Consider the following 144,179-nt stretch of genomic DNA (forward strand, 5'->3'; position numbering starts at 1 on the left):
AGCGTGTCCAAGCCGCGTCCATCCAATAGTTGCCAAGACATTCACTCAAAACCACAAATGTCAACCATGTAATTAAGCCATGAAATAAACCATGTAAAATGTTAGCAAACTAAAATAATGTTAAATGTATTTTGATCCAATAGCCAGTAGCCTGATTATGCATTTTTGTAATGCAAATGGTGGTTTGATCACATATTCTGAGCCTAATGGCAACCACAGTGGATTTCTCTATGAAACAGAAACAGTTTTAGCCAATGGTTTTAATCTTCAGGCTTATAACAATGAAACATGAGCACCTGCAGCTATAAATTTGCAAAAATAACCTTCGATAAGCTTCCTTTGTTTGTCTTAATTTAAATACTGTGTGATAATACTGACATCCTTAACATGGCTCCAATAGCTCCTCAGTAGGTGGCCTTCCTAGCAACTAATCTAACTTTAACATATAACTGTGGTGTTGTGATCACAGGAATTGCAGGAGACCATGTCAAGTTTACACAGATGGACACAAATTACGCAAAACTGTTATAGTGGCGCAACATTAGTTTTATAGAGCATATTATGCGTATGATGTACATTGAGTACAGCCCTCAATATGCAACAATTAAAACTGATGACTTAATTTAGGGAGTCATCCAGCAGTTTATACTAATGCAATGTAGGCACACTACTGTCCTGGCCACTTCCCCACAAACATAACTTTCATTTTCCCACACACGTAGTGAAACACACAAACACACAGTGTCGTGTAGCTTGGTGGGCGCAGGTGCTCCTTGTTGTCCTGATGAACCACTCCTGTCTCTCTCCGCCTCTCAGCCACTACATTCACATCCTGTGTGCTGGTAAATAACAGCATTCAGCCATTTTTAGTCAGCAGGTGGCTAGTTGTTGGGGAGGTTGTGTTCTACGTCCAAACAAACTGTTGAAACAATCTTCCATCTTCACTTTGTGAGAGTGGGAGTCCAGTCGGTGGTGGTGTGAAGAACAGTATTGTGGGTAAATGTCACAGAGAGCCTTCTGTTCCATATCTGACTAAGTGAACAAAAAAAAAAATCCTAGAGCACATCCACCACTTTGTCTGCTCTAACAACAGACAGAAAGAACAAGAATCAAGAACAGTAGAGGGTTTCTGCAGAGTAATGACTGAGGTCTGTCAATGAATCTTTCTAGCACTGAGACAGACACATGCAACTTCTGTGCAACTATTAAAATCTTTTTCTAAGTGTTTTATGAACCAAACACAACCACATTTTTCAGAAGAATGACTTTGGCTCTTTGCCCAAAGTTCAGGTTATTGTACACTGTACAGTATCATTCTCTATTTTGTTGGAACATAGGCACATTGAGGATTTGTTTAACCACACTGACTTGCAGAAATATGGCTCAGTTCCTGTTTCGGTCACATGGGATGGATGTTAGAGATGGGAAAGATTCCCATGTTTATGACTTGCAAGTTTTCACGTCACTGGATAGCTCAGTATTTTAACCATTGAATTGACAATATGTCACTATATTAATTAAATTCAGGTTTAATCATCTTGAAATACAGACTTTGGCTGATGTAAGGTGTCCATTCTTTGGTTATTATTTAGCGTCATCGACTATATTGGAGCTTTCAGAAAAAGCAGAGTTCCCCTTATGACTTGGACGTTGACATGAGCATCATTTACAAGTTGGACTGTATAGATTTAGCTGAATAACAAGTAACAATGTGTTTTTGTGGTTGATTTGTTAACATTAACCAGCATTTTAAGGAGACTTGTCCATATCTAAGAAACTCAAGGAAAGAGTCTGCAGCCATGCTAGCTGCTCTGTGAGGCTGTACTAAGAGCTTTGAGGTAAATGCTAATGTCAGCATGCTAACATGCTGATGTTTAGCGGGTGTAATTGTTCACCATCTTAGTTTATCATGTTAGCATGCTAACGTTTGCTAATTAGCACTAAACACAAAGTACAGCTGAGGCTGATGGGAATGCCAGTAGTTTATGACCAAATACCTGCAAAACTAAAGTACTGGACAAATAAAAATTTTGACCCGATGATGGCGCTAGATGAAAAGTCAGCAGGTCACCAAAGATATTACAATTCATCCTGAGGGGAACATGAAAGTCTGTACAAAATTGCATGGCAATCTATTCAATAGTTTCTGAGACATTTCACTAAAATAAAAAAAATTCTACCTGATGGTGGTTTTAGAGAAAAGGTCAGGGGATCACCAAAGTCATTGGGATTTAGCCTCTCGGGACCATGAATGCCTGTGCAAAATTCCATGGCAAATCATCCAATAGTTGTTGAGATATTTCAATCAAAGTGGTGGGCCAACTGACTGATTGGCTGACATTGCCATCCACAGAACCACACCACTAACATGGCTAAAAAGTTTGACAGGTGAAATAGTTCAAAAGGTCAAAAATAGACCTCAGCTATGCAGCATAAAAATTCTGTTTAATATCTGTTGTGTCAGGCTGTTCTCCTGGAGGTCAGTGGTTAGCCGCAGAACAGCACCCTCATGTGTGGAAGATGTCATCGTCTTGCTCAAAGACACTCCAGCAGGGCGGATGCTTGATATCATGAAAGCTTAAACACAGCTCCTCTTTAGGATGCTCTCTGGATTGCTTCAAGTGTGACATGTTAACAGTTTTTCTCTTTGGAATTCAAAGGGGGGGGGCTTTTTAATTTTCTCATCACACGCAATCTCCACCTCTCAATTATTATCCACTGAACTCACTAAATTATGTGCATGTTCTTTCCTGCCAACCATGATTAATGTAGCTGAAGGGTATTTAAATTCTCTTACATGTTGTATGTCTTTGCTATCTTTGCTGCTTCACCCGTTCACCAGCAGTGTCTCCCCCAGGCATTTGATTCTGTGATAGTTGGGTATGATGGAGATTTAAAAACAAAACAGGAGAAATGTGACTGGGAGATCTTATTTTTGTGAATGTATCGACATATTTGGTTAGCATGCTTTAAGGTGTTTTTTCACTGGTCAGTCAAAAAGTGTATAAGCAAATTTTATATCATCTTGTAATAGACGGTGAAAAAACATTTACGTGAACCCCCCCATATAGTGTATATATATATATATATATATATATAAGGATTATTTATGACCTTAATGCAGCAGTTGGGATACATCTGTGACCAGTCAGACTATGTGGTTGAAACCAACCCGTTGCATTAAATACAGTGAATCATGCACATTTTTGACCTCACTGGATGCTAGAATCATCAAAACATGCTCCAGCTTGGCAAGTGAGTGAGGAGCGCTGATCCCCGCCAGCTCTCCCAGTCTGTCTCGCTGGCTGCAGGCCCAGAGGGCAGGGCGCAGGGATGGATGGTGCCTGTCGCTGGCTCTCTGCTGCCCAGATGGCTCGCTCTATCAACGGGCTCACCACCGAGAGGGGTGGCACCCTGACGTCAGGCCACGATTGGATACGCCAACTTTCATTTGCCTCCCCCCAACACCTGTGGACTGCGTGGAGAAATTAAGGGGTGGTGATACTGGAGCCAGGCCGAGAGTGTGTGCATGTTCTTGGCTATCCTTTCAAGAGCCAATTTAAGTTGAACACTTGCAGCGTGAGGATATTCATTGGATGTTGATAGTCATTTTGGCTGATTTTAACCTCTTTAAGGTGATAGAATACGATTAGGACTTCTTTGAGATTGAAAGTTAATTTTTGACCTTGCAAGCAGAAGTTGACAAAATCTCACTACAAGGTCCATTTAGTAGCTATTCTGGAGCTTTTGATCGGATGGAGTTTGCCCACTTTAAAGCTGCTATAATTTACATTTTTATATCAACAATGGATCAAATTAAAAATGTGTAATGTGAAAGGGGCAGCTTGTAGTGACACCCACAGAGAATAATCTAATAAAAATAATAACCTCAGCTCTACAGAGCGTTTTAGTGTCTTTCAGCTCAGTGTTTTATTTTGACACCCACAACTTTACTGTTTTGGTTCACTCTCACTGACCAGTCGCATCAGGCAGCAGCTTAAGTGAAAAATCTCTAAAAACTGATTATAACCTACCTGCCCAGCACCAAATGGCAGACAGACAAAATTAGCGACTAGATGGTAAACATAGTGGAGCATTTAGCAGCTAGCAGATTGGAGGCCAAGAAAGAGCTAAAAGGAGAGTGACAATTGGACTTGGACGACTCCACATGAATGCTAATGTTGCTCTGTTTCTGCTGGGTGTGTAAACAAGCAAGTGTTTGCTAACATGTTCACCATATCATCTTTATGGTGATTATATGTTGTGTTTACATCTTGTCTCTGCTGCCTAAAAAAAAATCAATTAATGCAGGTTTATGTTATATGATCAAAAGCTCCAGAACAGCTACTAAATGGACCTTGTCATGACATTGTTCTGTTAATTACTGTTTCCAAGGTCAAGAATGACTAATTTCAACTCAAAGCAAAAATGGACAAGAAGTCCCTACATTTCTGCATGACAACAGGGCAAACTTCAACAACTCAGCAAAATCATGTGATACGATCAAAAGCTCCAGAACAGCTAATAAATGGACCTTGTGTTAAAATGATCTTTTCAACTAGGATGTTTTTGTTTTCCATTAAGATTAAATGTAGAATTTATTTTAGGCTATCTCAAGGGTTTAATTTACAGCAGTTTAGAATCAGAACTTAAGTATGTTTGTAGTTTTAATATGATGACCCTTTGTCTTCAATAATGTAAGTTCAGCCAATATTTCTCTTTACTTCTTTTTCAACTTTTTAAAGATGGGTAGCCCACAAACTTAAAATCATAGTTTGACAAACTGATGATTGCAACTTCTTTTTGTGAGTGTGTGTATTCATGCGCGTGTGTGTCCACCTGCATTAATTAAATCCTGTCATAGTTTAACAACTAAACATGAACATGATGTGATGCTGTGCTGACTGCTGAATTAATTGGTTGAATTCAGAATTATTGCTTGATACAGCAGCTCTTTCCCTGTTTGTGACAAGAAGTCACTTCCTGGTAGCAGAGCAGCCGTGACGGGACATTCAATTCAAGTAAACCCTTCTAATAATCATGTCACAGAATTATCAGGAATTAGTTGAAAGCAATTCTCAGTTTGGGTATAATTTTGATAAAGCTCTCAGTGGTGGTGTTGTTTACAATGCAAATCTTCCATTTACTGTAAGTCCTTCGACATGTCAGGTCTTTGGCAAGCAAAACCATTTTTAATTAATAATTTAATTATTAAGCATTTTATATTCTTAACTGAAACTTGGTTAGACCAAGATAACTTATTGTGTGCATAAGAAAGGAGGTGGAGTTGCCATTCAGTTCAAAGTCTTTCCAATGCAAGTAGATGTCTTATGGAAATTTAGCTTCTTTTGAATATGTTAGTCTTCAGTTGAATTCCTCTTGTTGAACTGTATTTTTAAACATCTATAGGCCGCCTAAATACAGTGCAAATGACTTTGCTGAACTGCTGTCTGTCATCTGCATTGACTTTTCTTTGAGATGACTGTCTCAGTGCACACAAATGTTCAATTAGAGTTAATCACAAAACGGACTATCACTGAAAACACCAGTGAATTATTCATTCAGGTTTTCTCTTCCCCACCTGCCCTCTCTTAGGTCAATGATCTTAGATCATTTCAGTTCTAAAATTACAAATGTTATTTGTGCCATTGCCCCCACTAAGGTAAAGGTAGAAAGGGCACTATGGAGAAATGCCACGCTGGTAAAAAATAATAAAAGAGAGTGTCAAAAAGCTGAACTGGTGGAGAAAAACAAATCTCCAGGTTCATTATGACATCTCTAAAGAGAGACTTTGCATTTTTAATTTAGAATATTGAAATGCAAGGTAGTCCTTCTTCTCTGACATTATTGCCAAAAATAGTAATAATGCACGTGCCTTATTTGTTCCTGTGTCAGTAGCCCCTGAACTTTTATCCACTTAGTCATGCAGTGAATTTGCCTCTTTCTTTACTGACAAAATTGAGAAAATTAGACAAGCTGTCAATTCCTCCATGTCAGATATAGGGTCTGTGTTGCCCTTGCATCCACTTAAAACCAATTCAATTAGCATGACACAATTTGATCCTATCAACTACTATTAAAAAAGAATAATCTACACAACTCGCTAATGAACAATTATAGACCCATATCAAACCTGAACAACTGAACACCTTCCTGATGTTTTCCAGTCAGGATTTCGACCACACAACAGCATCGAGAGTGCTCTTGTTAAGGTCTTGAATGACATCCACTTGAACACACGAAACACAGAGAAGCAGCCCTCTGTTTTTGTGCACCACATGCCTGGAACAAACTCTCAGAAAACTGCAGGTCTGCTCCAACTCTCAGTTCTTTTTATTCAGGACTTTTCTGTTTGCCTCTGCATTTTACTAAATCAAATTTGAGACCACTCATTCATTTCTCGCACTGCACTGTAATTTTTATTCTCCTGTTTATCATTTATTCTATTTAAGCTTATTTTTATCTTCTATTTTATTTTACTCATTTAAAACCTATTTAAATGTGTCTTGTCTTTTTATATTGCCTTGTGTTTCTTTTCTTAATGCCTTGTTATTGAAAGGTGCTTTACAAATAAACTTGCCTTGCCAAGACTCCAGCATGAAGTAATTTGACTCAACCAAACAAACGTGGATTCAAGTCCTGGGGCATTATAATGCAGAAGATTTGTGTTGTGAAATTACTTTTTCTATTCCAGCAATAGGAATGGGAGTCCTAACTCGTGGAGCATGTAATTTAACTGCCTCAGCTGTCATTACTTTGAGTTTGAAAACTTTGATGAACCTTGGATGAATAGTGGAGTACTTCATAGCGGTCTTTGCTTTTTAAACTGGTTGCTTGCCCTACAGTATGTCTTGTAGGTTTCCTCAGATACCCGCTCACACGGCTAACAACATGGAGCCAAAAATATCTGACGGCCAAATCGATCTTGCCACCGTGTAATGACCATTAGGAACCAAAACACACAGGCAAACATAAAATCAGCTCTTTTTTTGTGTCTCTGGTGATTTACCGAGCTCACTTCTGAAATGTTTACATCCCCCTCATGCTATTAGGCTGCACATAGTCCTCTCATGTACCTTCAAAAGCAGGTGACCTATGACCCAAGTCCCCCACATGTACTTGAAGTGTGCACTTGTGTGATAAAAACAGTGAGGAAACACATCAGTATTGTGGATTTTACACCCTGGTAGCTGATGAAAGTGTTGCAGAGAGATTCATGTGTCTTTTATGTGTGTAGTGTGTTTCCGCTTCTGTACGTGTGTCTGTGTGTGTGTCTGCATTTTTACGTGTGCGAGCACTGGGGGGACACTGTGACAGCGCTTTGGATCAATAAACAGGAACAAGCTTTCATCTGTCACAGTAGAATAAATCTCCTACATGAACAGAGTAGAGAGCAAAGGCCAGATCGCTGACCTTAAGTCTGTCCAGAAAGCTACCATCTTGCTAGGACATTTATATTTTTTTGCAGTATCAACCATTTGCCCACAATTCCTAAACTGAGCCTTCATGTTCTTTCAAAGAAATGACAGGCATGGTGATTTTTACAAATCATCACAATTTTGCAGCAGTTAAAGGACTAAACCTCAATTTCAGAGAAGGAAAGCTCTAAATGTATATGGGCCCTGGCGTGTGTGGGTTTGTGAATGAATTACTGTCCTGTAAGCAGTCGGTCCCACACTCAATCTCTGCTGTTGTGTCCAATAACAGCCATTTGTTTGAATGCAGAGTCCTCAAGCAAGCAGTCCCCACCTGCTCACTCCCCTCCGGCTGCGCTGGAGTCAGCTAATCTCTAATTTAACACAGAGAGTGTGGACAAATAGTAATGCAATATGTGGCGCGCGAGTGGGATTTAGTTGAAGATGAGCGTGTTGATATTTTTGTGTTAAAATGCCACATCTTATCAGCAGCCTCAGTGGTTCGGTGTATTTCGCATCGTCTGTTCTTGCTGTTTGTTCGGCAAAGCTGATGATACATCTCCAGATATGTGTCTGTATTGACGGGCAAAAGTTTAGAGAGACTAAACTTGAAAGGATGGATACATGTCAGAATCATCAGCTTCCATTTAGCAAACAGAATCGAGGAGGCGTTTTTTGGAGCCAGACATGTTTCTGCTTTCTGAAGAGGCTACACACAAACTGTGTCACATGAATAATAAAACAAACTGAGACAGAAAGGAAACAGAAAGCCACAAATTAGAATTTGATCAGTGTACATCCCAAAAACATGGATTGATTGCAATTCATCCTGGTGGATGTTTCATAAAGGTGGCTTTTGTGGTGGCCACAAGACCTCCTCTCCGCCATGGAAACCTGGAAGAGGACAGACAACACAGACACACAAGAGGCAAAACTCAAGCTCAGAGAGAGAGAGAGAGAGGTTGAATCTCCTGGAGGACAAAGATCCAGATCCAGAGAAAATGGGTGTAGGGTGGGGGAAAGGATGTGGGGTAAGTTTGGTCCCAGCAGTGACCAGCTCTTTCAGCTGGTCGGTGAACTCCAGGAGGGGAGAGAAAGGGGAGAGGGCGACTGGAGGGGGTAGTTGGCATGTGGGGTGGAGAGACTCTCTTTTGTCATGTCAGAGACCATATCCTTAAGCAAAGCAGTATATTTTGGTCTTCTTAATGCTCATGTAGTTCAGAATTACTCCGTCCTTACCCTGCTGTGTGCGGATGAGAGGTTATCGTGGTCATCTGACAGAGATCCAGGGTCAAATCTGTGTTCGAATTATACACTTGGTTGTTGGGGAGGTTTGTTGCTAGTTCTCCCCCTTTCGCAGCTGTCTGCTGGCTGGCTGGCTGTGTCCGACTAAGCACAGAGGTTGATGAGACGCTCTGCCTGGATGGTAGTACAGGCCAGCCAGTAGCCTCGCAAATCTCAGGTAGCTGGGCTCCGGCTATCACTTGGCCTCACAGTTCCCAGCGAAATTATTTATTCTTAGGCTTTGTGGAAGTTGTCCGGTAGGAACTCTGGAGAGAAACACTGTATTTCAGTCTGGCAGATTGATTGTAACACTGGTTAAGCCCGAAGTGAAGCGCCTGATAACTAGCCTGACCTGGACAAGGTGAGTCTAGGGGAATAAGTTTCCATGGTAACTTAGGTCAGACTTATTTAAACCTCTTTTATGAAACAGAACTTCCTGAAAATAAGCCTGATATACTGAAGTAAGCCTAGCTTAACTGTCAATCTTGCTTTATGAAACACCCATCTGTTATCCTTAAGTATAAAGCATAACAGAGCAACAGGTTGATAAATATAAGCACTTTAAGTGCAGTTAATGTAGCTTTCTGGGTGCTGATATCTGAGTGGTAAAGTTCAAAACTTTTCCAGACAATATGAGTTGTGCCACTACTGTTTAGAAACACCTGCATGAAAAGTTGTTTGTGCAAGTACTAAGAATGGCTAACACAATATAATAAACACAATAACACCCTGCAATCATTAGATAAAATCAAAATTTATTATAAAAATACAACCAATCATGTCACAGTCACGGTGTTCAGTATGGTCATTCATTAGAATTCAACACAGGAACAAGTCAAAGCATGTGATGTTCCCCAATTCATAGAGCAAATGTGCTCTAAAACAAATTCACATTCATACACACAAAAAAGATAAAGAACAATGTGATTGAGCTCGGCTACCATGAGGATATAAAAATAGATAAGGACATAAGGTTCCTTCTCAAACAGGAAATGAAGGAGATGGACTGAGTCGTCTTTCACACATCACACTCATTATCCATTCCTCTCAGACACCCCCTCCTCCCTTCATCACATGCTGACTTTTTGGAAAAGAGACAGAACCCGTCAGTGTGAAATGAGGTCAGCGATCGCATCGCTGATGGAAAATCACCTACAGTACCCACCAGACCACGGACGGACACACACACGCAGACATACACACACACAGACATGGGGAGTACGTACACTTTCTCTGCAACACTCGCAGTCTCTCTCCAAGACACACAGATGTGTTGCTAAAGGGTTGCCATGACAACTCTCTTAAATTCCCAGTCGGTCAGGGCGAGTGTGAGAGTCTGTGTGTGTGGAAAGTGTAATCGAGTAGAGTCATTTAGGGCTCACAGAGAAAGTCATTTTGTTGCAGTAATGTCCATTTTAAAGACAATTTCAGGACTGTGAGCTTCCAAATAAGCCTGCAGCTAGTAGGCTGTAACACTGTGAGGTTGTTTCAGCTATGACTAAACAGTGAGGAAATACTGTGCTCCTCCCACCATTAATCACCAACAGATCACATCACTTTTAACCGCCTAACACCAGTCCTTTATAGTTTATCATTTAACAATGCAACCACACTTTATTCATTTTATGCACCGAGCACTTCTGTATGTGCAGAGTTCACAGCAAGGATCTCAGGCAGATTAAACCAATTAGGTGTGATTTAAATGTTGCATCTTACATTTTGATTTAAACTCTGATCCAATGATGAAATATTTTCATCACAAAAACATCACATTGAGGAGAAAACAAGTTTGATCTACCCTTTCATAAACAAGTAACTAGAAGAAACCAAATGGATATTGCAAAATGCAGGAGAAATGTATTAGGGCACAAATAAGCTCTGCTATATTGCCCAACAAAGAAAAAAGAAATTAAGTTAAGTTAGTATCCTTGAGATTTTCATGAAAAGCAAACCCCATTTTTGTTATTATTTATGGTCCCATGTTTTCTGAAATAGCCATTTAATGTGTTTCTTTAATTACTTCTTTATATAATAGTTTTCCTGTTAGTAGCGGGGTCCGCCATTCCCGCGCTGGCTTAAATTCCCTTCACACAAACAGGGGATTCACATGAAATCATGTATGTTATCCAGCGTTACTGCTTGTAACTTTATCTTACTGATAGCTGTATTAAGTTACTGTTAGTGCAAACCAACCATTTCCTACTGCTGCTGCTTCATGTTAAAATTGAAGAAAACTAGCTTTTATTGGGAAGCAGTCACAGGAAAGGCTGTGTATTTGTCATGGAGGTTAGTGTTGACAGTGATTTTTCATCAAAATGCATCTACAAAACAAGACGATTTTTTTGCAGTGGATCGGTCAATCATAAAATATTGCCACAGGCGACACCTGTGGCAAAATTATCAACCAGGGCTGAATTCTTAAGGATTATAACTTTCAAATCAGTTTTAGTCAGAAACAAGATTGTCATTTCTGTTATAATTAATATGGATTAAGAATAATCTCTCAAATCAACATATATTCAAAGACTATGTAAAACAGTAGACTGTCTGGACAGTAAAAAAAAGCTTCTCAGTTACTCTGAACAGTCATCTTCAGCCTGTATGGGCAGTGGAAGTGACAATCAACTGTCACAGTCTGATCAGAGGTCAGCAGTTAACTCCACTTCTTCCAGGTCATTCAAACAACGTACCACGATAAACATTGAACAAAAAACACAAACAATATGGTGATGTGAATAGCTTGCATAGGATAGCCAACAAGGCATTAAACTGCAGCAACAGCAAACATAGTAGAAATAGCTACGACAGCTGGATATTTTAGGATCATTAAAGGAAAATTCCACCCTTTAATACGCTCACACTGTTAGATAGTCATTTTGGGATGAGGAGCTGAAATGTATCTTTGAAATGTAACTTTGGGATTTCCTACATCTCCCATGATGCTTTTCAACAGCCTTCAAAGAACATTCCTAAATTCTTTTATGATAAATTTATCTTTGCACTGTTACCACGGTAATCTGCAGAAACAGGAAGAAAACTGCACCACCAAACAACAAAATGCACCCTGATATACAGGCAACATGTCCAGTGGTTGTTTTGACTAACGCTTCAATGTTTTAAGGTGGAATCCTTCTTTAACAATGAAAAAGTTTGGATATATTTAAAGTTACACTGACAACATCTGACTTTACCATAGCGTATTGTCTGGAACTTTTAACATTTACACTGCACAGGCAGAGTGGCTGTCAGTCTCCTTCTCATACAGGAGGACTGTGCGTAAGGTTGTGCTTCTCCACCAAAGAACCACTAGTTTTAGAACACATTCAATGATCTTTGTGTGCCTCTTTTAGGGCAGCGGGGGCAGAGAAAATAACATCTGGCAAGAGGTGCACCTAGGAAAACATTCAGTGGAGAGAGAACATAAACTCAATTTAATTTTATCATAAGATTCTGGACACTTTATAATGTGTAGTTGGCATGTAGTTGCATCTTTTATGGTTTAAATTCACTGCTTTCCTCTTATTTCTGGCCAAACATGCCTCAATATAAATCTTTAAAATTATTTATTTTATTATTTTAATTAATATACAGAATTTTTGGAGATTGGGCCATTGGTCAACTTCAACATTATTGATGAGACTGTCACTGGTAGATCATAAGCCTAAGTTTTAGCTTCTCATATTGGAGAAAATGATCTACTAGGAACGGTATAAATGATTTTAATATCTCACATTCTTAGCTGCTGACACATGAGTTGACCAACGTGCCAGTCTCCAGAAACCCCTTGTTGTGTGCCTGGAAGAGCACTAAACAATTCACGCGCAAAAAAAAAAAAACAACAACAAAAAAAAAACACAACTGAGTTTGTTGTTGTTGACAAGCCAAGTTTTTCCTGATTTTCCCTCCTTTGGCCCTCAGGCCTGCAGGAGCTTCCTGAGGTCCTCGTCCATTCCTCGCACCCTCAGCTGCTCCAGGCTGTGGTAGCGATGGATGACACCGTCGGCAGTCACCACCACCACCCTGATGCCGTGGGTGTCCTCGCCGAGCTGGCAGCCGATGGCCGAGCTCACAACCATGTCCAGGCCGTCGTGGCAACCGCCGGCGTTTCGGTGATAATGGCCGGAGAAGACCGCTTTCACCCCTGTGGCGATGAGAGAGGTGTAAAAGGGCTGAATTTGGTGAATCAATGAAGAAACTACACATATCCAAGTATTAAATTGTGGAACACAAAAGCTTAAATACATTTTTTGGGTGGCCTGATTTAGTTTGTCTCTGCTTACGTCACTGATCTAAACTGTTATATTACTATGAATAGATACTCTTGGCGTGTAATTCACACCACTTCTGACCCCTCTGTCCCTCATGTATCCCAAATAAAAGCTACAGTATGTACAATTATTAATACCTCATAGCACAATCTGACCAAAATATGTCTACAAGGACTTGACAGGGTTAGTGATCAACACCTGTGACTCAATGTTTGCTCCACCTGGAGATATCTGGCTTTAAATAACTCACTTTACAGCCCCTAGTGTGAACCTGCTGCTCAATTTCTTGGTTTCTGATTAATGTATATTTAGGTATACAGTAGCTCACTTAGCATACCATCATTATTAGTTGCATCTGTTCAGCATATACGTACAGCAACAGCAGTGCACTGTTATGGTGAACAAAATGTTTTATGGGTAGAAAAGGGAAAAAGAAAAGAACAGATAATATAGAAAGGAGAGAGATGAATAGAGGAAGGAAGGAAGGAAGAAAGACAGAGAGAAAGAGAAATATATAAAGGTAGGAGGCAAAAGAGAAGAACAGAGAACTAGCAGGGGGGAGATGAAGAAAGAAAGACAGAAAGGGTTAAAGGAGAAGAACAGAGAAATTAGGAAGAACAGAAATTGAGAGGATGGAAGAAAGAAAAAAATGAAATGGGAGAGATAAAAAGGAAGGACGGAAGGTAGGGACGAAAGAAGGTAGAAAAAGAAAGAAAGAAAGTGAGAAAGAAAGAGAAGAACACACTCGTGAGCCTTCTACTTGTAGCATATTTTGTAAACCTGGGGAACTTTCATTAGGGGAGCCACGATTTTCAATTTATTTTCAATTACAGACGACATCATTAATAGAATGGTGAGGGCATGGCTCGGCCCTGCGGCGGTGATGCCGTGTCACTACAGTTGAAATAACTGCACACTTAAAATGGCACGCCAAACAAGCCTCACTTTGAAAGAGGGGTGCAAAATGAGTTGTTTTGCTGTGTGAAGGTAGTATTTGTCTGTGTGAATTTGTTTCTTTAGTTTTGGGAGAACCAATTTGACTTTCTGGCAAGCGGGTGTCATTTCGGACACAACATAAGGTAAGGATTTGGATTAAAGAAAAAGATTTGAATTATGGTTGTGTTAAGGTTACGGTTATAACATTATTTGTGAACTTTCCTCATAGGTATATTAATTCTAATGTCTACCCCTGTGTGTGCTTGCATGTTCAAATGTGCATGCATGTGTAGTTGAGGAAATGAGTTTACTGCAGGATTTTGGCAGAGAAAATGAGCTGCTCTATTTTCTAACAGAAAGTGTTTCCATGGAGGGAAGTCTAGCTGCTCGCTGCCTCGTCTCCAGAGAGACCCAGCTCGAAAAAAAGAAAACTGGCAACAAAAGAGGATAAATTGCAGTCTGAGCATGAGAAAGACATCGGTCGGTCCCAGAAATCTGCACAACAAAGACAAGGAAGATCCCCCAAAAAACTCTTATGTATCCATTGTTGATACTACCTCGATGTCAGCACCGTGAAATTGCCCTGAATCATCAAGTCCGCCACTCTACATAATCAAACAGCACCAGAATACAAATGTGACCTAAATTTATATTAATATTCGAAGCTATGTGAGGACAGCGGTTTCACATGCTGGACCATTAAATAATTAATCCGCTATAGATGGAAATTGATGATTTGGGCCTGTATGTGTGTAAGCCTGGGCTAAATTCATTTACAATCAAAACCTGGGGCAGCACTGTGTGAAGCCCACGCTCCTGTGACTTGTGGTTGGGCCTGCAGCTATATCATTATGGACCACACATCTCATGTATTGTGTATGTGTGTCTGTGGCCAGAAATAATAAGCCTTTCATATAACCTTGCCACTGTTCTAGATGACTGAATAACCAGCTAGGCTCAACACTGCCTGGTACATGTGTGTTTGTGTACATGTGCGTCCTTGATGCTGTTTCTAGATGAGGGCCGAAAGGCCACAGATGCCCTCTCCGCCTCTAGGCCAAAGCATGTACTCACTATTCTGTATGACTGTGTGTGTATAGGCATGTGTGTGTGTTCTGTGGTGTATTCCCTCTATGCTGACAGACACCTAAGTGTTTTTATCTGTCCTACGAGGAATTACACAGCTCATCTACAATTATTCAGACCCTGCGAATCAAAACAAAGCGAAGCAGCAACAGAAGTGTGAACCTGGGAAAATGTTTGATGGGATCACCTGATGACTCACTTAGTGACACTGATTGTGGAAATGTTGGATTTGTTACAGTATCCTCATGAGGGCTGCGACTTCTACGTCACCTCAGAGAGATGAGGTGGTGGGAGGAAGACTCTAACACAGCAATAGTAAAGAAGTGACAGACAGGAATTAATCCTGTAATAATAACGATGAATAAACCAGCGGGAAATTTTTTTTGAAGCTGATATAGTTTTTATGAACCTCCTCTAAAACTCCCAAAGATGCCATGATTAATCATGCCGCCAAATAAAGTGTGTGGGAGTGTGTAAGTGTGCATATGTATATATGTGTCAGTGCGTCAGTGTTCTGTCGCCACGTCTCTGACGATCCACATCCCACACACGCACACCACATGACACCACCACGCAGCAGCAGTGAGCTTCCCCCATATTTATGACATATTTGTGATCCATCCATGTAGCGGAGTTGTGCTGTATGTTTGTTGGTCATCGCTTTAAAAATTAAAGAAATATGTCACACAAGGCCCCGCTGTGCAGTCATTTTAGAACAGCTACAGCAGGAGGCACTGTTAAACACAGTCGTAAAGGAATAGTTCAACATTTTGGGAAATACACTTTCACTTTCTTGCTGAGAGTTAGATGAGAAGATTGATATCACTCTCATGTCTGTACGCTAAATACAAAGCTACAGCCAGCAGCTGGTTGGCTTAGCTTAGCATGCGAGAGTAAAAACGACAAGATACATTGTGTTAATTAGTGAGCTTTAGAGGAGCTGTTAAGCCGATTTTGTTACCTTTGGACAAAGCCAGGTTAGCTGTTTACCCCTTCTTCCAGTCTTTATGCTAAGCTATGCTAAGCTAGCTTAGAGACATGACAGCGGTATCAATCTTCTCATCTAACGCTCAACAAAAAGGTGAATAAGAGCATTTCCCAAAGTGTGGAACTATTCCGTTGATAAAACAGCTGCAAAAAGTTAATAAATCATACCTTTACACAATATAAATGAATCGTAGTCATCTGGACACTGTTTTCAGAATCAAGATGCTTTGGCTCCCATCCGGAAGTCATTCTCAAGTGTGAAAATGGTCTGAGAACTCAGAAATTTAAGCTACTCTGTGTTGCTTAAACCCTGCCCTCAGGAAGACTCCTTCCTGAGTGTCTGCTGTTGACACACACAGCAGACAAGACACACTACAGGTTTCCTTTCAAGGTCTTAAGTATAGCTGAGAATTAAAGTGGACTGAACCAATGGACAATTTGTGTGTTGCGGAAATGAATCGGCTCGCTCTGCTGGCTTCTCGCACTGGCTTCTTATAGAGCAAAACCGATTTGATAGAAATGATTTAGCAAAAGCCCAGAGATAACACCCTGACCTGAATTCATTTGAGCACGTCCCTTTTAGAGCGGCGACATTACGCAGACTTCAGAAGTCAAACCACTCCACCTGGGCCCTTGTGTACTAAAAACACTCTCTGAGAGAAAAGTTGGCCTGTCTGAGAAAGAAAAGCATTTCCAATCTCTAAAAGATTGTCTATATGTATAAAGATAAACAATTGGAGAAAAAAAAGAAAAATAGAATAAAGAAGAATAAAGAAAGCTGTCCCCTCTGCAATGCAGTCAGAAGATGAAACTGACCTCTGAAATTGTCTGCCAGAAAATGAATGCGGGAAATGCACAAGAGGCTGAGATTGCCTGCATGGAACTGAAAAATACACAGAATAAAAAGAAAAACAAAACAGGCGGGGTGTGTGTGTGACACGCATATGTAACAGCAGCAGAAACACGACTAAGAGTCTACAGCCATGCTAGCAGCTCTGTGAGGCTGTGAGCGGAGGCTAACTCACAATGACAATATTAACATGCTTATGTTTAGCAAGCACAATGCTCATAATTTTAGTTCTGCAGATATTTGGTCATAAACCAAAGTATTCGACAAATGAAAATTTTGGCCTGATTATGGCGCTAGATGAAAAGTCAGAGGATCACCAAAGTCATTCATCCTCTGGGATTCATGAATACCTGTACCAAATTTCATGGCAATTCATCCAATAGTTATTTAGATATTTAAGTCTGGACCAAAGTGGTGGACCAACTGGCCGACCGACACTGGCATCCCTAGAGCCATGCTGCTAGTGTGGCAAGCGTAAAAAAAAAAAAGCATAGAGATTGAAACTTTTTGAAATGTTTGAAACCTACTTCATGCTGGCAAAACGGAGGATTCCATCACGTTGTCTGTATGACGTAGCTTGGAAACTTTGCTTCATTTAGACTTGGTAGCTGTTGTCTGCCGGCAAATAGTTCCACTAAAGACAGTGAGATTTTAAATGCTCTGAACCTTCACTCTGCAGGTGCTCTCTCTCATGAAACACCACAGCAGCTGATTTCACAATGTTGATCTCTGCTGGAATGAAAACTTGAGAGCTTGTGGACTTGGACGCGCTGCTGTGGGCTACCACTGGCTCCAAGATAATGATAGCTGGCACCCTTCTGGGAAATAGGCCTCGATTTGACAATGACAAAATACGATATACAACTCATTTCACTTCACTTCGCTCCAATCAAAGTAACACACCTCACTTTCTGTACGTTGTTATCCAAAGAACCTCACAGTACAATCAGCATGGGTGGCCTGGTGGGACTTAACCCTTAACTGTGGTAATGTTAGTGCCATGGCTCTAGCCATTGAGCTACATGAAGAATAAAACCCTTCTCCTTCCACTGACAAAACCATACTAAACCCATTCAGCCACATAGAGAATGGACCATATAATTGTGCTAAGTGTATGTGTCTTGCTTTATCCACTGTACTATATGCAGATGGGAGGCACAGTACGTGTTCAGAGAGTGTTAAATAGCAGTATCGCATACAGTAGAGGATTGTTAAGTCCAATTTCAAGGCATTTTTGTCTCTTCACCATGCTTTGCTGCATTCTTCCTTTTCCCTTTTCTTGCTGAGTGGGTGCCCTCGCGAAAACATGCACTCTCTGTGCTGATAATTCCACGCCTTGTCTCTGTCTCTGCGGAAATCCCATTTGCCTGTCAGCCTTGAAACAGTGCTGGTTCTTTTGTGCTTTTCTTTGTGATAAAGACTCCCATCTGGGGACTGGCCTTTGCTTTGACAGACAGAGATGGGGAGGGTGAGGGGGGGGGGGGGGTTGAGCGCTCAGAAAATACCTAGAGTAAGCAGTTAGAGTGATGAAAACATATTGAATGCTAACAGAGGAAAATTACCCAGAGTCAAATTGAATTCTGGTCAGGGTTGCAGAAAAACGGAACAGAACGGAGAGGACAGTCCCCTCCAATACGTGACTGTATTTTGTTTATATTACGATTTTGATATGCTGCTGTCATTTGAGCCATGTTCGCCTTAATTAGTGGATGTGTTTGAATATTATGAAACACCTTTGCTATTTAAATGTGTAGCTAATAGCGGTCGCTGATGTAGGCCGCAAAATAAAGGAATAAAGGAAGTAAAGAAACGTCTGTCCACATCTAATCATGTTTGATGTTTGTGATCCTTCCTTCAAGCCGCCCTCCCCTTCTTTCCCTTACCACTCTCCATCATCTCCCTTTCATCTCTTGGTCACTGATTGGATTTGCTAATTGCGAGCTAAGTTCCTATCTTGCCACGAAAGCTCCCCCCTATCAGTGATTACCTCCAGGAGAAGCCTTTTTACTCCACACCTTTCCTCCTTTTCATCCATCTCCTCTCTTTGACACTCGGAACGTAGTTCTGAACAAAGCTGTCATCTGCACATCTGTGAGAACGGGCTGCGTAGGAGTGAACATGCAATGTGTGCGCTTGTATTGTAGGGCGGTTGTCATTAAAGTGCAGGTCTGAGAAATAATTCATCATAAAATGGTTGCTGTTGATAATTTGCATGACAGAGGGATACAAAATGATGTAGCATGGTGAGGCATCTTGCAGCCCCGGCTCCCCATAAATCACTCTCAGCCATCAGTCACCACGCAGCTTCCCCTTCCTGTGTCCTCCAGTTACGCGCACACACACACACACACACACACACACACACACACACACACACACACACACACACACACACACTCACACATATGTACACTATCACAAAGGGAGCTGGGAAATGAAAGTAGTCAGCATGTCATCTATCCCTCAGACAGCATGCATGCCTTTTGGCCATTTGGTACCCAACATGGTACCTAATCATCCTGAATTCACCAAGCTATGATCCTTATGTTTCTCCAAGTACGACAGGCCTTGAAACTGTTACAGAGATACAGGGGCGTAGTAGTGTGGGGAATAGTGGAGCCCAGGGCCCCAACCTGGGGAGGACCCTCAAAATACTTTTCATTATTATATGTTCATGTCCCTTTATAATGACAGTATTATAGACACTTTATTCCACAGAGTCTACACAGGAGGTTGAACTCTGCTGTCAAAATGTAATGCTGAATGTAATCAAAGCTGCAATAATCAATATTTTTGTATTAACAATAAAAAAAGAAATCACTTTGTGTGATGTGAAAGGGGTCACTCATAGTGACAAACCCACAGAGAATTATTACCTGACTGCAGTTCCACTCAGCTCTTTGAAATGTTTTTTAAATCATTGTTTTATTGCCCACACTGTTCGCTCTTACCACTCTCATAAGCCTCGTTTCCAGATGCAGCAGGTAGCTGTTTTTAGAGAAAAAGCTCTGATGAACCTAGTGTACCGTACATGCAAGGGCAAACAGACACATTTAACAACTTGCTGGTGAACATAGTGGAGCATTTAGCAGCTAAAGAGCCAGATATTTCACTCAGTAGTTGGTGGAGACCAAAAACAAAGCTAAAAGGAGAGCGAATATTGGACTTGTTGGGTAGACAGAAACAAAAAAAATGCTAATGTTGCTCTGTGTCTGATGGATGTGTAAATAGACAACTGTTTGCTAACATATTAACTCTATAAAAGGGGATAATATGTCAGTGTTGTGTTTACAGCTTTTTGCGCTGCCCCCATGTGGCCAAAAACATAAGTAAACAAGAGCAATGAAGTCATATGCATCTGTGGTGGTTACCCATTAAGTCTAAATGACTTTCAACTTGCTGCGGAAGGGAAAGTCGGAATCAAGCAGAAACCTTCATCAACAGATCAATCAATAAAACATGGATATCGTTAGGGATGGGAGGATGTACAATATTATTGTGGATAGGGATAAAAAACACTCAAGATAAGTTGATCGTGGTGAATTTCCATTATCGGGACAATCATGAATATCCTCACATCTTTTATTTTTTTTACTAAAACAGGTCCAAAGTAGTACAGTTTGATTCTATGCCACAATGCTAGTTGGACTTGCAGGGGGGACCTTATGATTTATGATCACTTTATTTAAGAGTGTTTGTTTTTCACTAAAAAGATGTGTCCTATCTGTGATGCAATAAAAATATTTGTTTCTTAACAAAACAGTATGTTCTCATTCATTTCAATGAGGCCGCTGCGTTGACGCAACTGGGGTGCCAACACACCTGATAACCTTCTAGAGTTGTAAAATCCATAGTATTATAAACCGCCATTAAAACAATGGGGTTAAAGGCTTAACCCTGGCCTCTCATCAAATCCCCAGTGGGTGATAAATGTGTCTTCGCTTTTGAAGAGAGTAGGAGCCTTGCTGATAAAGACAACCAGCGGCAAGAGAGAGAGAAAGAATGAGAGACAGAGAAGGAAAGACAGAGAGACTATGCAGAGCAGCACACGGCTTATCTTCGCCTCTAATTAGCTACTGTATGTACAACTCTACAGCCACTAGCCATGTTGGGAATTCCAATGAATTTCTCATCTGCACTCTTTTGTTTTTTTCTACACATAAACAGGGTTTGAAGGCAGCATGGAAGTGTGTATCTGCATGTATACCTGTGCGTGCGTTCATTCGTCCTATGTATGTGTGCTGAAGGTATCCTGAATGTAGGATATAAACCTTGGATGAGGAGGAGGAAGAGGAGGGGGCAAAGAAATCTAATTACAGTACTACCATCTATGAGGAGAAAAGAGGCTGAGAGCACTGCTGGGACTCTGCTACTCCACTCGCCTCTCGGAAAGGAGACACCAGTTCCCAGCACTGGGAATTTAATCTTCTCTGAAGAGATTCTGGATGTGTGTAAAACCTGTTCTCTCTAAATTCAACATCCTCAACAAGCAAGCAACCTACAATTTTTGCATGTCTTTCTTCCTCTGCTTGAAGCAACTGAATGCTGGCTGAGTTGCATTCATGCACTGGAAATGGGTATGACAGTGACAATGCAGCACATAAGTACCCAGTAAAGAACTTCCTCCAGAAGATATTAAACACAGAGAGCAAGTGCACAATTAAAGGCAAGATTTAATATCAACCAAATCACTGTCATATCAGAAACCATAGTAATTGCTTGTGCAATTAAAAAAGGGATTGCACGATACTTTACTTGCCCGAGAGGGGGTCATCACACACAGACAGTATATCATTAATATGAGTTGGAATGCAGTCAACAGTTCCCGGAGTGGAACAACTCGCTCTGATGAGCCACAGGAAGACTAATTGGTGTCGCACCTTTCCCATGTGCAGCTGTGGGGCTGAGATAACATATAGATACTTACTGTAGAATATATCATGCATAGAAAAATTAGCCACTGCATAGCGATTTATATGCAAAACACATACACACACACACAAAAACACGTACAAAATATGTGCAAATGTGTGCACAATTACTCAGACACCTCCAGACACACCTATCCTATGAGAAGAAGAAGTAGGGAGAGAAATGAAAAATACCTCCATGAGGAAAAATCAATTAAATGTATTTCTTTGTCTGCAGGGGACTATATTCTCTATTTCCATCATATGTCCCTGGAGTGGTGGGGGGCTGCAGAAGCCTAGCAGCAGCAATAACAACCTCACAAATGCTGAGCCAAATCCCCAGCTGCTGTAAGTCAACTGACACCACAAAAAGACACCTTTGGAGTGGTCGGAAAACTCAGTTACACATAACAGTGAGGACTTGCTTATGAGGATCGATTTGATGCCAAAGACACATTTGTGTAACATCCAGCATTTCCATTTCAAATCCGCTTTCTGTAGAATTAGAATTACTAGACAAAGAATGAGGAAAGCCATTCAATTTTACCTCGTTGTTCTTGCCAGACTGCTGTTTCATTTTGTTAAAATAAGAACCACTAAGAACTTTGATGCAGCCAACTAAGAAGAATATCTTTGACGAGTTTCAATGTATTATTGGTACAAAAAACTCTTAGAGTATCATAAAGAGCTTTGCAGTGTTCCATTAAAAGATCTTGAAGCTAAATTCTTTTTACATTATAAAACATGTAATCCTTCAACTGTTGGTATAGCTAAATTTGTCTTCCAGGCAAAATTATATGAGAGCTGGGTGCACAAACATAGAGACTTATCTTTATCAACTGCTTACTTTAATTCAAATCTCAGTAGAAAAATGACATTAATGCTTCATCTGTGCCAATGCTTAACTGTTCCTTCGTGTTTTTGAGAACGAGAATGAAAACAGAAGAGTGTGTTTGTGTCTGCGTGAGGTTAATGATGCTGCCCTTTACTGTAATGACAGTAATGATCACCAGAGTACAAAAGCACATCTGGAGGCTTCGGATCACAGGGTGCAGTGGTGAGGACAGAGCAACATGGGAGGGAGATGATGCGTGAATAACGCAATGCAAAGAGGGGGAAAAAATGACCATAGCCAATCTAGCCAATGTCCAGAAGAGACATAATTTACCACGGATGAGAGGAAACACAGTCCCTCACCACACAGACAGGAAAACAAATAACACATTTTCCCTGCCGCTCTTTGTCTTTAATATGCAGTTAATAACATATCCTAGTTTTCTGCAATTCATCGCTCGTTTCTATTGTTTTCTCCTGTAAAAAGCCTGCAGTCTCTTCATTGGGATATTTTTACCAGGCGCTAGCTTGCCCTGCAGGAAACTCCTACTGCATGCAAGTTCCTACTGTTCCTTCATTTTGCAGCTAACATATAAAAAACAAGTAAATCTGTGTTTCCTGAAATGTAGTTTTATGCGAAATATAAATGATTTTTACATTTTACATATTAAAATTCCCAAATAATTAATAAGCTCATCTCTCAAATGCTTAAAACCCACAAATATAAAAATGAGAAAAAGAATCTGCAGCCATGCTAGCAGCTCTGTGAGGCTGTACTACTTACTACAATGTTCACCATCTTAGTTTAGTATGTTAGCATGCTAATATTTGCTAATTAACACTAAACACAAAGTACAGCTCAGGATAATGGGAATGTCCTTAGTTTTGCAGGTATTTTATAAACTAAAAAAATTAAACTAAAGTACAAATCAAAACTTTGATCTGATGATGGCGCAGACAAAAAGTTAAGAGATCACCAAAGTTATGGAATGTCAGTACAAAATTTCACGGCAATTCGTCAGGGCATCACCAAAGTTATTAGGATACATCCATGTCTGTACCAAATTTTGTGCCAATCCATTTAGTAGATGTTGAGATATTTCACTAGATAAGTAAAAACTCTGACCCGATGGTGGCGCTAGATGAAAAGTCAGAAGATCACAAAAGTCATTAGGATTCATCCTCTGGGGGCCGAGAATGTCTGCACCAAATGACATGGCAATCCATTCAATAGCTGCCATGACACACATTTCACTAAAAATCTAAAATTTCTTCCTTGTGGTGCACTAGAGTCTGGAGCAAAGCGGCCACTGACCAGCTGACCAATCAACCGACATTTCCCTCCATAGAGCCACGCCGCTAGCATGGCTAAAATTGTTTTAGAGCACAGTGATGATCACAGTCAGTCTCTTTTACAATCATGCCTCAAGGACATACTCCAGTAGATTCAGAGTACAGACGTTACAGCATCAGTCACCAAGACATTCCTAGTAGGAGATGAAGGAGAGAACAGGACGAGCATGAAAGAGAAACAGGGGGACCAGAGGAGAGACAATGGCTGTATTATTCAAAAATAACTGGTTTGATTCCTTTTATGAGCATGTTTTTGTCTTCAAGTCATCGGATTGTAGTTTTAGATTTTGTACCTTTAGCTGACTTATCAAGAGCTACTAATAATGACAAAGCTGCGCTGCATTTCATAGCTTTTCTGTAATTTTCATATGAAACTTTAGGCTTTTCCTCACTACTTATAGACTTCCTATGGTCTGAATGGCTACGAATCTTTATACGCCAAAATGAAGCATAACTAACTCATAACAGTAACATTGAAATTGAGCAACATCTGAGCAGTAGAAAGACAGAAATTTCCAGATAAATTCAAGAGACGGAGCTTGACATTTTGCCCAAACCCATCGTTATGTATGGGAAAGGACTGGACAGAGAGGGTACATGAATGTGATGAGTAAAATATGACTTGTAGATAAATCACAGACCGCCAAAAATCACATCCCTTCTCTTGCAGTAATTCGAAAATACCATATGTTGTACATACACACATAAACCTAAATGTATGTACCAACATGAAAAAGTCATGTAGAGTATGCAGCTTTACAGCGAGCAGCAGCATGTCTGTCATCAATTATTAATAACCATGTACAGTAAATGTATGTATATAGTTCACACAGTACATGTCCTGTATGCCATCTAAATTTATAACTGACAGCAGGACATGTGTGAACAAGAGTGTAGATGAGAAAGGACACTTGTGCATAGCATGTTCTGCACCTACAGTAAAACCCCCTGTTCCTCTGTTGAGCCTGTATGGATTGCCCTTTAAATCTTTAACCAGTGTTCCCTTAGAAGTGCAATCAATTATGAGATCTAAGGGTCATCAGACCAAAACGGGCCAACATGGTTAAATACATGCTGGAATAATGAAATTAATACCATTCCCCGCCAGTCACCTTGATGCATGATTGAGAAGCATGGCACGAGCGGTCCTGTCAATCAGTTGTGCAGAATTGGCCGGATACTGTGATGTGTACGTGTGTGTGTGCGTGTTGAATCATTGCTTTCTTAAAGACTTTTTATCCTTGTGAGAGTTTCCCTGCCTGATACCCTTGTATCAATCACTTATAAGCCGACAACAATGGATTTTGATCATGGAATTATTCTTCTTATAGGGAGTGAATGCATTAATTAATTCAATTAGGCCTGTGTTGTGTGTGTGCCAGTTGCTCCTCCTGTGGTTCTGGCTAATGGCATACTAATCCCCTGGGCTGGGGTCTTAACTGTGCTTCAGTTAGATATGCGGGAAATGAACAGGTTTAGCAGGAATATCAGCTAAGACGTATTAAGACAAGAAATCTAAGAGCACTTCACAGTGGTCTAAATCCATCATTATAGAATACTGTTGATATGTTAAGGTTTTGGAGGAGGCAGTTGCTTGACTTTTAAAACATTAAAACTTTGTGTGCCTCCCTGCTGTCCTACCTGCTTTCTTGAACCTTTCCAGCAGGTTTTGTCTGACTACCCTCTGCAGGTTGAAGTAGTCGTCCTCCTCATCAGGGCTCTTTAAGTACAGAGGAATGTGCTGGAACACCAGGATGTGTTTGGGTTTGGATTCCTGAACAGAGACAGATGTGAGGGATGGGTATATTTTCAATCTCCAAAGACGAAATTCAATTGTTGTGTCAAATGTCTGAAGACGACAGCAATTGTCCAAATGTCCAGACACAGCAAAGGAAGACATTATGTAGCCGAACGTCTTCATAAATCAGACAAGAATAGAATCATGTCACTGATGCCATACTACCGTTGAGGAGGAGGCTCGGCTCAGCTGCTCCTCCAGCCACGTCTCCTGGGCGTCCTTCAGCTGAGGGCAGGCCGAGGCGTCATAGAACAACTGGGAGTTCAGAACTAGGCAGAGGACTCCACCCACCTGAGACAAGAGGAGAAAGAAGAGACAGAGAGATGATGTAGGTGTAGGTTTTTTTCCAGTAGTAATTCCTATAATTTTTACTGCTGCAAAAACCTTCCACACAGAAGATCAAAATCATCTTATTTTAAAAATACCACTACTACTGCGTATACACAGATTATCCCATGGGCAACATGAGCATATGAGCAGGCCCTGGACTTAAGGGGGGATCGTGGCCTTCAAGATTTGTTCAAGTGGGTAGAAATATGTAAAATGACTCTGTATACATGTAAGTAGGCCTACATGTAAATTCTGAGTGGAAATTAAGTCATGTCAAGTGTCAACCATGAAGGTCAGAAGAAGCCTGTGGTCTAGGTAGAAGACTTTTTAGTTTATCATTGCTATTTTGTGCTATGTTTTGCTGTGTGGTCGTAGCTGTGGCTCTGCACTACATTTAATTCTCATTTATGACTTCTTTCATGGTTTGCAGGGTGATGTTTTATTAAGGCATCGTTATTGATGTATGGTTTTGTTTTGACCCTCAAAGGGGTGCTCCACTGATTTTACAAATGACAATCAATTAACTGGTCATGATTAGTCCTTCTCAGCCTGTAAAACTATTTTATAATGTTCTGTGGCTCTGGAGGAAGCTTTATAAAGTCTGAAAAAATAACCCTGATGATGTCACATTGATGTTATCTGGGTGGGTATTTACCAGGCGAGGAGGATCTAATGAAAGATGCTATTGCGTTTGCATTATGGGAAATGTAGGATCCAGTGTTTTTGAAGCTTGACTCATACTAGAGACTACAATCTCCGGCTCTCTTGCTTTGATTGTGATCATTCTTTTCTTAATCTGTCTCTTGTGAGTCCCCCAACTTTATGGAAGTACAATACTAAATAGCGGGACTACCCCTTTAACGACAAATCACGTATACTGTATATGGTATGCACAGAGGCAGCACCAAAATGTGGTTAATGTCACATACTAATATAATCAACACAACTGCAACATCATACATGGTGTGTCGGTTCCTGTGCTTTTGTGCACCCAAGACCTGTGAGCACAGAGAGGGTATGTGCAAGGCATGCATGTATGTATGAACATCTAGGTTAGAGCCTTTGGCATATTTGGTCCCATGGTCATGATAAGCTGTCCAGCCACTACTACTGGCTGTGCTACTAGTACTACTAAATGTCTTAGGTGTCTGCTCACCCAGAAGCTGAAATAGTCGTTCCCCCAAGCACTGCAGTACTGCTCCACTGTCCTAGGGGTGGGGGTGTTGCCCAGGTCATGGTTCCCACTCACAAATACCAGCGGGATGGAGGGATCTGTCCCCTTCAAGGCCGCCTTCAGATCTCGCTCCTGACCTTCTCTGAATGGGGTGTCTGAGGGGAAAAGGGGAACTCATTGTCATAATGTGAAAGATGGCGCGATGTCGTCATGACAAATTAGACATCCACATAGAAAAACAAAACAATATTGACTTGGATCAGAAAAATCGATTCTTAATTATTAATATTGATAATAAGATTTTACTTGGACTAGATAAAATGAGTCGGAGTGAGAAATTTATATGAATGTTGATGAAAACTGTCAGATTGAGAGTGTGAAGGGTCCTACAGATGAGAGTCGCCTAGGGGAAGGGGGAGTATTTGGATGATAACGATGACAGCTCAGAGAATGATCAATGCTCTGTTCAGCTTGACTTTATATCACCATGGTTACTGACATGATGAGTAGTGTTCTGGTGGAAGCCTCCCCAGTCCACAAGGCAAACCCAATCTTTCTGCTAAGCTGAGCACTAGCCACATCTTGTCATTGGTCCAAGATATTTATTGGTTTTACAAGACCTTTACAATGTGTTTATTTGTTTGTTGTGTTAAAATTAGGAGTACTAAGCCTGGAGTTCACAAAAAGGAGATGCGTGCAAAAGGGAGGGAAATGTTTTGAGCTAAATTAATTCAGTCCCAGCGTAGGTAAAGGGCAGAGAATTGATGAGACTCAAATCTATTTATAATTCACAATGTATATCAAACAAAGCTATCAGCCCCTGCTCGTAACTTATTCCTTCCTCTCTCTCTTCTCCTCTCTTATTTCTTTTCCTCTTTATTCATCTGAGCAATTATTTTACTGGCCTACTTTTGGAGCAAACGTTTCCTTGGATGTTTGGATAGGACTCATTACATAAGAGCATTTTTTCCGGCAGAACATCTTGTGCATGAAAGAGTGAGAGAATGTAAAGTTTAAAACACATCCGGATAAAAGGTAAAACATCGTTTTCACCTGTCTCTCTTCTATAATTAAGCTAGCCTGTCAGATGTCAAATTGTCAATAAATCACACAAACATGCACTCAAATACAAAGAGAGACACAAAGGCCCTTTTTGTTATGTAAAACTGAGTTTGTGTGACACTTTTATTACTGCATTCATATTCAGGTTTGGAGAGTAACTGCTTCTGTATAATTACATACAGTGTATTAATTTCCTCATGTATACCAGATAGTACTTGAAGAAGAAAAACAAGACTAGTGCTATAAAATGGTCATAGATCATCACTAGTAATGACTATTTTGTAAAGTTTTGCACCTGATTGGCTAGCCTAACCTGGGCTGATGACACCTGAGAGTACATTTTGTTAAATCTCTTGTTCAACATCTACTACTGGGGCATGAAATATGTAAGCGGTAACTTACAACGTGTCTCAATAAAAAACATATCTGGACACTTATATGTTTGGAGTGTGTTATTACATTTCTGCTGCCTAGCGTTTTGTGCACAAACTGATTACCAAGCAATACAAAATTCATACACAAAATGCACTTCTTTTTTTCTTTTTTTTAACAGAATGCTGGCAAAGTCACAAAATCACTAAAATGCATTTTGAGCATGCTGTTGGAATGTCATAAAGGGGCATTTGGATCCAAGTTTTATAACAATAGTAATGATATTGTAATTGTGTAATTTTTTTTTACAATTTATTTCCTTCATTTCATTCTAGGAAACAACTTCTGTGCCATGAAAAGTAAAACTGAAACTGTTTTACCTTACTTAGTAAATTACCTTACTTATCAATTCACAGTGTTTGATTATCAATAGATAAGTGGTCTGAGCAATGGTTTCCAGCAGGTGATGTGTAGTGCAGTTTGAAAAACAAAAACAAACATCTAATTTGGTCTCTGGGGAGCTGACAGTTTGAAGCAGTCTTGATGAAAATGATGACAGCTGAGGCCACAATAATGTGGACTCGTTATTCCACAATCACAATATATACAGTGCATCCGGAAAGTATTCACAGTGCTTCACTTTTTCCACATTTTGTTATGTTACAGCCTTATTCTAAAATGGATTAAATTCATTATTTTCCTCAAAATTCTACAAACAATACCCCATAATGACAACGTGAAAGAAGTTTGTTTGAAATCTTTTTTATTAAAAATAAAAAATGAAAAAAATCACATGTACATAAGTATTCACAGCCTTTGCTCAATATTTTGTTGAAGCACCTTTGGCACCAATTACAGCCTCAAGGTATGAAGTATGATGCTACAAGCTTGGCACACCTATTTTTGGACAGTTTCTCCCATTCTTCTTTGTAGGACCTCTCAAGCTCCATCAGGTTGGATGGGGGAGCGTCGGTGCACAGCCATTTTCAGATCTCTCCAGAGATGTTCAATCAGGTTCAAGTCTGGGCTCTAGCTGGGCCACTCAAGGACATTCACAGAGTTGTCCCGTAGCCACTCCTTTGTTATCTTGGCTGTGTGCTTAGGGTCGTTGTCCTGTTGGAAGATGAACCTTCGCCCCAGTCTGAGGTACAGAGCACTCCAGAGCAGGTTTTCATCAAGGATGTCTCTGTACATTGCTGCATTCATCTTTCCCTCGATCCTGACTAGTCTCCCAGTTCCTGCCGCTGAAAAACATCCCCACAGCATGATTCTACCACCATGATTCTACCTGGTATTGGCCAGGTGATGAGTGGTGTCTGGTTTCCTCCAGACATGACGCTTGCCATTCAGGCCAAAGAGTTCAATCTTTGTTTCATCAGACCAGAGAATTTTGTTTCTCATGGTCTGAGAGTCCTTCGGGTGTCTTTTGGCAAACTCCAGGTGGGCTGTCATGTGCCTTTTACTGAGGAGTGGCTTCCATCTAGCCACTCTACCATACAGGCCTGACTGGTGCAGTGCTGCAGAGATGGTTGTTCTTCTGGAAGGTTCTCCTCTCTCCACAGAGAAACACTGGAGCTCTGTCAGAGTGACCATCGGGTTCTTGGTCACCTACCTGACTAAGGCCCTGCTCCCCCCGATCGCTCATTTTGGCCGGGCAGCCAGCTCTAGGAAGAGTCCTGGTGGTTCCAAACTTCTTCCATTTCCAGATGATGGAGGCCACTGTGCTCATTGGGACCTTCAATGCTGCAGAAATTTTGCTGTACCCTTCCCCAGATCTCTGCCTCGAAACAATCCTGTCTCGGAGGTCTACAGACAATTCCTTGGACTTCATGGCTTGGTTTGTGCTCTGACATGCACTGTTAAGTGTGGGACCTTGTATAAACAGGAGTGTGCCTTTCCAAATCATGTCCAATCAACTGAATTTACCACAGGTCTAATCCAATAAAGTTGTAGAAACATCTCAAGTATGATCAGTGGAAACAGGATGCACCTGAGCTCAATTTTGAGTGTCATAGCAAAGGCTGTGAATACTTATGCAGATGTGATTTTTTAAATTTTTTATTTTTAATAAATTTGCAAAGATTTCAAACAAACTTCTTTCACGTTGTCATTATGGGGTATTGTTTGTAGAATTTTGAGGAAAATAATAGATTTAATCAATTTTGGAATAAGGCTGTAAAATGTGGAAAAAGTGAAGCGCTGTGAATACTTTCATACTTTCCGGATATATATATATATATATATATATATATATATATATATTTACACATTGCCACAATGATATACAAACAAAGGCAGCCACATTAATGAAGCTAGAGTGGAGAGTAGGGGGCACAAAGGTTGTCATCTGAAATGCTGAGGCAATTGTTGCAGCCGCTAGCTCACAACCAACCCTGCTGTTACAGACAGATGGATTTTAATAGATTTTAACAATTTATTCACAAGTGGAGAATATCTCTTGTTTTTATTTCTATAAAAGGTCAGTTTCTCCAAATATTCAACAGAAAATCTAGAGAGGGAAGTGAATGAGAAGCACTCTTCCCTCTCTTAAACACCATCAATGTGCCCTTTAGCAAGGCACCTGACCTTGTCAGCTGCTCCAGTGGGGCTGTTCGGTAGCTAAAAACAGGAAAAAAATGTTTTATGCTTGACACCACCCGAGTGTGAATGTGTGTAATCGAGCGAGTGCGAAGCAGGGTGGGGCTCAACAAGAGTATGTAGCCACACTTTACTTTCCTTGGATAAATAAATGTGAAAAAATAGCACTGGTAGGCAAATACAGTAGCAGGGATGCTGCGCTGCCTTCTGCTTCCTCACACCTCCAGCTGCTTGCCCTCAACTACAGCCATCCGCTAACATGGCAATACCCATGAATCATCATCTCTCAGTGCTACACAGCACAAACCAATCCTCAACCACACAGTACCCCATTAATCTGCATTTGAGACACCTTGCTTTAGATGAATGAGGAGTGGTTATGGGCATGACACCATTAAGGCACCAGGCAGTTTAACATTTGTAGGTTGTTTAGAAACATATGTCCTTCTTCACTATAAAACTGGATTCATACTTATCTGGTTACATTTGTCAGTTAACATGCCTTCCTTCACTTCCCCTTAACCACTGGTAATAGTGCCATACAACATTATGCAAATGGGTAGAACGGGAACGGAACTAGAATAGAATAATATAATATTTGTGATGAGAATTTCCATTAACTATGCCTGATATTAAAAAATGCCAAAGAACATACAGAAAAGAGTAATAAAATGCTGCAGTGAAGTTAATTTCATAAATAAGTGCTCGAGCAATGGAAATTATGAAGGCTCGTGAAACATTTTTGGAGGAATGAATTTTTATGCATACATTTGCTCACCCTGGTTTCCTCTTTTGGACTAAGCAAAATATGTACAAAGTAGGGTATATGGAAATAAAAACACAATGCTCCTCTCCACGCTATCTGGAGCTCTGACTAAAAGGCCTTGTTCAAAGACTTAATGAGATTGCAACACTATGATTCTCAAACCTTGACAGGAGACTTTGGCAGGTTCTCGTTGAGCCTGTCCAACACTGTAAGCACTTCTCTCAGTTTCATATAAATTCTGGCTGTCTGACTGCACATAGGCAAGTGCGTGGGGTCTTGCTGTCGCATACATTTTCTGCACTCAAACAACTGTATTTTCAATGTGTGGGGACCTCTAAATTTGTGACTAAGTCGAGCATGTACTGGCACTGATGGGTTGTGTTGATGTGGCAGTGGCCTACAGTTTATGACGAGATAGTAACTAGGATGAAGCCATATTAAATGTATCCTACAACCTTTCACACAACCTAGTTTCATTACAGTATGCTGGATCAATCCTGTGAGCAATGAAATTCACCACAAATACTGTAAACTGTAATGTCCTGTGAGATGTCACCATTAAACTAGAGATGTCCTGAGCTGATCCTAAGGATCGGTACCAGGGCGATCAGAGGATATTTTAAAGGATCGTATCGGCTGATTCAAATCCAATCCTTTCTTTATTGTACTCTACTGTGTTTTTCCCACCTCAGCCTGCTAGGTTTGCAGCACTGCTCTTCTTCACTACAGTGCAGCATTTTGTTGCATATGTGAGTGTGCGAATGTGAATGTATTTGTGCGTATCAGTGCTGGTGAGTTCTGATACCTGTATTGGCAAAATAACGCTACACAGTAGGCGACAGAAGGCAAGTGACACATTTTTAATTTGGTAAAATGTTCTAATTATTGAAGAAACTGTTTTGTTTATGTTACAATAAGTATTTAGTTTTCACACTAAAGTGTTGGTTAATGTCTGTGCTGTCACTTTAAGAGATCGCATATTTTTGGATTATTATCAATTGGATTATTATTGTCAACGAACAGGACTTGCTAGTTGGGGGTAGTTGGGGTACACGCACTGTGTATACCTTGGGTGGAAGAGGATGATTTTCTTGCAACGGCAGCCAGAGTTTGCGGTGTTCCGACTCGAAGACAGTCGAAGGTACTGCATTTTGGCTTTAACTGATGCGCAACGTTGAGGTGCTTTAGCATTGACGTTGTGTTTACCCCCTTACAAGGAATTAACTTAGAACATAAACAGCATTTTGCTTCCTCCTTATCTTTGGCTTTACTGAAATGTAGCCAAGCCTTTGACTGCTTTCCACGTTCTGCCATCCTAGCAAGCAACCATATGACCAAATGAGAAATGAGGCAATTCAATTCTTCTTAATTTAGTTTAATGGTGGATGGCAGACAATTCAATTGAATTCAAAAACTTTATTAGACAATCAATGTATGTTTGTGCACCAGTGACTTGATTTAAATGACATGACTCTCCTCTTTCCAGACATAACGTTCCGTTATAGGACCCACTAGTCTCGATAGCAGTATCGATAAACTCGGACCTTATTGATTTTTGAATTTTGAAAAATTTGGAACCAGATCCTTATAGAACCGGGTCTCGATCCCCATCCCTACCTATTACTGCCCACAAGCCACTGGACAATCCCATTAGATAAACACAAACAGAACCTCCCAGCTCGCCACCCCCCTCCAAAAAAAAATCCCAAATGCTTCCACATGTCCCAAAAATAAATTCTTCCTGGGCAGTCTCTCCTTCATATTCTCCTCTGCTTCAGAATCCCACAGAGAGCCCCATTTTTATCTGCCTTCAACAGTAATTAAACAGGTTTCCACAGTTACAGAGAGGGGACAGGGAAGTCCCAAGGTAACCTCTACTTCACCTTTGTGAGCTTTACACACATGCATGCACACACGCAGATGCTCACACATATTTGAACACTTCTCCCTGCTGTATCATGCGTAACATCCCTCACGAACCCTCAGAGACACAGTTTGAAGCCTTTGTAGTGCTCATTAGAAGAGTGTTAAGTCCAGCATGTTTCTCTAATCTAATCAGCTCTGTACCCCCCCCCCATCCTCTTCATTTGTCAGCTTTGAAAATAAGTGAGAGAAAGACAGAAGAGGGAAATGAATGAGGGAGAGGCAGAGAAAGAGAGGCAAGATTGAAGGAAGTCCTTGAGATGAGAAAGCGTCTCTTGAGGGTTAGCTTAGATTGGAGAGGAGACAGGGAATTGGGATCAAGGAACATTCCATCAGTAAAGGTCTGGATGACACAATGATATGGGAGCAAATGCTGGCCAGCATTTCTTTATGAAGCATGACCTCAGATTGTTTAGTTTTGTAGAATGGGATTGTACCTCGTGGACCACTGTGATGGGATGCAAACAAAGCCTTTGAGTTCATCAGGGTCCCTCTCCATCTTCTGAGAATAAGCGCTTCTAATCGCCACTTCTCCAATTAGTCTTTGATAAGGAAGGAAATGTATTAAATGGAGACATCACTTGTTAGCCTTCAGTTTTCCTGCCTTCTTGTCAAGGTCTAAAGCGCAAACGTAATATTGACACACACAATGACCCTATTGTTTTTTTTATTGTTTGTTCCAGAACAATTACAAGAACAAAGTGAACTTTTGATTCATCCACAGAAGTTTTAATTTACATGGATGCTTCAGATAGATTCATCAGAGGCAAGAATAAATGAGTGTGTTTGTGTATGGTGTCAGACTTGCAAATGAAGGTTGTCAAAATAAGGTATGAGGCATGAGACTGCAGCTGTTTACTAAAGAGAACAGACAGATGAGAGAGAAAGACAGAGAGGAAAGAGCCAGAAAGGAAAACAGAATGAGATAGAGAGTGAAATCCGTGGGAACAGAAATACAGTTGCCAATTTCCTGTCGCCGACAGGCAGCAGTGTTGACAATGCCGGTTGACAGCCAGCTTCCTCTGGCCGCCACCCATTCATTCTGTATTGTAAATAAACAGTTTAAGGGGAAATGTCAGCCGAGAGACGGAAGGAGCAGCTCTGACTATAATATCTCTTCCCTCCTCTCTACCGGTGCAGCAGCCCAGTTACCAGGCAAGTGACGGACGTGGCGAGTAATGAGGATGGCACACACAACCTGCTCTGTTGGGGCTGACAGTAACGAGGGCTGACGCCACGGCGTTTAAAGGTCCCCAAGGCCTTGCGGTTTAAACCCCATGCTTACACTATCCACTGTCCCACTGTGCTTCTGAAATAGGTCTCGCTGTGACCTATAAATGAGACTGATCAGAGGGAGACGCGGGGAGATGTGGTAAATGGATGGCGGCTATGTTTTGGTCTAAATGGTGCAGTCATGGAGATGATAAGGATACTTGGACACCTACAGAAAGACTCTTAGATGATAGGGGGAGACAGCTCCAGGAGTGTTCATGACTGTCCCTGTGCAGCAAAAATTGGTGGTCATTATGACCCAAAAAAGAGAAGAGGAAGGCAAGAGTTACTCTGTGACTAAGCCAAGCCAAATCTTTGTTGCATATGAATAGTTTGCCTTGAGTCAAATTTTAGAAACAGGGTCCAAGGACATTTTACAGATGACACACTGCACCACATATAACCAAATATTCTACTTCTGCTCAATAACTTACATAATCACCAAATCAGGTTCAAGGCCAGAGATTCTTTCACCACGAGCCAATCGAACATGTTAACAGACGTACTGAGAGACAGGACATGCAGAGATGGAGAGAAAGACAGGTTGACCTGCAGACTTCTTTTCTCGTGCCCATTCCTTGAGGCCAGGCAGCCAGCTCATGCTACTCCCTAATTGGCATGCAAAGGTAGTTTGCATTGGTTTAGCGGCTTGTGGCTCTTTTTTGCTGAACATTAACTCTGCAGTGGGTCCTGCCAGCCAGTTCCTCTTAGCCTGTTATCAAATCAGGCAGCTGGACACCGAGAAACATGCACACCACGCCGTAGTCACTCATTTCATTACAATTACTTCAATAAATCCACCAATTCCTGCCTGAGTATTGTCTACAGCTTTAAAAGGTATTTTACTTTATAAGTGGAATTAGTTGGTTTATGTTTAAAGGCTGGAATTAATCATCACATCTCTGTCACTACCGAAACACAGACACAGACAGACAAAAGGGAGCACAATTTAACACAGCATGATTCAAACACGGTGTGTCAGTTCCAAACAAGATGGGAAATGAGCAGTAAAATTATTATTTTGTTTACTCAACCAGCCATTTCTGGAGGTAACCAACTTTTTTCAAACTCAGTTCTATTCTGAAAATCTATTTGTCTGGCTAGACAGTGAAAGCATCTGGTGAATTGGTGAAACCAGCTGCCACTGTGGCAAAACAAGTCAGCTTGCTTTCCTGGTTCTCCCAGCATAAGATTGATGGAGAGAAACTAATGTACACTATTATTAGAAATTATTGACAAACTAAATAATTGAATAAAAACGCCACATATTCTCCATCTGCAACCAGTATTCAACTGAACCATTTGAACAAAGTAAAATCTTGCCTTCATACAAACAGCTTGAAGGCAACCAGGTGCTTTTTATAGATAAATATTGCATGCTGTCAGTGGGGGTTTGATGTTTACAAACTAGACTTTACGAACAGGGCAGAAAACAAACTTTTTTTGCCTCCCAGCTGCAGCGGCTGTAGCACCCAAAAACACACTGGCAGCTATCTTATATAGATTTTTTGAATCGGACAGGAATTTAAAGTGTGGCTGGTCTAATCAATAGCCAAAATCTTCATCAGCACAGAAACTAAACTTGCCTGAGAACAGCCAGAAGGCCTGTGCTATTTCATAGATAAATATCAGCTGCTGTCATAGGGGAGTACGTTGTTTACAGACTCTGGCTGGGAAACAGAGAAGGCTAATGTTCAAACCTTCCTCAATGAGGAATATTCTGTAGCTGAACCATCCCAAAGCTGATGTTCTTCACAGAGTGCATTAATAACATTAGGACTATCTTGGTGGGCAGCTGAGAATGAATATATATATATATATATATATATATATCAGACATATTCCATTCTCTTTAAAGACTGATAAATGTCAGAAGGCTCGCTCGGCTTCTGCTAACAACATATCTGAGAATCTGTAGCAATGGCCTAATACACGAGGCGCAGAATAAAGAAGGTTTGAAAATTCAAGACTTGCTACATTCTTTTTATTCACTAACTTCTGACAGCTATATCTGTAAATGGCACATTTACATAAACACCATGTCTGTTAAATGCGTCCTTTATGGTTATATTACAGATTTTGGTCAAATGCCATTCACTATTGCCAGAGATGCGTACATGCATTGATTTTGCAGGTCATCACAAACCTCTCCTGCCTGCAGCACAGGGGTCACCAATAAACAATTCTGCCTGAGGCTCAAAAATGACAGCCGCATCTGACAATGAGACTCAGATTACACGGCATGCCTATTTGGAATCTTATATGACAGGAAAAGCATGACATTTTAATGGTTTCAGTCAGAAACATTCTTGTCACATTTTACTATTATGACAAATATATTTGACATTGGCATAATAGCTCCTTTCAGAGCAGCTTTCCTGCCTAATCAGAAAGTCATCTCATGCTGGGCAGGTGAAAAAGTAAACCCCACAGTGGAAATAGAGTGAGCAGAGGCAGGTTTAACACTGCTTATCAGTCTGACCTCTACACATCACCAAATAATACAAGGTTGAAATATCAGTACAAATGCCAGATGTGTCACAGATATGTGGTAAGTTTAAGTAATAATCTATTAATCAGCTTAAACTCAATAACACTTCAGCTTGCAAAGGCATAGATGGCCACTCGCAAGTGAAAAGCACTCAGTAGCGGCAATAATTTACACCAAATATGCTGCAGGTAAAGGCTGGGGTGGTCACTGTGAGTATCTGTTATTATGCTGGATTTATAGTTTTGTGTTATGGTTTAGCTACGTAGCTAATACACATAGCCGATGAACTGTGATTGGTCAGCTTGTGTTTTTTTCCAACAAGTTTACGATGCCCGGGGAGATTGTTAATAAAGACATTAGACAACGTTTAGCAAGTTGAAGAAATTGTCTCTAATCCGTTGCTTTTTAATAACACACATCTAGTAAAGCCATCTCCACTGCAACCCTTCTGCTTGCTGCCATCGCTGCTCTGTAAGAACGTAAAAACGGCAGTAGTCTCCTAGTCAGTAATGAGACAAAGGAAAAGAGAAGTTACCTGGATGTAACTCCAGTTCTATAGATCCATGCATAGCCTGATGTTGCTCTATATTGTAAAGTAAATAAAAAATGTGAACTGTTACTGTGACGAATATATCATGGCCTGATTACATACGACACATCAGTCTAGTGTTATGGTGGTGCTATTATTAAGTGAAATGTGCGCTGAACTATAAATCAAACTGACCCACTGCGTCAAGTATAAACCCAGTTTAAGCATCAGCAATAGCATTTAGATTTAAATAGATCATTTTACAGATCAATAGATTAATACTGTAGATCAGCTGATCTGGGTGGCAGAGATGACTTAATGTTCTTGCCTGGATCTATACTGTAAGTTCAATTTCTCCAGGTGCAAACTGCTATATGCATAACGGAACTACTGATGAAAATCAATAAGATGTCAGTCATATTAAAAAGCTGTATTGTGTGCATGAAAGCAGGAAGCAGGCTCATGAGCTGACTAGGAAAACTTTTATGTTCACTGGCCACAAATCCCAAAGGTCAGCTGGTGTTTTTTTATTTTACCAAAGAATAAGATATATATGACTTGGTTTGCCTGATAAATGATGTACTATGCGATCGGGTTAACAGTGTTTGGGTGGTGGTTGCAAATTTCTAACTTTGCTCATAATCTTCCTTTGATCTCTCTGATGAAAAACGAGATATCGGCTTTGGCCGCAAACTCTCTGTCAATGTGCAGTTTTGGAGCACAGACTACAAATGAGGCATAAAACAATTTGATTGGTGAAACGTTGTATAGTGCGTGAAATCACAGCTTGTGTTTCTAAATAATTTGCTGTTATCCGTAATTGGGGAGAGCCAGTTCAAACACTTTGAAATAAGTGCAGCATTTGCATGAGCCTGCGTGATGTACCAGATGCCATGAGATAACGCTCATGGGACCACTGCTGTGTCATTTGGTCTGACTAAAAGAGGCTGAGCAGAGTTAAAGCTCACGCGACTGGCATCTGTGAGTTCACATTATGTCCTCCAACATTAGGCGGATAATTGGCTGCTACCCTGGTTGATGCCAATATCTTGTTTTTACTGTCCATAAGGCTGTGTGTCCGCTGGGAACCTCTCTTCACTGCTGTGGCTTGTTTTCAGCAGTAAGCATGTGCTGTTGTAGTTTCTTCACAGCCCTCAGAACTCAGTGTGTATTTATCACTCAGAGACGTTAAAAGTTTTTAATGTTTGGCAAAAAAAAGCAATGTACTTCAGAGAGCATTTCATCACAACAGCAGGACCCACACTTGGTGCTTTCCCTAAACACCTGTTGAGAGCTACTAGCTAAAAATATGTCTTGAAAAACTGAAATGACATCATTTCATTTTACGAGAGTTGGCAGCAGTAATACTCTCCAGTAGTTCTTGAAACCTACAGTTTTCTATCCCTACCTGGCATGGCGTGGACTAGGTCGCCACACAGCACCATGAACCTTGGCCTGGGTCTGAGCTGGTTTACGGCCTCCACAGCCTGCTTGGTGAGCTCAACCTCCTCGGCCCATTCGTCCCCTCCACCATCGCAGTCGCCCTCCCTCCAGGCCTTCATCAGCCCAAGCTGGGGGTCTGCGGCCTGGATGAAGCAAAATGGTCCCATCCACTCACGTTCTGCATCTGGAGCAAGAAGATACAAGAATGGACTTAGCAGTTGTGTGGACAGAGACGGACACTGGTTATTACCAAGACCATGATGCAATAAAAAGTGCATCAGGCAACTTTACATGCTGTTAGGCCAACGGAAGCAAGAAAGAAAGAAATGTAAAAAATGGTGACTTCAATTAATCAAAGCTGCACTAATCAATATTTGTGTATAAATAATAGATCAAATTACTATGTGTAATAAAGAAAGGTGTTGCTCATAGTTCTCCTCAGCTCTACAGACCATTTTAGTGTCTTTCAGCTTATTGTTTTGGTTTTATGGCCCTCTATTTTGCAATCTCATCAACCTCAATTCCAGCAGCGGCAGGCAGCTGTTTTCAGCAAAAAATCTCTGATAAACCCACAGTATACTTCTTGTCCAGCACCAAACTGCAAGACAAACAAAATGATTGACTATCTGGTAAACATAGTGGAGCATCTAGCAGCTAGAGAGCCAGAGCAGGAAAGATGCTGCTGCTAAAGATTATAACAGAGCTAAAAGGAGAGTGAATATTAGACTTAGATTCATCAGGTGGCAAGAAACACGACTCTAAATCATAGACTGTATATACAGATGGACAGCGCGTCTCCACTTCCTCCCCATAAACTGTAATGAAGCCAAAATATCCCAGATACAGGAGCAGCCATCTTGCGCGTTTAACGTCATTTGGAGCCAGAGTCTGCGCAGTAGTGATCGGAGTTGGAGGAGCACATACACCCGTCCGACTCAATCGCAAGCAGAATCTTTGCATGACAAATATACAGAGAAATGGCAATAATACTGATGTGAACATATGTAAACGCTTAAATATATGGTTTTTCAAAAAAATGTGTCACTTTACCTATTAAGGGAATATGCATATAATCAGGTACTTTCCCTCACATTTAAACTTGTTCACACACTCATTTAATGGACACAGCTTTCATTAGCAGCTGACCTTTTGATTTATCTGCCGGGTACTAACATTACATTCTGGCAGCACCTGAACATTTTCATTTCAATGTGTTTAGGCCACAGGGTGCTTGCACAGAACACTGCACATAGTAGTATGCAAAAACATAAAAGCTTTAGGGATTAGGTGTCATCACAGCATTAGTGATTTTAAGGCCTGCTGTGAGAGCTTCATGTAGAAGCCTTCCATTCATTCTTGGAATCAACACAACACTTGATTAGCGGAATGTATTGTGATCAGAATTTAGGACTGGGAAATGAAGATCCGGGGGAAATGTAATGTACAGCCTTTTGTTAAAGCTGTACATGCTCACTCTAAATAATTAACAGCTACATGTTGGAGCATGAATGGCAAAGAACAAGTGTTTTACATAATCCGGATATTATGTAACTGAAGGGCCCTACAATCTAATCACTCTCCAATATTCATTAACAATGCAAACCATGTAAAGAACAGAAGCAGACACTCAACACGGCTTGGCTGATGGCAATGACAAGGTTTGACATGAAGGACACAGGAGAAAGCCTGGCAAAGTGATATGGAGTCCCCTTGTTGCCTGCAAATGGACAGATGCTAAGAGCAGGTCTAAACAACAGCTTTCTGCTCCACTCATTTAGTTTCCGGAGGATGTGGAAGCAGTACTGTAGTTATGCACTGCTGTCACTGTGGAGAGTCTGCATCTGCATTCTGCACAAATCCCCTCACTCACACTCAGCAGGGGGATACTAGCTGTTCATTATCCTCTGTGTTTAACATGCTCTCTGTCTATCTCTCTCCCAAATGAGTTTATGATAATTCTGTCCTCCAGTGAAACTTGAGCAAAGATAGGAAAAAGAAAAAGCATCTTGCTCCTGGGGACCAGACAAGTAAAAGCTTAACAATGATCCCCTTGTTGTAATTGACATTTATGAAACCATGAGGGGAAACGCATTCTACTTTTATGTTTATCATCATGATCTCTCTAAATTACTTTAGAATGCCTTCAGTCCAAACTAGCATGGCCTTGATCTTAACTAATGACTACACAGTGGAGACTTCTGATAAATTTATCATTTAAACAGCTGCCATGACCACTGTAGTATAAAGTTAAGGTTCCTACTGTGGCGTAGGCCTGGTTTAATTTCAGAAGTCTATGTCAGTCCATCAGGATTTACTTCTTGAGAGAATGCAGACTAGTCTTTTAAACAGATCAAAAACTTTCATGAGCACATCTTGAACTCTTGCAGCTCAGCAGAATAGTCTCTAAACTCGGTTTAGGCTTACCAGCGTTTGCGTATGGAAATCATTACCTAACAATACACACCTCTCAGTAAGCACGTAAGACCTGCTCTCTTTGCAAAAGAATGCTTGCAAATCACACGGGTACGCAAGTGTGCATATACATACACATACAACATGGAACTCTGCATGTACACCTCCCATGCATGTTGGTCTTACTCCTGAGTTATTAGCCATCTTCTTTGTGAGTGCCCCTAACAACAGACACAATCTGTGAAGATTTAATGAAGCTACAAGGCGCACTCACACAAATCCTGCATGCTTTTTGTTACACTGAGCATACTTTATAGCATAATGTCTCTCTCTGGAGTCACATCTGTGAACTATTTCACAGACAAATTAAAAAGAAATTAAAAAAAAAAAAACACAAATGGGCTTGCAGGAGCCAAAGCTCCCATGACATGACAGGAGATAAGAGGCAGCAGCCTTGCGTGTGGCTGCGCTGGTCGAGATTTCTCAGGTGGCAGATGGCGAGCTTTAAACAAAATTAATCATCATTTGAGATGAAAGCACAAGGGGGCTTGCTTTCAAATTCTGCCCTTGAATTCCCTTAAACTAGCTGCTTTCCTACTGGTGCTAAAGAACTAAACAGACATAAAAGGTAGAAATCGATAGTATGAATCCTTGAATATCTTGACCACAGAGCTGAACCACACACTTTAGTAAGTAATGAAACGTTTTACACTAATTTAATCTACTTAAATAAGGTCTGCAACAGTGATAATACTTCTCAAAACATGCAGAAATGTGGCTATAAAATAAAAATAAAATTAGAGAACCTGAGGATTCAAAGTAACGTTAGTGGACCAAACAAGAAGCAACTATTACCTATGATCTCTAACAGCAGGCTGCAGCACTTCTAAACAACAACAAACCCGGAGTATTGTTTTTGTTGCACTAATTTGATTCATTAACGCTGCTGAAACAGAGCACAGCACTACTCATACGCTTTATTTTGTAAACACACAAAGATAACAAGCTAGCCATCTATTGTTAGCCTTGCTATGGTTGACAACGGCGACCCGGTAATTAAAACAAAGATACACAAAAGCTGTCAAGTGACTGCGTTTGCTCTGTCAGGCCATTAATCTGCAGCTAACGACAACAATTTGTGTAACAGCCAAGTTAGAGAGCGCGTTAGCTGATGGATTAGCATGTAAGTTGGCTAACCGGCGGGGCTAAAGAAGCTAACGACAGTCGGCTACCTTCAATCAGTCCGCTGAATGTCCGATGTTTAGCCCTGAGAAAGATATCCTCACTCTCAGCCATAAGATCCAATGGTTAAAGAGTTGTCCGAGCAAACTAATGTGTGACTTGTGAGCCTGTCAGTGTGTAGCTGTTGGGTCACCTCAGCTGTCTTTGCGACTCGCTGACGCTATCGGTGGTCGACTACACTGCCTGTTTGTGACTGTGTGACTTTCGCTGCAGCGGCACCCAGTGTGGCTGCGACATGCAGGCTGTCCTAACATTATCAGGCAAAATTTACCCTCGCAATACCAAACCAGCTAACGTACAGCCTTTAACCCTTACTGTTTTAATTAAGTAACGTTAGATATAGCCTACAACATATTTTGAAAATAGGCCTATGTACAGGCTACTGAATTCCCAAAACTACACCTCAGGGTGGTCACTGAAGGTGCTGTAGGAAATCTGAAAATGAGTAAACAACCGAGTTATGCTATCATTGTATCCACATACTTTACCACAATTGAATGGATGTGCTGTAAAAATGACCGTTGACCAAAACCGTTGTAAACTAAACTAACTAAATCATTTTGCATTTCGTGTAAAAACACCTACCGTGGCCCTCAAAATGCATGTGTTGTCAAGTTGTTTTCTTAAGATTTTTAAATTTGCTTGTGTTTTTGCTATTTACGTGTGTTTTCTTAAGTTGCAGGGCGTTGAGCTCTCAGGGCCACCGTACGGCTGGAGTCTTTCAGCACCATGGACAGGTCGTTCAGCATCATCCATCCATCCTCTTTTAACCTTAATGGAGAAACTGTTTACCTGGTTGCTTTAATATTTTTCATTCGCCTATTTGAATGAGTGGTAATCTTTTCACTGCATCCAGACAGTTCAAATAACCTCGGAGGTCCATTAGAGGTATGTTTTTAACCACATAATTAATCAATATAGACCACTTGTGTTACAGGTTTATATAAGTGTATTTTGCAGGTGGAAAATTATCTTATATTTTTATGCTTTTCAGCTCAGTTCAGCTCAACTCAGGCAGTTAATTAATTTTCTCACAGCACCTGTTTGGCAAAAGACAACTGCACTTTAAGAATTTGAGATATCCACTAAATAAAAACTTAGTCTTATACAAAGTGCTTTGCTTACACCATAGGCCTGCTATTCCCTGTTTTAGAAAGAAAAACTATTAATTTAAAGGATAAGACGTTTTCCAATTGGATAGTATGTGGGGATGCGGCTCGTCACTTTTCCATCTGTGATTATAAAACCATATTACTCATCATATTATTTGGTTGTGTCGTTAGGAAACATTTGAAGAAATGATTGAGCATTACTAGTTAAGAACCCTTAAGGGGATCCAGTGGGCATTACGTCCCGGGGCCACATCTTTGGTGAAGGGTTTTCAAAATGTATGCCAAGCTCTGCCAGCCACTGCCTATTGGAGCACATTAAGCCAAAATTTCAGGATTTCTAAAATAATGGCAACCTACGACTGGAAATGTATAAAGTGGAAAAAAGGGGGAGAAGGCTACTACGCCTTTCCTCGACGGCAAAACAGAACAGTGATGTGCGTATTCCGGGACTTCTACTATTCTACTATCATAATATTTCACAATATAGGCTCTCTCTCTCTCTCTCTCTCTCTCTCTCTCTCTCGCGCTGTCCTCAGCCCTCGCAGTCGCACTCCCTCCCCATGTTTTCCTCCTCCTCTCCTTGTGCGCACCAGGCTCTCCCACCCTCGGCTCTTCTATTCGCTCACTGCGCTCTCATCCTCGGTGCGGCTTGTGTCTCTGCCTACTCCTGTGTGTAAGAGCGCACCGATGGATATGTAAAGTGATGCACTCCTGAAAAACGCGAAATCTGAGCCTGCAAATGCCTTTCTGAAAAACGTATAGATGCGCAGCAGAGAGCGCGCGTTGGAGAGCAGTTCGTTAGATTAAGTCAAGTTCATTCCACAAAGATTGCTTTTATTCTGCGCGTTTTTTTTTTTGTTTGGATGATGATATGTTAATGAAGATGTTCATCAGCGCGGATGACGGTGCGTTGCTATTTGGATGTATGTTTCTGGACTTTTCAGCATATCATGACCGTGCGCCTTTTTTCCTCTCTCCAAGTCTTTTCGTTTCTGCGTGAAGTTGAACGGAGGAGAAAGCACGATGAGAGGGAAATACTTTCTCCTCGGCTTCTTGTTGCTCAAACTTATGGCTCTTGTGTGCAAGGCTGACGGGGAGCCAGGACTGCTCGGAGGATTCGTAATGATCGCCACCTCCAACGGCTCCAGGGAGGAGGAGAGCGTGTCCGAGGAGACCCCGCACACGGAGGACAAATGTCGAGGTTACTACGACGTGATGGGCCAGTGGGACCCGCCGTTCATCTGCAAAACGGGCAATTATCTGTACTGCTGCGGCACCTGTGGCTTCCGCTTCTGCTGCTCCTACAAGCACTCGCGGCTGGACCAGAGCACCTGTAAAAATTATGACACTCCGGTGTGGATGAAGACCGGACAGACTCCCTACAAAAAAATTAACAAGATGCACGACAGCACCAAAGACAAGACGAACTTAATTGTTTACATCATATGTGGAGTAGTGGCCATTATGGCTCTTGTGGGGATTTTCACTAAATTGGGGCTGGAAAAGGCGCACCGGCCTCAGAGAGAGAACATGTCCAGGTAAGTCTCCCTCTTTCTCTCACCCTCGCCCTCTCTGCCTGCCTGCTTCTCTCAGTGCGCTTGTTTACAAAGAGACTTGCAGTAGTAGCCTACGCACGCAGTGATCTGGAGCGCGCAACGTGTCGTTCTTTTCTTCATCTGCCTCTGTGCATATCCGAAGTATATAATGGGAATACATTGAAGCAACATAACATTAAACAATAACTCGTTTAAATGCTTTAGGCTTATTATATTCCACACACAGGCTGTGGTTTCTGGGCAAGCAGAGAAACTTATGTTTCATCTTCTGTATTGAGACTATGATACTGCATGCTCTCTCCACTCCAGTCTATCCATCCATTGTGGTATAGCATAACATTATGTGAGCTACTCTTCTCTCATTAGGCGGGGGGTGGCTTCTTTCACTAGAGTAAGGCGGCATTGTGTATCTGTCTGTGTGGAGCTCAGTGAAAATGTTTTTATACAGCTTCCTAGTGTAATCTAATAGGCAAGAGTGTATGTGCAATGATTGCAGCAAAAACAGGACACATGAAACCAAATCTTTTCCATTCATCAGGGAATCCCATTGTCTTCCAGTCAGCTGCACCTCACAGTTTCATGAAAAGATGCTGTACAGCAGTGCAGCCCAACTGAATAATTCAATTAACCATGTTATGCACAGTTGCTCATGTCTGCACCCCTCATTCATCACCGCCTCTCTGTTTCTCTCCTCTCCTCTCCTCTCTCTGTCTGTCTGTCTGACAGGGCCGTCGCCAGTGTGCTGCAGGGCGGGTGTCCAGGTGAGCAGTATCGGGAGGAGGAGGCCCTAGGGATGCATTCACAGCACTATGTTTCCAGGGCCACAAACCTCCGTGAGTTGTTTTTTTTTTATGTTCTGGGAGTTTTGAACAGCTCATTGCTGGCTGCTGTGAACTGTCTGTATAACTTAGAGCAGTATACGGAGGTGTGGGTGGGGCGTGTCAGCAAAAAAAAGCTGCTTACTTAAAGCCTTGAGCATGTCCGGGCTGGTGTCAGTGGCACTTATGAAGTCATCTGGAGTGATGTAAGAGTGTGAGAGTTTGGGATCAAGTCACTCATCTCAGCTGGACTCAGCTGTTTTAAACCAAACTCATGTCTGGTTGACAGTGCGCAGTCAGAAAACCCTCAAAGATACAGTGTAAGCACGGGGAGAATACACACACATCCCTGCAGGCTTGTTCCTATTTTGTTTCAAATGGCAGCATTGGGTTTTGTTTTATCTTGCACCGGCCAGATATCCATCCATTTCATAACACGCTAGAAAGAGAATATCTGCCTGCCTTTTCTGCAGCTTTTCAAATCCAACCGTTATTCACTGTTTTATTTTGGTTCATGCCCACATGATATAATGAGAGAGAAAAAGGGAAGTGGGAGCGTGTGTGTGAGTTGGTGAGGAAGTGGTGGTGGTGGTAGTGTGTTTGTGTGTGTGTAGGGGGATTGGGGGGGCTGGGAGTTTGAAGGGTAGTGGTGGTGGTGGTAGAATACAGAGCGTATGAATGCCATCTATTTCTGTTGCGTCCCGTGGGCTGCTACAGTACCGAGCTTCTTTGTGTTTTAACACCGAAGATCAAACAGATGAATGCACACGCACACACACACACACGCACACGCACACACACACACACACAGTACACAGCATTCAGATTCCCTCAAAGTTGCATCACTAATCCTTATTTCTTGTGCCAAAGCAAAAAGCAGATCTAAGAGCAGATCCTCATAAACGATGTGTTTGAGACACATAGTGACTGTACTCACCCTCGTCTTGTTAGAGGACTGTTTTTCCCTTGTTTTACTATCAAGCCATACATGAATAAAATAAATCCATTTCACCAAGTTATTTAATCTGGTGCTGAGTTTTAAAGTCCTAATTTTAGGAAAAGTGAAAAGATTTGCCAGTTGGATGCGATTATTTTGCAATTTTCCAATGCAAATAAAGTGGCATCAAGGCTTTCGTTCATATTGGCGGCTTTCTTTCACTTTGGTTGAAAAAATAATGGGTTTTTTTGCTCATAAACACGAGATTAAAAAGTTCTTTCTTTCAATGCCAATCTTGCCTCTCACATGTAAACTTCCCCAGTTTTTTTCCTTGCAGGTTACAGTTTATGTTTGTAAACTCACAGTTGAACCATCAACAGTGGGGATTTTGTGGGCTCTGTTGAGTGCTATAACAGACAGGAAGACAGGAAGTGTACAATTGGTGGTGGTGGGGGGGGGTTGCAAGACTGAGATAAATATGTAATCCTACAACAGCTCCCCCGGCTAACGACAAGGTGACATAACCCTACTCAGCATGAAGCGCTACGCCCACAGACACCATCAACATCATGATGAGTGCACATTTCATGGAAAGGGGGAAAGAAAGGTTGCATTCATTAAAAAGGTTTGGTTTCAGAGGTGGTGCCTCACAAAGGTGCTGCCATGAAAAGAGATTAATAACCTTTTCAGTAGGGTTTGGGGTCCACTCAAGTCTTTTTTCTTTCCTCACTGTGGGAGAGATGAGATAGTGGGGGTCACCTTAGTGGCCAGTGCTGTGAAATGGTGTTTATCATTTGCAGTGTGGAACCTGCTCCCCTGAACTCTCTAATCCTCGAGCTTGCGGGTGATCATGTGGAATGTTATTAACCTCTGTGATCTGGTGGGATCCTCCCGACAGCCACCTGATTGGTTCACGGGTCCCTCCGGCGGCGAGGGAGACGATTCATCGCGGGGCACGGGGAGGGGGGTGATTGGAGAGGAGAGGAATTAGATATGGATTTGCTGGATATGGACATGTTATTCTTGTTGTGATTAGTGGAAGATAAATAGACTTAAAAAGATGATTTTTCATTAAGAGCTGAGCCGCTGTGAATGCAAAGCACGGACGAGGAAGGGAGAGAGTAAGAGAGAGGCAATTGCTCGGGTTAAAAGGGCCACTGTACATGTGCACAAGCTGGAGTTTGTTCAGATGTAGTGCAGGTTTGTGCTGGAAAATCAAATTTTAGTGCAAACCACATATTGATTATAGCTTATGGCCAGATTGCCCTATTGCTGGCATCAAGGAATCTGGTCTGGCAGGTCTCGGCTGATTACATAGGGGGAGAAAATTCCTTTGGGCCTTGTGTCACAGAATGGTATTTGTCTGTAAAGGAGTCACTGATGACCACCGCTGCTTTATCATTTATATGGTTCCCCTGCAAGCACTTGAATGCATTTGTCAAGAGAGGTATAGAAAAGCATATTCCCAATACGTGCTTTGCTGTGTCTTGATCATTCGTAATTATCATCGCATGTACCACACAAGTGAGAAACGCACAGCATCAATTAGTAATACAAAAGTCGGAGGTTTGTGTTTGTTATGTTGTGGGCCCCTGTGCATATCCAGCAGGGGCCCCCGTAACCAGCTGCATATTAAAAATGGACACTTTGGTTGCTTTGTGAACCAGAACCAGCCCACCAATCCCCAGGTGGACCCAGCTGGCAGACTTTCATGTCATCTCAACACCCAGAGACTTTGTCTGAATCCCTAAAAGGCTAGAAATCCCTTGTCTCTTCACTTTCAGCGACAAAGAACGGAGGAATGGAGAAAGAGGGGAAAGTGAGAAAAGGTGGAAGGAGAGGGAACAGTACAATGTGAGGAGTCAAATGGCCGTTGTGGCAACACCCAGACCGATGGCAGCAACCATTTTTGAAGCTCTGAAGGACGGGCTTTGTATTTGTCGCTCTGTATTAAAGCAGAACTAAAGCTATACGCACTTGTTTGGATTGTCATGAAAAAGTCTGAAAACATCTCGAGCCACTTAATTCAGGGTGACTTTCATCACAGAGTTTAGCACTAGAAACTAGAAGTGTTGAGAGTTTCTTAAGTGTAACTGACAGGCAGCAGTAGCTAATCTCATTGTTACTACACTTACTGTATAATCTAATGAAGAAAATAGTCGTGAAATTTAATTGGAAAATTATAGTTATCCTTGTGGATTATTACACTGAACACTTCCTCCAGACCAAATATTGTACTTCTTAGTCCTGTAATTGTCATTTTGAGTATCACATTAAAGAGCTTTAGGTGGGCAGCACTATTAGTTTTATTAAGACAAAACACACACAGCTGTACGCACACACTCACACACACAACACTTTGTATTCACAACTCAATTCACCATTTGCAGGCTTAATTACCTCCCCAGCAGTTATAATCTTTTCCTAAACATTCTGAGATGGGAAGGATGAAATTTTAATAGGTAATTGCTTCTGAGATTGCACAGGCACGAGAAAAGACCCTGTCTGCAAAACCCTCCTGCTCCGCCTTGTGACTGCGTATGTGTGTGTTCAAGTGTGTGTGTGTGAGTGAAGGTGTATGCGTGGGCAGTGTGTATGCAGTGCGTAAGTGTGTGTCTGCGCACAGTGCGGGCCTGTCAAAACGAGCTGTGCATATCCTTCGTTAAAAGTAGGTGACTGTGTGACCTTGTCTTCCCAGCTGTCATCTGAGCCTTCAGTGTGTCACATCTGATTGCAGAGTGTCAGAGCGGAAAGAGAAGCTCCAGCTAGTGAATCTACACATGGCGGCACAGAGCGTAGAAACAGGCAAAGAGACGCTGTGAAAGAGAAAACGACAGAGCTGGAGGTAGTTATCTGTGAGGCGTCATTCCAGCTCCAACTCCAGCTCCGTTTAAAGCTCAGCTTCTGTCCTCGTGTTCAAACAGTTTCTTTCAGTCTCGTAGCTCATTGGAGCGACAGTAAAGCTTCTGCTATATCTACAGCTAGTTTTCTTTCATCCAAACCACTTAGGAAAATGTTTGTTTTGTTCCATTGTTTTATTGATTTACTTCGTTCACACTGCCTATTTACAAAGAAATCGCGCACACAAAAGTCACACAAGCAATGTAGAAACAAATTTATTGGCCATTTTCATACATACACTTAAAGGAATAGCTTGACATTTTGGTAAATATGCTTATTCACTTTCTTGCCAAGAGATAGATGAGAAGATAGAAACCCCTTCCATATCTGTACGCTAAATATGAAGCCAGCAGACGGTTAGCTTAGCTTAGCATAAAGTCTGGAAGTCTGGAGTCTAGCTTCATTTTTACATACAGACATGAGAGTGATATCATTCCTCTCATCTAACTCTTGGCAAGAAAGCAAATAAACCCATTTCCCAAAATGTCGAACTATTCCTTTAAAAAAAACATAGCTGTGTTGTCTGTGAGGTTTCTGAGAGGGCGTTTGGAAGCCTGAATTTGGCTTTAGCACTTGCCGCCATCTTGACAGTTGATTGTACAAAGAAAATTCATATTAGGGCAACAAAGTGGAGACTTTAGGCGAAGTAAGCTAGCCACAACCACCCCGAATGAGAGTTTCTATCTGAGACACCTGTCAGTCAAGACAAACATGCCCCAAAAGATGCTTTGCTTTAAGTCTTAATATGTTCTTAATGAACTATAACTTTCAAAATTGCCACCAAACACAGAAAAAAATTTGTTGTTGAGACCCTAATGCCCTGTCAAATGGCCAGTGGAGAAATAAATGCTAAACTGAGAGACTAAACTAATCAGATTTCAGTCCACATATTGTAACTTTAGCTACACATAAGATACTTCTCTGCACTCTTTGGCACAATTCACCTTGCCTGCTAGCTGTCAGACATCATCATCTGTCTCATCATAACACCTTGCATTAAAAGTGGTTTAGTTTGTTTGGATATCCCATCAACAAATCACATTGCTTTCCCACGTTTTCGGACATCTTGGTGCAGTTATGTGGTGCCACACAAGCTCTTGCATCGTTCTTACCATAAGAATAAACTAAATGCGTAAATCAGTCTACAGTGAGCAATAAGGCAAAAACAGAAAGTCACAGGCTCAGATTCTCAGAAAGTGCAGAAGTGTCTCCTTCTCCTCTCCAGGGCCTCATTCCTGCACCCTCTGCTTAATTATCTTAATGTGAGGCCCCTCAGCAGCCAAGGGACGCCATTAGACTCCTGTTTATGAGGGCTCTGGGGCCGCACAGCCTGCAAGCATCCACCAACGGCAGACATCCACTCAGTTTAGGCACAGAGGGAGACCAGCCAGGGAGATGTCAACACAGCCTGGGGAGGGAGGGAGACTGGAATTGAGGACTAGAAGGAGAAAAGAAGCAAAAAGATTTTAGAAAATGAGAAGAGAGAAATAGAAAAACTCCAGAGGAAAGTATGATTTTCCCCTTAAGTAGCAGGTGACCCCAAGATGTGTCACGCTCCTGTTACTGAGCATTAGCTTCTTTGTGAAAGGTAATGTAAATTGGAACAAGCACTCATTCTGTGGACATTTAAAAAAAAATCTAACAGTATTTTGACGGGCAGAGAGAGTGGTCTAATACATGCGGCCCATCCTTTTCTGTCCTTAGTGTTTTACATCACCCAGTGTGTAATTTCCCATCTTGTCATTGTAGTGTTGTAATAAAAGAAGCAATAGGGACGGTGAATATCTTAACTTCTAATCAGCCGCCCCCAACCACCCTCCCTCCTCACAAATATTAATCAGTTCATATACTCCCAGGAAGTCACATCTTGCATTTGACAGGTAATTTTGTCTGTGACTGTGTGTGTGTTTGCGGTGTGTGCACAAGTGTCCAAGTCTATGTTCACTTACGTGCTCATCATATACGCCTGTGCATGCGCGTGCATGCATATGTCAGGCACCTAACCTGTGGTGCGCTTCAGTAAAACCCTGAGCGCGATGGGCAATATTACGTCCATCTATCTTCATCTATTTCAGTCTCATTTACATTTGACTATCTGTAATGATACAGCACTCGCAGGCAGTCATGGGATAAGCAGACAGACTTCCCATCTGTATGTTTGAACAGGTGGTTATCACCACTGGTTTCTAATTAACTGCTACACTGACTCTTCTAAATCGACTATTCAAATTAATGAGTCAAGCCTTTTGCAAATATTAGGATTATTTTCTGTCATATGAATTCACACAAAAATGTAATTATTAACGAAGATAACTCAAGTCAAGGATTTTGTTTGGAATTCTGGCTGTGTTTAAGTTTCGAGAGGCACTTGGCTCAATGCATGCATCCTTATATTTGTCATTGAAGAAGAGGAGCTAATGAGAAAACAGCAATGTTCCTTTTAGCAATAACAAGCTCACTGTCTGTCAGGCATACAGTGAAGCAAGCTGAATCTTATAGTGGCATTATAAGTCTGTTTAGGCCCCCTAACATGTAGCTGTGTTACGCTGTGTGAAATCCTCTGTAATCTGCAGCTATTGTCACACAGTTTTCCTTTTATACTGTTTCTAATAGGAAGATTGAGCTCTAATCTTCTGTATGGCTGAGAATGATAGTATATATATTCCTGCCGCTTCCCAACAATGTTCCAGCTGTGTTCTCCTCTCAAGGAGTACGTCAATGATTCCCAACCAGGGGTACTGGAAAGATTGTGTAGTAGCTGAACATATTTGAAGAAAAAAAGAAATTGCATGATTTGATTAAAAAAAATATATATCCACATATTGAGTGCTCTGTAACACCTGAACATCACGGTTTGATTTTATGAAAAAACATTGTAACAATATCCACTTTTATATAGTTAATAGTGTTAAAAAGCATCTGGTTTAAAATCACTTCACATGAACACATTTGGAATATGACTGGTTGTGCTGATGAAGGGGTACTTGAGTTCATCTGACAGGGCTGTGATACATCTGGAAAAAAAAGGTTGGCGAACCCCTGGAGTACAGCACATCTTATTACACTTACAGTATTACAGGAGCAAAGCCTTGCGTTGGTCAGGCACTTCTCCATGTGTGTGCATTTTGAAAGTCTTGGCTTTGAAAGAGAACAGTCTGTTTTGGATGAATCGGCCAAAGCAACAGATCACGTCCCATGTCCCCAAGGTGATGAAGGCTCTTTTTTTCTTTTCTCTTCCTTATACACACACATGCACCAAATGCACCCACACGTGTACAACCTCCATATACACACATGTATTGTGTTCCAGGCCTGTGTTTCACACGGCCCGGGGGCAGGCAGCAGACTGGCTACCTGACTGATGCCACCAGCGATGTTAAGTCTCCGGCAAGGGAAAGCTCATGCTGGGAGCACATTTATGAACCCCCACCCCATCTCCATGCACCATCCATGCCACCCCTCCTCACACACACACATCCATCATCAATCTCAGGGTGGTGTTCTTGGGAGAGAAAGCTCCACCTCTTTCTCTCTCCTTCGCCTGAGGGCTTCAGTATGGCCTGGCTCGCTCGCCACCCTACCCCGAGGAGGTAGGGACACATTGGCAGCCTTCCTGCCGCTCACCCTCCCATCCTCGTACATACATATGGACAGACACAAACACTGAAACACACAAACTCGTGGACAGGCCTACAGCCCTCGCCCCCAGCACCCCCCCGTCCTGCTGGGTGCTGGCCCATGGATAGGGGACATGTGGCTGGGCAAAATGCGTCACGATGCTGGGCTCTCACTCCGACAGATCTTGTGCCTGTCTGCCTGCCTGTAAATCACCAGCCTGGAACGACTCACAAAAACAGAGAAGGAGTTTTGTTTTCCACCCTTCTGATTGCAGCAATCGCCCTGCTTTCAGCTCCCCTTGGATTCTAGCCACTGTTACCCTTTCCCTTGGCATTTCTTGTCTCTTATGGCAGAAGTTGGTTACAGAATTTGTTCTTCTTTCTGATCCTGGTGTTGTTTTTGTTGCGGTTTCTAGATGACATTCCCACCATTTTCCCCAGAGAGAAACAGAAGTGTGTTTCTGTCTGTAGCCATTTACAGTATATGTATGCAACAGGCACAGAGAAACTGATAAACATGTTCAGAGTGTTACATTGCATATATATATATATATATATATATATATATATATATATATGTTGTACTGTGAGATTGGGAATGAGTAGAGTCTACAATTTAACAACAAATGTCCTTCATTGGAGGCTTTAAACCAGGAGATCAAACTGTTTTTGTTTCAGGAGATTTTCTTTCACGAAAGGTCAGACGTTGTCTTTTTTTATTTTGCCCACTTATAACCTGACACATATAAGCTTCACACAGCCAGAATCACCTCAGGGTCAAAGAAGAGAGTCAAGGAGAACACACTGATTGAATACATAATATTGCTAGACTTCCAACTATTCTTTCTTTCAAATCTTTTAAAGGACTGATCCACTGAAAACCTTTCAGTATAAAAAGTGTCTCTGGGATGTTTGTAGCTTGCTCCTTCAGAAGGCAGGAAGACAGATGTGGTCAACAGTTACAATGGATTGGAATGGGGATTCAGTTTCAAACAGTAGCATTAGAGGAACACCTTGACATTTTACAAAATATGGCTTTCTTGCAGAGAGTTAAATGAGAAAATCCACTCTGATGTCTGATATTAAATATGAAACGACAGCCAGCAGCTGGTTAGCTAAGCTCCATTTTTGTAAAAGTTAAACAAATGAGATATAACATATTAATTAGTAAGCTTTAGAGGTGCTGGTAGGTGGATTTTGTTACCTTTGGACAGAACTAGCTAGCTGTGTCCTCCTGTTTCCAGTCTTTATGCTAAGCTAAGATAACCAGCTGCTGGCTATAGCTTCATATTTAGCATACAGACATGAGAGTGGTATCAGTCTTCTCATCTAACTCTCGGCAAGAAAGCAAATACCAATATTTCCCAAAATGTCAACTTATTCCTTTAACAAGTATCAACACATTCAAATCAACTTCTCAAATCTGCAGTATAATCTGCCCGTCCTCTGTCCCTCTGTATGCTCAGTACATTCTGCATAACATGCCTAAATATAGCTAAATACACAGATTCCATTTGTTGCTAACACAGTTTATGTTTGTTTGTTTGGTTACATAAAGTGTAAAACAATTGATAATTCACTTCATTAAAAGTCTGGGAGGGAAAAGTGAATGTGAAAAACTCGTCCCTTATCAATAATTCCTTTTGAGTTGAACTTGAGCAAGATAATACATCTATAACATATTCAGCAGTATGCTGGGAAGGTACAAAGTCTGTATGTCACTGTGAAAATCAAGCACAAGGTTGTTTAAAAATGCCATGCATGCCATCAATCCTTCCTGAAAAGGTATGTACGTTAGCAATTTCAAAGCCACAAAACTGAAATCCTTTTCTGCCAAAAGCACACTCTTGTTGGTTTGGTGAACCTGTTGACTCAATATGGAAATTTGGATTGTTTTCCTGCCCTTTCATTGGCCACCGTGTTTAATCTCATGCATATATGCAAATGCACCATTTCAGTATCTTCTCATCAGATCACAGGCAGCAGTATGGCACTGTGCCTGTGTACAAAGTGACTTAATGAGCTTCATAATCCCAACAAGCCTTACCTTATTGGAAAATCAGAGGGCACGTTAATTTAGGTGGCTGCCCAGTAATATATAATATACAGTACTGCGCCTGTGATGATGTATTATTATTTAGATCTATTATTGTGTGTATGAGCTCCTGTGTGCAGATTTAATACTTCCCTTGAGTGTCTACCCGCAATCACACAGCTCTATACGTCTTTGCACATATGATAACCATCTCCAATCACGCAAGAAAGGTTCTTTTTCACTATAGAGAGATTGGCAATTGCATCGAGTGCTGCAGTGAGTAGAGGAATAGGAATTGTAGAGAAGCATAAGAGACAGGCATCCAGAGGGAAAGATACCTTTAGATGTCACTGTCAACCTCACCAGCAGGCAGCGATTGAATCAGTCCCCCACAGGAATCTTGGGAAATGGAAGCAGAAGGGATCTGAAAGTGCCTTTTTTCCCTCCTATTCTGATATACGGGGCCTGACAGAGAGTAGTCTTACATGCCAAGTCTGTAAGATAGAGACAGGGGAACAAAAATGAGACAGGTAGAGTGCAAGTGGAGGATGAGAGATGAGAAAAGAAAGATTGTGAAAAAGGAAGAAAGGACGGAGCCGACAGAGGGGGGGCTGTGAGTGTTTGCCGAAAGATGGAGTGAGGAAATCTTTACTGAGACCATCGATCTTTCGGGCCTCTCCTGATATCAAGGTGGGAAGACGCAGAGAGGATAGGGTTCAGACAAAACTCCCTGTTGCGTTTCGCCTTTGAGCACACAATGGCAACATTCCACTGTGTTGGCAATGTGGCTTCTGTGCTTTGACATTCATTTAGTCCTGAATTGGTCAAAAGCTCCTCTGCATACAAAGTCCCCATTTAAACATAAACAGTATTGATGTGAATGTGGCAGGTGCAACAGTCTTGCATAGTTTACAGGTAGAAGATGAGAGACACTGATTTCTTGCTTTTGCTGGTAGACAATGAGAAGGCATTAGAAAGGTAGATGGAGAATCGGGGACGGCAGAGAGAATGGGGTTTGGAGTCTGTATATTGTATGTTTGTATGAATGTGAATGCATGAATGTGTGCATGCACAGGTACTTGGTACAAACATGGTTTTAAGTAATTCTGAATTTGTTTTCTCACATATTTAATTTCGGTTTCTGCCAGCTTGTTTTTAGGGTAATTCTGGTTTATTACTACCTAGGTCTTATTTGCATAGCTTTGGCCATCTTTTTTGATGGTAATCATAATAGTATACTAACCAAGCTAATTGCTGAGATCTGGGAATGTGGCAACATTACTATAACAAAGTCTGAAAGGGCGAGAATCACAAGCAGTCAGACGATCAGACAGGATTTAAACACCCAGGTTGAGAAAACAAAGGTGTTCCAGTTCTATACTACATAACCTTCTAAGCAGGTTTTGAGTATTTAGTTTGTTCACACTGTAAAAATGACACAATAAAGTCATTTAATGTTAACATACACTTCTATCCCACAACACAATGCACATATGAAAATGGAGGAGCTGCTCACAGCTGGGGGGGAAAAAACAAAACTAATTATGGATGGTAATGAAACAGCCTTAGGAACACCTTGGTCTCAGCAATTACCTTTGTGTGTACAATGTTTTCATAAGCATTGGAAAAAGTCAAGTCTCTTCACAAGTCAAGCTGTAAGTATTTCAGATGCTGACCATTAAAATGACATGGCATCTGAACAATTTACTTTCAAAGCTATATTAGTGTTTTATACATAACAGAGACATGAGTCTTTTCAAAGCACAGGCCTAATAATGAAATATTTAATTCAAGGTTGGTGACTATGCAAAGCCTGCCCAACACTGTTTTATTAACTTTGTATTGCCCTGGGATTCTGAAAGATCAAAAGGTGATTCAAGTTGTGTCTTCAGGCAGTCAAGTCTCAAGTTCTCATTTTTGTAACTGAAGGCAAACTCAAATCAAAGTCTTCTAGTCTACAACTCTGGCTTCTGCCCATCCCATCATGTATGTTCAAGTGCATGCTTGTATGCGACGATGTGTTTATGCGTGTGTGTGTGTGTGTGTGTGTGTGTGTGTGTGTGTGTGTGTGTGTGCTTGTACAGTAGGTAGGCCTGTGACATTTTTGTAAACATTTCACTTAGCTGCCTATCTGTTCATGATGTTATTTCAGCATCATATTGAATTTCATCTGGCTGTACCTGAGTCATTAAATCCAGCCATAGTTTGTATTGATTTTAATCTGCACCCTCAATACACCCCAAACATCACCCACTTCCTCATTGTCCATCCCGTACTTCTTTCTCTCTTTCTCATCATCTCCTCCTCTCTGATTGTGTACATTGTTCCACCAGGCTCTGCGTCGCCCTAAGATCAACCGTTAAAAGCCATAAATGATGTATAACTCATTCCACGCAGCACTGCCTGCGCAACATATTAGATTTATGTATGACTGCCTTCCCTGACCCACAATATCTATCTCCAGGTAGCTTGCTAAATTATAATGCATCTCACACCGTTCCAGGTTCTTTTGTGAATGTGAAAACAAGCCACTTTTCTCTCTTCTCTTTGTTGGTAAGTAGTTCAGTTAAACTGAAGTCTCTGTGCAGCCCTGTCTCGTTTAGGAATTCAATGTGTTTGAATAGTTTGATTAGCTACATTCAGCAATTAAATGTGATACATTCATATAATTATAGTAAACAACTGACTGTTCGCTAAACCCCTCCCCCGTACAGCGATTGTCCAATCATAGCTTAACAAGCGTAACTATGAAAAAGTGAAGGCCTGTCAAGCTAACCCTAACCCTACAGTAGTAACCAAGTGTTACTTCCAAACCTGAGAGGCATGTCACTATGGCAACCTGATAGCTGAATGGTTGGGGTACATGCCACATTACCACAGCGTCCCCGGTTCAGTTACATCTGGGGACTGTTGTGGCATGTCTTTATTGAATTTGGGGAACTTTACACCTTAGAAACCCCAGCACGCTACCTAAGATAGTGTTCGCCAAACACATCAACTAGTCCTCATCCTAAAAGTATTTTCTCTTGTAATGTGAAGAAAATATATGTGTGTAAGTGAGTAATGTGTGTAAGTGAAAATATAATGTGTGATAATACGAACAAGTATGTAAGCTAAGCAGCCAAACAGGGTTATGTTACAACAAATTAACAGTCTTATCTTACATGTTTCCTTATCATCTACACTGCAACACAAAAGCTTTTTTTTATTTCCAAGTCTTCTATGTGGATCATCAACTTGTGAGGATACTGACTTTGTACCTGGGGCCCATTAGCTTTAGCTTCAGGGTTTTAGCATGATATCATGTATGTAGCCATCAAGTACATATTTAAGACCCTTCTACAGGATTCTCGTTTTAAAAAGATTCAGATGGAAACTTTAAAAAGTCAGCCGGAGGCAGAGCAACAACTTATAGAGCTAGCTCAATTAGCTAGGTAACTACAGCTGACAAAATCTACCAGTGACATTTCCTTTCAGCCTGCAAAATCGATAGTTGTAGACCAGAAATGAGAAGTTGCTTTTGTTGCAGTTTACCTCTGTCTAAAATCAAGGACCCACTGTTTCAAAAATTACTAAGAATTTTTAGAGATGAATCTGCCACCATTATTGTTGTGAACTGCATATGTGCTATGCTGGAATGAAAAGCTTAATAGTAATACTGAGGGGGGTGGGGCTTAGTGTTGACACCTATGTCATGTTTGTATTTTTCAAAATTACAACCATGTTTCCAATCAACTCTGATGCTTTCTAAAATCATTACTTTTCTCTTCAGAGAAAGCCTGATGGACTTTAACTCCTTCTACATTTTAGCAATGCTATAAAAGCTTATGTGTTGTAAAGCAATCTCCCCCTGCCATAAATGAATACAGTAAAATCCATAGTATAGATAGTGGCAAATTAGGCAAAGTGCAGAGAATAGCCCAGCAGAGGCTGCCAAACTTCCAAGTGATAATCTGTTTGTTTATGTCTTGTTTGCATTAATGGTTTATTGATGCTAAAATGCAACACCTTTAATAGCCTATCTATTTGCCAGCAATTCCACTGTTTGCAGCTTTCATACATAGCTAATATTTGGAAAGCAGATTATCATCATTATCTTCAAAAATACATGTGCACATTTGCAACCTGCCAGAGATCAATATCAGTTCTGAGAAGAGAATCAACCACATGCTGAAATGTGCTTCATTGGCTCCCACCCTAAGGCTGCAGCAACCCTGAAGTGAAGGCTTTAATATCAAGTGGTTGACTTCTGATTAAATTTGCAACACGTCTTAAAATTTTATAGAATACTATTGGTTTGAATATCAAAATACAGTCATGAAACTGCAGCACAAGCTTGCTTTGCCAACCACCACTCTGGTCAGAACCGACCTTACCATCCCAGCATTAGCTCAGTCCTAAATTATTTATTGTTTTCTGATTGCATTTGCTAACTGACATCTCAAGTTTCTCCATCGCCACGTCCACACTCCTACACTGTCTACCCATCTGTGGTGGATGGAATTCCACGACTGCTTTATCTACGAGCATGGCCATTGCTGCAACATTTGTTTATAGCAGTGCTTATTTATTTTCTGGGATGATTTGCTAACAGCAGGCACAGGGCACGCAAGTTGATAAGCAGGAGAGAGAGAGAAAGGAAGGAGGAAACAAGAGAGTGATGCTAGCTAAACCGTGTTTTTATGGAGGATAATTTTCCTCCCCAGAAGGCAGTGATTGGCATTAATTACCTAACAGGTGCTAACAGCGACGAATCTCATAATTAACCAGTTTAGATTAAGTTCATTTGGGAAGACATGTGTGTGAGACAGTGGGTGCAGAAGTGTGTGTGAGCATGTGTTTGGTGTGTGTATGCATGCAAAGGAGAAAACAGAAGTGAGAGACAAAGTGAAAGGTAATGTCAGAGAGAGACTACATATATACAGTATGTATGTACAGTAAGTATGCATGCAAATGTGTGTGTTTCAGTGTCTGTGTTGTACTTGTATCCTTGTGAGAACCAGTTTCAGGTATAGATCTCCCGACTGAGATCATTTTTCATCACAATGACCTATCTTGTGGTCTCTTTCTCACGGCTTGGACAAACTTGGGACAGACTTCATCTGGGAATGTATTCTACAAGAAGTTGGTTGTACGAATATTATACCACGTAGAAATGGACCTTTCCACACCATCCTAAAGATGCTGGAATGGGTTGATATCTGGGGACTGTGCAGGCCAGTGAAGCTTTACAGCTCTCTCCTGGAGCCATTTGGTGACAGTACAGGTTTTGCTCCATGGTGTGTTACCATGCTTGAGGAGTCCATCCAAGTGTGAATAAACTGTAGTGAAGAAGGAATAAACTTGGTTAGCAACAATATTCAGATACGGCATCCCGTTCAGAACTTCTTCACTGGGTATCAGGGGCCCTAATGTGTGTCAGGAAAACATTCCCCACATCACCACACTACCAACACTATCCTGTACTGTTGACACCAAAGAAGATGACTGCATAAACGTACAATGCTTGAGCCAAATTCTGAACCAGGATCCAGATTTGGAGTCAGGATCCTTTGTCCATCGACATGAGGAACCCTGTGCTTTGGATTTTGTTTGACCAAGCAATTTTTTTGCACTCCTCAGTGGTCCACATTTGATGCTCCTTTGCATGCTGGAGACACGTTCTTGTTCTTTGCAGACAACATTGGCACTCAACATGGTTTTTGTCTTGATTGAACAGCCTAATTGCATTAATTAGTGCACTCTGAGATGACCTTCTTTACACAGATTTTGAGTTTGGATGTGATTTGTCTGTTTTGCAAGATTCTTGACATTCTCCTTTGACCCCTCTGATCCACAAGCCTCCTTTAGCCACAGACCTGTGATCTGTAGTTTTTGCTCACACCATTCTTGGTAGATTACTGAAACATCCCAAGACAACAAATCATTTGGGTGATGGTAGAATCAGCAGACCTATCGCCAACAGTCTTGCCGTATTTATAACTATACCAAAATTCAGTTACTCTAACCAATTGATGTACACTGACTAACACTATCTGACGCAAGAAATGCTGGTCTTCCACGCACATGCAGTCACGTGACATATGACGTGTTAGAACATACAATCTGTGTCAAGGCAGAGATTGTTCCTTATAAACTGGCAACTCATTGTATATGTAGCCAAGCGTTTGTCCCCTCTGTGCTTCTCGCTCCGGGCTCTTGGTTAGTTTTAGAGGGCTGTTGGCAGTGCAGGCAATGCCCAGCGGGGTAGGGTGTGGGGTGGGGGTCGTCCATATGGGGATTTCCTTATGACCCACTTCTTACCCCCATGCTGTTGCACAGAAGCCATCTCTCGCCTGCCTGCCTGCCTGCCTCCCCGCTCTGCAGCATTTGTCAGGAAGAAGGAGGTGTCTTTGTCTGCTCGCACTGGTTCCCTCACACTCCCTGTTGCCAAGACACGGAGCCGTGGAGAAGAGCCGACTGTTACACTGGCACTCTGTAGGACCATTGCCTTGCACGGACCCTCACATGAATGCTATCACATAACATTCAGTGTTTCGTGCACGTAGACATAGGTGCATGAAACAAAGGCACATGGGAAAAACAAAGGTATTCACATGGAAGGCAGCTCTAAACTGTTGCACAAATGGACATCCAGTGCAAACACCCATGTGAGGATGTGCACCCATTCATTAGACCAAACACATGTGCAATAGCATGTGCACTCATACAGTAGATCTACTCGCATACATCAATATATGCACTACCGTTTCTGTTGTTCTTTGTACAGCCACTGTCTTTCTCACAAAGACACAGGCACATTCACACACACAACACACAACAACGTACACACTCACACTGTACACTTTGCACCCTGCCAGTGCTTGTGTTCTCCTGCTTATAAATGGAGCGAGGCAGCCGGTCTTTCTTCAGTAACCTACTTTTTCTCTCCCCTCTCCTTTTTCGCTTACATCCTTAACTCTCTGAGGGAGTACGGATGTCTTGCTGGAGTCGATTCCTGCAGCACGGGCCATCAATAAGTGCCACGTTTAGTTTATATTTCTAATAATAGAACGTCACTGAGGCATCTTTTTGTGGATGAATAGACAGGTCCTGCGGTAGAGTGTGGGATTCAGTCACTGGCTAATCTGTCCCTCATAGTGCGGAGACCCCTCAGGGCCACTCTGAGGTTCCTGAAAGAATATTCCTCTCCCCTCAAATTTTTACATCTTTCATGAGCTGGAGGAAACCATGGAAAAGGTATCAGATGATGCCCTTCTGGATGTGTGTTTGAGTGTACAATGGTACAGCAAAAGTGTGCTGACCTGCTCCCTCCCTCTTTGAAGGCAGAGAGAAAGGCAGATAAATACTTGGGATGCTTTTGACAACAGATGGACAGAGGGAGCAGGGGACTGAGAGAGAGGAGGAGGCACAGAGAGAAAGAGAAGACAGATAAACAGGTACACAAATAAACAGGCTCACGGATAAGAGTGTGTTGCCTACCATGTGCTAATATCAGACAGGCATATGGCAGCAACGCAGAGGCAGAGACAGAGCGAGTGGAGAGATCACTCTAAACACCAAGCCTCTCAATCTGGCCTTTCTCCCTATTAGTAAACCCATGTCACATCTACAATAAAGCACCTAATCACGTTCAATTAAAGCAAATCATGCTTTCACAGCTCAGTCAGGAGCACACACAAGCACACATTCCAGAGCATAGCAAAGCAACTCAAGCTGATACTGAAGACTAGCAGTCTTCGTGGAGGAAAAAACTCCCATCAGATTACCCCCAGCGAGCAAACAGGAGGCAAAATCACAGTGTTTCTAGCTAAAAGAGGAGAGGAGCATGAGATTATGTAGCTCACAGATGGAGCTGTGTGCAGGATGCAAGGCTATTCTGCAGCCTCACTTTGACTCACTTCATCATTGATGTGTTGTCTTGTGGCTTTTAGGAGGGGGGGCAGGAGAACATGAGAGAGAAAGGAAAAAAAGAGAGGAATGGCTTGTGGTTAGAATGTTGTTGTTGAGGAAACTTTTAAATGTCATGAAGTTATGAGTCCGCGAGCAAAACAAATTACGTCTGTAGACGATGATAAAGCATCATGTTATCAAGCTGTTGTGCTTCGAGCAAATTCTAGAAAGTATGTCTCATGGGGTTATTTGTACTATAGCTCTCTAGACATACACCTAGAAGCCCTTTCTTTGTTCACCAAACAAAGAAACCCTGTTAATTGCAGTCTGGGATTGATTAGATTGTTCTGATGCCGTGTGAACTGCATGCAGCTTAAGCCGTTATTGCTCATGTTTAACTCCCAGGTTCGCCTGAATTCAACAATTATTGTCATGCATTTCTCATCCTGCTGCTGGCTGGCTGGTGGGGTGCTGAGGGATAAGCAAGGAGAAATCTGCCTACTGCCCTGCCTTGTCGTCGCAGGCCAAGAAAAGCCCCTCACAGCTGTGCTCCAACACTTAAACCTGCCAGGGATTCGGCCCAAGGGCCAGGTGACAGGGAGCTTTTAAACATAAAGCTTCTATTCAGCGGAGCCAGAGTAGCAGACTGTGGGTCAAAGACTGCAGGGGAATAAATTCTGAGGTTACACTTAATTAAACACTATCAGCTATCAGACTACTGCCTTCAGCATGTCTGCTTAGAGTCTGCTAGATTAAGATCAGTTTAACCTCTAAAAAATCTGATCCATATTCTGGTGTTATTAAAGACAAACAAATTGTTAAGTAAATAAATAAATACAAATTTAACATTTTAATTAGTTATTATTTTGTAAATGTATTCTTAATCTAAGAAGACTACAAGTCTACAGTCATGCTAAAGGCTCTGTGAGGCTGTACTTAGCTAAATGCTAACATCAACATACTAACATGCTCAACATGCTGATGTTTAGTAGGTATAATGTTTGGTATCATGGTACCATGTTCACAATCTTAGTGTAGCATGTTAGCATGCTAACATTTTGTAATTAGCAGTAAACACAAAGTACAGCTGAGGGAATGTCATTAGTAGTGATAGTGTATCAAATTTCACGACATATCACTCACAAATAACAACCTCAAGGTGGCACGAGAGGAAGTTGGGGGATCACCAAAGTCATAGGGTACATCGTCTGGGAACCATGAGTGTCTGTGCAAAATTTTATGACAATCCATCCAATATTTTTTTTCTGTGGACCAACTGACAGTTCACGCAGCTAGCGTGGCTAAACAATCTTTTAATCCATTCAATGACTTAAAGAGATGCTAACTCTAAAATACAGTAACAGTATTAATTCAGCACAAATTCAAGTAAATTCAATATACCCACAATACTGTATTATGCCCTTTTACAAAAACAAAGTTTGTTCCCGCTTAATATTGCATTCTTTGAGTTTAAATCACATATATTTTGCTTTACTTTTGTCATCATAAATACCTTAACTACCTGACAGGCCCCCACAAGCAGCCATTGGAAAGCATGTCCTTCCTGCCTCTTTCCAGTGGTATCTGGGTTGGCACTGCTGACATGTTGTTAGAGGTGTCAGCCCCCTGTGGAGACACACATCATTATCATTACCATCTCCCACTGCATCCCTCCCTATCTGTCTGTCTCGCTTTGTCTCTGGCAGCATGTTGCCCTCGGTTGATGGAGCAGCAGTCCCACTACTGACTCATAAACAGTATAGCCCAGTAAGTCAAGGTGGCACTGCAGTGGTAGCATCTTGCCAATCAGGAAGCTCAGAAACTTTTAAAACGAGCTCTTGAAAACAGAGACTCAGAGGGAGAAGAAAGTTAGAAGAGGACAAACATAAAGGATACAATAACTTTTAAAATTGGTGAAAATTCATAAATCAGGCCATGACTTACAACAATGTACAATTTTCTGTAAGAGAGACAGGAGATCATTGAGAAAAACAATAAGCCCAGATATTATTGCGGATGCTCTGTGTCCTTGAGTGGTGCTCCATCATCATGATGAATAAGGGCTCCTCTTTGTCAATCATGTGCTTTAGTGGAGCAGATATTTATTTCTCTGTTTTCGCTGTCTGCCTGTCTCTCTCTCTCTCTCTCTGGCCCGGTGACTGATGAGCCCTGTCACAGGGAGGAACACCCAGTCTGTAGCCACCGGAGATGACTGCCCGAGGCATTATGAGATAAAATCATGTCACAGAAATCTGAATTCTGATTTTCTTTTTTAATTACCAAGAAAATGATTTTTTTTTTTAAACCTACACAATCTCTTAGAATGTAGTCTAGCAGAATGAGGCCAGGGATTGCTGTGACACTAAAAACTAAGTTAACAGTCCACTTTGACTAAATAAATGGAACTGATAGTGAAAACACTTTTTAATGACATACTGTAGACGGAGAAGCACTATTTAATGTGGATTGGTCACATCAAGGCCAATACCCGTTCCTCTCAAGGTCAGTTTCAGGTCAGATACAGATCTGGTGTATCAGATCAATGCATCTCTAATTGTTTGTACTCTTCCATGTCTTGCTCTTACACTAACTATAAATTAGATCACTGGGGATATGCCAGATCAGTATTGGGGCCAATTTTGACCTCAGTAAGCAGATCGGTCTTCGGCCAGGTGCCACCGATCCACAGTGAATACAGTTTCTTTGTCAGTGTCATTCAATTGAGTCACAGTTTAAAATTTAGGAAAAAGAGAGCACTAGTATTAGATTGGGAAATACCCTGAGTTGAGATATCTGGTAACTGGTAAGCATTTTGCTCTTCAGTGGTCATTCTAGCATCACAGTTTTATTAATATGACTCAGACCTTTCCACACCTTACTATAGGTTTCCTGTCATGCTACTAATCCATTAATGAACGTTTATTCAACTGTTTCACTCTACACAATGAGAGACAAGGCCAATGTAGCGTTTGATTTCTTGTTGACATGAAATTGCAGTTATTTGAAATAAGACTGCAGCTTTTCTTTCCAAAGAACTTTTTGCACATTCTGTTTTCTACCTGGTGTTCTCCCACACATCTGTCAGCACTCAACGGCGCAGAGGACTTATGGTTTTAAGCGTCTGATAAACAGGTCTTGTTATCCGGGGGTGTTATTTTGCATTTCGTTTTGCTCGAATGCCCTTCACGTGTGAGTTGTTTCCATCCACTCGTGCAGTGTAGATGCCACAAGGTAGATTCTCCTCCGTTTAAATACGAGTGTGAAGTCAGTTGTAATGACACATTATAATGCCGTTACAAATGGCTGCCCCCATCTGCTACGGTTTAGGAGTTTGATACAGATAAATATCTAAGACAACTGTCCTAGAAACAGGATGTGTCAGAAGCAGTGGGAAGGGAAAATAATGGAATATGTTCAAAGGAAGTGTCTCATGGGAGAGTGATGGTCATCATCGGAATTGTTTTGACACTGATAGCGTATTAACGTAACAGATATTTCTAGTTTAAACAGCTATCAGGTCTTTATAGATATCGGACTGATATCTTACTATTGATTCAGTGACTAGCTTTAACAATGTCCTGTGAGACTCGACTCAATGCATTGTCCTGTGACAAGAGAATGCAAGAGGGAGATAGATGTTGAATCCTGCTGCAAATGCTCCACTGTGAATAGGAGAGAAAAAAATAAGAAACAATAGAAATCGATAGCACTTCAAAATGAGGAAGGTATGACGGAAGGCTCTAATCATAAGAGGGTGCAGCGGAAGTCATTGTGCTTTCAAAGGCTCAGGGAGGAACAATTAAGGGTAGATAACCTATTCTCTCTGCAATCATTTCCCGCCGCCATTTTCCATGACAGACTTTTCAATAATACGGTGCCTGCATCGCACTCCTATCTGTTTAATGGTCAGCCCTCATGAGAATTACTCAGAGATATGTGATAGGTGTTGGAACAGAGTTGGCTGCACACATTTCTCTGTATCTCTCGAGCATTTCATGACACACTCTGCGTCGTGCCCCCCCCGAGCTCTCTCTCAGTATCTCTTCCTAAATGAGATTGTACTGATGTGCTAATGAGTGAAGACAAAGCTAGTAGCATATGGTGATGCTAATGAGATGAACAATGTTTGGAAAACAAGGCCATATATAAGGCTGAGGATCTGACACATTGCTTAGGGAGCAGACAGACAGTGTTGTGCACTGAATTCCATACAGCAGCCTTAAGGCTAAGCTACATGAGATATATTATTCATGGCCATGCACACCTAAGTCCCTAAGGCAATGTTTCCGGGCAAATAAATGAATGTTGGTGCCAGTGACATGCCTTTAATATGGTAAGATCCTTTTATCATATTGCACATACCTAGCTTTTGCCTTCAAGTGTTCATGCAAGCTCTCATTTTGTGGCTCTAAAACTTACTGTGTCGCTTAACAGCAATTGAACTGTCAATATTAAGGCTGGCTTAGAAAAGTTTGCATTTGTACTACTAGTGGCAGAAGCTAGACATTTCAGCCATGTATCCATTACTTTTAGCTAACTATGTCAACTGCTTATTTGCTACTTTTTAGTTTTCAATTGTAACCATTTATTCAAAAGCTATCTAATTCAACTGTTTATCCATTACTTTTAGCAAACAGTTTCTTCTTGCTTCCCTGTTCGCTTTCTAAATATTTTTCATGCACTTAGCCACAACTTGTAGTGTTCAGGTGTAATAGTTGAGTCAATATGGACGTGTTTTTTTTTTTTTATCAAATTGTAATTTTTTTATTTTATCAAATTAGTTGAGGTACTTCACAATCTTTCCACCTACCCACTGGCAACCGCAGAAGTAGCCCCTGGGGCACAAACTCTGGTTGGGAATCACTCTAAAGTAGCTACTCGGTACCTCTAAAAGCTCTATGCAGTTTGCTTGGCTCTCATAAAGCCGGCCCACTTTCAGACAGTAAGCATCGGTGTCAAATAGTTCCTATCTGTGAGCTTTTTGGCCTTACACTTCAAACTTGCCTCCCACTGCTGACAGCGCCAGCAGGTAGCTAGACCCATGTAGCCTCGGACATCTGTTCTTTTCTCGCTGTCTCTCTCTCTCATTTTAGCAAACTTTCTCATTTATTTCTCATTATATATATATATATATATATATATATATATATATATATATATATATATATATATAGAGATTCAATGAATTTTCTACCCCCTGCCCACCAGTCACCTAGGTCTGACCCATTCACCTCAGGGCCCAAAAACACCTTGCTTGCTCATGCCTCTGCATGAACTCCCTCACCTTACCGCCTGGCACACAAAGGGGATTTTACACCTGGCTCCCAGCAAAATTCCCGTGAGCTCAGCGGCCGCATAGTGAGGCCTCTGCTCGCTCTATGATCCTCGCTGTCCACCATGCTGCAGGAGAGAGATATGCGCCGAAGGGATGAGGTCAAGACAGATGCAGTGCTTCTTATGGACTGTAAACAGACAGGAGGGCAAATAAAGAGGAAGCTCTCCACTCCCGTCTCACACATAACCTGCTTACCATTTTCAGTGTGACTAAATATGCATATGCAGAGAAACAGAGGACCCCACACACTCCTACACATACACAAGGATGTGTGCACACGAGGGTGAATGATTTGGACAAGTCAAGAGCTCTTATAAATACAGAAATTTGTTTCACACATTAGAGATTGCCTGTAGTCTCAGGATGCATTTCTTGGGCACACATTTTCATATAACTGCTCTAACTAATATCACAAAGATGTTTACTGTCACTCCCAGTTTCACAAAACAATACAGGCAGCAGTTTTGGACAACTGCACACGTCTCGTCTTTCATTTTGAGGCTCTATTTACACAGGTTTTCATTGTCGGTGCAGACTTTTGTGTCAACATCCATTCAACGTCAAAATGCTTTGCTCGGTTATACCCAAAAATGACTCATAAACTTGCCTTTTTATCAAACTAGAGCAAGTCTTTCAATAAAACATGCGTGCTTTTTTGACAATGCCTGACAAAGCTGTTAGGATGTGACCTAGAACAAGCTCAGAGGAGGCAAGCAGACACGTGAAGAATAAGCGGAGAGAGATGAACAGACAGACCGACAGAGCAGCAGGCAGCAGAACATAGGTTGCATAACAATGACTTTTTCAGTACAGTACAGCCGGCCTGCCTGTTGATATGTGGGCGCGGGTGACTGCGGGACAATGCGAACTCGCCGTGTGCTGCAGAGCAAATACTACACGAGAGAATACTGTTGCCATGACAAGAGAGAGGAAGAGAGAGATGGAGAGGGTTGAGTAATGACAGAGAGGCAGTTTTGCAGCTAAAGAAAAGAAGAGGGTTTATCCATTTGCAGAGTGAGGAGAAAGAGAGAATAACAGATGAGTCAGCTGCTTCCAATTTTCAGCACCGAATCAAACAAGCATTGAAATTACACTGTACAGCCAGTAGCGATGGAGTCAGGCCAAGCATGAGATAGAAGCACTCCTACATACATGTGTTCTGGCTCTCTCTTGATGTCTCTCTTTGTGTTTGTCCTTCTTAATTTTCTCTTGCACGCACACAAAACTCTACAGTACACATCAAGGGACAGATGAATGTGTTGTCTACCCTATTCTCAACAGAATATGTTCTTGTCTGGGACATGAGAAAAGCCCAGATACCATTTCTGCAATGGGAGGATTGCCTCTCAGCTCCATGCTGGATGTCTGGCTTCCTACGTGAGAGACAGCGCGGCTTTGAAAGTGCGGTGCCGTATGACTCTGCCTCTGCAGCGTTATGTTATGCACACTCATGTTGTGCATTGCTGACTGCACTGGCGGTCATAAGCTCATCATCCACACGCTGTCTCATCAGTGCAGTCACACTTACTGTAATCCTGACATTCCTGTGCCTTCGCCCTGCAGGGAGAATTCATGTAAATGTCTTTTTCTGTACTGTTAAAAATAAACGGTGGCATACATTTGAAACCAAATGCATGATCAACTGCTTAAGTAGTACTCTGTGACGACTTCATATAAATAAATGCCCAGTTTCCTCTTGTCAGTGACTGATTCAACCACCAATTTACAATATACTCTTACAAACAGCCAGTGTTAAGCAGTTCTTAAGAAAAAAATTGCATACAGGAAATGATAAATCTTTCACATTGGGGAGCAATTATCTTGCAAAGCCAGACGTCCATCTTGTCAAGCTCACAGAGGTCTGAGGAAAATCATAATAACTGACCTTTAGAAATCATCTGGCAGCCATGAGATGGAAAACACTTGCCTGTGGAAATGGTGTACCTGGATGGATTCAATTATAAGTCAGAACTGTGGATTTCATACAATACAATAACAGTTTTCTCAAAACTGACATGACACTAATTGAACGTGACTCCTACACAGCTAGCAGCAAATGTTACTTTTTAGAGATTGTATGCTAACCTAACACTTCTGAATCAGAATTTTAGCATAGCAGTGTTTTTAAAATTAATCAGTATACAATCACTGTTTGGCTAGTTGGTTAAAGAAGTTCATTTGGTTACAAACCAAACGTGGCTAACGTGGCTAGCTACAAACAAGATCCCTGTTGTTATTCATTTGAAATTACATCACACTGTACCTCTGCTCTTTTCTACTATAACTGAATAAATCTTGAATTTCTTTTACCTTGTTGAGATGGTGATCTAGTTGATTTATAATTAGTAAAAGAACTGTCCAGCTAGCACAAGCAGTAATAGTCATCATGGCTAAACAGACGATGAATAGTTTGCCACCCACACAAACTCAAACTTCAACCACAGAAAATTGGACAGAACGGTACATTAGCCGTCCTAAACCTTTCGCACCAAGCACGCAAGCAGGGCATGAGACAGCCATTGTTTTCAATGGAGAACATGGCTAAACAACTGTGTGAGCAAAAGAGGCCTTGATATCCTGTGTGGTATTGCTCCCAAAGTTTAAACTTAAATTCAACTTTGATCCTTACATACATTGATAGAAAGTAGATTTTTATTGGCACCACATTTGACTGCAAAGAAAATGGAGAATTTGAAGACCACTATATCAGGCCTTTAATGCCAAAAGATCATAAGCAAAGCAGAAGATATTCAAGGTGACAACATGATTCAAATGAAAGCAGTGCATCCTGTAACTGAATGATTCAGCTGCTGTCTATGATGTTAACACCGGATTTAGCACATTATTCATGTCGGCTGTAAGGCTATCTAGACTATTTACAAAAGACATAATGTGCTGTAGCTTGCCCTCTTCCTCACACATATTACCACACTGCTACAAGGTACCCACTAAAATGTTCTACCATGTATTTGTGCTTTCAAATACTTTTGGCCAATGCAGAAACATCTGCAATGGGACCCATTGCTGCACCAATTCATCCTCATTGAAATGAATGGGGAAGCCTGTGGGGTTTTTTTGCCACTTTGCTATTGTTAGTGTAAAAGCCCTTTTACAGGATTACATCCCCTTACAGGATAACAGTGAACAGTAAATATTTTCAAAAGCACCCAGAGTGGCTACTTCAGAGACCACAGACCAGTGTTTTTCCTACATCCCCTCAGTAAAATAAGACTTTCACATCCCAGCGTGGAGTGCATATATGTGGAAAACAGCAAGACTTAAAAGACTAAATTACCAAGTGAAGTCTTTATACAAATGCAACGACTGAATGAAGGAATTCAATATTAAGGATTAACTCCACCATTTAACCTGTTGTACCTCCGGTAAGATCAACATCCACTGTCTGACTGTCCATTACATGATATACTTTTAGCAATATGGAATTTGCTGAATACATTCAGGTTCTCAGCAAAAAAAAAAAAAAAAAAAAAAAAAAATCTTTCTTGTAGTACCACCCTCAGTCCAATTTTTCACTTTTCAGATGAACATATCTTCTGGCCTTTGTCACAAACACAATATTTTCTCCCAACAGCACGAAACCTATTGATTTTGTTGACCTTGTGACCTTTCACCCAGCACAGATACAACTCATCTATTCAGTACAGCTTGGCTGTGAAAGCACCAAATAACAGATGATTAGACTTTGGTGGTTTCTAGTGAGCTTTATTGAGCATTTCTCTTCAGATTCCTTCACATTATTTAATGAGCCATTTTGACTGCTCATTGTAATTAGTCAAGCTGGGAAACAGGGAATACGAGGGAACGGGACCCAAACACAGACTAACAGGCAGAGCTTGTGCAGATGACTATTAACAAAAAGCTTACATTGGAGAAGGCAGGTAGCTCACAGCAGGTGAGCAGACTCAAACAGAAGAAACAAAAGCCAAAAACATGCAAAGTACAGGGAAACAACAAACCAGGGCACTTAACAGAGGTGCAACGACGGACTGACAACAGAACAAAAGAAGGACACAGACTTAAATACACGCAGGTAGAGGAGACAACGAGACACAGGTGAAAACAATGAAAGCAATCAAAGACAGGAAGCAAAACTACCAGACACAAAAGGGATGGAGAATATTACAAAATAAAACAGGAAATAACAAGACAAAGAACCAAAACCATGACACTGCTACACATTTGTTGTCATTCTGGCACCAGAATTATTTGTATGTGCCAATTATATTGTTAAATCTTTGTTGAAATGTTCAGTAAAAACATAGCAAGAGCCAGTACCTGAGGAAGGCATGCTGTGGCTGAAATGTTGTCTTAATTTTAGATTAGGATGTAGAGAAGCATTGTTGTGTTTTGCTCTTATTTTCCATTTTGTTTAACGCAATACCTAAAAACAAAATGGGCTTGTAATCGCCGCTACTTGTCAAACTGATTCCCAACTGTATCCAATTTATTTCCCTTTCTTTATATTTTGCTGTTGCCCTAATCTTGGGGACTTACTCCAGTAGTGGGAATGAAAACTGGCTGGCACTGGAGATAGTTAAAAGACTGTGGTGACCTTAGACAATCACTGTGTTTTGGTTCAGCTTGGTGAGACACTGTGACCACACCAGCATCAACTGATGGGCATCCTGGTGACAGCTGTCTGTCATCCTGATGAATGGGTTCATAGTGTGATGATGTCATCAGGGGGCTGTGTTTGTTTTGTGTGTGATCAAGATCAAAACGCAGGGATAAGAAGTTTTTACAAAGATGGATCCTGGAGCAGAAAGAAAGTAGGATAATAGAACAGTAGGATGGAAGTAGCAGAATAGTTGGATCTATCTTTTGTTTATCTCTCAAGATTGCATGAGGCGAGGTGAGCAATTATATGTATTTTGGCTCAAATTTCCATACTCTTTGTCACCCTTGTCAACTGAGTGTGTGAAGAGAGCTAATAAAGTGTTTCTATGAACCTAAAATAATTATAGCACTCTGTAAGCAAGCAGAAATGGAGGAGAAGAGATTATGGATTGTTTTTCACTCTGAAACAGAATTAGAGTAAATAGTGGATAAAACTGTAGGACTGTGATTCACAGGGAGAAGCAGTAAACAGCATTAATTCTTGTCTTGGATCTTATGCATGAGCAATAGAGATGAATTGGCAAAGAATGCCTCTTAAGGGACAATTAGCAGTGCACGTTTTATAGACTGGATCACTTAAAATCTTGGATACAGAGTCCAATAAATCCACTAGCACACCTATTGTAACCACACGTCCTAACTCTAACAGCTCTGCTGCAATTTCTTGTATGAATCATCTTTCTTACTTTAAGCCTCCATGAGGTGTTGAATTGCCTTTGAATTTGGTCCTTTCAAACTTGGTTTACTATTGAAAATGAATGACGCAAATCCAACATTTTTAACAGGTGCTGGATAAAGCAGGGGGTATTAAAGTTCCCATATTGTAGAAAGTGAGATTTCCATGTCTTTTTTGATTATAAAGCAGGTCTAGGTGCTATATAAATTCTTTGAAAGTATCATCAAACATTCAATCCACACGGCAATGCACGAGAAATGCACACGGCCTGTATTCAGAAACTGTTCTTTTAAACAAGCCATCAGGACTTCTGTAAGGTTGTGATGTCACAACTCACCACCCGCACAGTATGCCCTCAAAATACAGAGTCCCATCCACCCGCTCAGTATTAGACCGCTCTTCTCATAGCACTAAGTGTGGAGATAGGTCCGGCTACGTGAGACTACTCTGCTCAGGACTACACTTCAAGTTTTTGGAGGTTGTGAAGGAAAGTTAACATTAGTTTCTTGCAGGACAGATGGCTTTACTTTTTGCTAAAGTAGCCGCTAACTACTGCTAACCATAGCTGCTGTTAGTTCAGTTAGCTGTGCAGCCAGCGGTCCCATTAGCTAGCTGACTCTTCCCAGACTAGGAGATCGGAGCCCGGACCAGAAAACCTCCTCCTCCCGGCGGTCCAAAGCTCCTGTGCTAGTGGTATAAAAACCAACACTCCTGCCCGGGCCAGGCAGAGTCCACAAAGCTAAAAGGACCACTTTAAAGCTATCTCCGTAAATCACAGAGAGTTGTGACAGTGCAACTGAAGAACATCAGAGGGAAAAATCAGAAAATAAGTTCTCCTTAAAATATGATCCAGGTTCACCAAAGTCAGAGAATAAAGTTATAAACGCTGTGTGTTTTTGTGCAGTAATCAGTGAGGCATTGCACACGTTGTGAATCATCTCACGTGATGCTACTCAGCCAATCATATCTGTGCATTCCGACTAGAGTCAGTGAGTGAAATACACACACACACACAGGGACACAGACGAGTCAGATAAATAATTTCACATGGCGTGCTCTAAAAAGAGGAAAGTAGACAGCGAAAACAGAGCTTTTAATCAAGAATGGACTGTTCCATGTTCAATCTTCCTACAGGCAGTTCAAAACCAGTATGTCTCATATGTTCAGAGACCGTGGGGATTATTAAAAGCGGCAATGTGAAGTGCCACTATACGAGACAAAGCACAGAGCATCTTTTGAGCAGGTTAACAAAGGGGATGGATTTTGGTCATTTTGCTAACAAAGGGGGATTGGAATCCCACATCAAATCCCCTACTGCCCATATCGCTATTTTCCAAGCTAAGTTACTGTAGCAGTCATATACCGGTCGAGCACACCGGCAAGAGAATAAAGTGGTGCAGGCTCACAGCACTGGGGGTATAACGAGAACTTAGGTTACAGCGGCTCACAAGTCCCTCGGCTGGCTTTCAGGAAGTTGGGGAGGGGGGCCTTAAAAATACAGGAGCTAAACAGGCTTGTTTCAGACAGAGGATGTACTGAGGGGCTGCATAAAGGGCCAGTATAAGATAAATAAGGATTTTTTTTTAAACTATGAATCATGCAAAGCTACTCTAGTGGAGTCCTAGAACAAAAATATAGAGCTGGAAATAGCATAATATGACCCCTTTAAGGACTTGTATGCTCGTTTTTATGCTCCTGTGATAATTATAATTATCCGTCTTCCTGCAATACTTCAAACCATCATGAAAATTAGAATCGGAGCATAATGAACATGAACAGATTCCACTTTAGCCTTTACTATGCTGTTACCTTTGGACAGAGCCAGGCTAGCTGTTTCCCCCTGTCTCCAGTCTTTGTGCTAAGCCAATTTAACCTGCTGCTAGTTTCAGCTACATATTTACTATACTTCAGAGTGGTATTCTCATCTAACTCTGCGCCAGACAGCAAATAAGTGTATTCCCCAAACAATTGCTTTAAGCCAAAATGCAACACAGTTGTAACCAGATGTTTATCTGTGGCGAGATAAACAGGGAGACTGTAATTTGATTTTCTAGCTTGTCACACTCTTAACAGCCAGCCAACTTGGCAGAGCAGATGTGAGTCCAGTTTCCTACATTGTGTTTATAATCTCTCTGGTATAAGACTATTTAAACTCTATCTCACCAGATTTTTATGTATTAATAACATGAATCATTTGCATACAATCACAATTTAGTACAGTACAAATGTGAGGTAGTCTCCTCATTTTTTTGTAACTGTGGTTTGTGCTGCCATTTCCATGACTGTTCATGGATTCACAGCAAACCAGTTCATGGCAGAGTGCCTGAAAAGATGGAGATGCACCTGTGCTTTGATAGGATATTGAATTTTCTCAATTGTGCTCTGCAACCAGACATAATCCATTATGAAATGAGAAAATTGGTGACCTCGTGCCAGGCCCTTTTGGCCTCCTATGAAAAATAAAGGAGTCTTTCATCGTGACTGGAGTGAATGTTGTTTTTTGAAAAATTCTATTAGATGCATGAGAGAGAGAAGGGCTTCAGCTCCATCTCTACAATGTATGCCCAAACTCCTCTCACACAGCCTCACTTTCAGTTTACTTACATTCATGTAGCCTTCAGTGAGCCAGTCGTCTGTATAAACTTCATCACATTGGGGAATCTTGTCTCTTATTCTTTCTTCTACACAACCTCACGCTGTCTCTCACTCTGATGCTCTTTTTAATTATCTCTACTCTCTCTCTCTCTACCTTGTCAGTCAGTGTATGTGTGTGTGTGTGCGTGTGTGTGTGTGTGTGTGGTTTGAGTCAGTGCCAGGGCAAAGTGATTAATTAGTAACAACACAACTTTCTTTGCCTTGACAGTTGGACTGTGATGGTTTTAAGGCCTTTGAGCGCACATTGTGGCTCAACAATGCACCGCTGAGATGAAACAGGGAGAAAATGGAGGAACTCAATATTGTCGGGTTGTGGCCACACAACTTCTCCTTCTGTTTGCTGTGGAGCAACAAAAGGCCATCTGTCTGAGCACCTATAAGAGGGCTGAAAGGAGAAAGAGGGGAGGAAGAGTTTGTATTTATAGGACTGTGTTGAGATTGTCCATCTATATTCTTTTCTTGTGCTTTCTGCCTAAATTATTTTGTCCACACACCTCCTTTGTATCTCTGCCAACAACTTTTTTCTCACTGTCTTCATTCTTTATGCATCCTTATCCCTCTCCCTTTCTCCTATTTCACGTTTCTCCCTTTCGTTCCTTCCTCTTGCTCTCTGCCTAATGTTTTTCTTACTTCTCAAGTGGCATTATTGGGGCTTTTAACAGAAAGTATTCACTTAGCAAGGATACCTTCGCCTTCAGTAACAGGAATTTGCAATTATCAGTCAGGCTCAGAGCAGCGAGAGAACAATGCTGAAGAGAGTGTCCTCTGAATTCCCACACATATTTTAACATTCAGCTGTGCTTTCAAGTCAGACTGTGCAGTTCTGTTACACTTCCCTGCTGCACTCGTACAACTCTGTCGAGCTGCCGGCGCCGCCCTTCATATCCATTTGTACATTTGTGGATGTGTTATCCTGCCATCTGGTTTCTGCGTCTTCCAGAGGAGGTGCAGCTTTAGGTGAAATTGTGGAGGAAGCCTGATCTACTGACTAATCAATTATGGCCATAGTTGAGAGGGATACTTTTAAAGTGTGCTGGGGTGTGTAGGACTGATGGCCTGCTAATCACAGTCAGAACATAAAGCCTACTGGATTTCTTGTAAATCATCAACATACGTTTGACACATGATTAACTGTGGTTTAAAGCCACTGGATTATTTCTAGCTGTATGTGCTGCATTGATGTTGGAGAGTAGACTCATACGTTCAACACACCTTTTGAAATCTAATTATCACTTATTGAATTAGGAGAATACATTACAGTTAGCAAATTTTGCAATCAGGAGACTGTAATTGTTATAAAACATGTTCCTACACCATAAGCAAAAGAGTTAATTTATTTTAAAGCTGGAACAGGCAACTTCACATACTAATAGATAGTAATAGTAAATGCATAATGGTTAAAATATATAGCTAAAAGTAACTGACAAATGGTTAAAATATATAGCTAAAAGTAATGGATAAACAGTTGAAATAGTTCCACACAACTGTTGTAAATATAATCTAAGTACCAGTATTGCGGTAAACTGCATTAGCAGTTCACCTGCAGCGGTTTCTTCCAATTACTTCTCATGCTAAAACAGCAGTTTATAGTTCAGCTGTGTGGTAAAATATCTTTTAGAGTACGTGACCGAAGCGGAGCACAAACTCTGTAAACTATGCAGGCGGTTCAACAAGTAGCTCAATGAGATACGCAGACTTTCACCCCAACTCAGAGCAATAGGGCTGATTGCAGAGCATTTAACACTTATAGCATTCACTGCAGAAGATCACCCAAATGTCACAACTATGTCCAAGAACAATGGTCCCATTCCGCAAACCCCCAAAACAACACGCTGAAATGGCTGCATGTGACAGATTTTTCTTCCCTGCCACTGCAGCAGAATTAACCTCTGGTCAGCATCATGAAGATGGTCAGACGATCAAATGATTCTGACTGGTTGGCATTTTGAGAATTGTTTCTCTACTAAAAAACATTACCACATTATCTTACAAATGTGAAAAAATCCCATCAGAAATTACAACAAAGTGTAATTTTATGATTCACATAGTTCTGTTTTTAAAACCAACCTTCCTTTATGGTGAAAATCCCAGGAAAAGATTGAGGTATTCCCCTGAAGTAATCATTTTAAATGTTAGATTTTTTATTTTTAAAATCACTGGAAATTCTTCAACCCTAATGTAGACCAAGTGCTCACTACACAGTACATTCAAGACATTCTCACACAGCACCTGTTCCCAGGATTTAGGTTGTGTCTATAAAGCATCTCAGATGCGGACTAATGCCTTTTTTTGTTGCACTTCAACTTCTATTTTTAGGCTAATAAGTTAAACGTACATAAAAAATGTCAGCTATAATGTCAGTAATATACTGAAACTTGTATTCAGGGACATGAGTATTTCAGCTATAATACTGACGTGAATGTACTGGCATGCATGGTAACATTATTGGTAAAATCTTGTGTAATAGACAGCAGATGCAGCTTATACATATATACACCCTGGATTCAGTCCAAATGTGTATTAGGCAGCATGACATACAATAAGCTGCAGCTGTAGAATGATGGCAAGAGTCCATCAGTTCATGGCATGAATGGATGTTAATGTGTCCTGAGAACTGTGGAGCATGGACAATATTTCTAAAGCTGTATCTAAAAATGTGAACGAGAGATCTTCTTGTCAAGATGCCCCTTTAGCAAATCATTTGACCAACAAGTGCCCCTCTGGAGCTGCTCATTGGCCAATAAGACTGGAGCTTTAAACCGTCAACCGTACTAAACCTGATTGTTACTTTGTCCTGTCATGTGTCCTTGCCCACAGAGGGTGGTCAGATCAACAACAACGTGGGACCAGGCTCAAACATGGGCCAGCAGCACCCGTACCCTTCCCTCAGCCAGCTGGCTCATGTCTACGAACAGCAGCAACAGCAACAGCAACAGCAACAGCAACAGCAACAACAGCAGCAGCAGCAGCAGCAGCAAAACAAGGATATCAACAAGTACGCCTCCCTGAAGGCTGTGGGTGAGTGTCTGTCAAGTTCTGTTATTATCTTAACATCTTTAAATTTTAAGACAAACTGAAGAACAGAGGAATTTTCAGTTCAAGATAGGCAGTGTGCTTGATGTTGCACTATTGGTTATAAAAAACGAGTGTTGATTTTACCAGTTGTTGCTGCTGGTTCTGACTCTAGCAGTGTTTAGAGAGGGTGCATCCACAACACAATGAATCTTGGGGCTTTCCTTAGTCTTGTTGGCAAAGTCACCATATGATGCATCCTGAGTTGACAGTCAACGCCAAACACAAAGATGATTTTTCCAGAGGTCACCAGGAACGATGTGACTAAACTATAGCAGGCAGATTTGACAGGTGTTATTGACTGCACTACCAAATTGGACGTGCTGTAAAACAGAAACAGCCTGCTTATCAAGCTGTTCGACAGCTTAATGCATGCCACCAAATTCAATGAGCTCAGTTGCCAGTGCAGCTGATCTGAATTTGCCTCACCATGCCCACATGTATTGGCAGCGTCATCACTATTTCATAACCTGAGTTAATTTGAGATTGACATGTGACTTTTTCAGTGTGTGTCTGTCAGCTTGTTTATGCTAGACAGGTACCCTGCCCTTACTTCATTTAAAATTCAGCCCACTCACGCCAGGTATTATCTACAAACACATCTAGATATCTGTAGAAACAGTTACAAGATGCTATTTGTCTGCATTTGTGCCCTTTATTAGATAACAATCAGACAGAGCTTGTCTTTGAAAAGCTGTTGCCTGCATGCCAAGCAGTAGAAAGTAAAATATTTGATTTAAGTGACAAATGGTCACTTAGGTGTGAACTTTCCCTGTATTGTAAATGTCAATGTGGAGGGCACTGACTTACCCCCAGACATGTTGCAATAATAGATTATCATGATTGTTTATGCTCAGTGCTGCTTTGTGTCCTGGAAGCAAGAAGATGTTGTGTAATTATTGGAGCAGTTTATATAATTGCCAGCAAAACTGAAAACAGAGAAACAGATGAATAATAAGTAATAAGTGGACACGTCATCTTTAGGGCTTAAAGGAAAGCCACGCAACAAATACATCAATGAAAATGGTGATTAACACTGTCATTGTGAGTCCTGGACCCTGGCATCTTTATTGTTTGTTGGTGTATTTTTATAATTCCCAGATAACTGGCCAAATATAGACATCAGGCAATAGATATTTTTAGCACAGCTGTGTTTGATTGCAGAAAATTGTTCACTTATCTAAAATGCCAACGGAAGACGTCTTGGTGTCAGTTGCCGAGGATCAAAGAACAAAGGGATTCTTTCTCAACATTTTGCACCAATATTCAACAAGGAGAGAAGGAATCCATCACAGGAGAGGCAGAGATGCCAATTTCTCCACTGACAGGAGCTTCAATAGATCCGAGTGCAGTGCAGCCACAAGACACGCCGCAACTGGAAAACCTTACTCTCTGATGTTAGGCTACAGCTTTCCTTTCATCTCACCGCACCTAAAACCAACAGATGGTTGCAGCACATACTCTGGGGATTGAGGGTGGCATTTTGGGAAATGTAGGAAATCTGTAACTGTAGGGAAAATAGATGAGGCAGGTTGATGGAAAATAGGTACAAGGAAAAGGCTAATTCAAGCATAATTACTGGAATTAATTATTACAAATTGAGAATATACTCAGTACAGTAACAGTATTCAAACATGTATTTTTCCTTCGAAACAATATATTTTGCTGCTCAAAAGTGTTCTTCCTGAACTTATATTGTCTGGGAATCAAACCTGAAGAGACAAACAATAAGCATTGTTTTGTTTGTTTCACGCATCAAAACAGTGTTTGTGAATACTTCATACCCCATCACCCCAGAGACTAACGTTAGGACCCAATCTGTTTCATTGCAAAGCTAGCGCCAGTACAGCATTGTGGATACCGATGGAGAGATAACATAATGGCACCACAGCGGTGCGCACTGCTTTTCTTTGTCCTTTTTTTCCCCCTTACTCCAGAACACATAGACCAACTTCTGTTTTACAAAAGACATTTAGCCAGTGATGTTGGTCAGTAAATTACACATTGATTTCATTATTCTCACACAGGCAGAAGACTGCAACATGCTTCCAAATGAATGCAGTTAACCTTTTCAAATAAAAAAGCTGTGTACTCCCACGCACTTTTCTCTGCTTTTTTTCTGTTTGACAGTGACCTTCATCAAGACCATTTAGCATAATAACTGCCAGTTATGTTTCATATTGCATTTCAGCGGACTGAATGGTATGGCACAAAATGAGAGAAAAACGCTTGTATTTATTGAATCAAGAATTAGTTTTGAATCAATAATTCATTCTGAATTAAAGCGAATCATGAGATTTCCAAATATTCCCACCCCTAGTAACAATTTTGGAGTGGAGAGGGACTTTAATTCAAAATTCAAATGCCAGTGTTTTATTGTTCACATGAACAGGGAAACAATCTCCCAGAAAAGTCTAACTGCATAACTATCCAACGATAACTTTGACAAAAATGTACCAGACTAAATGTTCACTGTGATTGATTTCTATTCTGAGGCGGTATTAAGTCTCAGCGAGTTGAATTTTATAATGTTCTGAAAGCAGTGACCGCCTGGAGGGAATAAAATCAATCTAAAAAGCTGTGGTGGGCACTGAAAAATGGTTGGAAGTAATGTAAAGTGAACACTTTTTCAAGATAATGGGACAAAATGTGTAAAACTACCAGTGTGGTTCATTTACAATGAGGCAAATTTGTACACTGGGTTTACACATGGCACTCTGCAAAGATTGAATTGGGTCCAGGCAGCAATGTAGAAATTACATTCAAACTTTTTAGCACGTGTCAGTATACTTAAAAAGGCCCTTCACCACTTCTCCTAGACCATTTTCCTTCCCCATTTGCTCTTCTAACCTGTAATGTGTCTTGGTTAGTTTTTCTCTCCCTCATCTTCCTCCTCCAGTCCCTCCCTCTCCGCTTCTCTCCCTCCCTGCCCCCTTCATTTCCTCTCACCTTTTCTCCTGCTCCTTCCCTCCCACCGCTCCATATTTCCCATCTTCTCTTCTTTCATATCATTGCCTTTATCGTCCGCCTTCTGCCCTCTCCTCTGCATTTTCACTCACCTTATTTTTTGCTTCTTTTGTCTCCCCCTCCCACATCTCCGCACCATCTCCTCTTCACCCCCAATCCATCACACTCCATATCACTCCTTAAAGAATCATTGGGCTGCTAATCTCGATCCTCCCTTATAGCGGCTCATATCTGATTCCATTTCTGTAATTGAAGAAGGCCCCCTCGAGCTCACACTTGACTGACAGATTTCCATTCCACAAGTGGTATTCAAAGAGGCTCCTATGAAATGATTGGAAACCTGTCCAGAGATATACAGCACAGGAACCCTGGATTCCAGGAGGCAAACTGCCATTACTGTGAGTCAAATGATAGGAACGTTACACACAAGCTGTGAAAAATGTGTATTGTGTGTGTGTGTGTGTGTGTGTGTGTGTGTGTGTGTGTGTGTGTGTGTGTGTGTGTGTGTGTGTGTGTGTGTGTGTAAGAGAGGGAGAGGGAGCGAGGGACTAAATGACAGCAAACAAAACCAAAATTCCAGCGGTGGCTCTTTTTGAAGTCACCTTTGTGTGAGCGCCGCTAATCTTGAGCAACATAAATGGACTTTGCTTTTCTTTTCTTCTCCTCTGCTACACAGTCTAGTGTTTTCGCTGCCTGTTGACCCCATGAGAAATAGAACCAAGTCGAAGATCAACACCATTTTCCCAACACTCCCCAACTGCCTTTTCCTTTTCTTTAATTGCCTCTGCCACTTTCCCAATGGTCTACCGTCCAGCTGATAAGCCACACTTAAGTCAGTCAATAGCCATCTCCACTGTCCCCCTGTGCATCTATTCAAGGTCACTTTATCGAATTCTAACTGCGACCAAGGCAAAAAGCTACCAATAAAGTTTCCTGGATGCAGACCTGTAACTCAGTCCAGAGGAGGATGCAGTCTTCTACTAGTACAAATGACCAATCATGGCCCACGTCTAATGCACACTAAATGTAAACATAAACCCTAAAGAGACAACAGTGTGTACATGCCTCTTAATAAGTTAGTGTGTCATGGGTCATCTGCAAAGTGGGGATGGAATTCCCCAGAATTTTGCTCAGTCTGGCAAGGGATACAGAAGTATCTGCTGTCGTACCACCAGACTACAGAGCAGCTTCTTTCTTCTGTGAGACTCCTCAACGCCACCTCATCCTCCGCACTCCACCATAAATATGTGACGTGGAACTTTCGGTTATGCTGGTTTTGCACATTACTATACCACTACCTTATATAATATATGTATATAAGTAACTGTTTATATTGTTTTTATTTTTATTCTATTCTAATTTTAAATATTTGTATTGATGTTCTGTAGCGTGAAGGGGGTCTACAACTTTAATTTCATTGTGCAGCTCTTTGTTGTAGAATAACAAATAAATGTACCTTGATCCTTTTAAAAAACATTTTTTCCAAATCACGCTTGCTACTGTGCTGCATCTTCTTACATCACATTCATACAGTATCTCAAACTGGAATCTGCCCAGTACAACCAGTCTACTGCTGATGGCTGCTGGGTAAGGCTTTAAGAACTTTTGCTTCATCACCCAACAAGTCACAAACCTGCTTTTATAGACTTTAGGCTTCCACACAACCCACCTGCTGCTGTATTATTTATTGCAGTGTTTAGTATGCAGCACTCAAATTAAACTCAGCAAAAGATCTTTATCGTTATGAAATTTTAAAAAGTATAAAGTTTTTTGAGAATATGTAGATTATAACCATATATCTTCACACCTCAGATGTTATTTAATCATCTATAATCCTCTTACATGCAAATGAGTTTCAAAAATGAAACATGGAAGGAGAAATTTTCAGCCTTTTTTGTTAATTGGTTTGGTACAACATGAGGAAGTGATATCTTAATAAATAAAACTCTACAGCCATGTTAGCGGCTGTGTGAGGCTGTACTTGGCACAACAATGCTTTGATCCTCAATGCTAATGCTAGCAAGGCAACGTGCTCACAATGACAGCTGTAATGTTTTTCATATTCACCATTTTAGTTTGGTGTGTTAGCATGCTAACATTTGCAAATAAAAAAACTAAACAAAAATGTAAACCTCATAGTAGCACTAAAGGAAAAGTCAGTAGGATTCATCCTTTGGCCATTATGAATGTCTGTACAAACTTTCATGCCAATCCATCCAATAACTGAGTTATTAGATAGACTGGTAGACCAAAGGGGTGGACCGACCCGAGACATTGACATTGTCAGAGCCAAGCCGCTAAGGTGGCTAAAATGTTTATGACCATAAGATGTCACATTCTCTAGCACAAGCAGTTCGCACCTGTATCTCTAATAGCCCTTATTATCTGCTACAATTGCCAAGAGTCCAGTCTCTTTGCCTGACATTACTGTATTTCCACAGTAGAGATAGCAGCTGATCTACTACAAAGAGCAGGTTCAGATTACATCTCACATCCTGTGCCAACATTGAATATCTTTATATTAGACCATTTTCCTGCCAAAGACTACAACAATTTATCTGTAAAGAGTTTGCTTTTCAGATTGAAAAAGCATTTACTTCATCATAGGACAAGAAAACTCTCCACTGAAACCCAGACTAATGGATGTTTTTGGGTAGGGTGGCAGCACTATGACAGGGAGACCCACCCACTTAGAGTAAATACTAAAAAAAGGAAATGTATTGGAGGTTTTAAAGACTTTTAAAACTAATAAACCCTTCATCACCTTGGCAGTAGACAACCTGATTGGCTAATAAAAAGCAGATTGACATACTGGTCTAACCGTAATTAGGTCCTTATGTTTTTGGCACTGAAGGACCTCAAGGAAGCAGTGCTTGATTTTTTTTCCCCCTTATGCACAATGTGTGTTAGTCTCTGTGGGATGCTGGCCTTTCTCAGGCAGAGGCATGCAGAGCCCACACTGCGTAACAGCGGTGTTTTCCGTTTCCACTCACGTACGCTGCTGGATGTGTGCATCGTCGTGCTGACAGCCGCCGGATTGATTCACCCGTCGCCTGAGCAAGTTTGATCCCCAGGGGCGGTCTAGCGGCGACTCGGCGGGTGAGACGCCGCTCCCCCTCCGCCCCCTCCTCACCCACAAGCCCCTCTGCTATCCCCTCACAGGGACGCTCGCTCATTTCTCTCTCCTTTTCACAGAGCGATAAACTAGATTTATAGTTACAGCGGCAAAGCAAACTCGCTGAGTGTGTTAACTTTATCTTCAAGGACGTGCAGGCAACAAGGGCTAAAGAGTAATGACTCGACTGAACGTGAATTCGGCAGGGAAAAAAGGTCACATTTCGCAGTGATAAGAGAGACTGTAGCTTGGTGACAGTGACTGGCAGAGGGAGGAATGAATGTGAGGCATTAAACCAGACTGCTCGAAGGCTAAAGAAACACACGCACACACACAGACACACACATATACAGAAGACATGGGAGGATGCTTACACCAACACATAGAGGCTGACGCTTCTGTGTGCTGATTCAGTCTGCGTGTAAGTAGATAGATACATGTGGGTGTCTGTTGGATGTATGTATTTCCTCATACTCGTTACCCCTTAAAAAATGATTTGTCACAATAACTTTGGCTTGTTTCTGCAACTTTCTTGTCTGATTGAAAAATAAGGAAGCAACCCCTTAACTATGCTGTGTTGTGTTGGGTGCGGGAATAATGGACAGGAGGCTGTTACTCAATGTTTTGAGCTACAGACAATTGGATGTATAAGGGATGCTGCCATGTTGGAAGAATGACCACTATAGTGCATGTTTTAATGGTTTGTCTGCAACTTTTTTGTTGGAACCAAAACACCTTCTCACCACAGAGAAATTAGATGTTCTCTTGGCTATATAAGGGAGGAAGAGGCGAAGTGCAGGAGACATTCTGGGCTTTCCTTTTGATTTAACTCCTCCGGTGGCACGACAGGCCTCTATATGCAGGCGTTTACAGTAGCCCAAACACCCTGCTTGGTCAGTTACAGTAGATGAGGGTAGGCTGACTAACAAAGTTAAAGTATATTGGGTTTGTTATACGATCTTTTCAGATTGTAGGAGTGAAAAAGGGATGGGATGTTTTCTATCCAAACTTCCGTATGTGTGTGTGTGTGTATGTGTGCTTACATGTGCATTTCTTAGTTTGCAGCTGATCTGCAAACTGCTGAAAGTCTTATTATATGAGTCACTCTATAACTTTTTTTTCTGTTCCACAGTAGCAAAACAGATGAACTGAGGATTTCTTTTTTCACAACTGACAATTTAAAAAGAGCAAACAGTCAAATTGGAGGAAGCAAATGCATTTAGATTTCAATATTTAACCCAAGATTTCTGCTGTGCTCTTTAGCACATCCATACACTCTTTCATATCCACATAACATTTTCATTAGTTTTGTTTTTCTCTCTCCCTCTTCTGTCAGCTGCCAAGTACAACGGTGAAATCTACAAGCGTCGGCTGATGGTGGAGCTGCCAACGAAGGGTGGGCTTCCTCTCCAGCCCATGGGCAACTCCAGACCCTCCATGGGAAACATGTCGTCAATGACTCCTCCGATGACTGCCAACCCCATGGCTTCTAACCCAATGACCTCCAATCCCATGAACCCCACCATCACCCAGATGACCTCCATGACCCCAATGACGTCAATGATGCCCATGACCTCTAGGACACCCATGACTTCCCTCACTCAGATGTCCTCCATGACCCCTATGACCTCCCTGGGTCCACTGACTCCTGAGCCAGTGGCCACCTATGTCACTGAGATGCCCAGCATCTCCTCCGTCTCAACCCTCCCAACTGAACGGCACATAGCTGGTGGTGGAGGAGGAGGGGGACACAAGCCAAATGGCCAGAAACCCAAAGGCAGCCATGGTCACATTGCCCACAGCTCTCACAGCTCTCACACTCATGCTCACAGCCACAGTAGCAAGCCGCCAGGACTCGGGGCTACCTCCCTGGCACACATGGCGGGGACCATGCCAGGTGGCATGTCCCTGGGCATCTCCAGGGCCGCAGAGACCGCCATTGGCTCCAGCTCGGCTACAATGGGCCGCCCATTGGCGTACAGTTCTAACACAATCGCAGCTGGGCATACAATGGGGCTGGGGCTGAAGGGCTGGGATGGGACTGAGACGGTGGGCCGGAGGAAGACCTACGGGCACAAGAGGCCTCAGTGTACCGTGCTGGAGCCAAACCAGCTCCACAGCACCAGAAACCACAGCCACAGCCACCACTTCCTCCCCACACAGCCCTACTTTGTGACCAACAGCAAGACAGAGGTGACTGTGTGAGAGAGGAAGAAAGGGAGAAAAAGAGGGAGAATGGATGCATGTGGAGTGGTGGCACAAGTAATCTCTGAGTTGAGACACCAACTCCTGGGGTGGTCAAAGTTGCAGATCTATGTGTGTGTTTGTGTGGCTCGTTGGTATACTGGTGAATGTGGTGGGACAGTGACACTGTGTCTGAGTGGTCCTCGTTTCAAACAGAGTTCACCAATCAAATCACTGAACAGACCTTTGTTGTCAAGAGGTTGGTGGCATCTGTAACCATAACTTCAAAAAGCCTACAGAGCAGGGATGTCTGTCCACTTGTGATGATATTAGAGTGTTATCTAACAGCTAATATCTACTCGGTAATAATAACAATATCTGAGTATTACAGTGCAACTACATACAAAGGATAAAGTGGGAAACTGCAGATAATGAAATGGATTGGCGTAACAAACCAAATCTGAGAAGCAATATACAGGATCAAGTGTAAAGCGCCGAAGTGTCATGTGAAAGAAGAAATACAGCGGGTTTACCCACAAACCTCGCAACAAGACTTCTGCTCATCTGCCCAACAAAGCGTCAAATGGTATGGAAGAAAAAAACATTCCCTTATGATTCACCCCCAAATCTCCTGAGGGCTTTCAAAAAGGCACACATGATGAGGGCGCTGGGCTTTGGACTGCAGACATGCAGGGCTTTGTACTGTGGCTATTCAGAAGCACCTTCATAAGCTCTGCAACTGAAGGTCGCCCTTCCTTTTCCACATGGCTCTAGCACAGAGAATGGAGGCTGTCACACTGGCATTGTTCTGGTCTGATCTTGTCTGTGTGGTGACAGCTGGCCCAGAGGAGGGCTAAGGAGGCAGGGAGGCAGCATCTGGATGTTGCTGCAGCTAGCGGAGGCTCCTCGGAGCACGATTCTCGTACACACACACACACACACACACAACTCCACACATTCATGCACATGCAGACACGTTTTCCCTCTCTCTCTCTTTCTCTCTCTCTCTCTCTCTCTCTCACACACACACACACACACACACACACACAAACATATACTGTAGAAATACTGCACACCAGGGTTTGACCAATTTAAGTTTTTAAAGAATGATACCAATAATTATAGAATTAAGTTACAGATGGCTGATAATTTAGTTTAATTTCTGCATTTTTGTTACCTTTAAATTTGCATTTCAAAAACTCAATTCAGTGTTTCCCCAAAATGATATTCTTGTCAGTAAATTTAGACCATCACAGTACTCTAAAACTCTTAAATTAATCCCCCACCTCATCCAATCTATGACAGGGTACAGTTTGGGACGCATAAATACTTTTAAATTAGAAAACTATTTACAAAAGGGTTGCACATTTAAATGAATGGCTTAACATTTTCAGAAATACTTGTATTCACTTTCTTGCCAAGAGTTAGATGAGAAGATTGATACCATTTTTACATCTGCGCGTTAAACATGAAGCTACAGCCAGCAGTCGGTTAGCTTAGCTTAGCACAAAGACTGGAAACAGGGTGAAACAGCTAGCTTGACTCTCTCCAGTAGTACAATAACAGAATCTGCCTACAAGCACCTCAAAAGCTCACTAATTAATATGTTATATCTAGTTTATGTAATCCAAACAATGTGTAAAAACAACACTTTGTTGGGAGGTTATGTGCCAGACTATTTCTTTGCCAGGGAAAGTAACTTCCTGAAGTCTTATTGTCAGGTTGTCAGGCAACAAAATGTCAAACTATTTCTTTAAAATAATTTTAAAAAATGTGCAAACAATAAATCTGTTTTAATGTAGCTGTGGTCAGGAATTGCCTTGATCATACTGGAAGTGGACAAAATGACTTATTAAATGAAAAATGTAAATAAGTTTAAGGCGAAACACAGAGCACATATAAAGTATGGGTCAACTAGGCAACTATACGCCTAACATATTTCATTAGGTGGACCTAATGTAAGCTTTGGCTTCTCAACATTTTATCTGTGCACAGATTTTGCATAGGATGTTATACTTCTCTAGTTTTAGACAAAAGCAAGAAACTACAGTGAAAAGTGGGTGTGTCAGGAATAAAAAATACCACAATTTTTTGCTGGTAATGGAAAGACACTGCCACAAGAAACTAGGCTTGATTAGATCACTCACTGTACTCAAGCTCTAGCTAAAAAAAAACATCAAAACCAGCAGGGAAAAAAACTATCTGGGTTACATGACTCAGACATAAAAATAAATCCTTAAGTCTAACAAATAAGCCAAATCTTCTAAGGGCTTCTCCGAGCCTATTTGGTTGTTTTGTAATGATGTGAGACTTATTAGCAGCTGCAGCCACAGTTATCATTTTGACCTTGTTATCTACAGTGCTGCTTCCACCTCTAAGACCCTTGGGATTAAGATGCATGTTTAAGTGATCAGATTGTAATCAGACAATGTTTAGCCAAATTCAAATAAAAATTAGAATGCGCCTAAGACACAGTGAGGACGGATTATAATTGAATTGCTTAAATCATCTCTGGAGGTGGTCAGAGAAGCATTTGGCTTAAGTGTAAATGCAGTTATGTCTTGGAAATGTGTGTGCAGAAAAAGGCGATGGGCAGTATCACACTAACAACAACAGATAGTCAAGACATTTTTGGATAGAGAACAAGCAAAACAAGGTGTTAATTTTAAAGATTGTAAATATAATAGGAAGAGGTGCACATGACAATCTGTGTAGAGAAAAAGACAGTGGATTTCAGTGTGACACATTTTATTGGAATACTACAGCTTCTAAATCAAAAGCCAGATGAAAATAACTAATCCAGCGTAAGATAAGGGGTCTACAGGAGGGGATATTTTTGCTTCATGCTGTGGAACCCCTGCTGCCTTGAGGTTCACATGTGAGACCAAATTGAAGGCATGGAACTGGATTTAAGAAGTCATCAGAGCGTTAAAATGTGGCACCTATACAATCACACCTAACACACACACACACACACACACACACACACACATGCACAGGAATACATTACAGGGTGGACTCTGCTTTCCTTCTGCTCCCACAGTGCCGAGCGGCAGGCTCCATCACAGCAGGGAGACAAAGAGTCAGTACTGTTACTGCGCCTGTTGTACATGAAAGACTGTGAAACTCCAGACCTTGGCCCTTTGTAGCGATAACTGATATTATGCTTTTTATATATAAAAATATACATAGCCTTTCTCTCTTAATCTCTTTCTTTTCATCTTTTCTTCTTCTTCACTTCTTTTCACTCTTTTTTTCTTCTTCTTTGCTCCCTCTTTGTCTGAATGGAAGACCTACAAAGCAGAAATATCTGCGAGAAACAAAAACGGGGCTGTGATGAATCTTTTCTGTGATAGTGGAGTACAGTCATGATGAGACAGTGAATAATAATAATTCACCCCCACCTTGAAAGGCATGATTGATTGGTTTCCCCTTGTGCATTGTTCTAGCAGGAAATATAAGTGGTTGACTCTGTGTGCCAAAAAATGTAATTCAGTTTGCAATTTTGTACCATTGTCCTCTTGAACACTGCGCACATTTCACTCTTTATAACTTTCTGTATGTCTGTGTGTGTGTGTGTGAATCCAACTTATTGTCTCTGAAGAAGTCAAAACTCAAACAAACAAACCAAACAAAGTGAATCATATATAAATGGTGTTCACAATCCCATAAACCTATTTGTGTCCCATGAGAATCCTTTGCAAATTGTGTTGTTTTTTCCCCTCCTTCTTCTATTTATTTCCTCCTTTTCTTGACAGCAGGTGATTTTGTTTGTGACAGAGTTGAGAAGCAGGTCAATGTTTGTTCAGGATGTGCATTATCGGATCAAATTGACTTAATTCAGCAAGGTGGAAATGTGGAAATATATACCCTCCTTGCCACCCCATACTGCTCCATCCTTAAAGCCCATTCAGCTCTGCAAAAGCAGCCACTGTAATAATCGGCAAGCAGGCAGGGTAGTTGAAACAGTTGGTAAACAAAAAAAAACCCTCATCCCTCACCGTAACAGCCAAAATAAGCCTGATAGAAAGTGGTGAATTGGTTGCGCTGGCTGGGACACAGTTGATAGGGTCAGGGCCACAGATGAGTGGGTTCAGGAGGCAGTCATGTCTGACATTTTTCATCAGAAGAGCAGGCTCAGTAACAGAGTCAATAGGAGCTCAGGAACAGTGAGTGTTCATCATTTATTGAAACCATAATCTGTGAGATTCTTGTTTTTCAAAATTTTGACAACACAATTTTGGTGATAAAATGCAGTGTTTGTACTTATTGTCAGTACTGGCTGAACATACTGTAATAATAAAGACATTCAGTACATTCAGAAACTGTAAAGAAAAAGAGGTAAAGGTGAATTCTTCATCATTTATCCTTCTCATTTTGGAGTGCTTTCTGAATTTGAAGGACAATTTTATAGATCACAGATGGTTACTTTTCCTTCCAGAGCAATTAATCAGCTTTACCTCGCTTGAGTTTCTGTACCTTCTGACTGTTTTTTTTTTAATGGTCGTTGCTTATGCCAACTACCCACTTTTTCTGCACATTTTTCTGAGAAAGACACCCTTATTTTCAAAAGTGATTTTGGAATGGCTCAGTCACTGCAAAAGTTCACGGTGAAATCAGTTCCTTTCAATGCCATTGATCAGTGGATTCGCTCATGAAGGTAAAGTAAATGAACAAAAAAATTTCGTGTTCACTTTAACTGGTCAACTTTGCGATGTGAATTTGCGCTGTTGATCAATAGCAAGCCCTCAAAGCCGGTGAGTCGAAAATGGAGGAAGCTATCATTGCTTAGCTTAGCTGGAGAGTATAAAGTATAAACTGCTCCACAGTATGTGCTACCATGTCCCTGGCTGGCTAGTTATGATAGTTTAACAACTAGCCCTGTGAGAAGTCATTATGTCACCAAACTTCTAGAACAAAATATTTTGCTGTGTCACTTCCTGGTGTGACCAGGCCTTTAGTAAATCAAAAATTCACTCACCAGCTGACCATTCTGTAGTAACTGACATCTTGCAGTATAGTGCCAGTGATCACTTTCACCTCTTAGTGTCTTACTACCTACCATTACACTGCCAAATGAGTTCCAAATTTAGGGATGACCACTCAGTGTGAACTTATTGCTCCAAACCATTAAGGTCCTGATTGCCCTGTAGGTGCACTGCCTGCTACAGCTCAAAAGGTTTTGCTTTATTATTTTTTTTCTTGTTGTCTGAATGGAAGTCAAATGAAGAGTGGAGGTGCAATTGGCCTAATTATAGAAATCAGACCCAAGTTAGGCTGGAGCGGTTTACCGGCACACTGATCAGCAACAGAGGCAGGAGCAAGAATCAGGCCAGATGAGCATGCGGCCTGAAGTTACGTGGTGTCAATGCTTCTTTCTGAATACTCTTTGGCCTTGTTACCTGGTGTTAATAACTAATATTATATTGTGTTTTTCACCGATGCAGTATTTTGACTTTACACCCATCTTTCATCAAGTGAGACATTAATAGTCAGTTTATTTAATCAAAGTAATTTCTGATGTCTGGCAAGGACACACTGCATGTCAAAGTAAGTAACAAATTGAAACATAAACTGCAGTGAGCGCTATATTCAGAGACCTCGCCAGCCTTGGATCTTTTTCCTCCTTTGTCCCTTTGAATTGTTTTATCGCATCATAGACCAGGTACCTTGGTACCACAAACTATCTAGCTTGAGCTACGTGCAGTTTGTTGATGTCACGCTACATGATTTTTGAACCCACCCCTTTTTGCACAGGTGCCCCAACCAACCAGTAAGAGTCACTAGTGCACCAACAATGATCCCTGACTGGCTTCCCACACGCAAAAAAACTGCCAATTGTGCTCAGAATTTGAATCCAGGTCTCTGCAACAGAATTTTTCAGCCCTGCATCACCTGAGCCACCAAGCTACATGACTCACCTCTCATAGCCATGTAAACACCACTGTGCTCATTTTTGATGTGCTCCTACTGTAGTGTTTTGAGTCTTGCTCTTAGAAGTGAAACTTCTGAATATGTGTTGAGCTAATGTTGAGTTGGTGAGTTAGCTGGTGGGCCAAGGCTGATGGCAGAGTCTCGTAACGTGTCATAAAAAGCAAACAGCTAGAACAGCAGATGAGCGAGAGTGATTTTGACTTCAATGAAATGTCTCGAAACAAGACTGGAAGGCAAACACCTAACAAACTCACCCACCTGCCCACTCACAAAATACACATTGACAAGGACTAGAAATGACAATGTGCTGAAATCAAGCTCTCTTGTTCAGCAGAGCAGCCAGCCACTGGGTGAAAACCACACAGTGGAATATCTACAAGGGATATTCAATAAGAGACAGAAAAGGAGCTGTACTGGGACCAGTGTCCAGGGGGGCTTTGCGAGTTCTCACTGTGGTCTTTAATCACTGAAATCCAGTGAAATGTGGGGAAGAGCTTCGGTGCTGCAACAGGGACTCAATCCACAGTGGCACACAAAGACAGAAATGGGACTTAATGTCAACACTTGATAGGGAGGAAGCTTTGAATTATTGAAATTGCAAAATGTTGGCGGTGCACGGCACGTGAGTGCTAACAGCTCCATTTTGAAAGCTGTGTATCAGACGACTGTTGGCTCACACACACACACACACACACACACACACATCCACACACACAAATACTCCTCTTTCCAGTGATTTCATGTCGTTACAGTATTTTTTACAGACTCTCAGACTTGTATTGATCATTAATTCCCATATCAATCATTGATTCCTCCAGACAGATTGGCCATTAGTAATATACACTGGAACATGTATTTGTCAGATCTTGCTTGGCTGAGTATTTCTTTACACTCTGTATCCCATTTAAGCTAAAGATGTGAAGCATGGATTGTTCTTGATGTCAGTCTGAATCAGGACAAAGCAGTAAAAAAAAGCAGTCTGTAAATATTCATTTCTTGGTGGAGAGGTAGTTTTTCATTTTAATTTTTCCCTTAATCACTACAGATAACATGCAGTATACTCTTTAGCATACTTTTTTCATTAAAGCAAAGAAAGAGCAGCGTTATCATGATCAGAAAGTGGGGTATGTACAGTACATCTGGGATGACACTAAAGGGCTCAAACACAAGTTACATTTTTACCAGATTTTTCCTCCACTCTTCTATTCTATCTTTTACCGTTGCTGTTTGCTGGACTTGATAGGGTTGTAAACATTACAGCCTATCTGTATGATCAAAAAAAATCTATATTTCACTATATTATCAAAGGGGTTATCGTCAGCTATGTTTACGACTTTGTATAGCATCAGTCTTTATGCGCAATGTTTTCACCAACCTGGAGCTGTCTACTTTTGCACACAGAGACAGAGGAGATGCAGTGTTTGTTGTCCAGTAACGCTCAACATCTGTTTTAAAAAGGGTCTGCTCCTATGGTGTGCTTCATACGTATGATTTTTATCATAAACCTATATTAAATATACTTGCTGTTAGAATTAACGGAAGGATATCAATCACAGTGGATGTGAAAAATACTCTGGCTATTGACCTCTGCTATGGTCCAGAGCCGAGGGATTTTTCATTACCTTTGAAGAATTAATAAGCTATTTGCGATATGACTACTATCCATTAGCAAGCATATGCTTTTATAGAATAACTCATTGATTAACAAATTTTGGTGTTAATCATGCATTACATACAAAATTATGAGATCCAATTTTCTATTTTTGATGTCCAGCCCAGTTTGTGGTATTTATGCATATGTGTATATGGATACATATGGCCCCAACACTGCATTTATGCGTGACTAGTAAAGCATATTTTCTATGGTAGAGCCCATCTCCTGCTATTGTTTGCACAGTAGCTTATAATATGCACCGTGATGCCCCATTGTCCTTTTACTGTTTACTGACTTTATAATTTGTGGAATTAAGTTATGAAAAAGCTGTATTTTGGTACTATTCAAATATTGTTAGAAAAAGAGATATAGCAGACGTTTTGTCCAAGAAATATATTACCAGAGTGTTGCTATGAATTTGTCTGTTTACCTTATTTTGGGGAGGGATGAGAGGGATATTTTTGTTCTTCCTTTGTTGTTGATTTGCCATCTGACAGTATATCACCATTGTTCTATATACAACTTTCTTACGTGGCAATAAAAGATGACTTCTGTAAAAATGCTCCTCTTTTTGCCTTACTTTCCTGTCTCTTTTTATTCTCTTTTGTTTCTTTGTCCTTTTGTCCTCAGGAAGAGATACTGTACAGTCCTTCAGCTCTTCTTTATTCCCCCTCCTTCTTCTCTTCATATCTCCACTCCCACTTTCCTTCTCTCTGTTTCCCTTGGCTCTCTACTTCCCAGCAAACATTTGATGTTAAACAGGCTAACTTTGGAAACACATTTATATATAGCAGCAAAGTAAAAGTTGAAGCAGTGTTCATACTCTGTCTCACAGATGTCAATTCAAACTAATTCCAAATCTGTTTTTCCTATTCCTGTCCATTAAATACTGTTAAATTAGCACCTCGTTCTCTATTTTCTTCACAGTGAGCCTTTGACAGGTGGAAATGTGCACAAGGTGACCAATATTGACATTATAATCCTTAAGATTTTCATGAAATAAAACTCCTTGTTGATACTATTCATCATCTGCATTTTTTCCCAGCAATAGCCATTCAATGTATTTACATTCAGTAATTACCCCTCCATACAGTAGTTCTCATTGTTAGTGGCGGGGTCTGCCATTCACGAACAGGATTTAAATTGTCTACCTTGACATGGCGTTTGTTTGTTTATGTCATTGATATCAGCCTCGCTGTTTACTGTTCACTCTCCTACAGCCATGTCAGAACTGCGTTAAGTTACTGCTAATGCTAAACCAACATTTCCTACTGCTGCTGTTTCACATTAATAGCTTTGCACTGGCGAAACATGGCGTTTATTGTGAAGCAGTAACAGGAAATGCAATGTATTTGTCACAGAGGTTAGCGTTGACAATGATTGTTCATCAAAAATGCATCTACAAAGTAAGATGTTCATTTTCTCCATATTCCGACAGGGATCAGTTTTAAATATTACATGAAGTAATGACACAGGAAGGAGCAGCCACAGTGACCTATTAGGTGAAGAGTTGGCAACAGGCTGCACACCTCCAACTCCTTTTACTGTACACTGCGCTGTAAATAGATTAGACACCATTTGCTCTTTTGTTGTATTTCTGGCAAAATAACCACTCAAGGAGTGTTTCTTGCACCCCAGAACTCTGGGACCTGTAGTATTAAACCACACCTGCTGTTGCCACCAGTAACCACGGGTCAAATCAACCAGGACTGAAATCTTTTTTTAGGATTTAGGATTATAATTTAATTTATAATAATTGTTTCTTTATTTGTCTACGTTTCCCAAAACAATTCAAGTAACATCAGATATTGCCTCAGCTTTATTTTAGCATTCAAATTGCCTTTATGCTTTTTTGCATGTAGTTGTATCAACATCACCTCTTGGAGTTTTAGAGATTATTTTTGGCTATATGCCTTTCCTAAATAATAATTTTAGAGATAAAAGGTCCCAGGGTAGATGAAATGTGCCTCTGTCTACAAAGTCACTATATTTAGATCAACATCTATTCACCATAAAAATATTTCCTAGGTCCTCTCCTCTCCCCTCGTGCCTCTTTCCCCCTGCTGCTTTTCTCCATGCATGCAGAGCTGAAGCCAGAGTTAATGTGTCCTTGGGCTTCAAACAGAAGATCACTGCCAGACAAAATCAAACCTACTGTTTTGGTTGTAAATATTGTTTTTATTTTTTTTTTTACCTTCAAATGAACCGTGCATGCAAGGTAAAAAAAATAAATAAAAAAAACAAGAGACCACCTTTTAACTGCACACAAATGTTACCTTCACACCCATACAAATACACACCACAACAGACACACACATTCCCACAATGTGAGTTTACACTAATTACTCAGGCTGCCAGTGCTATTGGCAGCGAGGAAACAGTCCAGGGAATTTAACTCCAAACAAAGCAAACCTGCTTTTCCTCCCGCTCCCCTGCCAATCCCTCTCTACCGTCCTGAATCCTGCTCAGCAGAGCGGAGCTGCAGAACAAGAGCTTTCTGTGTGTTTTTAAGCCATCTGGCACTGATTTACTTCAACCATCAGGGGCATCATCACCATCATTTTGGGTAGTTGTTTTTGTTGTCACTGGGATTTTTTTCATCAATCTTGCCAACAACATTGTCAGTATCAATACATCATCATCAACATATTTTGATCACCACTATCATCATCATCATCCTTCAGTCACACTGACCATCACCTTCCCAATCTTTTAGCTATGATTATGATAATAATAAAATAATTAAGTTTGATTGCATAACCAAAGTTATACAAAATGTTACAGATGTGTAGTGATGCTAAAAGTGGAATCATATGTTTTCTTTTCATGCTTTTGCATAAAAATTTAACAGCTGTTTTTTGTACTAGTTGGAGCCTGTTGAGTGTTTTACACCTGTTGAAAGAGCATTGCAGTGGTCCAGTCGTGAGAAAACAAAAGGCATGTAGGACTTGAAAACTCAAAACTGATTGAATCTTGGATATATTTTTAAAACAGGACTTGGAGGAGCTTGCTGATACAAATGTCAACAATTTAGACTGGAATCAAAAAAGACACCAAAGCTTTTCACCACAGGCTTGATATTGTTAACAATGGTGCCAAGTTATGGCTTGATCTGTCCATGCAGGTATAATGCACTTCACTCTAGGTTTGGGAGGAGCTAAGTATTTAGTTCAATAACCACAAACACAACACGAGCAACACAAGTGAACTTAGTCAACTGTAAATTTTAGCTGGCTTATGAGTAGCACTGGCTGGCATCAGATTTATAAATATGATGAAAATAACAAACTGGGCCTTTTAACCAAAATAAACTGTCCTTAATAGTGTCTATAGCCCATTAAATATTTGTTTTTGGTTCTGTGGTCACCTAGGTTAGTGTATATAGTCTTTCTGTTGACTTTTCCTCATAGTTATGAGGATCAATTCAAGTCGATGTCTGATGACCTGATGGCCAAATTGGTCAAGGTCAGTCAAAGTGCATCCTTCATATGTGTGTGTTCGAGCTTGAACCAATCCCAGATGACTGGTGATGAATCCTACCACAAGGCAGATTGTTCATCTGGCTGTTTCAGGGCTCATGTACTGTAGATTCTGGGCTCCATTGGGATCAAGCTGGGGGGCCTCGCCGCCTATTGGGATCACTGAATCTCCTCCACTGGATCTTCAAACTGGATCTCACTAAAATAAAACACCTTACCTGCATTAACAAACAGGCTTCCAGTCTCAGTTTTGTCTTTTGTATTATCCTGTTTTATTATCCTTTCTCACTGTTATCTGTGTGTTATCTGTTTCACAACTTTAATTACTGTTTACTTCTGTTACTGTTTCTTAACTTTTCTTGAGCTCAATGCTGTGACACGGAGCAACTCAATTTTTCCTCTCTCATGCACACATTCTCAGCCCAGAACTGCACTGCAAAACTTCAATTTTACTACGAACTGAGACTAGGTGAAACAAAGGAACCTGTGTGGTATAGTACAACTCTAGTATCTAATAAGCAGTGGTGGAGAAAGTATTCAGACCATTTACTTAAGTAAAAGTAGCAATACCACACTTTCAAAATACTCCATTACAAGCAAGCAAAGTCCTGCATTTAAAATTGTAAAGTATTAGCACTAAAATGTACTTAAAAATGTACTTAACGTACATACTCACTATATAGAACAGTCTCTGTCAGTGTTGTATTATTATATTATTGGATCATTTTCATTGATGCACTAATCTCTAATCATTACTTGATGGTTGAGGTGGAGCTAATATTTACTGTTTCAATACATGAAATACTATCTATGATAATGCATTATATTTTATTAACTGATCAGATGTTTTGTATGCCAATCTTAATTTGAAAAGTAACTAGTAACTACTGTCAAATAAATGTAGTGGAGTAAAAAGTACAAAATGTCCCTTTGAAATGTAGTGCAGTAGTATGAAGTGGCATGAAGTGAAAATATTCAAGTAATGTAAATGACCTCAAAATTGTACTTAATTTACTTAATTACTTCAGGATGTACATGTATTCATGTACTTCTATGTTAACCCTGTCTGTTCAGGACAATGATAAGAACAGCACTTAAAGCATTAAAGTAAATTTACAGACAGCTAATCTTTCACATCTGCTAGACATTTACCAGACAGGACAGGTTTGAAAGGTAGCTTCACAGACCTAACACCATGTCTACATATGATGTGACCGAGGGGAAGCATATACAAGGAAAATAAGACTGGCTCTAGAATTGAACCCTGGGGCACTCCCACTGATATCGGGGCTGATTATAAGTCACCTCATAAGCAGAGTGATGAGGGTGAGGGGAATCCGGCAGTCCAAGATGACAGACAGTTTATCAGTGATTTCCTTCCAAAAGTGGTGTACGGGCAGTGCCAGATTGCGTGGATTTATTTTTTTGCCTAGGGCCGCATAGTGAACAGTGACTTGAATCCAAGAGACCCATTTGGTGCATTTTTTTGAGTGTGATGTGGTTGACCTTGTACTGAATGACTTGAAGGTTGGGTTTACTTGTCACTGATATTGTGTTTGTAGAGATTTTGGTCCAGGACTCATTGCCTAGTGATATATCTTTCTCCCATTTTGTAACAGGGAAAGATATTGTCAGATCAGTGTTGATAAGTTTGTACAATTTAGACAGGGTTTTATTAGGTGTTGTGATCTTGACTATTTCTTCTGCTAGAATGGATAGCTGAAGATTATTATGTTTCAAGTTGACCCTTTGTGTAATGACTCATTTGAGTTGTAGTTCAAAAGTCATAAAAGCTGAATTGTGTACATTGTGTTGAAGCTGTGTGACACCTTTACCTTTCCAATTAGTGAAATTCAGTGTTTTTGGGGGGGGTTGCTTTGAGGGAATTCTGGATTATTCCATAGGGGTATATATCACAAGGTGCTTGTGTTAAGTGCATGATTTTGTGGGCTGTCCATGAAACTGTCGAAGCTGTAGCTATATCAATATTTTTTAACTGTTATGGCATTTAATGGAGGTGCTGATAAATGGCAGGGTTAGAATATCTAATTCTTTGCATTGTTGTTGTTCAATATCTAACCAGGGATGGCTTTGTTCGGTGGGATGAATCCATTTGGTTACAATTTGGAACTGATTGGCCAGGAAATAATAAATTCTAGGTTTTTGTTTTTCCAGTCAAATTTTGTCATTGTTGAATCTAGAGCGTTTTGTGAGTGGTTATACTGGAATCATTGAAAAAAAAATGTATTTAGGGTAGTATTGTCATCTTGGTGACTGCAGTTCTTAGTTAATGAGATTAGGGACAGAGAGAGAGAGAGAGAGAGAGAGAGAGAGAGAAAGTAAATGTACCAGCTCTGACAGCTTTGGGGAAATATCACCTAGGTATCCCATGGTACCTGTGGAAGAAGGGATGGGTGATGGTATAGCTCTTTTTGTAGAGTGGTAACAGTGTTCATTTGGCCCAGTTAACAGAATAGCTTGAGCAAAGAAAACCTGACTGAATTCTGGTGATTTTAATCTACGGTCATTAAGAATTTAATATGGGGGTTTCTTTATGAAGGCATATGTCTGGATTTAATTTATTTAGATGATTAAATATTTTGGTACTTTTAGCTTGGTAGCCAATCCCACGTATATTCCATTTTCATTTCCATTTTATTTAAAGAATAAATCTTATATTTAAACATTTTGGGGTTTTTTTTAAAGTCTGCTGAATCATTACATTTCACTGCATGGCACATCAATTGTGTAGTGAAAACATCATTCAGCTTTTCAGAATGTTGTCATCTTATTCTCATGGCCCAGGGCAGAGAAAATCAGCGTCTCCGAAAATGAACCATTCTCTTCCAGAGCTTCAGACCAGGAGGAGTAAGACTCTAATCTGTGAAGAGAAAGCAATGTACAGCCTGGAGGGAGAGCACCGACAGCGATGCTGGGACTCACTTTGTCGTCTCTTTCACTGTTTGTTTGAACTTAGAGATCCGACGGAGCTTCGCTTCATAACTTAATAATAATAAGTAATATTGTCTGTTTGAAATTAGAAATGTGATAGTCAGAATATATCATGCTTGATTCTGTTAAGCATTTTTTTTTTTTTTTACATTTTCTGTTGAGCTTTTTTCTCCTATTTCGCCAGTTCATCTTTTATCCCGCATTTAAGATTAGGAGGCCTCTAAGAAAATTGTGAATGGAAGAAAATATTATGACCAAAAAGAGGTATTAAAGAATCCAGATCTAGACACTTGAGGTTCTGCAAGTTAAAGAGGTAAACTTGAATTTGTGGAGAAATGTATTATCACAAATGGACACACTGTGACAAAGAAAAAAAGAAAGACACTTAGACAAAGAAGCATCTTAGACAGGGTAAAAAAATTATGGAACGACCCTGCATTGCAGATGAGGAGGCCTCTAAGCATATATATATTATATAAAGACATCAATGTCATACACGTCAACATAAATGTAAAGCTGAAGTTGAGCAGCGTAAATAGAGTCCGAGGCGGGGCTGTGCACGCTGCACATCAAAGTGTTGGGTTTTTTTATCTCATGACCCTGCTACAGCAAATTATCTTATGCAGAAGGCGTTGTATTATGGGACTACCCTCTACACAAAGTTCAATGAGTCATCTTGTCAAAAGGATTGACCGGCCAATCACCCTGGAGACTTTTTCTCTCCTTCACATTCTCTCTCTCTCTGTCAAGATAATGCAGTATTAAAGCACACAGAGAGACAGAGTGGGCTCTAGCCTCTCAGGGATAAAATGCACTAGCTGGGCTCCTTTCCGTGCTCTTTTGAAGGGTATTTAAAGTGGAGTAGTTGAATAAATATGTTCTTCTTTTCATACCCTTCTTTGTTAGACTCTGCACTTGTTCAAACGTCTTGCTAGTGTAAATGAGAGGCAGCGCGTGTGTGTGAGTGTTTTTCTTGTGGAGTACATATATCCTTGTGAGGCCATTTTGAATTTTAGTTTGGAATGAAGACATATATTTTTCATTTTATTGGTGCAAAGTGGCATATGGCAGGTAACATAAGACACAGGAGATGTCCCAGGACATGTAATGTGAAGGTGTCGCTCCTAGTGATGAATCCACAGATAATAATCACCTGACTCTGCAGTTCCTCTCAGCTCTACAGAGCATTTTAGCAACTTTACTGTATTGATTCACTCCTACTGCTCTCATCTGTGGCAATTACAGCTGTAAAGGCACCTGTTTTCATCAACAACAAAAAAAAAGCTCTAAAAACCCAGTGTGCACTACCTGACCAGCCTCAAATGGCAAACAGATAAAGTTAGCAACTAACTGGTGAACATAGTGTAGCATTTAGTAGCTATACAGCCAGATATTTCCCTCAGGAGCTGGTGGAGACCAAAACTGAGCAAAAAAAAAAAGATTGACTATTTGACTTACATTCATCAGGTGTCCAGAAACATGACCTCAAATGAATGCTAAAGTCACTCTGTATCTGCTGGATGTGTAACTAGGTAACTGTTAGCTAACATGTCAACCATGTATCAACTTTATAATTTGCTAATACGTTAATGTTGTGTTTACAGCTTTTTTCGCTGCCTCCAAGTGACCAAAACATCAATTAATAAAGGTTTGACATGCAAGTTTGAGTAGTTTCGGCGATGATGCAAATTGCATGTGTTAGTGGGGCGGCTGTGGCTTGGATGTAGAGCGGGTTGTCCAGTAATTAGAAGGTTGGCGGTTCAATCCCTGCCCACACGTCGAAGTGTCCTTGGGCAAGACACTGAACCTCAAATTGCTCCTAGCGGCTTTGTGTGGGTGTGTAACTGAATTAGCTTCTTTGTACTGATGAGCAGTTGCCACCTGCCACCAGTGTATGAATGGGGTGAATGTGATATGTAGCACTTTGAGTGGTCGGAAGACTAGAAAGGCGCTATACAAGTACAGTCCATTTACTATTTAGTAAAATGCTAGTGGAACAAAAGCATAAATAGCATTAATAGCACCCAACACTACAGTAGGTTATTTGACTATTAAATGCACTTGTTTTTAAAAATCACATGGTGAAAGCATTGCATGTAACAGGAAATTACTTGTAGTAGGCCTCTGTCCATAGTATACCATGGACTAACCGTGCAGAATTGATTTTCTGTGGAAATGTTGCTGCTGAGCACAGCATCACAGAAGAACTGCAGTGGATACAAAGTGCAACCACATATTCCCCGGTTGTAGCATTTAGATCCACAGATGAACACAGGAATGTCCTTGTCATGATACTTTTGTTTTCATAAACCTTGGTGTCAGGATTTGCTTAATCAACACTGCATCGTGGACATAACTGCCACATCTACCCCCTCTATTAACAAATTAGCCTGTGAGCTAGCACAGTCTGCTTATTTCCAGTAGAGTAAAGTACTCAACCACACTTTAATCATTCTTGCTGATTAAATCGATTTTACGAAAGAGACGAGAACGAGCTGCAGCCGGGGGTCAAGCAGCTCCCTGGGGGTAAGAGTGAGCGGGACAGACGTCCTGGTAACAGGAGGGAGAGAGAGAGAGAGCGAGCTAGCGATGCACCTGGACACCAGATGGTTCATCAGCAGGTCTCTCTTTGTCCTCACTGACAGGAAATGGATCGCTGGGGGCCAGACTGTTACCTAATTACTACAGGGCCACACACACACACAAAATGCAAACAGACACAGATAGACTTACAGTAAGCACGTCTGCACACACCTTTGCGTACACACACACACTGTTGCACCTGAGTCAGACCACGCATACACGCAGCAGAAATACATGCATGTCTGCTGTACACACCTGGATGCACAAATACACGCACACATACATGCACACACCACAGGCAGTGCACACAGCTGTCAAATAGGCCACTCTCTTGCTATTCTCTTTGCTTTTCCCAAAATGCATTTCAGCACAGAGCTGTTAGATGGCTTTTTATTTCCAACTGTCCCAGCGTGCCCTGCCAGGCCTCCCCACACACACTGTGACAGCACCGTTTACACACACACACACACACACACACATACACTGTAGCAGTAGCTGTATACATAAAGGTGCACCTGAGGTATTATGCACAAACTAGATTTTTCGTTTTAAATATTCTTTTTCATACACACACAAATGCACACATACAGATACACATACCCAGATGCTCATAAACGTACCAGTATACTTTTTCTTAACACCTGCACTTTTGCTTTCCGGTACTCAAACACACACTCACGTATACATTTGTTTATTTCGCTGCAGCAAGTTACACTATGGATAAATGAAAGTATATATAAATAAATAAATACACATAATTATAAATGGATAAATAAATGTGTGAATAAAAGTAAATTAATTAATTAATATATGAATGAATGAATAAATATACAAATGTGTAAATATAGCTAAGTCATTCTCAATTGTGAAAAAATGGGACGGGAACTAGAAATTTAAGCTACTCTGTGTTATTGAGAATGACTTCCGGATGGGAGCCGAAACGTCTTGATTCTAAAAACAATGTCCAGATGACTACGACTGAAACCTTTTCTACGATAGAACACTCCTGGACGAATTAGGGACTACACCGTCTTTTATCGCCAAAGTTATTATTAAGGGAAGGCAACTGCTAAAAATAATACACACTACCTACAAGAAAAAACATGCAAAAGAGCGTAAAAAAAACTGAGGCAACATTTGTTGTTTTTGGACTCTTGGACTGTTCTATTGGGATAGAAGTTCTAAAGTTTTCAAAGCAGTTTGAATTTTGTGCTCTTTTGGGTTGATGTCATGGTTCACATAACTTGGTCACCTCATGCATTTCCATTATCACCTGTCAACTGCTCACTGTGAAGACAATCGAGGAAGAGCAGCTAATTTAGCAACGTCTTATATGCAGACAGAAACACTGCTTTGGAATTTTTTTTGATTTTTAGGTCTCAACCTCATAAGACAATGCAAGAAGCAGCTGATGTATAAACCTTTCCTTTGCTGCTATATATAAACATGTTTCCAAAGTTACTGCAAGACGATTTATCAATATCTAACATAAAAAGTGTGCTGGAAAATGGAGAGCCAAGGGAAGTGGGGAAATGTGTGTGTGTCTGTGTGTGTCTGTGTGTGTGTGTGTGCGGGGGGGTCACTGTACTATACTGTGCATTTCAAGTTTAAGAAGATTAACTGCAAGAGAAGAGAAGAGATTGCAGTATGTTCAAGCTTTTTCATTACTTAACAAAGAGCATAACTAAACAATGCAAAACAGAGAACTTAATTACGGTGATTCCACTATCTTTAGTTTCTCAATTAAATGAGATCTTGTATCTGTTTGACCTCACAAAGAACAAGGAAACAGTACAAAGCAGGAAAGATAAGAAAAGAAAAACAACAAACAAACGCTAGCTGTTTGTAAGTTCATCAGTTGGAGTGGTGACTATACTGATCTCTGCTTTAAAAGAGCGACTTAAAACCAAACCAGAATTTATGTTTGAGGTTGGAGCCTCAGTGGCACTGCAGCCTCCAGCTGAGTGTTTCCACCGTGTCACTGTTTCCTCAGCCAGCAGTCCTTGAACTGTGACAGGAGCATTTCTCTACTTACAACCCGGATTACATGGTGACACAGCAACATTATACTGTGTGTGTATATATATATAATATATGTGTGTGTAACATAGCACTGGGGCCCATGGGGGGGGGCCCATAGAGAGAGGAGGCCTTCCAACAACATGATTCAGATTGCAATTGCTGAAACATGCCTGTGCTCAAATAAGAACACACATTAAATTAATATTGTTGCCATTTGCTATATATGCCCTCGAAAAGGCAAACTCATCTCCATCAGGGTTTTCTTCAAGTCAGCAGCAATCTATAACATAGCTATATGCTTATTCTATATACACTATAAATAAACTATAAATAAACTATAAAACACTATTCAATTAAATGAATCATTTCTTATTTTCTTATTTTACTTTATTTTTGTCATAAACAGATATACAATGATGATTACTTTCCCAATACAATAGCCTAAGTAACTCATTCAACTGTAAAACCCAACACATTGTTGGTCATATATATATACGCCGAAAGGTGTGTGTGTGTGTGTTTCATAACTAGAAACTAGCGTGCAGTAGGGCCAGTCATAACTACCTTACGCCACTGTATGTGTGTATGTGTGTGTCGTGAGTGGGGTTACAGGGGAGGAGCCCCATCTCGCACTGCGACTGCTGAACAGAGAGTCATTGTCTCTGTGGTAGAACTAGTCAACAAGCTGTAGGTGAAATCTCAGCAGTTTAACACCGACCTTGTCAGATTCTCTCACATCTGCTGGATCAAAATACAGCAGATTAACATGAATATTGAAATGACTCATTTTATGGCTAAAGTAGGAAATTCTGGATCTAAAGCTCCCAATATGAACATGAAAATGGGTGTAAAATAATTTTTGATTAATTATGATAACTAATGATGACAGAGGAGGGTTGCACTCAATGATAAGAAGTCAATCTACAGAAGACAAAATGTGTCAAAATCATGCAGTATAGATGCCTCTTAAATAACAAACTTTTTTGCAAAAGCAAACAAAACTCCAGTGTATCTTTTTTTTTAGACCTAAAACACATGTTCAATGCATTTCCTTCCTCATGAATCATTTGCAAAGCATACTTTTGGAAGATTTTGAAACCTGCATTGTTTTCATCCATGTTTGCTAGCTGCTGCCCTTGCCTTTGGTGGTGCAATGCTAAATTCCTTGGCTCATTACCACCACCAACTGTCAGTTAATGAAATCGCATGAAACCCTCAGAAGGACTGTGTGTCGTGTCACGATATATATACAAAACTGGAACCCATTCTTTAAAATTTTGCTCCATAGCTCTACTAGTGGTCAAAAATTCCACACGATACCTTTAATTTGTTGATATGGATTCTGATGGGTGTTGACACTGTGATAAAGAATAAAGAAAACTAGCAGGCCATAGCTGAAGTGAGGCTAACAAAGGCCACAAGAAGAATAAAGCAATTTCTTCTTCATGGAGAAAGTTCATATTTTGAATATATATGTCTTTCTGCTTCATTACACAGTGTTTCATACCTAATCACATTTCTTCACCTTGTTATAAAGTACACAAATTAGCAGGATTAACATGATCCAAAAGTAACATCATAATAAATTATAATGAATGGAATGGATTACATAACAAAACATAAATATGCATAGTGATAGTCATATGGGTACTCTAGTGATTTAGAATTGGACTTACATGAAGTTGGGTGACTCAAAAGAGAAAGATTTTAGAAAAGAATAGTCAAAATTGAAGCAGCAGAGGCCGAGATGTCCTGACTTTTAGTCTCTAGTATGGGTCAACCTCCAAAGATGTTGCATCCTACATTTCCCATAATGCAACTTAATAGTATCTTTCATTACATCTTCCCTTCCTCCTAAATGCCCACTTCATTTGAACCCCACAGTTCCAGTTTGTAACACAGGCTTTCTGTTAAAAATTTAAGTTAAGAAGTCTCAAGCCCAAGCCTAGATAACTCTAACTAACTTACAATTCTTTCTAACTTTTCCATGGAAAACATCATACAACTGTTTTCACAGGCTGAGTAGTACTCCTTGTGACGAGTAAATCTGTGAAGTGCCCCTTTATTCCTGTATAACAGCTTGGATACATAACTTTTTTTTGTTTTGTTTTTATTCCATCCCTGAATTGAATTGATTTTGTTGTCATTGTGTCCTGCCAGTCACCATGACAATGAGGGTAAGGAGAAGAATAATCTGTCAAGACGATACCCAGAGAAATCTTTTCAATAGGCCTTGATGTGAAGCAGAGACAAAGTCATGGTGTATTTGAAAAAAAAAACAACACACACACATTAAGACAAAAGACTCCAAACAACAAAACTCTGACACTCTTACACAAGTGTAATCAGTTGCTGGAGCGTTGATGGCAGGTTTTGGCCTGGTAAACGTATAAATTCCCAACCCCTGCCAGAGCCAGTCTGCCAAAACACAATCTCATTAGCATGACATCTCTAAAGTGCATTTTACTCACTGGCACAATACATCCAAAATGTCAAGTCTCCTGTTGCTGTTGCAATAAGCCTCTCAGTTGCCAACTGGCTGCTGCGCCTTGCGAGTGGCGCACAGTTTCAGCACCAGCTGTGCAGCATTAGCGTTTGCAGCAATATCTATGTTCCACCAGCAGGGGTGTAGCAAGCAATTATGAGCCTGTGTGGAGAAAGGTGACTCTCAGCCGCTTTTCTCTCCTCAACACTATTATCATGAATATTTATCCACAATTCAAACACAAGTTGTTTCACCAGTCAGTTGTCAGACCTAATAGTTTGGGCCAAACTTAGTTCTAATTGCTGTCACAACTGGTGGTCCCCAAAGTCAGTCAAGGAAGTATTATTTTGTTTTCACAGTTCGTGTCAGATAACATAAAAGTTGAATCCTTTGAACCTTCTTGCTCGGTTTTTACTGCCCTTATTTACAGGCTTTTAGCAGAGTCACTCTATGTCATAGCAGACATGCCATATATTGTTATTTTCAGAATATGTTACACAAAAAGGCCATCAATTGCATGTGAGTTGCACTACACATGTTCTAGGACAGTTTCTCTTTCAGAATTTTTTTTTTTTACGCAAATCTGGCATGACCGATGGCTCAAAATACTGCCCATGAGTCTTGCTGCCATTCCTGTGGAGAAGAAGCCAGTCAGGGTCGTGAATCAGAGCGGTAGCCAACTCAGAATGCTTCATTGCTGAATTTGTTAACAAAACATGATGCCATAGTTGCTGAATTTATCCAACATTGACCGAGAATTGAAAAGTGGATTGATTAAAACAGCACGTTGTGTTGTCAGTTTTCTCAAGACCCTAATCTTTAGCTTTCACCTTCCGTTAGTGGCACATGTAACAGAATTTGAAGCTCTGTGATTGGATGTTTACGCTGAAATGCACTTTGGGAGTTGTTAACTTCTCCCCAAACATTTCATGTCCACAGGCTTGTACCTTTGACTGATATTTTCTAACGCAGTTGTTAATATTTTGGATTGATGACCTGGGAGAGTTCATGTCCATCCAAGCTGTAGAAGTGGTCCATCTGTGAGTCACATAAATTTGTCTATGCAAAAAATGAATGGGACTTTTATTTCTGGGTAAAATAGCTCCTCCCACTTCCAACCAACTCTATATTGCTGTTATAGAGTCAATGAGCTATCTGTGGGCTACACCTTAAGCTAATTTTTCATTTATTTTTAGCCTATATTTGTTTACATTTTGGCAAATTTGCACCATTAAAAGTATGCCGTATTAGCTATTAGCAGTTCCTGTTTGCATTGTAACCATGAATGTAGAGGCAACAATTACCCGAATACTTTTAAAACTGAAGAAAACATTAAAACACTGTGATTTTGAGGCAAGATCTGAAGTTAGAAAGAACCTCTATTTTTATGATTTCTAAGTGCATTTCCCCAGAGTGAAACAATACCAGAAAAGAATTCTGAAAGATTGCAAATCTATTCCAGTCCAGACACTTTGATAATCATTGCTTGAAACAAGTGCTTGCCTTGACAAAATCAAAACATTGAATGTCCAGCAGTTTCACAGCCGCAGACCATCCATCTTGGAGTCTGTGCATCTCCTTCAGAGCTCATAGAGGCATCAGCACTTGAGCAATTTCTAGCCGATGGATAACCTCGATCCGACGGTGGACAGTACAAGCTGGCTGAAGTGGACCGGAGGGCTGCGCGCTTCCAACAACGGCCTGGAGGAAAGCCAAGCGTTGCCACGGTGACAGAGCTGCGAAGAAAATCTCTTTGTATTGTTACCAAGGCAACAACTGTGGATAGGTGGGGAGGAAGGAAAGGATGGACTGGTGGAGAGAGGGGAGAGCTGGCGAAGGGGAAGAGAAAAAGAAAGAAAGGGAGAGGTTGTGCAGAAGGAGGAGAGTGAAAATAACAGGATGTCAGAGGAAGGAGAAGGGATGATGAGTTGTTGTTTGAGGCGCAGAGATATGAGCTCAGGCTTTATTATTCCCTCCATCTCTGCCTTGTTTATGCTGGATGATTCTCAACTGTGTGGGAGAATTTACAGTTTTCTGTAACCTCATCCCAAACAAAGTTACTCAGCAGATTCTTTTGAGTCAGATGGATGCAGCAGCGCCTCTTTGAGAAGGCAGCTCAAACAGGACACAAGTCAACGGTTCATTTACTGTCTGTATATCTCCAAGCTGGGAAGGGTTGTGAGCTCTGCCATAGCAATCCCACTCTCTTTTTTTCTGTCTGCCTCTATTTGTCAGTATAGCACCCTTTACCTCTCCTCTCTCTTGCACTCTTTCCTCTCTGTGCCTCTTCCTGTTCGCCCTCTCCCTCCTTCTCCTCTCCATAGTCTATTTTCTCTCTCTCCCCCCGCTGTCTCTGTCTTTTTTTCCTCCGGAGCCGAGAACTGAGTCCACCATTTATGTAATTTCTTAGTTTTGAATTGTGACTTCAGAACATTTATTTAAGTCATTTTGATAACTTTTGAACTGCTTTGCTCCGGGGCTTCACTAATTCCCACTGTGTTTGAAATGACTGCATAAAATCTAGCGGGGAAGAATAACACTGCGTTTCTTCTCAGCATTTCTGGATCAGCATATGTGAGTGTGAATGTGTGTGAGACGAAAAATACTCTTCTAAGTTTCTCCATTGCAGCTCTATCTACACTATAACAAATATAATGAATAATCTAGTCATTTTACTTTCTTGCAAGGCTAGAGAAGTGGAAGTTGACAGAAGGACTTGACAGAGAGAGGATGAATGACTTTATTTCAATATGCTCTCGGTTACATTTGGGTTATGTATGCAGATTTATGCAAACCTCCCTTTTTCAGGCTGCTCGTTATTCAAAGCAACTGGAAATTTCTCATCAGCTCCCCACCCTTCTCCAATTCTACACTTCACACGTAGCTCCACACATTTTAATGTGCGTGAGGGAGCAAGATTAGTGGAAAATTTAATCAAATCAAATCCCCCAAAATTGCACAGAGCTGGGCGGAAAGAGCATAGATCCAAAAGGAAAGGTATCTGTTATCTAACGCCAGCGTTGCATCTCATCTCTCCCGATTGCCTGGAGACAATCAGCCACTTGGTGAAGGGAGAACGGAGGACTTCAGCTCAGCGCAAACTTTATGAAACCTCCCATGGTGGTGCAAATTTGGTCAGCCTTCACCCTGTCCACATGAAGTGGGGTTTTTTCCGACACAATCAGGCTGCTGGGGTGACAGGAGAAACGAGCACAGCAGGAAAGAAGAGGAAAGAGAAAGCTGCGAGCGTCGCCTTGCTCTTAATTGATATTCCAGCCGAAGAGTCGGAATATTCAAATGTTAGTAAGCTTTGTTATCTCACTTGGGAGTCGGCAGAGATTAAGGGATAGGTGAACGACGGGCGCCGGGAGGAATCACACTGCTTAAACTCCTCGCATGTAAACACACACAAACACCCAAATTTGCATATGTGCACTCCATACTCACAAAATACACATGCAAATATGTGCACACACACTCCAGACAGGCAGTCCACCTCGCTCCCACTGAGACTTCTATCTACATACACAAAGACCTTTCTGCACAAAAACAGATGCACACATACAAAAACCTCACACACACACACTCCAATTGCATGTTCTTTGCTTGCAGGGAGGTCGGTGAGTGAAGGCTATTAGCTCAGCAGAGTCTCTCCTGCTGTCTGTTCGGGCTCAACTACAAAGACGGATCACTGTTTCAAATCAATATTGCTGTGGCTGGATCCTGGCTGGTGCACAGAGAATAATGTGTATTAACCTTCAACTAATACCAAATCTGATCAGCTTCTTCCTGTTTCTCACACGTACCGGTCTCTCTGACTCTCTATCTACAGTATCAGTCCCATCGAAAGTAACTTTGTCATATTACACATCATTCCTATACCTCTTAACCTCTAAAATTTTTTATTTCTTCTCTCCTCATTTCTTTTGCCTAAATGACCTTGCTCTGGAGACCAAAAACTGAGACCAGCTCTCATCAACATTCTCTCTCTCACACACACACACACACACACACAAACACACACAAGTAGAGGCCATTGGAGGCCTACCTTCTTCTGCAGGTCATGGAGCTGATGGAGGGCAACTCAGCTCTATTGACATGGATTTCCACTGAGACTTACTGGGAAAACAATTAAGGCACAAATAATCAAACGCACGCATTCATCTGCATTCATAAATGCACACACACTTATAATATAGACACTTTAGACCTCCTACTACCAAAGTGCTGCTGGCAGGCAAAAGTCAAAACAACACACACAGAAAGACCCATACACATCACAGATGCTGTATGTATATGTACACATACAGCATCATATATATGTATATAAATGCAAGGAGAGAGAAGGGATTTATGGAGGGCTCATTTTATGAGAGCATGCAAATTTCCATTCTGCTGGTAGTTATTAAATAAATGCCAGGAGCTACAATAGTATGGTGCAATTACATGCATGTATAGTAGTATAGGTGGTTTCTACATATTTCAACATGCAAAAACAGGCACATTCATCAGCCGCAAAGGAGAATCGTACAAACAAAATAAAGTTGGGGGGGGGGTTGTGAGTCATTTCATCTTTAGTGGCGTTTGAGATGTGGCTAAATCAATGTACAGCTTCTCTGTACTGGAAAACTCTTGATAACATTATATTAAATTTATTTTAGTCCCTGATAATGCTGTTTTACTCTGTTTTTCTCTCCCTCTAGTATAGTCTACTAATATAAGTTCACCACTGCCAGTATTCCCAGCCTTGTAATTGTTCACCTTGAATACCCTTGTGTCCCTCTTAGGAAGGAAAGACCTTGTATGAGTATGGCTGTTTGTTTGTCAAGAAAGCAAACCAATGGAAGTTAAATATACAATGCACCCAGTGACAGCTGGTCAATAGAGGGCGCACGTGTAGGGCCCCACTAGCGACATAGCTCGCCTGGCGCATACGCCAAAAAAGTTTTCTACCTTTTGGGGTATGCAGCCCTCTGAATATGCGCAGTAGTGTTTCACTGAATATGCGCAGCTGGCCCTGTCTGCGAGTTCCCACTTGGCCCATAGACTTTACATGGTGAATACGTCATGGATTTTTGCATTTTTTCTCGGCTCGAGGAAAGTTTTACAAATACAAAACCTCCATGGATCAAAAAATCATAATAGAAAGAGTCATAATTGACCTGGTTTGCAGTTTGAGGTGTTGGTCGACAGTTTTACAGACGTCTCTATTATAATGGTACTTATAACTCGTCCCCTACGCTGTTGCCACTTTTTATATGCATTATTGCATATTGTCATTGTTGTAAATATGACAAGCAAGTCAAGACAATATTTTAGAATGTTTATGAAAAATCCAATTAATATACATTCAGCATTTATGTTGAATTTAAATGTTTACATTTAAATAAACTTTTTGGTTTGGTTTGTTTTCTAGAGGATCATTCTGCTTTGTGAGAAAAGAGACAGATTAAGTAGCCAAGAAGAGCTGTTGGATTGAGTGTGTTCGTTTAGTTTGTTTAGTTTTTATGTGTTGATAATGTATTTGTATGTATGCAGATATTGTTGGAAAACAAATGAAATACATTGTCAGTAAACGTTTAGTAGATAAGTTCTGTATGAACAACAATGTTTCCTCAAAACTATCTGTGCAGACAGAAACCACTAGGGATGAGAGGGTAAATATATGTTTGTTGGTTTGATTTGGGTGAACTCACTCTTTAACTCAAATGCTTTATCTGTAGGAAAGCCTGAATATTTCCTTTTTGCAATCAGTGGTCAATTTATGGTAGAAAATAGTCAGAGAGTATAAATGGAAACAGAAAATCAGGGTGTAAAGAAGTGAAAGAGTGAAAGTTTAAATAGCTATTTGATGAGAGATGCTGTGGTCTCTCAGCATCTGTCTTCAAGTATTTGACCTGATTTCATATGCAAAATAGGGATGCAAAATGGCACCAAAAAAGCATTAGTTACCAAGTGGCAGCTCAAAATTATCTCCTGCCATGACAACAGCGACGACTTGTACAAGAATTAACAAAAAAAAACAAACATGCCAGTGACATTCCACACAGAGAAATGAAAGAAATTTCTGAGGTCCTGTTTGGTGTGAGGGAGTCAGGATGAGACTCCATTGTTGGCCTGTTTTAATGAGCTTTGCCAGTAGCCCGGGGGAAAAGTGCAGTTGGATCTAGTGATAATGAGAAGCATAATGCTGCTCCTACTGCCTCCTCATGCCCTCTGTTAAAATGGGACCTGATAGTTAGCTTCACTTGAAATTAGAGTTAAAAGAAAGTCCTGAGCTCACAACAGTTTGGTGAGGGGAAAGAAATTAAAAATGCTTGACGACATAGTTAGATGGTATTTCTTGGTATTTATGTGTAACAGCTCATTTTGACAACTTTGCTTCAAACATGTCATTCTCAACAGCCTTCCTGAGGCAAAGCCATATGACACAATCTTCATCTTTTTCATCACCGTCATAATCATGGCCCATTTTATTCTTATCCTCTTGATCTTTAGTTTAAATGCAGGCCTTTTGTCACTCTTATTCAGTTATTACTCATCAAGTAGTCATTCAGTCATCCACTTTCGTTTAATTCAATAATTAACTGACTGATGGAGAGTCTTCCCTGTCTTACTGTCTTATCTGATGTATTGGTATATTTAAGCTATGATGTTAGATGTATGTTTTCCTTTCTGTCCCACACTATTGTTTGCTGTGAATTTACTTGGATGGTGTATTCAACAGAGAAAACACACATCAGTTTAGAGTAACATAGATGCTCCAAAGTTACTGTAGGCTGGCTAGGATTTACTGGTAGTCCCTAGCTAGTAGGTTAAAATTGGTTACCTAGAATAGAGTGCTTAATAAGTGCTTACCTGCATTGTTTGATATATGGCTATTTGGGGGCAGCGCAACACCTGATAAAGCTAATATGGTGAATAAGTTAGCAAACTGCCAGATTGCCTAATTGTTTGCAGAACAACATTTGCACTCATTTGGAGTCATATTTTTGGCCACCTGGCGAATCTAAGTCCAATAGTCACTCTCCTTGTAGCTCTGTTTCGATCTCCACCAAAGATCTGACATTTTACTCCACTACGTTCACCAGCTAATTGCTAACTTGGTCGGTCTGCCATTTGGTGCTGGGCAGTTAGAGTACAGTGGGTTTATCAGAGCGTTTGCTAAAAAACAAAAAAAAAAAAAAAAAACAGCTACCTACTGACGCTGAGAACAGTAAGACTGAACAAAAAACAGTTAAGTTGTGGGCCGTAAAACCAAAACAATTAGCTGAAAAATGCTAAAATGCTCCATTGAACTGCAGAGTCTGGTGATAATTCTCTGTGGGTTGATCATTACAAGCAACACCTTTCACATTACACATTGATTTGATCCATTGTTAATATAAAAAAAATGATTGGTGCAGTTTTTAAAAAGCACAAAAGTGTCACATTAAAGAAGCAGAAAGGATATAACTTAAGCAAAAATAAGACACAAAAAACAACAAGTAAGTTCTTTGGTTTGATTAGTGTTAGAGTTGACTTTGCTTTTTTGCTTAGTTTATTTTCACACCACCAAACTAAGTGAATCAGGGCTTGTAAACAAAAATCACATGGATAGGCAGATAGCATGTCTTCTGGACAGATATTTAATGACTTGACACCATGCCAAATTAGAGATTTTGATGAAGGGGAGAGAAATTAAGTATGATTGACTGCACTCTTTGCTGCGATTAACAACTTGCGTTCTGAACGAGCATCTTAACTATAACAGTCACCATGCTCATTAGGAATCAGCAGACAATGCAAATGGAGCATCCTTTAGTTGTCAAAAGGTAAGATTAGAGTCAGCAAAGTGAAGGCAGATAGATTTTTTTATAGACTAAAACAGACAAGTAAAAAGAGCAGGCTGGAAAAAAGGCTGGAATGCTAAGAAAACTGGACTACATAAATGGTCTGGAGGTGAGTGCCAACAGTTCACTTTATAAACTGAGACTAATTAGTAATGGAGAGCAGCTGGGGTCAGATGAGAGGCAGGAGCAGGATGATGGCTCAGTGGTGACTAGTGGACAGGTAAGGAATGGCACATTTGCAACGACACGATTGTAATGAATGACACATACTAAATACAGAAAATGGGTGCATATGAAGGAGAAGGGAAGGATGGAGCAGATTAAACCATGACAGGTGACCATGCATGAGGAAAAAGCTAAATATGATCATCAGTCCTGACTGCATTTTGTTTATTTTGTTGCACTAGGCTCTACAATTATGAGGAAGTGCTGGCCAACAACAAATGTCAACATCTCTCCCCTCATAGCCGTAAACTCATGCATTTTGCAGTTTTTTCCTGTAGATGGTTTGGAACACATTCTCAGCTCCCAACTGCACAACTGTTTAGCATGGAAGAGAAATCTGGCTGTTATTTGGTGCCACCTGAGCTCTAAAAGCAAATGCTGTAATATATGAACATGCCCTCATTAACTCAACTCACTTACCTGCTTACTAATTTTATCAGCCATTCACTCACTCACAGACACACACGTGCACACACACACACACACACACACACACACACACTCAGGGCCCCTCACTGCTCGTCCATCCTACTCTGGGCAAGGTGCCAGTGCTCGCAGATGGCATAAGTGGAAGATGAAGTGTCCGTCTCTGCAGGCAGTGAAATGTGAATGCCAGTTAGTACCCTAAATGCTATCTGATCAGCCTCGCTGACCGTCAAAGACTTGTTGACTCAAAAGCAAAAAGAGCTACAGGTACACTGTGCTACTTATACAAAAGAGTGTCTCCTGTTTGTTTGTTTTTTTACAGAATTTTTACCCCAAATCCTTAAATAACATGCTAATTTCGAATAATCTACACAACTCGTATTGGCACAATCTTTAAGTGCTTTTTACTAGACAAAAAGTACAGATCACTAAATCAAAATTATGTTTGCAAACATGTCTCATTAGTTTAACAGCATTGCTCAGGTGAGTACTGAAGGATGATTGGTAATCACTTTACTGCCATATAAAGGCGATGCTGCAGAGAGAGAAAATGCTGCATGAATGTGCAATGCATTTCCCCTCCTTGTAAACATTGTAACGCAGAACAGAAAACATGCATTAATGCAAACTACAAAAGGCCTTTTTTTTTCACAGCAGACATTTTGACATGTCATAACATAAAAAACACAGGTTTAATCAATAACATTGATTAAGACTGTATTCCATTTAAGTTGTCCAATTCCAAGGCCCTTACTGCATATTGTTCATGCTGGCTCACTCGAGGCCTTTCTCAGTACAGAGTACGTAAGTTCAAACTCACGTCTGTGAGAGTTTAACTCAAACTCCCAAGAAAGTGAGTGGGCATAGTACACCCAATTTGCAAGTGATTTCACTTCAACATAATCAACATAAAATTCAATAATCAAATAATCTCAACTCAAAGGCATGCTTTGAGTTGACAGCATTATTTAATTTATTTATTTATTTATGCGCTGGTTCGTGTCTCTGTAATTCAAACTTCTCTCTCCTGTTTGTGGATCTTAGCCACAAGCCCATTAGTTCCAATTATATATAGTTTAATTTAATTAAAATGTAAGGTAAGAAATTCCTAAAACAGCTGGGCACTGTAGATTTTCAAACAGGAGTAAATACTGCATTTGTTGGGGACTTTTTGTAGCCATGGATTTTGTGCAGGACGGAATATGTGGGATCGACTCAAAATGAACTACAGTGCCCATGTTCATCAGAATGAAGGAACATGTCACCTATGACTGATTGATTGGTAGCCTAATGGTTAAGCTGCATACCACCTAACATCCACGTTCGATTCCAGCCCCTCTCTCTCCCTGTGTGTCATGTCTCTTTCGACACTGTCAAGTGTCAAATAAAGACAAATTGCCAATAATAATGATCTGTTTACATTAAGTGTTTCTCACCAAAACACATTGTGTGTATCCCCAATAAACTAAAATAAACTAATAAGTCCTAATAAACCTGTTGAATGCATTTCCTTTGTCACACACAAAGTATTTGCTTTGCTTTGTTTACATTTATGTTCAGCTAGCAGTCTTCTTTGTTTTCATGTTACTATGTTTACTAACTGTCAATTATTGGAATAGTGTGAAACAACTGGAAGGAATGAGCATTCCATTGTGCATATTTATAATCTTTGGACAATAATGGAGCTCTATGGCACAGAGGGAAAAAACCACATCAGGCTTTGTCTTCACAGGCAATACTTATTAGTAGGATACATTCATTGTTGACAATAAAACAAATGTGAATTATTGCCAGCGTTATCCAATTTTATTTTTAAACAACAAAGATTACATTTCAGTGATGGACATACAGTTTTAATGTTCTCATGCTCTGATAAACCTGATGCAGGGTTCACTAGCTCATTTGATTAATTTGTTTTCATTGTGTGTGCTATTTAGGAATCAAAATCAGAAGTATAGTATTTGTCTGATTTTTGCACATTTGCACACTGTTGTGAAAAGTGAGTCAAGGCATTTGGAGATGACTGTGACTGCCAGGCACAAACGCTAATCAGTGCTAGGCGGTCCTTGTTGCAGATGAGAAGTGGGCTGTTTGTGGCTCCAGAGCTACGTGATTGGCTACTTCTCTTTTATTCCCTCCATCTCTGCCTTGTTTATGCCCGATTATGCGTGACTGCGTGGGTGAATTTACAGTTTACTGTAACCTCATCCAAAACAAAGTTACTCAGCAGAATACTAAAACAGAAAGATGCCGCAGCAGTGTATCTTTGAGATAGAAGCTCAAACAGAAATACAGTACGAGTCTGTGCTTTTTTCCTCCTCTGATTCAGCATTTGTTTCCAGGCTGGATGGAGAATTGTATATGTTTACTGATGTGTATCCTTGTTTCTCTGAGGAGGATGCATGTCTTTACAGTGCGAGAGACCTTCAGATAAATTCACCCTTGTGATTTGTATGCATCCACATCATTGTAAAAGCTCATCGATTGCCAATAACAGAGGCCTGATACAATAAGTCACCGCCTAAAATTACAGCAGAGCATGGATCCTTTCCGCAATGCTCCTACATACACACATCTGTCGCTAAGGCAACACACACACACCTGGACAATCTGACATTCACCTTGTTGAAAAGGTTTTAAAAGAATGTGCAGTTTTTTCTCTTATTTTCCCCCTCTGTTGGATTTTTTATTGATCCCTCACAGCACTGTTAGGGTTTGGAGGTGATGGGTCACCTGACAGTGGGAGAGATAAGTTGGCTTTCCTTTTTTGGAGGAAATGGAGCTGAAATTACTCTTTTGAACTTTGGTCCAACTGCAGTCCTTCTGCTGCTCGGACCTCCTGCTGGCTGCACACAGTGTCAGTCTCAGCACTGATTGAAAACAGAGATCGTCCAGTTGCACACCATCAGATCCATCTGTCTGTCTAAATATTGTCTCTGGTATGCTACAGGAGCATCTTCCATACTACCTTTTTTACTTTTACATGCAGTTGAAATGATTTTCAACACATGCATATTGAGCATCAGGCTAAGTAGGTCAAACCTGCTATCCCTTTGCTCTTTTTTGTTGTGCTATTCATTTTATTCAGAGTACTGAGAATTTATTGAGCAGTCTGGTTGCTATGCAAAGTTACTTAAAATTACTTAAAACAGAGGGATCTAGAAAGGGCTTCTTTAAAAGGGGGGAAACAGTGGCATGTTAAAAATTGGAGGGGAAAATGCCAGTAGACAGAGAGCAGTTAATAATGGCTAAAATATCTGGACCAACCGTCTGAAATACAGCTTTTAAAAACCAAGTGGGAATGCAGTCTGAAAGGCAGGTGGATGATTTTGAAAGTGCAACAGTGTGTTCCAGGGTTAACAGAGAGATTTCATTGAAGTGGGTTAACGATGAAGGTGGGCAGGAGTCAACATCATGCATCAGAGATGGCCAAATCAATCAAGTTCACATCGTCCACATAGAAATCATGGGAGAGCACAAGGTCAAGCATGTGCCCTTTGTCATGGCTGGGATTCTTCGCATATTGAATCAAATTAAAAGAATCTAAAAGTTTGATAAAATCAAAGTAAACAAGGAGGAAGAAGGGCAACAAACCACCAAGAAAAGAACTCTGTCATATTGTAGCATAATGACTGATAAAAGGTCTGACTAATCCTGACTAAAACCAGAGGTAAATTTAGGGGGTCGGTAGATTAAACACATAAAATGGGCAGTTTGTTCTTTAAAACAAAAGTAAGACTCTCAAAGGAGGAGAAGCAGCCAAGCGAGACTAGGGAACAGCTAAAATCATTTCTGTGTGCTGCTGGAGGAGATCTTCGATGAGCCACTCAATGGATCGCAGTTCATTTTTAAGTTCAGCAACCTCTGCTGACGGGGCCATCAGTGGCACTGAAAAAGAAGGAAAACCAGTGCCAGCAAAACGACAGAAAGACCAGGCAGAGAGCCGCACGGAAAAGTAGTAAAGGCATCAGAGGAACGAGGAGAAAACTTAGTCGCTCAGGCTCCGAACAGGAGCCAACAGCGGAGAAATGGTATATTTTCCAACTCGGAAGTAGAGGGAAAACTTACCACTGAGGGCCCAAGGCCGGGCTCACTGCGGATGTATCAGCTCTGGTAAGTTTTTAGCCAAAATTGCTGTTGTCCATGAAATTCTTGCTGTGTGTATTTAAAATAGCGAGCAGGCTAGCCTAGCCACCAGGCTAAAAACAAACCTGGCTAAGCTAGGTCAGCAATCGTCGCGGCAGACCAGTAGCTGAAAGCCAACTTTAGAATACTTAACTATCAGATCCAATTGTCCGATGGTTAAAATCTTTTACCCTGTTACACCATATGGATAAAACAGCATGATAATTTAAAACAGAGCTCTTCATGGACAAACACAACGCCGACGCATGCACAAATCTTAGCTTAATTAGCTAGTACACATTGATTCAAACAGGAATAGCATGAATGTCCCATAAAGCTTTTCTTCAGATATTATGTAGATAGATATTATCAGATATTATTTTCATATTCATGTTATATTCATCACATGCACAGTATTTGTCACGCAAAGCTGTCTACGTCACTCTCCTCATCAGCACAGCTCCAAGGAAATCAACATTTAACATGTAATACCATCAATATTAACCAAGTCAACTGCAGAAGATTACTATGCAGCTTGTCACACTTTTTCAGTCAAATTCCTTAATAAGGACTGGATTTATTCTGAGTAATTAGTGGCAATATTCCAGCGACACACACACACACACACACATGCACTGGCCTAGAAATGGGTGTAAGTCTTCAAAAGCATTACATCTGTTCTACAGTGACAGATTATCTCTTTTTTTCAGTATACAGATTTATGAATTACAGCCAATAATGCTTTGATCGATGAAAAATAAATAACAGCCCCATTTCCCAGGCAATGAAAAACAGTAGCATATGTCAGTGTCATGGTGCATTTTGTAATTCCCTGGCTCTGAAAACAGGGAGGAGAAAACATTTGTTTCGTGTTTTCTTATGGGTCTGTTAAATCACCTATCTAAAGGCTTGTGGAGGAGGTTTCAAATTCAGAGACTGAAATGTGGAGAAAACTCATGCCATGCCAAATATGCAGATATGCAAATGAAGATTGGCAGTGCACAACTTAACGCATGCACAAACACACACATTCATACGAATCAGAATATGATTATTTACGTGATCCAGTAGCAGTGCACCGACTCTTAGATCTAGCCTTTAATTTAGAGGTGTTTCAATAGATGATGATAAATAAATACAAAGACAAGATTACTTTTTCACAGGGATAATTCAGATAAATCCTATAGCTAATCACAGTAAACTGTATTAATATGGCGGTGACGTCAAGTGCCGGCAGACACAGGGTGAAATGTCTCGTAGCTCCGAGCTCAACACTGTTGTCTGTCATGGACAATGGAAGTTCGGCATGGTTGTTGCTAACTACAAGAAAAAAGTTACATCCATTCACTTATTCAGCCTATATTTAGATACAGTGATCTAATTGTTGCCTGTGCTCCCTTAGATATTACATGTTGCAATTATAACTACAAACAAGATGGAAAACTGACATGAGCTACAATTAAAACATAAAAAGGATAAATTGATAGAAACAGACATCAAACCAGAATTAATTAATTAAATGGTTTAAAAAACTAATTATATCTTAAATACCCACAGCACTGGTTGCAACTGTGCACTTCCAGTCGAACACTGTGTTCATTTATTCATTCATGTGGCCTTCCCTGATGGTCACTCCCTCAAAGAGCCTTTGGCAATGAAGTGTCAGGTTAGCCAGTGACAGCAGAGCAGCACTTCTGCATGAGAGAATTTTACAGAAGTTAAAGAAGAAATTATTATCATAATTTTAGGGAAAAGACGTGTTTGGAACATTCAATTTATGAGTATACACTTAAGATATGCATTAAAGTTTTTAAAAAGAGTAAAAAAGAGTTTCAAGAGTTTTATGGATTTTCAGATTGTTTTGCTGTTGAGGATACTGAAAGCTTCATACGCTGCTACATACCACGCTAGTGGCTCTGTGAGGCTGTACTTATGTGGTGCTTTGAGCAAAATGATAATGTTAGCATGCTAACATGTTCAAAATGACAATGGCAATATTTAGCAGGCCATGTTTACAATGGCCACCATCTTAGTTATCTTAATTTATGCTAGTTAAGAGTAAGCATAAAGTACAGCTGATAAGTGTCATCAGTTTTGCAGGTATGTGGTCGTCATTAACCAAAAAATTAGACATTAGACATTTTTTGTGTGTATTTATTCTTGTACTCTCGACATCATTGAAAATGAGGGCTTGCCCTCAATGATTCCTCGAGATTTAAATAACGGTTGAATGAAAAAAAATCTTTCTAAGGCACTAAAAACAACTACACTGTCAATGTATATGTTACATAAAGGAATATTGCTTCACATGATTACAGCTTGCTTTATTTGTTTTCCATCATTTCAGTCCCTGTCAACTTATTACTCTTTTAAGCCACTTTTCTGTTTTTTTAATAAGCACCTGGTCTACATGTAGATTGGATGTACACACTTTTGGATTTAGTCTTCTCTTAAAACAGATTATCTTAACTAAAGTTGTGAGTTTATGTGCCACAAAAGCTCCAACACAGATGACTGAGATTAAAGAGATTCATGGTGAAAGTTTGAAAGGATTCCTTGTCACCAACCTCATGATTATTCCAGCGAGGATATCCTTCACTGTCATAGACTATCAAAAGTGCTCCTGATCAGTCTTCCACACATAACTCTTTGAAACGATAGATGTGACATGAGAAAGCTAGTTTTCATAAGCCAGTGCAGGTCAAACACACGGCTGAATGATGAAGAATCACGATTTGATGAGGATGACACGAACAACTTCAAAGGCATCAGGGCAAATCACAATGACAGCATTTTTACACATCGCTGGGATGTGGCTCAGGGTCATGGGTGCACATGAATTAGCACACACACAGGCAGACACACTCATACACAAAGAAAGCAAACAACAGACAAGCAAAAAGACACACAAGCATACAAACACTGAGCGATCTCTTTCCTTTCAGCACTATATACACTCTCCCTCTGTCCGTCTTGTTTTCACATACAAACACACAGCCACTCAGGTGGGGTAATTGAATGTGACAGCAAATCCTGAGAGGGTTGCTGGCGGGTTATCAGGTTAACCTATGAAATGTAACCCACCTGACACCAGCAGGTTGCCTCTGACACCTACAGCAGACATGGTTGAATCATTCCAGCAAAGACTGGAGGCTAAATACAGTAGCTTCCTCTTCTTCAGCAGAGGTATTTTACCTTTTATGAGTAGTGCAGGATAACCACAGAGTAACAAAATGAATGTAATCAGACTTTATCAGAACTGACATAAGACTGTAGATAACTCCATCTTTGTTGGAAAAATAAAATGGAATTCAACATATTTTAAAGGCTCTGTCACACACACCAGAAAGTGGCACAGTGTAATTCCTCCGCATGTCTTCACAAAATATGTGGTTGTAGAAACTTAGTGACTGCTAGCACGGCTGGTTAGTAAACCAGCTGGCGAGCTAATGGCTAATACGCTAGTCAACTGGGAACATGCTGGCGCTAGTCAGTAGCTCGCAGATCTGCTTCCTATTTTCTCTTTGCCGGGCCGTTTACTCCCCCTTGCATTTTGTGCTCAGGTCTGTACATCACTTCATTCAACAGTTACTGACACAGCGAATAAGCTGAAATAGCTTTCTTCATTTTGACTCTTCAGTTCTCCGTTCTCTCTGAAGTAAGCACTAGCAAAACGGACTGTTATAGAGAGCTGAAGTTCCACTAGCTTCTAACTCAGTGCAATCTCTCATTGAGCATTTCTTTCATCTGTCTTTCTGAAAAATTCAAGGCAATTGGCAACCACTACAGCCCTTGCTGACAGATATTTGTACCTTTGTGATTTTAATTTTAAGTTTTAAGTTAAAAACAATTACTTTGTTAGAATATGAAAAAAACAATGGCTCGCATGAAAAATGTACCAGTGCAGCAACATGGGTATATCATTGTAACTTGGTTTTGACCATATCCATAATATTCACCAACACTCTCTTCTAAAGTCATTTTTCCAACTTTTTAGCTGCAATCTTTGCTGTCTAAAACATCTACACCACATGGAATCAACACACATGGAGTGAACACACTCCATGTGTGTTGATTAAAGGTACAGTATGTTCCAAGGCAGTATTTTTACTTTTTGCATTATTACAAATGTAAATAGGATTTTGAATGAGGTTTTCTTACTTCGGGAACAGACCCATCAGAAATTATTTTCCTGTGAAAGTTTTCTCGTGTGACTGGACCATTAGGGTTACTGAATAATGATCTAAGGGCTTTTTTATTTTAATACAAAATAAAAGTGTTTTTCTCTCTGAATATGCTACTCCTGTCTCATACATATGAAATCTTTTTTTAGATGTTCAGTGCACTTCAATAGCAAGCACATGCAGCAATAAGATGATAAATTTCTACACAACTGTTCAATAGCAAGGAGATCTTCAGGATATTAAGTTGCACCCAATATTGCACAATCTCAGCAGTGTAACATCTTAAAATCCTTCTCATATCTACAGTACATCTCCTCCTTTGAGACAGATATAGGTTCAAAAGGGATACGGGTTTTTATACCTGGATTTACATTGTCAAAAACATAAAGAAATGCTTTGTGAAATGTGCAGCATAGTGCAATTACACTTCTCTCCTCTGGAAGCAAAATATTGTAACAGTTCAAATGGGCTTGCAGTTGCTGTCAATTAATGGGGTGCGATGAGGATCTCCAGCTCCAGGCATCCGTTCTGAGTCGGAGACGCCCGCCACACTCCATTTATTGACAGCTCAAGAATCAACAATGCACCCATAACCAATCTGTCAACAATTCTCATTTCAACTGTTAAAATCTATCTGCAAGTCTACAGCAGTTCAACTGACACCAACAAAGCACATGCATGATGAAATGGAGCGCAATCACTGGGGTGCTATGTGTTGTTGCTGTCAGCCACTTCTTCCACACAATGAGGGAGTTTTAACATCAGTGACTGGTCTTCAGTCACTGATGGCAGCTTTGATCTGCAGGATAAAGGTGACTTTGAGGCTTTCTGCATGCGACATGATGATGGCATGAAAATATAATGATGGAGGCAGATATGAAGATCAGGAGGAGGAAGAGATGGAGGATCAGAAGGAGATAAGTTAGCTGTTGATAATAGCAATACTGATGGGGATAATAAGGAGGAGAAAGATGAAGAGGGGGTATGAGCTTTTGATCATGATTATGATCATAATGATAATGGTGATTTAAATGGCAATGAATATTTAGATTCCATATGAAGAAAGGCCTCTAAACAGTATCAGATGCTCTGGTTTGTTTTTTAGACGCGCTAATGGCTTTCTGGATGGCGATGCCGTCTGTCGTTTGGTCTATCCACCACTTTGGTCCAGACATTTGGTCCAGTTTAATCCATCCAACTATTGGATGGATTGCCATGAAACTTTGTTCAGACATTCATGGTCCTCAGAGGAGGAATCTTACTGACATTCATGATCCCCTGACTTTTCCTCCAGCACCACCAGCAGGATGACATTTTTGTTGTTTAGTGAAATGTCAACAACTGTTGGATGGCCAATTTGGTACTGATATTCACGGTGCCCAGAGCATGAACTCTAATAACTTTGGTGATCTTCTGACTTTTCATGTAGTGCCACCAGCAGGTCAAACTTTTTACCTATCAAGTAAAATATCTTAACATCTGGTGGACAACAGGCAAAACTAAGATGGGGAACATGGCGAACCTTACCTGCTAAACATCAGCATGCTGACATTAGCATTTAGCTCAAAGCACCACTGTGCCTAAGCCTCACAACACCACCAGCATGGCTGCAGACTTTTGTTTTCCCATATTCTGTTCTGCTATTTTTTTCCAGATTCCCCTCTGTAGACCTCAGTTGAACTTATCAAATGCTGAAGTGCTTCAATCCAAAGTGAAACAATTAGCTTTTAAGGAAGTTAAAACCTTGAGGAAAGAATAAATTGGGACATTCTAATGTTTACTAAGTAAGTTAAATTCAGACTGAGAAATTAGCAAATTTAATACCCAAAATTGAATGGTAACTTGAGACTTTCTCTTTGATCTATCTGGGAAACAAGCACTTTCCCTAACTAATCAACTTCATGCTAGTTATTTAAGTGTGCTGTTGTAAACACTTTTAGTATTATTGCTCCATAGCCTTGCTGAGAAACCCTTCATAATCGTGTCTTTCTGCATTTAAGATGAGTAATGGCTGGTTATGACCCCTGCATTATATTCAAGAGCTTACCTGACTTTCATCTCATTGATCATGCTATACATATTGTCCATAATCCATCTTCACAAATCAATATGTGCATGTGACACATGCTCATGTGTGACCGTCATGGTTTGACGCTGCAAAACTCAGACAGAAGATTGCAAACTTTGTACTGGAATGAATTCTCCCTCTGAATTTATTTCAAGCCCCCTCTGTGTGCATAAAGGAAGTGGTGGAGTATTAGAGAGTGGATCACAGGTGTTTGAGAGATAGATATGGCTCTTTAACACATTTATGCACTTCACACACTTGCACATGCACACACATATTAATCTGTAGCCAAGGGCAACAGCTGGATCCATTCCCATTCCAGGAGCTAGCGGTGGCTTTGGAGACTCATATGGCGTTTGCATATGCATATGTAAACAAGCACTCACAGTACAATGCTAGTAAATTCTAGTAAATTCTATCTGCTATCTGCATCAACTGTGGCTTAGAGATTTAGCTGTCGTGCATGGAGCTCTGTGTAAATAAGTGCACATCAACTCCCTCAGTCTATTTGAAATTGCAGGTGTATTGTTTGTTTTTGGTATTGCAATTTGCCTCAACAATGACATCTGAACCAGGGGACAATTATTAGTCATTGTGTTGTGTGTGTGTGTGTGCGTGGGTTTGTGTACATTTGTGGCCCTTTGGTGTGCATTTGTAGATATTTGTGCTTTGTGACTGTATTGCTTTGAAGCTCTCTGTCTGCTGGAGTTAAATGTCAGACTGATCATGTCTAAAAATATGAATTCCAATATAAATATGAATTCTTTTTTTCAGTTAAATGTTGTACAAAATAATATCCTCTGTCTCCTTCCCTGTGTGCATTTTTACAGGTAAATAACATGTTCAGCTTCTTAACCATTAAAAGAGACTTTCATGTTGGCATTGTGGGCTGGAGCCTCCTGTTCCTGATCAAAGGATGGCATGTATCTTGTGGTTTGATCCTCTAGAAAAAAAGAAGCCCCTAATAATGCAGGATTCATCTGATTATTGCAGAGTTAGGTTTATGCCCTAGAGGATGCTCACATGGGAGCATCTGGTTCCACATTACTGTATGTGATAGACACATATACACAAACACAGCAGCTTTCCTGGATGCCAATCTCTATATTATGGCTTTGATGTGCATGCGAAGCAGCACTCCCGCAGGACTCTCTGCACTCGCTCTGGTGTGGATTGGCATTACTGGCATTATTACACACAGAATTATTATTTAGATTTCCTCAGAGGCAAAGGGAAAAGGAGAAAGCTTGTGGGTGTGTGTATGTGAGGTGGATGGGCTTTGTGATTGTTTGTGCATGTATACATTCTGTTTGAGTGTGCATGTACAGTTTGCATTGTTTGAATGTATTCAGAGACATATGGCAGGATACGTGGAGTGTTAGAAGTAGAAGCACCAGACTCAGAGGAGACTACAGCATCACGAGACACGCAAGCACACACATAATGCAAATGACTGCAGGGAACGTGCATATGGAGTTTTGCTCGGTCCTCTGGGATTGATGCATAAACGGAGAGTAGCTGTGAAAGACAAACATAAAGCATACTGTGCACAGTCCAATACGCAATATGTGATGCAACATGTAGCATGAGAGGTCAAAAGACAATTCTTCAGGCCAAGAGCAACACTTGTTTGTTGAGTAGAGTTTGTTCATCAGACAGGAATTACAGACAGGAGACATATCACTAACTCTTAGTGATAGACAGGAAAATAGAAGCACCTGAAGGTCCAAATACAATGAAAAGGGGTACTCTAGCAATTTAGTATTACACTTCCATACAGCTGGTGGACTCATACCCCTGTTTCTTCTATGTTGCATGTGAATTTGCTTTGCTTTTTCCCTTAAAAAGTGTTACATATAAAAAAGAATGGTTAAAATGGAAGCAGCTGAGATATCCTGACTTTTTGTCCCTACAGGCTCAAGCTCCAACAATGCTGGATCCTACATTTTCTGTAATGCAACCAAAGACATCTTTTTGTTAGAACCTCCCTGCCTGGTATTTCAAACTCCAGTTTATAAATCGTTTTTGTTATAAATGTGTAGTCTCCAGGGTGACCCCTGATGACATCATGCGAGTTATTTTATTAGAATTAACAAAGCTTCCTCCAGAGCCACCAAAGGCATTACACTACTGTTTTCACAGCTAAGTGGTACTCCCCATGCTAGTAAACTTGGTGGAATGTCCATTTAACTCTCAGTCCACTTTACATATAGAATGGGCACTTCATCTTTGTTTAAACTCAAGCATATATTTTCCAAAATCCAAATTCATGTTCAAGTGTTATCTTCTCCCTATTACTTTAGCTTAACTGCTAATTAGATAGTTGAATAGTAACATCTATTTGATGCAAAAGTGCTAGTGCCCTTTGCATTCCTGCTGTTGCTGTTACTATTAATACTATTGTGTTTTAGCAGATGTCATACGTGACCACAGCTAAAAGCAACATATCTATGTATCTATCTATGTGTGTAATGTAGCTCAAATGTTGAACCTAAACAGTATACAGTAAAGTGTTGGCTAGTGTAAAAGTTCCCATTTCACACATCCATCATTTATCTAGCTTACATTACAAGCAACAGGATACTAATGAGTAGAACCTGGCTGTTATAGTGTGACAACAAACTTCTGAATGCCAAAGTGCAGCAGTTCATACTGTGGCAGGCAGTTATCTAGTTTGGTAGAAACAAAGGATGCACTTGCCCTGCCCCTGTTCAGTGATGAGATCTGTCACAGTGATGTATTGCTCTATAAAGAGTGAACTTGTGACGCTGGAAAAGCTATCGTTCATGATGGAGCCGCAGATAAGGTTCTTGTTGGGAACTTACAGCTCCTTAAATGATTAAAGCAGACCAAAGCTTTTCTAGAATTACATTTGAGTTGTTCATAAACACCAAATGGGTTATTTTTTAACTGTGTGGTAAGAATATATATAAGCAATTTTATTGCTTGCTGTCTCCCACAGCTATACACACCAATGGAGGATCTGACTTCCAGTTCAGTCTTCTGGAAAACTCCGGCAACCTGATGAATGTCCAACATTCGTTTCGGTCTCTGCCAACTCTTGAGGGAATATCTCCATTTAGCAGCTCTTTGGCTGCCAAATACTCATACTATGTGCAGCAGCTACTATCTAACTTTGTCTTTCTGCCGTTTGATGTTCAGCACGTTACATACAATGGGTTCATCAGAGCATTTTTGCTGAAAACAGATGCTATGGCTGGAAACAAGGTTGATGAGAGTGTAAAACCAAAACAATGAGCTGAAAGAAGCTATAACGCCCCATAAAGCTGATGGGAAGAGCAGAGTGATAATTCTCTGTGGATTTACCACCACAAGCAACCCTATTCATATTACACAGATTTATTTGATCCTTTGTTAATAAAAAAAAAATCGATTAGTGCAGCTTTATAGGGTTACCAAAAAATACTTTCATAATTGGGATAACATTTACATTTCAGTAAATGTCAAGATATGGTGTCCATCCATTTGAATCTAGACTCACCATTTCACATTAACATTCAAAGAACGTACAGGGAAAAATCCATTGTTGAAGAGGCAGAGATACCATTTTGTACACAAACTGTAGCCTCAATAGATCAGAATGCAGTGCAATCACAGCACATGTTCCTTTTGAATAAGGGGTTGGAAAGGTAATCTTTATGCAAAGACCTAACACTTATTGTCTGGGGTGTTGTCAAAAGAAATTCTGGGAAGTGTAGTTAATCAGTAACCGAAGCAGAGAAAATTAAGCGGGCTGAGGCAAAGTGGGTAAAACAAAACTGTTAATTATAACACTTCAACTAACCTTTGAAGATAGGTATTGAACATCACTGATAACAATAGTGTAGGAGCTATATATATATAGCAATATACATACACTCTGTATGTATATCGTGCATACAGTACAAACATACAAGGAGCTTCATGCATTTTAGAAGTACAGTATAGGCAAATTAGCATGGACAGATGCTCTCAGCCCTGAATTAAACCTTGGTTAATTACATACACAGATGTTAAAGCACAGATGTAAAATTATTTCCTTTGGCCTGATCAGCTTATAAACAATAACAGCTACCAGATGATCTCCTGGGTGAAATCCAACATATCCCCTATCTGTGATATTTAAATTGCTGTTATCTATAATAGATATAGAGTAGCTATATATATATATATATATATATATATATATATATATATATATATATATATATATATATATAGGAAAAAATACTGACTGCTGGTTTGATGTCTCCACTCGACCTTGACTTTATACATCTGAACAAATGAATGAATTCCTTGCATTTGGCTCACTGGGCAGAGAGACAGAGAAAAACTAGTATTATGAATTGCATTATGCGTAATTCAGTTTTCATTATGAGTTAACATTTTATGTGTGTGAACGTCTGTTTGAAAAGATTTCCATGTATGTGCAGAGTGGATTGAAGCAGAGTGAATTTATTGCAATCCTCTGCCATCAGTGATTAAGTCTGCACGGACAGAAACCTCTAACTAGCTATCATGAGCTCATCTCCAAACAAGAAATCGACATCCTCTGGATCAAAATTCTTATTCTGATCGGGTGTTCCCCAGAGCTGTGGTCTGAAAAGGCCAGGAGTTATTTCCATATTTATTGTACTGCTTCAGTCCCCGATGAATAAATCAAAGGCGTAGCTAATGGCCTTCTACAGATTCCTTAATAAATCTCTGCTTTAATGTGCATCATTAAGTACTCGCTTGTGTGTGAGGTGGCTCAAAATGCCACAAGGACTTTGTTTTCAGTTACTAAACAGTCATTTCTAACTCTGTCAGTGCGGTAAGTCCCTCTCTTTCTCTTGCCGGGTTTCTCTTTGTGGAGGAAGTCTTGGGGTCTTAATCGTGGTACTCTCCCTGATTAAAACCAGTGTACTAAGCCAATTAGGATGCCCACAGGTGGGCAATTAGGAGAGTGAATGTGCAGCACAGAGCTGAAGTGGGTCAGATAAGGCTACAGGTCGGGGACACATTCTCCTTTGATTGTGAGACACTGCTCTGACATCAGCTCCAACTTTGCTGCAACAGTCATTAACAGAGCTCCACTAAAAATACTAGTTTGTTTCCCCTTCTTGGTAAAAAAAAAAAAAAAAAAACAACACAATGAGGAGTGAGTTTCAAACTTTGTGCCATGATACTTTCAAGTACAGTAAGAGGACGGTCTCTTATGTCATCCACAGTGGTATTCACTTATTTTCTTTACCTACTTCCTGCATTATCCCATGAGGTAGGACAGAAAACAGGGTGGCTGGTGTTGCTTGTATTATTTTGTTATGCAGTACTATTAACAAAGCAAGAAACAATCAAACTTTACTGAATGAAAGGTCAACTTTGAAGGACACTGGACATTGAAGAGCCTCACAATGTTAATAACAATAAAAATAATACATTTTATTTGAATAGCACTTTTAAAAAAAAGGTACTCAAAGGCACTTTACAAGACAATAAGGGGGGGCTAGGTTGTGGAGGGCTTTGTAGGTGATATATCCTTCATGAATATTCATTCCAACATAACGTCTAGTTAATCAGTTTTTGAAAACCACAAAAAAAATTCAATATGAGTTACTTTCAGATTTCTGTATTACATATCTATTCGATGGATTGCTGTGAAATTTGCTACAGACATTCATGGTCCTGAGAAGATTAATTAATAACTTTGATCACCTGACTTTAAATCTAGCACCATATACGGGTCAAAATTTGTCCAATACTTTATTAATAGTAAATAACTGCAAAACTAATGACATTCGTATTATTATGTATTATTGTTATGAGTTTAGTGCGCATTTGCAATTGTTACCACGCTAACACACTAAAGTAAGATAGGGGAAATGGTAAATATTACATTCGTTAAACATTAGCATGTTAGCATTGGTATTGTGAGCACGTTAGCATGCTCACATTAGCATTAAGCTCAAAGCACCACTGTTACTCGAGCCTCACAGAGCTGCCAGTTGTAGAGATCTTAGTCTTGTTTAATAAAAATGCATAAAACAACATGTAAAACCCACAGCGAGTGTGGGCTCTAAGATAACATTGTAATATTAGCTTGCACAGCCAATAGTGTTCAGCAGTAAACTTACTAGCAGATTAGCTCAATAGCAGTAGTGCCAACTTGGCAACTCATATAGCAGTCAATGGCAGGTCTCCCAGCCGTGCCTTAATGGACAGCTCCTTCCTGGTTGACTTCATCAATCAAGTGATCACTATCCACTTTTTCAGTCCAATTAGCTGTAGCACACTGCCTCCACTTCCTGATGCTGATGCCAACATCCAATCACCTTCTAGCATCAATAATTCTAGAGTCAGAATGGTGATGATCAAGGGGACCAATTATGGGACCCACAATTGAGCGCCTACTCCAAGGAAAATACAATCTACTGTTTATCATCAATGTTTTATCACTTTTGATTAGATATCTTTCATCCTCCTGCTTCTTCTATATTGTAAGTGAATTTGCTTCTCTTGTTCCTCAGACGGTGCTACATATAAGCACTAGAAAGACTCTAACTTGTGTTATATGTTTGTGTTCTGCTTTCTAAAGGGAAAAGGCCATGAAAAGGGCTGAATGGTTGGTCATTTGGCTGGCTGAGGAAGACAACACCATCGTAGTGCATGTGAAATGGGATGCTGGGCTGCGCATTGTTCATGTGGGGGAGAATAGGTCTGTGAATGGTGTTTGAGTTGACAGTCAGAGGTCCTGAATTCACACAACCATCACTCTCCTCATGCTCTTTCTTCCTCCTTCACCTCCCTTTCCTCCCAGAAGCTTTATCATTTTCAAACAGGCAGACACACACACACCCTCTGTGCCACCATCATCATGCCTGCTCATAATGGAACATCTGCATGAATAGGACATTTTCAGTATGAGCAGGGGAGAGGAGAGCAACATAAAAGTGGTCAGGCTAAATGGGAGCTCAGCTTTGTGAGGCCGAATTAATCATTTTAATATCTGCAACCTTAATTCTAATGCTAAGCTCTGGGTGCAGATACCCAGCTTGTGGCATGGCTGAGAGAAAATAACACATTGCAGACACCCGAAACAGCCTCATCCTCCTTCGCCGCCGCCTCCTCCTTATCCTCCACCAGCAACACGGAGAGAAAAAGTTGAATGCAGAGCCTCAACTTCCCTTTTTAAATAATTCAAGAACTGGACAAAAAGAAAAGTTTTTGGAGACAGAAACTCCTGGCAAGATTTTCTCTCGAAAGTCTCCATCAGGGAGCCGTTGTGCAGTCCTGGGTATGAAGCAGAGATGATTGTCTGGAGAGAGTGAAGCTCTGAGGAAGGAATGGGTTGGAGAAGGGAGGTATTACCTCAGCCAACAAACAAGCATCCGCTGCTGTGTGATCTATTCAAAGAACCCTCTCTTCAGAGGATATTAATGTAAACTCAAACTAAATTCGTATTCGGTTAAGCTCAACACACCATTTTTCTGGCTACATGTACCCACTCTGTGTGTCTCATGAGTATTTCTTCTGATGTGTTCAACGTGATTTAATTACGCAGAATGCTATTCCAATCATGCTTAAAACTGATGCTGTTGTTTTCTCTGCCAATAAAGTTGGAAGAAAGTTTGTTTGTTTTTTATTCACAGTATGTTTGTTCAAAATTTGGCTGAAGTTTGGTGGGCAGCTCACCCTCTGGAAAGTTTATTAGATGTTGATTTTCCATTTTACAAAATATAGTCATCTATATATGAAAACGATACGGATAATGTTCATCCTTCCAGCAGCTTGTCTCTGTTAGCTCTTTGTAACGGTAAACCTTTAGCAGAACACACATTACAAGCTTCAAACTGCAGTAAATCCATCGTGATTGTAGCAAAAATAAAATGACATTGTTATTATCCTTTCTAGTGTTAGCAATAGGCCGGTCACTCTGAAGCAAACCTGACAGTGTTCATTTGCCCCTATAAAAATCAACAGTTCCAGTGTTTATATTAAGTCCTCATCCATCAGAGTTAATTTGAACAGCTGCCTCAGAGCTGTATCAGCTCTATGAGTGGACAAACAGCCCACTCCACTGCAAATAATTGTAGAAAATTGGTTGTGTGCTCTGGAACAAACCTCCCAGCCAACAAATGTTGCTTTGCTCACTGTGGTCCATTAAATGCTCAGGAAAAAGGTGAATAGATCTGCCTTTAACTACAACAGGTGATTGACAAATGCTCATTGAAAAAAATTTAACCTCTACCTGCACCTGATGGGGCAAAATGCAACCTCATTCAACAGAGTGCAACTAGTCTGTTTTTGGGTTTTGCTGCCACTGTGGTAATTTTATCAACAGGAACAAACCAAATACTTAAGCAAACACACAGCAATAACAGAAATTATAATGTAAATAACGTGTTTAGATTAAACCCTCTCCAACCAGTAGATGTTTCATGTCCTATTCTGCTTCTTAGTTTTGGTTTTCCTGAGTTTCATGTTTTCTATCGATGTTTCCTGTTTTATTTTGAAATATTCTCCTTCCCTTATGTGTCTGGTAGTTTTGCTTCCTGTCTTTGTTTGCTCCAGTTTTGATTGTTTGCACTGCCCTGATTAGTTTCACCTGTGTTTCGTTGACACTCTTCACCTGAATGTATTTAGTCTGTGTGCTTCCCTTATCTCTTTGTCAGATTGTCATTGAACCCATGTGTCAAGCGGTCCAGTCAGTATCTAGTGGGTTTTTTTGCAAGTGTTGTGTGGACTACTTTGTTCTCTTGGACCTTGCCTGTTGTTTGCATCATTTGGACTGCTTCCCTGTTCTGACGACTGCCTGCTTGGTAATCCTTGTAAGTCTTGTTATTCTCCATTAAATCTTTGAACTGCATCTGCCCTGCCTACGTGTCTGCGTTTGGGTCCAAATCCCTTGTTTCTCCTGCTTGACACCATCGCAACAGTACGATCTGACCAAACATTATGAACTTTTACGAGGAAGAGTACCAAGTGATCTGTGACTTGATGTGCTTCAAGACATATAGGAAGATATAATAGTTGACTTCCACAGAGAGGCCATCCTTTTTTTTTTTTTCTTTTTTTTTTTGGGTATAAGCAAAATTGTTGACATTGCCTGGGCTGAGGGAGGCCATCCCTGAGTGGCTCACAGACTACCTCTATACCCTCAGCCTGCTAGCCTCCAGCCGTTATCCATGCCTGCTTAACCTCCAGCGTGCTAGCCTTCAGTCTGCCAGTCTCAAAGTCTCCACCCTGCACCCTGGGAACCTTCTGGGAAGCCTTTCAGGAGGAAGTGAGGCTCCTGCTGACATTGTTCCTCACTGCTGCCCTGCGCAGTGGAGGTCCCGCTGCCCAGTTCTCTAGCGACTCGGTTGCCCTCTGAGTGCCTCAGAGCCGTCATTAGTCCTGCCTGGTTCCCAGTTGGCAGCCTGGCCGAAATCAGTTCCTGCACCATGGTTGTCATCAGTTCCTGCGCCGCAGCCCTCTCCTGCCCATGCTCCGGTTGGGCTGCAGCAGCCACCTCCTGAACCTGATCTCCAGCCACGTTGCTGGCCTTTGCTGCCACTGCCGGTCCCCCAAGGGATTTCGCCTTCGCCACAAGCCTCTAGAGGGTTTCTGTCTTTGCCACCGGCATCCTGTCTGACCTCGAGGGGTTTCGCCTTCGTCGCCAACCTCCTGAGTTGCTCCACATGGTTGGTCATCTTCCGGCCCTGCCTCCGAGCCATCCACTTGAGGCCTTCAGCTCCACACCTGTCCTGCCCTCGGGCCGTCCGCCTGAGGTCCCCTGCACTTCCTTTGTCCAGCCCCCAGGTCTCATCCGAATGTGGATGTGTTTTAAATTGGCATCAAAAATTAATGTTTAATGTAGCATCAAGTAGCAATGGTACTGCTATACCTATAAATTAATGTGAGTGACTCTTAGAGCATCTGTTATCCACAGCTGCTTTATACTGTATGAAAGGCATATTCAGTTAACTAAAAACCCTGCAGCAGAACAGTCTCCGATTTTGAGAAGTACCGCACCAGAGAGCAGTGCCATTACACAAGGCCAATTACAATGTTTACCTTGACTAAATGACCCACAAAAAATCAGGTTCAGAATAAATTTAAGGCAAGAAAGGGTCTTGAAGTGTTTCACCTAAAACACACCCAGTTAAAGTTGCTCAAGAGGTACAGAAAATGAGAGGTTAACATTTGAAAACACAGCATTACCTGTTATAAGACATTCACCACAGTAGCTAAAAGATCTAGCTTCCAACAGCTTTGCTCAATTCTCAACGGTTATTTTCCAGACAAACATCTCATAGTTAAAACTGGCTTTGGGAGCTATCATCAAACAAGTTTTGACATTAATGAAGAGATGACCTGGGAATAGCCATCTGCAGAAGCCTTAAATGAGATGAGAACATCTTCAATCTAATCAAGAATACCCAGCAGAGGATCTCCTTCCTGTGTCCAGTCAAAATTGAATTTGCTGTGATACACTATCGATTATCACGCATCACAGGCTCATGTTTCTGCCTCGTACCACTGCAGGTTGCACACATTCAACATGGTAAGGATGAAGGAGACCACCTGTTTGACAGCTAACACTCAGGAGGATGATTTCATTGTATCAGCAACAGTTTCCTCACAACAGTGGCATCACTACTCAACCTTGTCTCCTACAAAATGTTTATATACTATTCATTTGCCTTGCCAAATACATTTAGGAGTAAACATTACTGCAGCCTGGATTATGTTTACTGGCAACATTTATTCCAATTCTGGTAGCGTAATGTTCTTATACTTTGACACCAAAGACGGATTCATCTTCTGCGCCCCATATGTTTTTAGGTTACAACAAGTTAGCAAACAAATGCCTATTTACACATACACATCCAGCAGAAATGGAGCAACATTAGCATTCATTTGGAGTCGTAAGTCCAACATCCACTCTCCCCTTAGCTCTGGTTGGGTCTCCACCAACTCCTGAGGGAAATATCTGGCTCTTCAGCTGCTAAATGCTTCACTATGTTCACCACCTATAGTTGCTAACTGTGTCTGTCAGCTGTTTATTGCTGGGCAGGTAGCGTACAGTGGGTTTATTATAACTTTTTTTTTGCTGAAAACAGCAGCCTTGAGTTCGAAACAGTGTTGACAAGAAGGGTGAGTGAGTCATAACACTGAAATTGTGTGTCATATAATGCACGATCTAAGGACCCAAATGCAGAACACAAGGAAGTGGTATTTTGATGAGGTAGCAACCGTCTTTATTATATACTGCAAGCAAACACTGGGGGATCTGAGCTCTTCCAAGGCGGCAAGGGCAGAACAGGGAGAGAACATGAAGGCCGCGACCAACGGCAGGGAACAACCATGGGCCTAAGGCAGGCAGCGGCAAATAAAATCCGACAGCAGGCAAAATACAAAAGTCCGCAATACAGGCAAGGTCCAAGAACACAAGGAGCCAGTCCAACAAAACTTACGGGAAACAAAGCACAACCAAAATGCACATGACAAGGGCAACGACCCAACAATGAACAAAGGAAAAGACCTGGACTAAATACACTAAGGTAGTTGAAACAACGAGACACAGGTGCAATCAATCAAGGAGGGGGCAACAATCTAAACAGGAGGGAAAGCAAACAAAGACAGGAAGTAAAACCACAAGACACACAAGGGGAGGAGAACACTACAAAATAAAACAGGAAACAGGACAAAACCTCAAACTATGACATTGTGTGCTGTAAAACAAAAACAAAAATGGCCCAAATAGACAATAAAATGCTCGATGGTGCTCAGGGGAACCGCAGAGTTGTGTAAGAAGTCTGTGTGGGTTCATCACCTTTCAAATTACATAGTCATTTGACCTTTTGTTAAAATGAAATATTGATTAGTGCAGCTCTGTGGTTAGGGATTTTGGTTACTGTATAACAGCCATGCTAGGAGCTCTGAGATGTTTTCTGGCACAGCGCTGCTTCGAGTTAAAGTCAGCATTCTAACATTCGCGCAGTGATAATGCTAGCATGCTGATCTTTAGCAGATACGTTTATTAGTTTAGGGTGTTAGCATGCAAAATTTGCATTGGACAAATTGAAATTTTGACCTGATGATTGTTTGAAAAGTTAAGGGATCATTATTACTATTCATCCTGAGGGGAATATGAATGTCTGTACCAATGTTCATGACCCTTTTTCTTTCTACATATTCATGAACTTAGAATTTTGTTTGATGGAGTGATATGATGGTGTTTGATACAATGCAGTGTTATTTTTTTCAATAAACAACTTTTTCTGATTTTTATGTATAAAGAGGGAACATACAGGAAAAATGTCAGCTGTAACGTCAAATTAAATCTGATGCTCAGCACCAAGATAAAACCTAGAAGATAAAAATGTACTCTTTGGGTTCAATCAACCATATTGTTCTTTGCATATTTGTAACTTTAGGGGAAGTTTAAGGCAAGACCATAACTCTATAGTTTGTACTCTTTTAGTGTTCGGTTTATTTAAATTTTTTTTACATAGGTGAGGTCCAGTTGTGTTTAATTCCAACAAAATTTAAAATTTCCCAGGGACATTTCCCTGATTACTTTCCCTCCTACTGCATCTTGTTCTCTGGCTGTGTTTACTACCCACTTATCTTATTTCCCTCCCTTTCTTCCACTTGGATCCACTTGTCTTTTTCTCCTCTCAATCATTGCGTCTTGCTTCTTAAATTCTCATCACTCCTCACCACTTCCCCTGCTGCTTCTAAGTCCTCCCACTTCTGTCTTCTGTGTTTCTTATCCCTCTCTTGTTTGCCTCCATCCCTCCCATAACACTCTCGAAACCCTTAATGCTATCTTCCCTTCTCTTTCTCCACTGCGTTTTCCCGCACTAGCAGTTAGAAATGGCAGCGGGTCACATCAGCCCTGAGCCAAGTTGTGCTGTTCCACGCTCTAACATGCCTGGCCAACTGTTCTGCTCTGTTTGGCACACCTGACTGGGCCAGGTTCTTTACAACAACCCCACCTTCAAATCCCAGCCATCTTCGTCCTGCTTCTCCTCCTCCTCAATCACACAACAATCAAACTCCACGCCAGTCACTGAGCCCATTCTCAACTGTCATTAGCCTAATTGTCACACTGCCTGGCTCCTTTTTTTAGTGCCAAGTATGGTACTTGTCCATCTGAATGCCAAATACTGGGCTCATCCAAAAGAGCTACACCCTAATGCGCCTGGCCAATACATCCCAATTATCTTAACAACCCTGATTTTCCATCAGGGCTTCAGTACAAAACAGTCCCACATCTCTTCTTCCATTAACTGATAATGATCAGCTAAATTGGACCACACAGATTTAATGTGAGCACCTGCAAATGTACCTGTTAATCTTACTGGGAGTCCTACCTCGTTTAACAAACAAGCCGACTGTTCTCTGCCTTCCCAGCACAAAATGGGAGTCGTGGGAAATGAGACTTGCTCATCCAGTTAACCAAAGAGACCAAAAATGTGAAAATCAACAGAAAGCAAGAAACAGCACTCTGAACCTGCTGAATGTAATGTTACACGTTATCCAATTATGACTTCTTGTTGTGAGCTTGTTTTGGAGTCTTTTTGCTCTCTAGTGGTCAAAAACATTTAGTAAAACTAAAAATATCTTGTAGTTAAGAAACTATTTTAATAGGATTGATTGTTTTCACGTGACAAAAATACTTGTGTGCACTGTTACGATCCTACATTGTGGCCAGCGAGCTGTACTTCAGTTTGAATCAAAGTACATACAGAACAGGAACAACACTAACAATGTGTCTGCACAGGAGGTGTTTCAGCTGCATCATTATTTGTGGTATCTGGTTGATACTGTACATACAGTGCATGCTAGCAGTGATGTCAAACTCCTAAACTTCCATAAAATTGGATTTCTTGATTTCATATAATGTTTTATCCTTAAAAAATGGATAGTAGGCTACAATCACATCTGAACTGTACATAGGCCTACATTGTGTCTTGATGTGTCTTATGCGGTCACACAGAAACTCTTAAGATGAAATGTAAAAACCAAAAAATGTATTACTGTACTTTTGTTGTACTTTTGCACAGTATATTTGATAATGTAATAATAGTAATAACGATAACGAACAAAATAAAATAATGGTTTAAATATAATTAGATAAATACTTAAAATGGACTTTGAATGTATGCTGATCACAGCACAATGTCTATTATGTTATTCAGGATGTTGCATATAGTGTTGTTTTTATTACATTTTTAGTCTGTAGTATTATTCCATCCATTAAATATCACCTAATTTATGACACTGTAATCGCTGATATTCAATAATGTGGGATCATTCAACTCCATTAACTCATCTGACATTTGTAGCCCATTATGAGACACATTTTACTGCATTCTGACAAGGTCACCAGCACTTAACCAGTAGCTACAGTGCTATTGTATACTACATTACAGGACATTAAATTACTATAGTTGTATTTTGCTGTGTGTGTTTGACTATCTCTTTATGACTTTAGTATCAGCAACCAAGGGCAGCAGGAGAGAGGAGAGGAGGGGGAGGAGACGGTGGGAGGGCTGGCTTTGACAGGTGGACGGATGACAAGGATAGCTACCTGTATCAGAGAGCTTCTCTGCACTTTGATCCATCGCAGATGACTGATTTATCAACAGACAGATGTTATCATCAACAGGAGATTCAGGTGACAAATGACAGTCTAGGAGACGGGATGTGGGTGGGGGTGGAGGGTTAGGATGGAGCGGCACATAGAGGATATATGCACGGAAGGAAAGTGACATGGGTGAAATGAGTTGATGTGGGAAGAAAGTGGGAGAAGTTTCAAGGAGAGGGAGGGCTAGACAGGTGGGTTAGCAGGCACTACTAGGCAGGTCGATAAATGGCTGAACCCATGGAGGGATACATGTGCATGTACATGCACAGACAACTTGAAATAGAGATTTAAGTCAGAGAAGGAATAGACAGAGAGAAGGAGGGGAAGGAGAGACAGCAAGTGATGCTATGCTCAGTAAACTGTGATAACTGGCAGGATGAGAGAGATGTTGTTCTGCCTCCAAATTACTGACTGCAGCGTGTAAACATGATGCTGGGCAGAACGAAGCTGCTGCTGCTGCAATGATCAATGAGGGAAAAAGTCACGACGTAGTACATTCACTAGCCAGGCCAGCCGTTTGCAGCAATTACAGGTGTTGTGTGTATCTGTATGTATATATCAGGCGTTCACGTGTATGGTGTGTAAGTGTGAACATACTTTTGTCTATACATATGGGTGGAGGCGTGTGTGATTTTTTACAAACAGTGCAGTTAAAGAAACCAAAAACCAACTGCACTGTGTTTTAGCCTGTGCTGCTGTCCTCTGAAGCCTGAAGCGCAGCTCAGTGCTTGTGAGCATCACAAA

General features: G+C 40.7%; 2 protein-coding genes and 1 long non-coding RNA gene across 4 annotated transcripts; 1 reads left to right on the forward strand and 2 right to left on the reverse strand.

Annotated features, from left to right (window-relative positions):
• Positions 1 to 9,434: 9,434 nt before the first annotated feature.
• cpped1 (calcineurin-like phosphoesterase domain containing 1) lies at positions 9,435 to 43,546 on the reverse strand. Its single transcript, XM_044178495.1, has 6 exons — positions 43,326 to 43,546; positions 39,647 to 39,865; positions 27,208 to 27,380; positions 25,887 to 26,012; positions 25,565 to 25,697; positions 9,435 to 12,840 (listed from the first exon to the last, which is right to left on the reverse strand). The coding sequence occupies exons 1-6, from the start codon at positions 43,387 to 43,389 to the stop codon at positions 12,614 to 12,616; spliced, it is 942 nt and encodes a 313-aa protein (XP_044034430.1). The 5' UTR covers positions 43,390 to 43,546; the 3' UTR covers positions 9,435 to 12,613.
• A 1,457-nt stretch (positions 43,547 to 45,003) lies between these two features.
• On the forward strand, positions 45,004 to 96,994 carry shisa9a (shisa family member 9a). Its single transcript, XM_044178496.1, has 4 exons — positions 45,004 to 45,985; positions 46,730 to 46,836; positions 80,326 to 80,526; positions 87,999 to 96,994. The coding sequence occupies exons 1-4, from the start codon at positions 45,471 to 45,473 to the stop codon at positions 88,865 to 88,867; spliced, it is 1,692 nt and encodes a 563-aa protein (XP_044034431.1). The 5' UTR covers positions 45,004 to 45,470; the 3' UTR covers positions 88,868 to 96,994.
• On the reverse strand, positions 50,789 to 75,600 carry LOC122867553. Of its 2 annotated transcripts, XR_006375951.1 has the most exons (4): positions 71,850 to 75,597; positions 71,425 to 71,483; positions 65,718 to 65,830; positions 50,789 to 52,097 (listed from the first exon to the last, which is right to left on the reverse strand). It is a non-coding gene; the product is annotated as an uncharacterized LOC122867553 (long non-coding RNA). The 2 variants fall into 2 exon arrangements; XR_006375950.1 differs by having other exon boundaries at positions 71,425 to 75,600.
• Positions 96,995 to 144,179: the final 47,185 nt, after the last annotated feature.

The sequence above is a fragment of the Siniperca chuatsi genome, linkage group LG20, assembly GCF_020085105.1.
Source record: "Siniperca chuatsi isolate FFG_IHB_CAS linkage group LG20, ASM2008510v1, whole genome shotgun sequence".
Lineage (NCBI taxonomy): Eukaryota > Metazoa > Chordata > Actinopteri > Centrarchiformes > Sinipercidae > Siniperca > Siniperca chuatsi.

Coding starts and splice junctions, on each gene's coding strand:
- shisa9a (XM_044178496.1), top strand. CDS start 45,471: ATGAGAGGGAAATACTTTCTCCTCGGCTTCTTGTTGCTCAAACTTATG. Junction 45,986..46,729: donor CAGAGAGAGAACATGTCCAG/GTAAGTCTCCCT, acceptor TCTGTCTGACAG/GGCCGTCGCCAGTGTGCTGC. Junction 46,837..80,325: donor TTCCAGGGCCACAAACCTCC/GTGAGTTGTTTT, acceptor CCTTGCCCACAG/AGGGTGGTCAGATCAACAAC.
- cpped1 (XM_044178495.1), bottom strand. CDS start 43,389: ATGGCTGAGAGTGAGGATATCTTTCTCAGGGCTAAACATCGGACATTC. Junction 26,013..27,207: donor ACGACTATTTCAGCTTCTGG/GTGAGCAGACAC, acceptor CTCTTGTCTCAG/GTGGGTGGAGTCCTCTGCCT. Junction 12,841..25,564: donor GGAAAGGTTCAAGAAAGCAG/GTAGGACAGCAG, acceptor TCATCGCCACAG/GGGTGAAAGCGGTCTTCTCC.